General features: G+C 41.2%; 12 protein-coding genes and 1 long non-coding RNA gene across 21 annotated transcripts in view; 9 read left to right on the forward strand and 4 right to left on the reverse strand.

Annotated features, from left to right (window-relative positions):
* The window catches only part of LOC124470110 (RNA-binding Raly-like protein), a 31,929-nt gene extending 19,827 nt beyond the window's left edge, over nt 1–12,102 (forward strand). The window contains exons 2-8 of one of the 3 annotated variants that reach the window (XM_047023848.1): nt 2,848–2,923; nt 3,526–3,573; nt 4,258–4,445; nt 6,870–6,986; nt 7,398–7,567; nt 8,797–8,835; nt 10,044–12,102. In XM_047023848.1, the coding sequence (XP_046879804.1) occupies nt 2,848–2,923; nt 3,526–3,573; nt 4,258–4,445; nt 6,870–6,986; nt 7,398–7,567; nt 8,797–8,829 (632 nt within the window). In that variant the 3' untranslated portion in view covers nt 8,830–8,835; nt 10,044–12,102. The remainder of the gene's footprint in view (nt 1–2,847; nt 2,924–3,525; nt 3,574–4,257; nt 4,446–6,869; nt 6,987–7,397; nt 7,568–8,796; nt 8,836–10,043) is intronic. The other 2 variants (XM_047023846.1, XM_047023847.1) reach the window with 2 other exon arrangements.
* A 9,986-nt stretch (nt 12,103–22,088) lies between these two features.
* rbis (ribosomal biogenesis factor) lies at nt 22,089–23,339 on the reverse strand. Its single transcript, XM_047023622.1, has 4 exons — nt 23,255–23,339; nt 22,836–22,952; nt 22,600–22,716; nt 22,089–22,504 (listed from the first exon to the last, which is right to left on the reverse strand). The coding sequence occupies exons 2-4, from the start codon at nt 22,944–22,946 to the stop codon at nt 22,436–22,438; spliced, it is 297 nt and encodes a 98-aa protein (XP_046879578.1). The 5' UTR covers nt 22,947–22,952; nt 23,255–23,339; the 3' UTR covers nt 22,089–22,435.
* Nucleotides 23,340–24,771: 1,432 nt separating this feature from the next.
* Nucleotides 24,772–30,867, forward strand: LOC124470001 (carbonic anhydrase 1-like). The gene is made up of 7 exons (XM_047023621.1): nt 24,772–24,880; nt 25,175–25,372; nt 26,957–27,075; nt 27,467–27,559; nt 27,795–27,857; nt 28,010–28,165; nt 29,247–30,867. The coding sequence occupies exons 1-7, from the start codon at nt 24,847–24,849 to the stop codon at nt 29,364–29,366; spliced, it is 783 nt and encodes a 260-aa protein (XP_046879577.1). The 5' UTR covers nt 24,772–24,846; the 3' UTR covers nt 29,367–30,867.
* Nucleotides 30,868–43,304: 12,437 nt separating this feature from the next.
* LOC124470280 lies at nt 43,305–47,832 on the reverse strand. 2 transcript variants are annotated; one of them, XR_006956395.1, is made up of 4 exons: nt 47,772–47,832; nt 46,892–47,029; nt 45,137–46,787; nt 43,305–44,744 (listed from the first exon to the last, which is right to left on the reverse strand). It is a non-coding gene; the product is annotated as an uncharacterized LOC124470280 (long non-coding RNA). The 2 variants fall into 2 exon arrangements; XR_006956394.1 differs by having other exon boundaries at nt 47,521–47,816.
* Nucleotides 47,833–48,516: 684 nt separating this feature from the next.
* Nucleotides 48,517–53,292, forward strand: rdh12l (retinol dehydrogenase 12, like). The gene is made up of 7 exons (XM_047024088.1): nt 48,517–48,650; nt 48,925–49,040; nt 49,339–49,494; nt 49,650–49,754; nt 51,488–51,697; nt 52,045–52,237; nt 52,426–53,292. Exons 1-7 carry the CDS (start codon nt 48,637–48,639, stop codon nt 52,526–52,528), a joined length of 897 nt encoding a protein of 298 aa, XP_046880044.1. The 5' UTR covers nt 48,517–48,636; the 3' UTR covers nt 52,529–53,292.
* Nucleotides 53,293–53,485: 193 nt separating this feature from the next.
* Nucleotides 53,486–58,286, forward strand: LOC124470216 (patched domain-containing protein 3-like). The gene is made up of 4 exons (XM_047023993.1): nt 53,486–54,206; nt 54,427–54,554; nt 56,217–56,362; nt 56,506–58,286. The coding sequence occupies exons 1-4, from the start codon at nt 53,520–53,522 to the stop codon at nt 58,152–58,154; spliced, it is 2,610 nt and encodes an 869-aa protein (XP_046879949.1). The 5' UTR covers nt 53,486–53,519; the 3' UTR covers nt 58,155–58,286.
* A 4,492-nt stretch (nt 58,287–62,778) lies between these two features.
* On the forward strand, nt 62,779–66,334 carry LOC124470215 (patched domain-containing protein 3-like). Its single transcript, XM_047023992.1, has 4 exons — nt 62,779–63,535; nt 63,824–63,951; nt 64,159–64,304; nt 64,448–66,334. Exons 1-4 carry the CDS (start codon nt 62,849–62,851, stop codon nt 66,151–66,153), a joined length of 2,667 nt encoding a protein of 888 aa, XP_046879948.1. The 5' UTR covers nt 62,779–62,848; the 3' UTR covers nt 66,154–66,334.
* Nucleotides 66,335–70,279: 3,945 nt separating this feature from the next.
* LOC124470355 (patched domain-containing protein 3-like) lies at nt 70,280–73,568 on the reverse strand. The gene is made up of 4 exons (XM_047024195.1): nt 72,882–73,568; nt 72,495–72,622; nt 72,144–72,289; nt 70,280–72,000 (listed from the first exon to the last, which is right to left on the reverse strand). The coding sequence occupies exons 1-4, from the start codon at nt 73,566–73,568 to the stop codon at nt 70,280–70,282; spliced, it is 2,682 nt and encodes an 893-aa protein (XP_046880151.1).
* A 4,963-nt stretch (nt 73,569–78,531) lies between these two features.
* Nucleotides 78,532–85,764, forward strand: LOC124470383 (highly reducing polyketide synthase 40-like). Its single transcript, XM_047024234.1, has 6 exons — nt 78,532–78,590; nt 78,716–78,869; nt 79,153–79,313; nt 79,413–79,619; nt 79,713–79,894; nt 80,015–85,764. Exons 1-6 carry the CDS (start codon nt 78,533–78,535, stop codon nt 85,547–85,549), a joined length of 6,297 nt encoding a protein of 2,098 aa, XP_046880190.1. The 5' UTR covers nt 78,532; the 3' UTR covers nt 85,550–85,764.
* Nucleotides 85,765–89,393: 3,629 nt separating this feature from the next.
* On the forward strand, nt 89,394–98,449 carry LOC124470382 (phenolphthiocerol/phthiocerol polyketide synthase subunit C-like). Of its 6 annotated transcripts, XM_047024231.1 has the most exons (10): nt 89,394–89,509; nt 89,648–89,752; nt 90,449–90,534; nt 90,698–90,780; nt 90,907–91,060; nt 91,384–91,544; nt 91,651–91,857; nt 91,977–92,158; nt 92,256–94,693; nt 94,772–98,449. In XM_047024231.1, exons 2-10 carry the CDS (start codon nt 89,702–89,704, stop codon nt 97,794–97,796), a joined length of 6,387 nt encoding a protein of 2,128 aa, XP_046880187.1. In that variant the 5' UTR covers nt 89,394–89,509; nt 89,648–89,701; the 3' UTR covers nt 97,797–98,449. The 6 variants fall into 6 exon arrangements, with proteins under 6 accessions (XP_046880187.1, XP_046880184.1, XP_046880186.1 ...); XM_047024228.1 differs by having other exon boundaries at nt 92,256–98,449; XM_047024230.1 differs by having other exon boundaries at nt 90,701–90,780; nt 92,256–98,449.
* Nucleotides 98,450–103,592: 5,143 nt separating this feature from the next.
* Nucleotides 103,593–105,363, forward strand: LOC124470356 (retinol dehydrogenase 12-like). The gene is made up of 6 exons (XM_047024196.1): nt 103,593–103,713; nt 103,852–103,954; nt 104,365–104,390; nt 104,521–104,713; nt 104,879–105,070; nt 105,261–105,363. Exons 1-6 carry the CDS (start codon nt 103,593–103,595, stop codon nt 105,361–105,363), a joined length of 738 nt encoding a protein of 245 aa, XP_046880152.1.
* Nucleotides 104,241–110,928, forward strand: LOC124470357 (patched domain-containing protein 3-like). Its single transcript, XM_047024197.1, has 6 exons — nt 104,241–104,688; nt 104,879–105,070; nt 105,261–106,617; nt 107,647–107,774; nt 109,015–109,160; nt 109,271–110,928. The coding sequence occupies exons 3-6, from the start codon at nt 105,931–105,933 to the stop codon at nt 110,926–110,928; spliced, it is 2,619 nt and encodes an 872-aa protein (XP_046880153.1). The 5' UTR covers nt 104,241–104,688; nt 104,879–105,070; nt 105,261–105,930.
* Nucleotides 110,929–112,526: 1,598 nt separating this feature from the next.
* LOC124470358 (probable polyketide synthase 1) lies at nt 112,527–119,128 on the reverse strand. The gene is made up of 2 exons (XM_047024199.1): nt 118,919–119,128; nt 112,527–118,797 (listed from the first exon to the last, which is right to left on the reverse strand). The coding sequence occupies exons 1-2, from the start codon at nt 119,126–119,128 to the stop codon at nt 113,251–113,253; spliced, it is 5,757 nt and encodes a 1,918-aa protein (XP_046880155.1). The 3' UTR covers nt 112,527–113,250.
* Between the last annotated feature and the right edge of the window lie 2,768 nt (nt 119,129–121,896).

The raw sequence follows: 121,896 nt of genomic DNA on the forward strand, positions 1-121,896 counted from the left end.
CTCTGTCAGAGAGCCCGAGGGAGACAGATGAGGAAGGGAACAAATGAGTCCGATATCCAAGAAAGCCTGGGGTACCCCAGGGGTCACTGGTGCATGTTTGGCTTGTCGGGGAAAGACTGCAGTAACAGCTCATACTTTAGGCTTCTGTTACCCAACGGCATTATTTTGTTTATTCTTGGGGAACACACCTTTTGACTTATTTATCCTCCCATGTTAATCCAAAGACCCTAACAAGACTGTTTCATATTTGTGTTTTTTAGGTCAGCAAGCGAGTACAGAGCAATTGGAATGTAGATGTTTATGGCGTGGGATTCCACGCATGAAAGCCAGTCTGAAAAGAAAGCGTTCATTTTATCCTGCAGCCCGAAGTCAGTCTCCCCCTTTTTCTTTTCCTGGGTTTCAGTTCCACGGACAGCTACCGCCCCCTTTGGCAAACACTTAACTTTAGTTTACATATACAGTAGGGGCTTAACTCAAGAATGCACATTGTGGTTTCATATAGTCTCGAGGCCATATATATTGCACAAGCTTGGATTTGGGCTCCATTTTGTATTTGAATCACTGCTTCATTAGCACCATGGACAGCTCTGCTCTCCTATACTCTCCTTCTTCCTGCCTTCATCACCATGGACAGCAACTCTGGGATCCTGCTGTGTGTACAGGTGGCAGATTGAGCAAACAGACAGATGAATAGCAAACAGATGAATAATTTAATGAACCATGAATAAGTAAAACAAGCCGAGTGCTCGACCCCGGGAATGTGATTCACAGGGAGGGTTTTCCCCTACCTCGCATAGCACGAAACCACAGAACACACCGTCCCTATTTAGACAGACACCCATAATAAGACCTGGGAGGAGGCCAGTTCCCTAGGCCAGTTCCCTAGTCTTGTTAGCACTGGACATGCTGTGATGTGTTGTTGTATGAATGGCTCTCACTGCTCCAGAGGACTTAGCTCCTGACTCAGGCCTTATCCTGACAGCCCAGTCAAACGGGGCTAAAGCTCCCCTCACGCAGGGATGCGACAGCCAAGTGGAGCCAGTGCCCAAGGACAGTTTGTCAGCTGGCTGGCTGAAACCACTCAGCGTACAGAAGTTGGTGCTGGGTGTGGTGCTCTCCGTGGTGCTGAATGTCTAAACTTAGGAGGGTGAAACTGCAGTCTCTGGCTGGTTGGTTGTTTTATCGATTGAGTGGTTAATTATGTTTCCACCTGTTTGATTATCAGAGTAAGATGCATGTGTGGTTATGGCTCATCTTTTGTGTACTTTGAAGAAGATGTGGTTACATATGTTTTTGCATCTATGAGTCCCAAGCCTAACATGCCTTGTTGCAAGCCTTGTTATTACACTGATCATTGCCACATGCTCTGCTAAACACGTGCAAATGCACACTCTCACACACGCAGTCATCACTAAAACACACTGACTGGGTGATGTTCACACAGCCCTGGGCTGGATCATGTTTCTTACTACTTCAGTAAAGGGAAGGAGGCACAGATTTTGCATCCAGTTACTACCTGGTCTCTCACTCCCTTCTACACCTCTCTTTCTCCTCACCCTGTTCTTCTACCCCCGACTCTGTCCTCATCCCCTGTCTCCCTCTCCCTCTCTTCTCTCTCTGCCTCTCTCTCTTTCTCTTCTCTGCCTCTCTCTCTTTCTCCTCACCCTGTTCTTCTACCCCCGACTGTCCTCATCCCCTCTCCCTCTCTTCTCTCTCTGCCTCGTTCTCTTCTCTCTCTGCCTCTTTCTCTGCCTCTTTCTCTTCTCTCTCTGCCTCTTTCCCTTCTCTCTCTGCCTCTTTCTCCTCTCTCTCTGCCTCTTCCCTGGTGATGATAGCCAGAGCTGGCATGGATTATTTAGACTCGCCTGTTAAGACATGAATGAGATTGTGCTACTACACTCAATACTGTACAGTCCAAGATCTTTTAAAATCTTTTGTTTGTTGTTTATATATTGTTCTTGCTAAATGGAAGTGGTGTCTGTTCTGAGACCTCTTCCACGTGGAAACAGACTGGAAGGGGATGGCGAGTGGAAGCGAAACGTTCAATAACCTTGCCAAGTGAAGAGATGGGAATTTGAATAACCTTCATAGTCCGTGATCAAATGTCCTCCGCCCCTGATGCTCTCGTGGTCTCCTAAGATTTCATACCCAAGTCATCTTTATGACTGTATCGAAAATGCCTCCCATGGCTCTAGTCTTGTAATGTTGTGGTCTTTGAGGGACTCCATTCTGATGAATTTACTTACAAAAAGACCCAGAAACAATCAACTTTCATCGAGACTGTGTCCTCGTCACAAAGCTTACCTGTTTGTCTTCCACTGTACAGCCACATATGTCTGTGGCGATTTATTTCATGTTCATTCAGATATACTGAAAGGTGGTGAATAATTAGTGCAACAGTACACGCAATGTTTGAATTTGCATGGAATGTATTTTGCTCTTGTACAAAGTTGTGTACTCTTATGCATGAGGTCGCACAACATACAGTCTCTACAGATTTAAATTATCCAATGACTCAGAGACCCCACCTTCTGCAAGTGTTCTTCAAATAGAAGATGCTCCTTCATTCACTTACACAGCAGAGTGTTAAATTGGATTTTATGTCGGCATGGCCCTGTGGAGACAGAAGAGGCCCTGACATGCTGCTTTTTTAAATACATTTTTCTCACCAAAAATTGCCTTTCCCAATAAACGCTCTCCAACTAGGCAGTGATATAGGCCAGTGTTTTGCTTAATCTATGTCTGAACCATCGTCCCCTGATGTTTGATGCTTCCAGGATATTCAAAAAGCTATTCAAGGGACGAAGAGTGAATAATGATGCGTGTCCTGTTTGTTGTTGTTTTCAGACATTAACATGGCAGGAGAGCCCAAACCCTACAGGCCCAAGGCCGGGTCCAAGCGACCACTGTCGGCTGTCTACAGGTTGGCCTGGTTGTATATTCATTTGTCTCTCACTGTCTCACTTTTCATCCTGTCTGTTTTTTCCGGTTCACTCTCTCCAGCTCCGTCTTGTTCTCTCTCAAGCTTTCTTTCTCACTTTGTGGTGTTTTTGGTTTCACAATGTCATGCATTTTAACATCACAGCTCAAAATAGTCATATGCTGTCAAAATAAACCCTAACAAGAGAACCCAATGCGGCACTGCACTGCTCGAAATAGAAAGTAACCTTTAATTACATTTGAAGTGGGTTTCGAAAGCTCAATAATTTTTGGTTGTTTCTGTCACATAGTTTGTCAGTGTTAACCTTTGTTTCTTTTGACCAATGTCACATTTGGAGTATTTTGCAATATCTTCATTGACACTGGGATACTGTTGAAACCGTTCAAAGACTTTTCAACCCTTGGCTTAGGCTTGTTTTCTAAATACACATTGATCTTGACACAAGCACCTGAAACTTTCCATTTAATTGAAATGGTTTCTGTTTGGACACACTTGGATGGACATATCCTGACACTTTCTCCATTTCTTTCTCTCCTCTCTCTTCTTCCTCTCTTCCCTGCTTTTTCTCGACACGTTTTTCACAGCGGCTATGAATTCGACTACGACTACTACAGAGAGGATTTCTACAGCCGGTACGATTGATATAATTTGTTTCTCAGATGAAAAGTGACTGAAAGTATTGGATGTTTGACATTTTGAAAGCACTCCTGTTTCAATAGGCAGCCCTCAAACCTTCCTTGAGAAAGTCAAACGAGGAGTGAGAAAAGAAAAGGTTGAGATCCATCGCATTGAGACCCGTCTCAAATGAGTGAACGCTCAGAGCAGACCACATTGTTAATGTTTATGACACCGCTGTTTTGTCTCGTCTTTTATTTGGTGGTGATCAGAGCCTTTTATCTCTGGAGACATTTACGAAAATGTCAAGTCGACTGTGAGCCGTGATAGAAGTCTACTTTGGCTGAGAACAAAGAAGTCAAGGCAAAATCCCCTGTTTGACATTTTACTGCTCGCTCCACTCCCCGTGTTCTCCTTCTTGAAGCATTTGCCAATCTACTGTAACGTTCACGGTAGTGATTTGGGCATAAAGCTGAAGGAGCGGGGCGGCAGCTGCTATTGTACAGTATCAGCAAGTCAGATCTGACCTTTGGTTGCATGCGAGAATAGTTGTTTGAATTCTTTTGTTGCTGTTGAGGAGAACGAAAGTGTGAAACTATGATTACAATCCGTAGTTTTTAGTTTTGATGTCGTCTGTAGATGGTTAGATGATGCAGTGTGTGTGAGTAGGTTCATTCTCATCAGTCATCCTGTCCTTCCAGGCTGTTTGACTACCATGGGCGAATAGCCCCCCCTCCTAGAGCTGTGATCCCCCTCAAACGCTCCCGTATCCTGGCGCCCTCCACACGCCGTGTCAAGACCTCCTTCCCCGTCAAGACCTCCTCTTCCTCTTCCTCCTCTTCCAGACCACCCACCTCTTCCTCCTCCTCCTCCTCCTCTGGCCTCAAACGTAAGTTCACCTGGAAAGTCTTCTCCAGGGCCTCCAGATACATCAGACTACCCAAACACTTGCATGTTATACTAGAGATGTTACATTAAGAGTATTTTGACATAGAAATCCACCTCCAAGGGACAACATTTTCCCTCTGCAATGTAGCCACACCATGGCTCGACACTATAAAAGCCATGCTAATTGGCAGTTTCCACATCAGCAAACAATACAGGACACACCAGTGGTGAACCGTATTTGAATGCCCTCCTTTCACGATGGGAGCGCCGTTGTTCCTGTTGCTAAGGACCCAGCCGAGCAGGCTAGCCTACTGCTGAAGTGTTTGATCGGCAGATGAATGACAACAGCGTGTACTAAATGTAATTAGCGTCATGTAAGAGGGAGGGTTTGGGTGGTCCCCACAGAGTCGCCTGTCTAGTTCTGTTTTCCTAAACTGCCGTCTTTAACCGTGGCCTGTATAATTGAAGCCAGTGTGCGGTCTGTCTCGTTTATTGTTGTCGGTTCAGTCCAGCCTTATCTGGGAGAACAGCTTGGTGGTGTCTGTCAGGGGGCCTGCAACACAGGTCTCACGGAAGCAGAGAGTACAAAAATTAAGAGAAAAACAAGAAAGAAAGCCAAAAATGCATATTCCTTATCTTTATTTGTATTTTATAGATTTTCCACCTCAGACTAGAGAGAAATATCCTCTTCTGCTAGTCTGTGAAAGCCAGACAATGTTGTGAGAAATTACTCGTATTGGCATCGGTTGATTCCGTATTAAGGTTAGCTATCCTCTGGGTTTGCATGGTTTCGCCATACTTGTGATGCAGAACAGCATTAAAGATCTCAACGTGTGACATGAGCCATCTGATGAATGAGCTCACATTTATACAGAACATATTTGTTTCCTCTATTCCAGAGTCCAATAACCAGACAGAGCATGTAGAACATGTATTCACTCGGCGTTGTAAAACTCAAAGAATGACTGGATCAAGAAAAAGGTTTCTGAATTAGTGTTTTACGATTATTTAACCCATTTTCAGTCAATCAATGCTGTCAGTTGGTACTTATTTAAGATTATTCCCTTGCGATCTTAGAGCAATGCTAGTGATTGCCTCTTGTTGATGCCAGTCAGAGTCTAAAATAACTTCAGACCCAGCTGCCTCAATTCTCTTTGGCAAGTTTAATCTCCATCTCTGCGATTCAAGGACCTTTAGTATTTCAGAAACAGTCTTGTTTTGTGGTCCTCATGAAATCCACAAATTAGATTAATCCATTTGCCCTCAATTCCCTCCAAACAACTATAAGAACACTTTTTTTTCTCCTTTAATCCAGGCTCTCAAAAGATGCTCAGTTTCTGAAATGGCGGATAAGACTGTGTATGTCTCGAAGTTTTTTTAATTTATTTTTTTATGGCTCATAACACAAAGAACCAGCTCCTGAAGCTACTGATGAATTACAAACTGCTCCACACTTTCTGATCATCAGAGGCACTGACGAAATTACAGAGGAAAAAAAAGGACACCACATCAGATCCATTTTCTATTCCTGTTAGAAGGTAACTTCTGTGCTACTCTTCAGCGTTTAGAGTCAATAAACTCTCCAGAACACTATAGCAGGCTCATTTGAGAGATTCCCATACACACACAAACAACACCTGGACATAACTGCTTGCTGTGAAATTGGAAACCACACACATATACACAGTTGTGTGCTTTTAATAGCTTACCCTGTCAGAGCGCACCTGATCATATTTTAAACAGTATGTGTTTTGGAGCTAAGCTTTCTGATTCTGAACGGAAAGCTGTGTAGTGGACTAGGCGAACGCTTTTAAAGTCCCAAATTGTATCCTGATTGTAAAACTGATTGGATTTGATTGGTGTCAAATATGATTTCACGCTTTTACTTTTTTTGCCTCACATTTTGTGTTTTCAGTTAATGACATTCATGTATTTAAGGTTAGGGGGACAGATTTGGCTATATTTAGAAGTAAAATCTTCATAACCAGCTCGGCTCTAACTAGTTAGGGTACACCCTCCAGAGATGAGCCCGAATTCATCTTGACGTCTATCATATTTATGTGCTTGTTATGTTTAGCTGATCAGAATACTGACTTGATCAAGGTCAAGTCTTTCTGTTGCTTTTAAGGCTTTCTCATGACTATTAATGAAAGCAGCTTGGCGAGCCAGAACTCAAGATGTGCACCAGGGAAAAATAATACACCCACAAAAAATGGGTTGATATAATCATAGTTTGTTGAGCCAATTGGAACATATTATCTGATGATAGCTCTAGATCTGTGATGAGCTGCTTATCAACAGGAATTGTGAAGCTCATTTCACAACTTACATGTTAAATCAGCATGGGAAAGTGGACCAAAACGTAGTTGCCTATAAAACGATTTACTGAAAGCCTGCGTGTGCGCTTCTGTGTGTTTTGTCTCAGCAGTGAAGTCGGATCAGCTCCAGACTATCAAACGGGAGCTGACTCAGATTAAGATGAAGATTGACTCTCTCCTGGGCCGCCTGGAGAAGATAGAGAAGCAGCAGAGGGCTGAGACTGGTGAGAACATAGATGTGGTGGTGGTGGTGGGGGTGGTGGTGGTGGGGGACGACCTGTAAAAACCCTACTACTGCCAGGGGGAAGGAAATTAAGAGGGCACACACACCATCAGTCTTCCTGACAGAGAGGGAGATAAGGGACCTGAGCTCTCTGTCATAACACAGAGGCGGGTGTCAACACAACTCTGGCACAGTATGAGAGGCCTTTATAGATGTCCTAGACTAGAGGACACTGGAGGGAGGGAGGAGGATGGATGAGGTTCTGCTCTAAAGGTTGCTCCTCTCTAGGCTGTAGAAGTCAGTATGAATACACAGTAGTAATTACCAGAGTAATTGTTTTTTCCGTCAAAGTCTATGTTTCACCATGTTGTTTCTCTTTCCTTCCCTCGCTCTCTCTCCTTTTGCTGTCCAGAGACTCAAAGGAAGTACGAGGACAACTGTGATTCCCTGAATGAGGAGTCTGTGTCCGAGGCAGCCGAAAACTCTGGCGAGGAGGCAGGCGACGGGGCACTGGAGGTGGAGGCAGGAGAGATGACCGACGGGGGCGAGGACGACTACGATGAGGAAGTTGGCCACCATCTGGTACAAGGAGGGGGGCTCTGGGAGGGGGGCTCTGGGAGGGGGGCTCTGGGAAGGGGGCTCTGGGAAGGGGGCTCTGAGAAGGGGGCTCTGGGAGGGATGATAGAGACGCAGTATGGGAAATCTCAAGTGGTCACACAGTCGTGCCCTTGCGATGGTTAATTTGACAGAGTTATTCATGGTTTCCAACCTGAGTGTTGGGTTCCACATGAGTGAATAGTGAGGCCGGCTCAGCTGACACTTTCTCTCTGTCGGCCTTGGCTCAACTGAAGGCAGAGGCAGGCCTTAGCATGCACGCACACACACACACAGACCGTAACACTCTAATTAAAGCAGAGAGCTGTGAACACAGGGGAGAGTTGGAGGTCTGCCTGAACTGGTATGAATATGGAAATGAAGATGTCAAGGGGATGGTGTAACTATGTGTTTTGCAAAGTCACTTCCTCTTGGATTAGGTAGTGTGTGGTGTCATCCACTGCCTCTTTTATCAACATGCTGCTCAATTCTCTTTAAATGCAATTTGCGCTACACTGTATTTCAAGATCAAGCAGTTAGATCTAGGATTTTATCTTAGGTCTTGTTCTGGGTTTGTCCGTGGTTCAGTTCAACCACGTATTTCCGATAATCAATCAAACTATATCACCTCTTAATCAAATAAAATTCCAATCAAAATGCTTTACAAGCGACAAAAATGTAGACTGTTTAAAAATGGATTGCGAGACTAATGCACAACAGAACTATAAAAGATAAAGCAAGTAATAAAAATACAATTTAGATACCCCGCAAAATCCATTGATCATGGGAAAACAGTAACATTCTGTTAAACTTGCATAGGAATACATACATAAATATCGCTATGCATTAATACATCAACAGATTTAAGCTTTCTTTTTCTGGGTTCATCTATGGTTCCCTGCAACCACATTCCTTATTATATCATATTTACAACCCATGAAACAGCAGGGGGGAGCCTGACGCTCAAGATCTAAGTCTTGTCTTCTTCACTTATGGAGATTATTTGGAGGAAGGGAAGTGTGGGGAGATTTATTTGTTTCCCTGTTGAAGGTCATATTGATCAGAGACAGTGATAATTCATGCCAGGGACCCCTTCTGCAAAATGGCAGAATCTCTAGCCTCTCGACTTTCTTTGACTACTTTGAAACTCCCTGGGTGGAGCTTTTTTGTAGAACTTGTTTTCTGAGTTCATTTTGGTGTTTTTTGTTCTTTTTCAGATGGAGAACCACGTATCAGATATTGACAACTGAGAACAGGTAAGAGTTGTTTAGAAGCTAACTGATTACACTGTATAAGCTCACTGATCACACATGATTGCTTGGTCAGCCTCTGTGATTAGAAGGTTTTTCCAGGCGGTTCTTGGCGTACTTTAATGCCAGATCCAATGGACTGCTTCTTCGCTGCCCAGCATGAATGAATCATACCCTGACTCATAAGCTCTGTGACTTTTCTAAGGGTAGCTCCAGTGAAGGTCAGATAATGCAGGTTTTGAAAGAGGTAGCAGTAATAGTGCTTCAATGGCCCAGAACTGCCTATAAACAACATCCATCTAATTAAATTGTGTGGAAGTGGCCATGGCAAGGCTGTGTTGCCCTGCTTCTCCCACATCAGGCTGGGGGGGGGGGGGGGGGGGTGTAATGATCCAGAGACATCATCAGTAGGCCTGGGGATAGCTGGGGCCACTTCTGGGTATTTATGATTTAGGGCCTGATGATGCAACATTAACACAGAAGCCCTCTCGGAGGCAAAGGAAAGCCCAGACATGATTTCCACTGTTTGTATTAGTGCTGTTTGGTCATTAAATGTGTGGTGCCCCCTGTGTTGGAGGCTTTATGAGCTTTTAAAGGGCAGGACAAAATGTTCTCATATAGTACAACCCATCATATCCTGGTGCCCCCACACCCCCTGTCTCTTTCTCTCTTTCTATTTCTGTCACTCTCTCCATCTCTCTCTCTCTCTCCAGCTTTCTCTCTCCCCATCTCTCTCTCCCCAGCTCTCTTTCCCCCCCTCCCTCCTCCTCCTTCTGCTTGTCCATCCATTTGGTGTCTCAGTTCCACCCTTCTTCTCATCCACATATAAAGCAGCCATATGTTCCACTGTGATTTCCTATTTTCTTTCCATATGTTTTGCCACTTACCGCCAGCACAGCCATGAGCTGCAGAACCTTACATGGCATGCATTTTAGAAACCTGGCGGCCATGTGGTTTTCATCGGCACATCTAGAAATGGGAATTCACAGTTCTAAAGCTTCAGGAGATAAGTGTGAACACATTCAAGTGTTTGGACTCCCTCCCAGCTCCCAAATATTTCTCAGGAGATTTCACACTGGGTAAACATTTAACTGTGTCATCTTCCGATTAGCAGAACTCTGAATAGTAGAAATGGCGGTAGAGAAAGTGATACGGTACACCCATTTCTAGTTTTTTTTCCTTAAACCCTTAAAAATTCATGAATGTCTTTTCAGGATGAGGAACCGCGTCCTCTAAACCTTTACAACTGTCCTGGATCAACATAGAATTGAGGGGAAAACATCTATTTTGGAGTGGAAAGCAGATCTTCCTCTTTCTGTGTCAAAGACAACGTGTATTCAGATGCCCAGTGAACGCGGCCAACAATGACAAATGTTCCCAGTCCCTTTTGAACAGCCAAACTGATTTTACGTTTGCATTGTGCGCAAACGTAGCACATACTGAATATTGATTTGAAGGTTTTATTCTGTTTTAAGTGGTGAAATTATTCTCAGTGTTTAACAGTTACCATTATCTTTTTAAAAAAGTGTTTGTTTAGTATATGCTGTTTACGTAATGTTTTGTCTGTAACTCGCGTTCTGTACAGAATCATAATGCACAATTTACACCCTAAGTATTCTGACATCTCAGCTTGATGAACACAGTGACATTTAAAAAGGATTTTCAAAAACGGAGAAAACTCTCTCTTGGCTGTTTGGGGCTTGTACTCATGCATAAGCTACAGTATAGCTGTTAGCATAACTTTAGCAGCTTATCCATTTATCGCATGCTCACCCTGTGGGACGTGTTCTATCAAGTATTTCGAGCTCCTGCCAAATGTATAACGCAGAGCAAGCCCCCCTGTGGTACCCTGCCAAATACTGCATGGGCACCATGCCAGGGAGCAGAGCCCTGTGTCTCTCCACACTCGTCTCTGTGCAGGCTGTGCATCCCAGCATGCAACATTCTCAAAGAAGCACTGCCCACCTCCCTTCACGCTGACTTGACCTTTCCTTTAAGGAGATGCAATTCTTCGACTACCTCTTTTTTTTTGCTCTGCACCAACTAGGCTGAGGAATCCAAATTTTTTTAAACAAACAGATAGAGTGGCAACGTTGGACCGTCTAATGCTCTGTCACCCGTTATTGCAAATTGAATCGTTATTCCTAATTGAATGTTTAACGCAATTGCTCCCGGTAGGCTATATATGTCATGACTTGTGACATGAAGCCATGTCACTGTTTTTCATCCCGCAGTATCCAAAAAATGTATAGTATGTTCTGCTTTTATGTATTATTACACTGGATTGTTGATTGGTCATGTCATCTATTTCAACAAGAAGTCACTCAAAAAAGAAATATCTAATGTTGACAATTAACATATAGTTGCATTGCCAAATCGTTTTGCAGTAATGTGGTCCTTTCTGCTGTCGGCCTGTTTAAGAAGTAAAGTCCAATTTCTCAAGAAACTGTTGCAATCACGATTGCCAAATCTGCACTGCAGTACACGGTAAAGACAGACATTTTTAATAGCTATTGTTGTAATTAGGTAATTAAACAGATGTTTTGTATTTTCCAAATCAATTAACTGACCAATATTGATAGAGGTTGCCTTTCTAGAGGCCTGTTCAAAGTGCAGTCACTGCAGTGCAGGTCGGAATCTGACTCCAAACCAACTTTATGTTGCAAAAACATAAATATGTTTTTATATAAAATGTTTGTTGCAAGCCTCATCCCATTGGTTTACTTCCATTTACTTTACAATCAAACTAACTTTATTTTATCAATGTGTTGTTGCACCCTGTAAATATCCCTTGCAACCGAAGACATGTGATCTCAGTTTTGTCACATGCATATTTACTAGAATAGAGAAACAGTGTTGTACAGGTGAAGAGGACCTCTGCAATGATATGATACTTGTCAATGTTACAATTGACTTTGTGTGCTCTAAAAGAAAAGAAAAAAATCTCAAATTGATTATTAAGAGGATGGGGAGATTAAGCAGGATGAACGATGTGCAATGGGGGGGGGGGGAAATGTTGTATAGAAATGTACATTTTTGTAAAAACAAATATTTTTTATTAAAGGCATGTTTTGTTGTTTCTGTATGTTCATTCTATGTACAGTGTATGTTCATTCTATGTACAGTGTATGTTCATTCTATGTACAGTGTATGTTTGCCAACTTGTATGGCTGTAGGCCCCATTGCATAGAACAAAATACAACAATGTAATGTACAGTTACATTTGTAAAATCTTTTCAGTCAATAAAATGCTTATTTGTGTTATGTAATTAAGCAATCGCTAGTTTGAATTACATTCTTTTGTTTTGCAAATAAATATTGATTGAAAGACGGAAGTCATATTTTCATTTACTGTGGCCATTGAAAATAAATATAACCACATTTTATTGAGCCTCAATAGTAAACAAGGAATCAATCTTTGGGATATATATGTATATTAGAAGAAGCAGTGATTGTGTTGCAAGATATTAGGTTGTCCTGGTCTGATGACAATTTCTAGCAGCAGCCAAGAGTCAGAATCCCAAGGTTATAGTTTGGGTGTCTTTCTTCCGTTGACTAGTTTTAAAATGGAGAAAACCCTGTTTTCAAAAAGTGTTCACCTGGCTCACTATTCTATTTGTGACAGTTGAATTCAATATACAGGATACAGCTGAAAGACTTGAGTGACACTGAGATGGAACCAAATCAAACAGTCTTGTATTGGTACAGAGCACAGTCCAATCTGGAAAAGATTCTCCTGTGACTGAAGGCGACTGTCCTTGAAAGGTGCTGTCAACCCCCTCGATGAAGAGCTCTGTAAAGGTGAGGAAGTAGCAGCAGGTGGCTAATTTAAGACTCCATTTATCAACAGTAAAAGGTAATGTACCAAGGTTGACGAGGGCCAACTTCAATGTCATAGATAATTAGTCATTTGTATTACATCTGTACACCAATACTTGGCTTGATAGCCCTGTTTTAAGGTAACCTATATTAAACTATTCACCCTCTGTAATGCCTTCTTATGGAGGGGTGTTCGTTTACAGCTGGATAAAAGACCTTTGAATTGCCCAGGTTGATTGTTGAACGTAGATGATAAATTACTCACTGTTAAACGTCTATTTCTGTTCTTAGCAATGGGCTCAGTGAGTAAGAGACTGCAGAACAGGTGCCCTTTAGTAATCTCTCAATCAGTCAAACCGGTCAAGCCGTAACTCATTAAAATCACTGAAACCAATTAAAATAAGACGTCTGATTGAATCCATAAATGTCAGCTTGTTTGCCATCGTCTAAATAATTGAGACAATCAATGATGCCGTTTTTGTTTTGGGGGGGGGGGGGCTTATCAGCCGAGTCACGTTTGTTTGTGCTTGCATGCGTATTTACCAAACTGATCACATTAGAATGATTCTTAATGACAAATGTATGGTTTACTGGGGTAGGGGTGGGGGGTGTTTAGAGGAACGCCAACCAACACAGTGAAATGCAAGCAGGCAATTGAGTGATAACATTTCTCATTCTCCATTTTCCCCTACATAATTATCATTCATCTAATTCATCAAATATATTTATTTTTCTAGACATGCCAACTTTTAGGAAAAAATTCAACTCCGAAGGAAACTATTTTTATGCCAATATCCAATTTCACATCCCCAGAAAGTTGTTGAGGATTTGCAATATTGCAAATGTTCATCTACCCAACTGACTGCACAAATCTTCATTAACATTTATATTATATTAGCTCAGGGGTGCATGATGTGCATATTTCCATGGTCTGATTTGAAAAATATTTAAATGACTGTGTGTGTGTTACCAATGTTGTGAGTCAGGCAGCATAGTAGAATAAAGTGACCTGATTTCCTATCTGTGAAGGGCAGAGTGTCATTATCTGAATATTTGAGAACATTAGAGTGACAAATTGCAATGACAGGAAGTTACATTTGAAGTTACAGTAGCAATATGGATTGTAGGTGACAGTTATTGATGGCTTCGTTATTGATATTTTTGTGACTGATGTTGCTAATCAGTAAATAGAGATTATTTACCACAGTAAGATATATACTAGATAAGTAGATACTATATCATTACTATTTAATGTCTTGCCTCGAGTATCAAAGTACTAATTATAGTTATAAAATTACTATACTCTTTTAACTGTATCAACAGTATTCCCACAGATTTTAAGCATCACACATACCAAAACAATAATGGATACAGATTGATAAGTTTGAATATCACATTGAACATAACAACATTACTCTAGATTCAGGGTTATTTTCAAGCAAATGGAGAACCACAGAAAATTCCATTGACTGAATGGCTGAAGTGAACTATCCTCGCCTTAGGGATGAGTCACTGCGAAAGTCATCAAGATAGCGCAGGAATATCCATCAGCAGATAATGTAACATATCAACTATGCCACTGTGATGAATAACATCAGGGTAATGGATAATGGGATGGGGGGGGGGGATGTAAAGGTGATTAGATGTTTATCCTGACAGAGCTTGGAGAGAATGGGCTTGTTGTAAGGCTGTATTCCTGTGACCTATGTGAAAGGAAGTAATCAGGGTTATACAGTCTGAGTAAAGTAAAGTTGGAGGAGATAATAAAAAAATATATTTCTATCAATCAATACAGGGATTTACGGATTGACTCATTAATCCTAAATAAATTCATGGAGAGAATAAATTGGAGCCATGTTTAATGACGTCTCCATCTGTGTATTCTGCACTAAGTATACTGAATCAATGACACTAAGTGAGAGAAAAGGTTATCTGTTACATCTGTAGCTTGACCTTGGAAGCACTTAGGAGTGACAGCACTATCCAACATCCTCAGTCAAGTAATTGTCCATATATAGCAGGAGGATGTGATGCTAGAGAGAAGAACATTTAACATCAAAGGGAGAGAAATAGTGATGAAAGGAGAGGAAATTACAGAAGAGGGGATCAGGAGAGAAAAGGATAGAGGAGAGCAGAGAGGATAGGAGATAGGAGAGGGGATGGGGGATGGGGGAGAGAGGAGAAGAGAGGAGAAGAGAGGAGAGGAGAGACCGACTGGGAAAGACTTACAGAAAGGCAAGACATTCTGTCACTCTGAAGTGAGCACTGCTACACCAGGACATGAATTATCTCCTTTTAGAAAAGGGGGCATGTTTCTTCTCGAAGATCTTGGATGTGTAATTGAACACATCAGTCTAGGTGTTCAGATCGATCTGGACACTGAATGAGGACAATAATCTTGCATGCCAGACTGAGGGGCAGAGCCCAGCAGTGTTAGTTCATGGACAGATAACCCTGTCCATGAACTATCACCAGTTGATAACTATAAGGACTTACTCATTATCGAGGCAGGCTAATATGCATCTCAATGGGAGACTGACAACATATGGGAGATTAGAATTAATCACATTATAATTAAGAATTCAAGGAGAAAGGGGAGAGGAGGCAGTGGTCTTTTAGGAGGTGTGCCAGCATCCACAATTCACATCATTTACCAGAACGTTCACCAAAAAAACAAAACATTGGAGCTGTATAATTTTCATGTTTAAAAAGTGTGAGTGTTGATGCATCCTCTCAGAGCATGTTCACGGATGAGGAACCCCATTTCGAACTCAGTTCTAAAATGAAAAGCTATAGATTTCACATCAACCAAGACAGAGAGAGAGAGCAGGCTCAAAATGTCTCATCCATAATGGCCAAGTGCCCGGCCAGTGAATGATGTTCCCCTTTACGGCAGTGGTCATCAATGTTCATCATACTTTCCTGAGCTCTCACAGTGATGCAGAAGAGACGAAGAAAATGAATTTTCTGGGATCCAGTTTGCCTTTCCACGACCAAATTGCCTATTGATCTCTTTCTCTTTGTCTATCAAGCGAGAGCATTAAATGCCAAAATCTGTCCCCTTCCTGATGGCTGCCTATATCTCACTGTTGATTGATTCCCTGCGAGTGGAAGTTGGTCTGACTGAACTGCCAGTGATGTGAGTTGCTTGTCAGGGGTCACACACGACCAAGGGGTCGATGCTTATAACGAGATGCAGCCATTTATCCTCCCTACTGTTTTAATAGACTTTCGTAACAATTTTTTTGTTTGTTTTGTTTTTCCAAACTACAGACCTGATCTCTGGTTGGTCTCCTCATTGGTTGACCGTTTTATAGTGTGTAGGATTGGACGTGGAAGATACTGACAGTCAAGGCTATTCCATTCATCTCAATCTGAAGTGACTTTATATAATCGGTGCTTGCAATGGGCAAGCAATCTACAAAGACTCGTGTTTAAAGCAGGCGAGGTGGGATTGTGAGGAAGTCGGTAGCTCTGAACCCCAACCCCCCCCCCCCCCCCTCCCCCACTGTGACTTGGTGGGGGCGCCAGTCTTTTGATTAGGCTGCCACGGTCAGTATAGTCCACGATGTCCTGTGGATTCCAAGGTTGCGACATTCTCTGGCAGTACACTGCTGCTACGAATGTCAGGCAGTTTGTAAAATTTCGACAAAGACTCACTTTTACGTTTATCGAGAGACGTTTTGAGGCACTTATAGTTGGTTGAATCACTTATAGTGGAAAGATTTTAAGAGAGTACAATATTACAGCGTTTTCACCTAGTTTGGTTGTATGTTTTATATTTGATTATTTTCTCAGTTAAAGAAGCATGAAATTGAATTTGGATAGGTGGCTATTTAGAGCGTCAAGCTGAGTTTTGAAGAAAAAAAAGATCAACATTATTTATATTTTTTACATTAATATGTTGCCTACTTTGAACCTCAAATCTGACAGATGTAGCCTAGACAGTGTAATTCACATATTATGACAATATTGTACAAGATCATCCACAGTTGGGAAGAAGAGGTGTAGGTAAGGCATTAGAGGGTGAGTGTATACCTGCAGCTATGACAGTAGAGGGTGAGTGTATACCTGCAGCTATGGCATTGATTTCCAGAGACTGACTTTATGTTACGGACAACTGCTCAACACCATTCCATTCATCAACTTTTCACTCTCGACTGTAGGCCTAGCTGGAGTGAAGCTCCTGAACGGCTACTACTCCATACCCCATAGGAAAGAGAACAAGTTTTTAAAGTTGGATTTGGATTCCGAACAACAATAGTGTACAATCTGAAATGGTTATGATTGAAAAATGTGAGTCAAAAATCATACTGATTTGATTTATATATCCTAAGTCCTTCTGGCTTTTACAGTATGTGTGTTTACATGGGAATGTTCATTTTTCTTTTAATTACCCGAGGCTTTGAAAACCAAAATGTTAGAACCACAAACCAAACATTTCACCCTCTTCTGTAGGTTTAAGAGGCTACGAAATATGAGTTGTATCACCTTCTGATGACATGTCGGGTGAAGCAAACGGGCCATTTCTAAAATGTCAAAGGAAAGGCTTTAACCTTTCAAAAGGTTAGCTATAACAGGAGGCAACCTATACTGCAAAACTTCCCAGATACACTATGTCTGTAGGTCTACATGATTAGCTGCCAAGCAAGTGTAATTAAAACAATAAAGATATCCAAAAGGTAACGGGGATGGATCTTGAGGGGAGTTATAAGAATTCTAATCACAACATTAATAGCACCACAATGCGTTCATAAATCATGAATTATGCAAAGACCCCGCTGGAATTGAATTTCATCTCCAGGCATAATTTCGTTTTAAACAGCTGGATGCGTGATCAGGGGCGCGTCTAATCAGAAGGTGCACAAGGAAGATGTTCTGAAAACAACCAGGAGACTTAGAAGAAGACTGCCAGCTCGATTACATAGGTTTCTCTTAATGCCACAATCAATAATGTGTCATCCTTTTGAACGACTGGGATGGTTGTTTAAGCGGATGTTTTTTTATGATTATCTTCATGACAGTAACATAAACTTGTCTCAGGAACAGTAACGTTGATTGTCAATGGTTGGAATCCACCCTAACCTCTTTACAACAAAACGGTACCAACAAACTGTATAGACCATAGTATGATATTTACTGAGAACCCATCACCATGTCACTGGAAGTCTTCCAGTGACATGGAAATGTGGTAAGACCGACAGAAACAAACAAAGAACCTTGTTACTATGTGACCTTACCCCCACACTACCAGGTAAAGGTCACAGGTAACTTGATTTGTTTAGATAAAAGGTTAAACCATGTCAGAAGGTTCTTTAATTAGCCAGCTGATACATTTAAACATGCAGTATAATCACTTTACCCAAGATCTTATAGTATAAGTATGCAAGATCTGTGTAGTCTCTTTAGCACCTCTGGTAGGCTAAACTACACATTATATTTCACTTTAAACTGTTGACTACCCTGTGTGTGTGCGTGTGTGTGTGAGAGGGGGGGGGGCACTCACAGTACTATGCAAGAGAATGGAGCTTTGACACAGTTCCACTTGTTAGTCAGTTGTGGCTCCGCCTTGGACTGGCTAGTCTGCAGACGGGTATCCGCAGTGGAGGGAGTCGATAGCAACTCTGGTTTCATATCCTTGGGTGTGCTCACCTGTTTGAAATCCCCCTCTCTTCCTCCTGCAGGGTGTAGGCGAGGCTGAGTGCTCTGAATGCTAAGTAATGTCTGTGAACTCTGGAGAGGTGGAAGGAATCCATAATGTGGATTTCGATACCTTGATAAGGCTGTACGTTGTGCAAAACATCTCTGGACAAACCGATACGGTCTATGTTTTAATTCACAAACTCAACAGTGGGTTTAGCACCTGGCTAGGATTGCTTTTGTACATGAATATTCAGTGGCCTTCTAGATATTTGTTGAGAATTTGTCGGAAAATTGAACCTCAAAACAACTTTAGCTGGCATGTCAAACCAGTCCTCACGTATTTGTTTGGGTGGTATTGTGTTTTTTTCCGTCTTCCGCTCCTTCGCTGAAGAAAAAAACAAGAAACGGAATCTTGCATTCTCTCCTCCCTTTCCTCATGTTTTCTCCTAATAGAACCTACAGTGTTGTCTTTGATCCTCCTCTCTGAACCTGTGCTCTTCTTTCTATTTCCTCTCCTCTCTTCTCTGGCCATCTAACTTCCTCTGGCTGAAGTGAGCCGTGTTCTTATCATCATCTCTCCTACTACCCCCCACCCTCCCTCCCTCCCCCTCCCCCCCCCCCCCTTGTGGATGTGCTCCAGAACGGTCCGTGATCGTTAGAAGACTTGCCCCCAGGCCCACCTCCATCCAGAAGACAGTAGAGACACAGCACCCTGGAGTCTAAGACAGGCCCTCCACAGACAGAATTGTAAAGTCATTTACATGAAAAGTTCTTGCTCCTTTTGACTGTTTCTTAGAGGTCTAACGAACATCCGAAATGGCTCTAAATCTTGATTTCGACAAACAAATCCTAAACCTTTGGTAACTAGCTTTGGTCCTAACCTTGCTTAGTCAATTCTTCTCTAATGGACAGGGACTTGTGGTATAATGCATCCAGAGAATTTGGATGTATCTTACGGTTTTGTTCTCACATGGGGTATGGGACTGAGGATGTGTGCTGTGAGCAGACATACTTGGTGCACATTTCCAACAGGTGTACCATGAAGTGCTATTCTTTCCACTTCACTAACATCCATACACACCTCTTCAAATTCGCCCTCAGCCATTCTCCCTCTGTTTCTCAAGCGCCACACAATCTGAAGGTGTGACTCAACCAGCAGCATATAAGCAACGTGACTTGGATTCTATTGACCAAAAAACGATGCTAGGTTCTGTCTTCTCTTCTCAAGTGTAAAACCTATTTCTTTCTCTTTGCGCCAAACAGCTTGCGTGACGCTCGGGTAGGTTTTTGCAGACAGAAAACAGAGCTGCACATTCTGCTGGTATGTTTGTTTGGATTTTGGTTTTGATCCAACTCTAGCGTTTGTCTTTTGTTGGCTGGACTCCAAAATAGGCAATCAATTTGTGCTCATGTTGATTCTGTTTATAAATGCTTTTTTTTATTTCATGGAATGAGTCGTCACAGTTATTGTTCAAGTGTCCTTGTATGAGACAGGTCTGTATTGTCCTGGTGATTAGGGTTAGGGATAATTGTATTACAGGGGATTATACCATGGGTAACTTTTCCCAACGCATAATTTCACAAATTGATTTTGGTCATCCAGGTGTACAGGAGGAGATTGTTATGCTACTTCCCCATAGCAACACCTGCAGTTTAATAAAAGGAACACATCACCTCTAAAGGGTACATTGAGACAGCTAGAATACAAACTCTCTATTCCTGTCAAAGTCGGGCAGGCAACTGTGTATTATATTTAGTCTCTGCCTGTCAAAGTGAAAACCCCAGCTGTGCTGAGCGAAGGACATGCTGCAAATGTGTTCTCACTCCTGGGTGTGCATGCCATCTCTCTCAAACACATGCATGAATAGGGTGCTACTGACCAATTAAAATGCCTACACACGATCGCAGTTAAAAAGGAGTATCTAGAGACTTTAATTTAACCACTGAAATGAATTTTCCCATCTGAGAGCACCTTACAGTACCATCTTGTGGACATCATAGAGATTGCTTCTCATTAGACTCCTTTAACATGACAGGTCTGATTGCATTCAATTACCTACTGCCAAATTAACTTTTGCTTGATTAATCAAATTTTATCAAAGGTCTAGAATTTTCGACATACTCTAAGAAAACTATTTATAATGATCCATCCATGCCAAGGATGAAAATGACATACCGTTTGCTTTTCATTATGAAACATAAACCAGATAAACAGAATTTGCATTTCCAATTAGTTACATTCCGGGGTTATTACTTCAACAACAAGGAGCGAAAACGTCTCAGCACTCAGTAGTCTTGAAACTTTTAATATGACACCAACATGAATATGAGGCAGTGTTTATAGTGCAAACACTGCACTAAGAATGACACCTCCTAATGGCACCCACAGAACAGAGCCATGTCCTCAACTGTAAATAGGTTACCTTGCAGACAAAATCCACAAACTAATCAGAGTATGCTATGGTACTGTGTCCATGAACAGCCATCCTTTCAAAATCACCTAGTAGCGTTTCGGATTTTCAACTGTCACGACAACAGTTCTGTTTGCGGGCCACACTCGCACTCTCAGCATTCAGGAACACAACCCACACTTATGTGTTGATGCGTTCTGTCTCCCCAGGGTATGGTGGGTCCTGCTGACTGTTGTGGCAGCACCATCTGGACCCTAATATGATGTACCTGCTCCTGGGCTGACACCTCCACAGAGCATCTGTCACAGTCACCCTGCTGGGTCCAATCACTCGGCACACACCACATGAAACAGTTCAATTAAATGCCCGTACCCCCGTCAACATTATTTGTACATCTTGTCATTCAAAATCGGAAGGAAAAATATGCAACAATAATTCAACTTGAGCTCTAAATTGTTTTGTGTCTGTATGGATTCAGTTATTAGCCCTTTCGGAAACGGACTGTGTGCCTTTTTACCAATCATACCTTGACAAATCCGCAGACCTATCGACCATCTTGCTCTGTGGTTGCCACAGAGACAGGCAATCAGCAGAACATCAGTACACCTGTGACCTCTAATGTCAACTGGCTGAAAAGGGATGTGTCTAGCATGCTGACAACTCCATTGGTAGCCAGCTAGCCAAGGAGATGAATGCTAAGATCGTAATTGTCCATGTCACAGAATAAATAAAACTGTTTCTTTTATTAACCGCCTGGTGGACACACCGCTCAAGACCGCCCGGTCCCAACACAAGCTCTTCTCCTGCCTGGCCCCCCAATGGTGGTACCGGCTCCCCACCTCCATCAGACACTGACTGTCTCCCCACCTTCAAGAAAAGGCTCAAGGCACACTTGTTCCGTGAGTACAACGGCACTTGGGAATGCTTGGCTGGACCTGATGTTAGTTTCTTCCATGATCACAATGACTCTTATTGAGTGACTTGTTTCTCTTGTAGGTTAGTTATAACAAAGTTAAGTCTTGTACCCGCTATTAAATATTTTACTGTTGATTGTTCTTCTAAAAGGTACAGTGCTGCACTTTTTGTGGTTCATGTTGTTTTAATTTGTAACTTGTATAACTACATGCTCTTATGGGTCTTCCCTTTTGGCACTTGTTTAGTTTTTTCACAATGTATGCTTCATGTTTTGGCTGCTTGCAATGTTTGGGACTACCTCGTTGTTATGATCAGTGACCTATGCTCTTTTGTAAAGCTCTCTCTTGGAAGTCGCTTTGGATAAAAGAGTCTGCTAAATGCAGAAATGTAAATGTTTCTACCAGCAACACACACATTTACTGAGATAAGCACAATACAGCATTTAGCATGTAAAATAATGAGTTAAATAGCTACCATTATTGAGCATTCTATTCACTAAATTATTATTAGCCTTTAGCAAAGACAGGAAATTATTTGAAATCCAGACAATTTGATTACATATCTTCTCTACACCTTTATCCGCCCAAGCACATCGTTTAAAACTATATGGAATCCTCATCCTAACTCATTCACCTCTAATTAATGAAACAAGCCCAGATCCCATATTCATGACCAGATCTACTTATAATAAAGTCTATCTGCACAATATACAAGACTAAAATAAGTCAAACTGACAGGTTCGCTCAAGGTTGCAATGACAACATCCGGGAACCAATGATGTGCTCCAGCAGTCTGTGTTGGTGACGTTCCTCCATCTTCTACAGCTGAGAGAACAGTTGAACGGCACCATCCACATTTACCGATTCCCGTGGAGCCTTCCGGACCACCTGACCAGAAACCAAGACAGAGAATCAGAATACAAGAGAGCCAGGTGTCGGTAATTGTCTACCTACCGGATAACCGTGACAATCTCAACCTTTACCTGTGTTGGCTTTGTGGGCACCTTGGCAGTGCATTTTGATACACTTTTGACATCCCTTTGCACCTCTGTGAATATCTGATTGAGGCTCTCCACCTTTTCATTTTTCACAGCATTGATCTATGGATAGAACGTTAGAAGTTGAAATCACAACAGCACACTGGAAAGTCAGTCTTTCAATGTCGCGTAGGCCAGTTGTAGAGAGTAATACAATTCATTGTAGCAGGTTAAGAACTTACATGTTTAAGGGTAGTGGTGACTGGTTTAGCTTTGTTCTTGTGTTTCGTCTGTTTGTTAGCCACCTGGAAGACATTCTTCGTTTTTTTACCTTTTTGTTTATTCTTGGCCATGACTACCTGAGAACGAGACAGATAATCACATGCCGCTGAGTTTTGATAAAACAGCTCACAAATTCTCAATCCCTTCCCCATTTACATGGCTAACGCTTTCCAAGAAGGCGGTCAGGCCACTTCGTATCCAGCTAGCCAGCCTGCTTACATTTCGTAACAGTTAGGCCTTATTTGTGTATGGCGAGTCAAACAGTTAGCTAAAACGAGCCCCCTGCCTTCAACTAAAAAACAGTATTTGTAGGCATGAGAATAGACAGAAATCAGTTTACACAAATAATGAAGGGAATTGAAGCAATGAAAACTCAAACCTTTCAGGGACTGACGAACTCTTCACACGTGTATGAAAACAAACGTAATGGGTGGGTGCGTCCATGTGACGTATTTTCTGTGCGACCTCAACGCAAAGCCAATCAATGTAAAGCATAGACATATATACATGTCTATGGGGTAAAGTATGCGTGCTGTTCAATAGTGTACTCTAAAAAATTGTTTTTTTTGTACTTTACTTTTGAATATTAGGCGATTGGATATTAATTATACTTACAAGACGAGTGTACTCAACATGTTCTATTCCACATGTTATGTTGCTTGTTCTGTTTAGAGTAGGCTAGTGTTAAATAAGTTCAAGGTTACGGAAAGTTTTTGGACAATAAATATTTTTGCATACATGTATTTTTAGGGCAAATCAACAGCCAAATCAACAAACAACAGAAGCAGACAATATGCAACAATAAATATATGTACCCTCTTGCCTTTCTTTCTCACAGTTGACCATCGGGGGGCAGCATACACACATCAATCCGCTTTCTGTGCCGCACTCTATGATTGATTCACAGAGCTTGTTTTTTTCGCAAGCCAAAGTTCTTGTGTAGCGAATAAATTCCTCTCGTTGCTTTTCGGGTTAACGGAGATTAGTTAGTTTATGACTGCTAAACCTTGGCCTTTTTCTGGTACTAAGTCTATGTCTCTAGATGATTAATGTTCGTTCTGCATAATTAGCCGACAGCCTACAAATTAGGCCTAAACAAGGCTTTAAGTGTTATGTCTCCATATTTTACATACTTTGACCTGAATCATAATTAATGACTGACAGCATAAAACATGCGTCCAGGTCAAATCTGGCCAAATGTGTTCACCTCTACACCTAACACTTAAGTGTGAACAAGCAACTTTAGCCTACCTAAATATGGAGAAAAAACATTTGAACGAAGACAAAATCATTCTTGATTTAAACATTGAGAGCATGCGCAAACACTTGAAAATAATTCATTTAAACAGCCTCCGTGTAGGCCTATGGATAACGAGAAAACGTGTTCTATAAACCAAAATCTTTGGGATGACAGCACTCTTGTAGGCTCTTTTATACTCTTGTATAAAATTTGCAATCGAACAATCCTTTCATGCGGGCTCAACATAAAATAGTTTTTGCACGTGCATGGAACAGGTAGGCTATATTCAATATCCCCGCATATTCGTTGCAAGATCTAAAAGATGAGGGAGCGCTATAGCCTGCCAACATACTCACACTTTCAGAGTGCAAGCACGCGCATGCACAAACGTACACGCAGAGAAAGAGTGTGTGTGTGTGTGAGAGAGAGAGAGAGAGAGAGAGAGAGAGAGAGAGAGAGAGAGAGAGAGAGAGAGAGAGAGAGAGAGAGAGAGAGAGAGAGAGAGAGAGAGAGAGAGAGAGAGAGAGAGAGAGAGAGAGAGAGAGAATGACTGGACTCCTTGCCGATCCATCGTGCCTAACTCCTCCTGCTTCTCATTTGTAAGACTTACCATCCACGGAGACCCTTTATAAGCTCTGACAGTTGTCAAGTGGAAGGCACTGGCTGATTGCACTCGGGAACAACGCAATTTAGGAAATTACAGCTGTTTAGATAAACACCCAAATTGTACAATGTCTCACGCATGGGGATACGCACCGAGCAACGGTGAGGCATTTTATGCTCTGTTCTTGTCATGACATTGAAAAAGGAACCTATTAATGACAAATGTTGGTGAATGAATGAATGGAAAGACAAGGATCATGCATTTATGAATCATATTTGGCAATTATTTCCATAGTCCTTCTTTGACTTATTATTATTACAATGCATTTTAATACCTCACCACGGGTAATTTAAGCAGTTGATTTTTTTAATGTTTTTGTTGGGCATACATACGATGCACATATTATGCAATTCATTTTGAAATGATCCGTAATTTCAATGAAACTGTCGTTGTAGGACCCGACAAATGGGCTGATAACTTCCCTATTGCCAATGGACCCCGCCAGTCTCCCATAGACATCCTACCTGGTGAAGCAAAATATGATGCTGCCCTGAAACCGCTCAAATTGAAGTACGACCCCTCCACCTCTATTGACATTCTCAACAACGGACATTCATTCCAAGTGACCTTCGCCGATGACAACGACAGCTCAAGTTAGTATCCATCTTAATGGCTCACTGTGTGCAGGTGTCATATTAATTGTCTTTTTGTGCGTGTGATTGAAGCAAATGAATGAATGGATTTATTACAACATATTGGCACATTTATCAAAGTAACTAAATATATAGATGGGTATTACATCAGTCCTTTTAAAATCCACAATTACAATTTGCAAGTGGACTAACTTGTAGTGTCAGTCACTCTTAACTGTTTAACTCCTTATCAAAAGCACAGAAACTGAATGTCACAGCTAACGAAGCACAAGGTCTTTGTTAACCATTAATGAAGACAAAGGAATGTGTTAGGTCACCAAATGCAACACACGTCCTACAACTCATTTGTCGTGACTTCAAATTTGAATCATTCGTATTGATTAGTTTACTTGAACTTATTCTCAAATTCGACATAAATGCATTTATTTTGTTGTATCAATGTACTAAGAATACAGTGGCAATACCAACTCCCTACAGTTATGAAACTATTCTATTGTAAACTGGACGCTGAGTTTTCATCTTAATTGGTGGCCAAGCAGCTAAGCTGCTGAGCCACTTCAGTGTTCCTACCTTTTCTTATTATTATTATTAGTATTAAATATATTTTTCTGCACAATGTGCTACAGTAAATTCCTGATAGTGATTTTATTATATAAAATGGGTGTATGTCTATTACTTGCCTGTAGGCTATACTATCATAATTAATGCATTTTGTAATTGACTTTGTGTTTGAAGTATTTTTGGGCATTTGAATCTCAGTCATTCCGTAGTGGTAGAGGCTTATCCCTAAACACAGAGAGGTAACATTATTCTCCCTATCTAATCCTGTATCCTTGATCTTCTGATCAACTAGACACAACTGCAAATGTCCTGTTTCAGGAACCACTTATTACTGTTAGGTGAGATGGAAACTAGATTAAGGACTACTTACTGCTGTACACTGTAATTAGATGCTGACCTGTCTTAATGAAGGAGGTTGAAACCACATCATTACGTCATTCTAGACTTTGGTCCACTTTCTGGAATTACGTAACAGGAAACAAAAAAGGAAGTCTGTCTCCGTGATGATGATTGTATTTGTGTGTGTGTGTGTGTGTGTGTGTGTACGTGTCTGCTTGTGTACATGTGTACTTGAACGTTTGGGAGACAGAACCATCACAGTGAAATGATGAAGTGTCCATTCTTGGAATGCATTTGCCTTTCAAACTTGTTTTGTATTAGCATGAGCACTTTTCAAATCTGTGAGGGAAAAACTGAGCAGCACTAGCAATTTAAGTATGTTAAGTTACCATTGCAAGTAGACTTGGACATTGCACTATGATCTGGCTTGCCTAGTTTGGCTTGCAGTGTTGTGCAGCAAATGTTTCAGCAGTTTGGTTCCTGGCTTTTATACTTTATTAACTTAGCCAATAACATTTATCCAAAGGGACATTGAAAAAGTGTATATAGTAACTACAGCAGATAATCAAGTGTGCAGTTCTCACAGTATTCCAATGGTCAGTGACAAGGACCGGTCTGTATTTCAACCAGACAGTGCAACAATAACATCTCATCTAACGATGTTGCATAACGTTTCCTCCCCAGCTCTGACTGAGGGGCCCATCTCAGGCACCTACAGGCTGAAGCAGTTCCACTTCCACTGGGGTGCGTCCGACGACAGAGGCTCCGAGCACACAGTGTCCGGGACCAAGTACGCATCAGAGGTACACACCTGCCTGTTCTACAGCACTCAGAATTCAGACGCACTCCCTCATAGAAAACACGTTGAGCTGTTTGATTGTTCTTAAACCATCTGCATGCCTCATTGAATGCTTGTCGTTGAATATGCTCTGGATTACCACTGGGTAGCTATGCAGAGACAGTGAGTTGAATTTCAATTTTATAAAGTGGGTCCAACTCCAGCTTCGCTTCGCTTCGTCACTGAATAGAATCTCCCAGGTGTGAAAACATAGCCCAATAGGCCTGTAACCCTGTACAAAAGGACTCCACGCTAACAGAACAGTGGTCAGAAAAGACATCGCAGAGCTTTTGAGGGAAAAGGGACAAACTTTGGATTAGAATCTGGTTACAGACAGCTTTTTTTGTTTCTCCCAGCTCCATCTAGTGCACTGGAACAACAAGTATCCCAGCTTTGGTGATGCTGCTAGCAAGCCGGACGGCTTGGCTGTTGTAGGTGTCTTCCTGAAGGTGAGCAGTGATGGACACCACCATGTTCTCTTGGAAAAATCAGTATATAACCATCAACATAAAGATGGTTTTTGCATGGACCTCCTTGTGTTACCAGTCAAAAATGACTGCCACAGTATAGGTGTTCATAAATCTACAATAAAACACATTTATATCACCTAATGTTATGTTAGGTACATATTCCCTTCAATTAATCGTTATTTACTGGATGTTGTGCGCCTGATTGTATTTCCAGGTTGGGGGTGAGAATGCCCAGCTTCAGAAAGTTCTGGATGCTTTTGATGCCATCAAGGCCAAGGTAAATGTATCTGGATTTACAGAATGCCCTTTTGTATTCATTCATTGATTCATTTATTCACTGATTAAACTTAGATGGAGTCACTGATTCAATCAATTGCTAATCCAGTCCAGTCATTGATCTGCTCTTCTTGTCTCCATCAATACTTACAGGGCAAACAGACCGCCTTCGCCAACTTTGACCCCACAACCCTGCTCCCCGGCTCACTAGACTATTGGACCTATGACGGCTCCTTGACCACACCCCCTCTGCTAGAGAGCGTCACCTGGATCGTCTGCAAGGAGTCAATCAGCGTCAGCCCCGCCCAGGTATGACTCTCATGATCTGAACATTTGACGCTCCCAGTCTGAAATAACCTAATCTCCTAATCTCTATGGAGGCGCCAGATAACGTAATCAGCCAAGTTTCAGACTGTAGCGTAGCGTGTATCTTGATCACCTCCTTAAGCCTGCGTATGTGGCAATCAGATTCAGGTTTAGTTCCAGTCGCTGAACTGTTTCCAATGTACCTCCGACCCATTACACAGTAATGTGTGTTGAGCAGTGAATCCCAGCGACATAGTCGTATGGATCTTGCTGTTTCATCACACAGTTGATGAACCTGTATATCATATTCAAGATCCAGAGCCACAGCAGTTCTGTGAGGGGTTTATTTCACCAGGTCTATCAAATAAGAACCGTTCCAGTTTAGCGAGCTGTTGACTCTGGTCTGGGCAGCGTCCCCTCTACTGGCCTTCGTGGCCCAACTCTCGTGTGACCATGTGAAAATTAACACTGACTGGTCAGATGTTTATTTCCTGCCATGCAGAGACCGTCTCAAGGGTAAACATGGAGCTGTGTACATAACCTTTAGACATGGTACTGCTCCAGCCCGAGAAACCAGATAATCATATCACTCACAGACTGTAAACAGCATTAATGGTTCAGCCTCACAAATTCTACGCTTTGTCCAGTGTGTTATTATATGAGTTGCCTAAAACGATATAACTGCTCGTAGGAATATGTTGGTGTGTGCAGTTTTAAGTAGTTCTCATTGATGTGCTTCTTTGGTATGTTTGTTATGTTTGATTGGTTGGTGTCTGGTAAGAGTTCGAATCCAGTGACCTCAGACTTATTCATAACCCAAAGTTAATGACAAACCTCAAAATGGGTCAATGACTCTGTGCCATCAGCCTGACCTCTTTCTTCTGTTCCAGTTGGAGCACCAGCAAGACTACACTTAAAAGCATGAATCTGAATCCACCATTTGAATAGCCATTTAATTCCTTTGCTTGATTTTATTTTTATGTGTATTGCTATGTCCGGGCAGTCTGACAGCAGACACAAGTGAGTGACAGCGACAGCAGGTATCTTGAAGCCTGACCTGAACTCTCCCCTCTCCTTTTGACAGATGGGCAAATTCCGTAGCTTGCTCTTCTCGGCGGAAGGAGAGGCGGCTTGCTGCATGGTGGACAACTACCGCCCCCCTCAGCCCCTCAAGGGCCGCGCCGTGCGTGCGTCCTTCAAATAAAATCCCTCCCTTCCCCCCATCCTCTCTGGGCCACCTCCCCCGCCCCCCCCCCCAACCCCCTCCCCCTGCTTAGTGAGACACATGGGAGTGCCTCCCCCTGCAGGGAGCTGCAGAGCACACAAAGCCACCTCCAAAACACCATATCCCTGCCGCCCATTCCTGCAGAGCTGGGTTGCCTCTCTGGAAGATGAAGCATCGACCAGAGTTGTGTCTTACTGTGCCATGGTGGAATAACCGAGTCCTGACGTAGCTATTTCACAAGACAGGCACTCGGCAGCATCTTCGTGACAGATTTACCGGGATTATGCATGTGGTGCCAATGTTTTAGAGACGTCTCCTTGGCTCTGTAGTTCTTGATAGTTAGGAAATGTGTCAGCATTATAGACAAACAAAGCTTGCGAAGAGGCTGTAAATGACAGGGATGTAGTGCTGTCATGGTCGGGATTGGAAGCTGAGGAGACAGACAGTGCTGACTGGCTTTGCCAGGCCTGGGGCGGAGGTAACTGCTTCACCATCTGTGAGCAGGGCAAGACACAGAGCAAGGGACACACACACAATCACACACACTATAATGCAGACATACATACAAATGCAGCCACACGCACATACATGCACAAGCAATCACGCGCACATGCCCACACACACTCTCATCCTGCCAGCCTGTCTGTAATCTCTGACTGACTGCCTGTTTTGGATCAAGGCAGCTTAATGAAACACTGCAGTCACATTCATCACACCCGATTGAACTAGAAAATCCCTCCTGGCATACACCACACACATGCCTATAAGCATTGACCTGCTTATTGATTTCCAAAATAAAAGCATGGTCTCAAACAGCATTCAGACAATACACATAGGAGTCTACCATGACAGAGGCTATTTTTCCAGTGTTTTTACAGCTCAATCTTTAATTCTTTGTTTCGTTTGTTGACTCTTAGTTTAAAAATATTTTTTTTATCTCTTCACAGCTTCTGCAAAAAAGTTTTTTTTTCTGTAATTTCCTAAATATGTTTTGTAACTGAATGCTCTTTAGTGTTGGTTGTGTTGTCCATTGTGACAATGAAAGGGGATGACCCTTTTAAGATATATTGGATTATGTAATAACCCCTTTATGAACTGTGTTGTGATGCTTCAAACGTAGTCGCCTTCAAGGCGTAGGCCAGTGGCGGTGGAAAAGGCTTGACACCCCACAGAACCAAGAAACCTTCCTGCCTGCTGATGACAGTAGTTATTCTAGCTGGACGACAAGTCCCATTGGCCAGATTCGGAATCATGAAAGGTCATCTGTAATGTTGGTACCACACCATTGTGACCCTTAGAGGTCGTGTGGTTCTTGTTTTTAACCAGAAGAAAACAACAATAGCACTCAAAGAATGATTGTATTTGATTGAATGAATTTGACTTTGAAAGCCTTGTGCCAAGCAATAGGGCCACCCAGGGGGCATATCTTGCTGTTATGCTATTTTGGAAGTGAATAAATATATTTGATGACTTTCGCCTATTCTCATGTGTGATCCTTGTCTGGCCTATGAACATCTTCACCTCACATATCTTTTGCTTCTTTCAATGTTAGTCTAAATAAAATGAAACCCAATGATCCTCGCCAGCTCCAACAGATGACAACAGAGACAGAGAATACAGAAAGATGATGCCATGTTTACAAGTTCTTCAATTTATATTCCAGCTCTAATAGATGCCAGGACTTTACATTGCAATTACAACCACCTTACATACTCCACATATAACATTCAAACCTGTCTATTAGAGTTCATGAAATCACATACCAACTAAAACCTCGACAATCACGATGAATCATGTTCATGTTGTGTTACCTTGCTGGGAGGGCTGGTTAACTAATAGTGGGTTTAAGACTGGTTTCGAATTGGGTAATTGTACTGTACTTAAGAGAGCAACACACTCCAGTCCAAGAGCTGTCAAGGAATGCCACACGTCTTTTGAGGGAAGCTTGAAATGCCATTGTTTGCCTGAGGTTGTCGAGGAATGTGTATCTTCATGGTCCCGTGGTAAAGACAGAACCAGGATGGAGAAAGCCTGGCTCAGCAGGCTGGCTCCAGCACTTCCCTGTACGTCTGCTGTCAAACCTGTTTCAGGGTTCCAAGAAACAGTCAGGGAGTAGGCTGAACATTTTGTTGGATCAGATGTTGTTTATTTCCTCCAGGAACTTATTGAGGGACGCCCTGCACTTGTTGGTTAGTTGTAACTGAATTCACTGGTTGTACTCGCTGTGACTTATATTATTGTTGCTTGGTTTCTTCCAGGTACACTTCAGCACTTTCGAGGATCATGTTGTTAAATTCAAATGTGTTTAACTACATGCTCTTCTGGTTCTACCCATTGGCACTTATTTGCTTTTCACAATGTATGCTTCATGTTTTGGCTACCCGCAATGCTTTTGGGGCTATCTCGTTGTTTATGATCATTGACCTATGCACTTTTTGTAAAGCTCTCTCTTGTAAGTCGCTTTGGATACAAGCGTCTGCTAAATGACTAAATGTAAATGTCATGTCATGAATGTCCTACTGCAAAACTAGTCAAAGCAGTCATTGGAATTATTGTCGGTTTAAATGATCCAACAGCTTTGTCATAAAGTAATGGTTATACAGTGGACTTCATGGCATCGTCAAGCCATATAGGTATGGTACAGAAGAGCAGAGGAACGTAAGAGAGACAGTTAATATTGTTTCAACAGGAGTCTAAATGAGACAGGACTCTAATCAGTCACTGAACCTTCCTTCTTGATCTGTTGTACATATTACAGTGTTTTCAGATGACAATCTCTCGCTTTCTCTATCCTTTCTCTCTCTCTCCCTCTCTCTCTCCTTTCTGTCTCTCTCCTCCATTCCCGCTCTCCCCTGTCTTTCTCTCTCTTTGGGGAGTCGTCCTGGCCTGCCGACTCTACCGTGTGTCCATCGTTCCTGCGGTGGTGACAGCTGAGGGGTGTAGGGGGAGATGCCCGCTAGTTACCAGTCACAGCACCACAGCTGCTCTCAGGCTTACATGTAGCCTGTGTCTTCCTTCACAAACCCCCATGACACCATTAACACACGATGTCCTGGTCTAGTCTTGGATCTCTAGGTCGTAAATCACAATGACATAACAGGTTTGTGGACAGTTGCGTTGCTGGGAACAGAGAGAGGGAGAAGGCAGCGTGAGAGAGACTGCGAACAGATTTTCTCTCCAACATTCACATTGATTTGATGGAATTGAGAACATGGTCAAAGTGAGAGGTCATCAAGTCACCCTTGTTTCCAGTGGTGTTATGTAATGCAATGTGGCAGATGCATATTAAACAGACACGACCCACACCAACACACATTCAGCTGACACAGTTCTCTCGGCATACACACACAAGTACACAGACATCAGACGCGGTCCAGACATGGAGCCAATCGAAATGGATTCCGCTGCGATGCGTGATGCTGCATGGTCAATAAAGCTGACGGTGCACTTTGCTGAGCCAGTGTGAAATCCAAGCCTGGTCAAGGACAGGGACAGCCATTTCCCCAGGCGCTGAAACACATCCGCACTGCAGCACATCCACCACACACAGGCTTACCGGGGACCCCTGCAATACTCTCCTCTTAGGATGTTTCAACCTCTATGAAGTCTGAAAACGTCACTTTTTCACACAATCTGCATTGATGTACTGTACTCTGTGAATCAAAGTGTTGGGTTTGTATAATGTATTATTGCTTTATTGATGATGGGAGCCTAATGGGAACTCTACTGGACCGGGTGTAATATAGGTATATTTATGAGCAGGCAAAGTCGATGATATTTCTTGATGTTTTCACCTTTCACCCAGTTGTTTTAGAGATCAGTAGTTTTTTCATCATGGTAGTATGAATCAACGCTCTTCGTGTCTTTTTCTGAAAATAATGATCAGTTATTCGTTTACAATGAGCCTTTAAAGTTGCTCGCCAATTTATTTATTTCTTACAGTCCCTGTTTTGCCTTTGAGAACATAAAGATGATGTATGCTATCGGTTACGACACAATGGTTGCTCTGAAACAGCTGGATTAAGACTGAACAGTGGGTTCAAAAGAAGCAGTGAGTCAGTATGGTAGTGTTGAGTCAGTGTTAGTAAGGTACAACACAAATCTGAGGCAAGAGAATGACTGTATACCATATTGTTAAACTAGGCCAATTTTTATGCAACAGTTCTTTTATAGATTGGAAACATGAGAGTGGAGGCTCTTGGAGTTCATTGGTTTAACATAAACATGTACATAGTATAAAGTAAACCAAGACATGAGAATTGCACTACAGTTTCTAAATATTGTCATAACAATTTCCTTTTGTAATTTCCTGTATTTGCGCTCAATCTGGTTTGTGGGGCGATGTCTTCAGGAGTGCGTGTGTGCTGTTACTCACATTTCTCAACAGAAACCAAGGCTGCTGATACATTTTTCCAAGAACGGTACAGGGCTCCGCCCGGCTTTAACTGAGATGAGGGTGTGTTTGGATTCACACAAGTCTGATGTATCCTCTCATCCTGAACATCCTGAACACGTAATCGGCATCTTACCCTACTGTACAAAGCTAAAACATCAAAAATCCCATGACTTCTGTGGCCAATGCTTCTCAGACTTCATACAGTGGTTTCACACTACGACAGAGTGGATAACTCTGAACCAGAACATAATATTATTTCATCTTAAGACACTTGTGGTCACTCAAACAGGATGTTTGCCTCATACATCAACACATAATAATCCACTGGAATGGTGATGAGAAAACACACAAATTCCCCAAACTTAGACAAGAAAACAACTGTTTCTTAAACTACTGAAGAGATATTTTGATATAATTGTCGATTAAATCTTAACTTGAGTGTGTGTTTTCATAAACTTTTCGAGAGAGGATTAGCAATGGAAATGATGTTGTCTTATAAACCATGTGCTGGGGGGGTCAACCATATCTCCCAAAATAAGCTCTTCCCAGTATGAGTTCACAACTTCCCGTTCTCAGTGCCTGATGTCTTGTAAACAGTCTTGGAGTGGAACCAGAGGGAATATTAGCAGTCTTAATCATACCAAGGTTGTTGTTGTGAACATGACACAAACTGCTAGTTCAACGGACATAGCTCAAGTCTGTTTAAGAGGCCCTTTCAATGAAGAATCTCTGTGAATGTGTTTTAGTCAAGGACCACGTGTGCTTGTTGTACCAAACCTAGAATGGACACGTGGCAGCTCTTCAGAATCACATTCTACACAGTCCCTCTTGACATTTTGGATGATTTTTCTAGCAGAAAATGAACTGAAGAAAGCTGTAGGTAATTGGAGGCACAGCACCCCCTGTTACAGTAAACAGCGGGGTGCTGTCATGTGACATGGTGCTGTAACATGTACGTACAACACACAACAGGATCCTCAGATGATGGAATGGTGGAGGGTCAGGCTGCAGCCTAATGCTTTAAACAACTACAATTAGATTACACTGATTGTCAACTGCTTCAATAACATGGGAATGATTTCAAGTGCTCTTATCCCATGAACAACATCCATTTTCCTTGGCAGACCACTAAGGTGTTAGTCAATATGTTTGGAAAGGTCATTAATACGTTTGGAAAAGTCATACTGTAACTGTTTGCTTTTGTGTCCTGTTTGATGGAGAGAAGCATTCTCATGTTGCCTTGCACATGTTCTTTGAGCCTGGTCAATCCACTTGGTGCTTAAGTAACTGTAGTAGCCACTCAACACTTGTGAATCTCTCCATAGTTAAAAAAAAACGGGGATCTGTTTTTTGGCTGATTGTTTGGTCCCAATTATCTTACAGTGAGGTACTTAAGAGTTTTCTCTGCAGCCCTTGATAAGACAGAGTAGGGCGGCTGATACCAGGAGGGCGTGTCGCTGTGGGAGGCCTCTCTATGTTCCCTGCTCTAGTCCACGGGAACAACCTTAACTAGGTCATCCATATAGGCCACCATACACCTCTGGCAGCCATAGTAATAATGCAACCGAGCAAAAAAGCCTTTTTTTTACACCCTGCTATATCCCGTTACTTGGGGACTGCTGTGAAAGACAAGGAGTGCGTGTCAGGAAACATGCAAGCATTGAATGTAGGTTGTTATTAGAAGGAGGCACACTTTTTGCTTGGATAAAACAGAACAGATCAGGCTTTCTCTCTCACTCTCAAGCAGCCCCCCACACACACCCTACCCACTCTTTCCCCACTCCACCCCTCACATTTTGCACCCCACACCACTCTCTTTCCCTTCTTCCTGTTCTCTCTCTCCCTTGCCAATCGCACCACGGCCCAGCGATTCTCCAATCGGTTCGCCTGCTACCTCTCCCATGTCGTGTCTGAGAGCGGGGTCTCACATCACCCCGGGGGAGTAGGGTTTCCCAGAGAGCACCGTGAGGTTAGGTCTCTCACGTTACCACCTGACGCTGGTGGCAGCTGCACGGTCCGCACCGCCTCGCCTTGGCCGCCCTTATAGGTCACAGCGGGGAGGGAGGGACCGAGGTCCCAATCGGTCAAAGCGTGTTTTATGGCACCGCTCAGGACGGCTCTGGGAGTGTGTTCTGTAGGGTTTGTGGAATACGCCCCTAAATTACACTGAATGGGATTTAGATTTATGTGAGCACTGTTGTTGTTTCTGTAACCCATTTCAACAAGGGATTAACCACATGACGTCGGATAATCAAAGGCAATCAGCTGTTAAAGGTGTGGATATAGCTGAGGAAACACAGAACCATTGTTGAATACCTGATAACAAAAGCGTTATCTGAGTATGTTTGAATGCAGTGATTTATTACTTTATAATCCATAACCCTGTTCAGAGTTTAAGTTTCTGTAAAGCTAACACTAGATAGTATGCCATTGAAAGTCAATGCACTGTATCAATTTCCTGATGCAGTTTTTCTCTAGGGTATTTTAAGGGCCAAACTGGAGGTTGCAGGAGAGTTTGCGCATGCCATAAAAAGGTATCCGACCAAATGTTCAGTTTGTTTGCATACACACATATATACTGTAGATACACACACGCACACACACACGCACACACACACAACACAGAAACACTTGACAAGTAACACAATTCACATATAAATACAGAAATTCACACTTCGTATCAAAAAAAGTTCAGTTTGGCCAGACAGAATAACAGAAGGTCCCTCTATACGAAATGAATCTTTACGCAAACATTTTTGTCAACAGTTTAATCCTCCTTCCCCTGGTTCTCTCATAAACAGACATGCATACACAATGCAGTAATCTCTTAAGAGAATAAGAGATTAGGCTAGAACAAGACAAGATCAGATTCCTTCTATTATATAAGCAGTTGACACAATGAGGATAGTTCCTGTGAGTCGCTTTGAGATGAAGCATAGGAATCCATTTCAAAGGTTACATATCCCTAATCAGTACATTTTTGAAAGCCAACTGTCGTCTTCATGCAGAACACAGTCACCTTCACACACTGGACCATTCTTTTTATCCGAAGAACAATGCGTCTGATGAACCTGCCTTTGACATGTAGACCAAGATAGCTTGTATCTGGAGCCTGACACGCAGAAGAACATTCTTCAGCATGATCGTATAAGATAAAAACACAGCTTCACCCTAAATGCACCATATCATTGAGGTGGAGGACCGAGAGTTGTGATACACATGAGAGACTCCAGTGATGGCAGGATTGAATGCAATGTGAGTGTACCAAGTCATGCAGGCCCTCACAATCTTGCGGCCAGATCAGTGGAAGGTGTCTATAGGGGTTGACTGTAAGGCTGAGGCATCTTGTGTTTCCTCGAGTGTGTAGAGGAAGGACGGATAGAAGTGTGTTGAAGGCATCAAAGAAGAGAGAAGAAGGTTGAGTGCTTTGAGCTTAGTTGGCTGACTAGCTTTTTCTTTCATATTCTCTCTCTCTCTCTCTCTCTCTCTCTCTCTCTCTCTCTCTCTCTCTCTCTCTCTCTCTCTCTCTCCTGGTCTTTCCCCCTCTTTCTCTCTCTCTGTCTCTCTCCTAACTGTCCAATTTGTGGCTGTCATAATTTCGCAAACCATGTCTGTCTGTCTGATTAACTGCAGGGACATTTTAGGGAAGCAGTCTATGGTTTGTCTTTCTCACAGAAATGAGGATGTGACGTGTTTCTCACAAACAGCACAGTGTGCCTGGCAAACCTACAAGGTTAACGTTGACCTTTAATGATGGGCGTTCAAACAGGGCCATATTATATCATTATACATCCTGAATGACCACTAAACTTCATCTGGATATGACATTGTCTAGTGTAATTTGAGGTGGGGATAAACAGGATTGATCACCAGCAGGAACCGGAAGATTTCAAACAATAAGTAATTGTTCATGTAATTTGCTCTCATGTCCTGCATAAAAAGGATTCCAAATATATTGTGTACAACCCTTCACATCAAACGTACATAGCACACACAATGTACTGTGTGCTGTGAACACATACATTATAGTTGTTGTGAAGTCTTGGAAGTCACTTTGAATAAAAGTGTCTGCTAAGTGAATACATGTAAATGTAATGATTATAAAACAGTCTTGGGTTATCCCATGATAACACTGCCTTACTGTACAGTGTATGGTCAATCCTAATTTAGGAAATTCCTAGAGGTTCCCATAATCAAATATTAAAACAAGAAAGAAGAACTCAATAGAAAGTTGCATGTCAGGGGTGTCTCCTCTACACTCAGTAACCCCCCTGGATGAGGAGGGAGGGTCTGGGTGGGCCTGTTATCCTAATCTCTAATCTTCCTCTGACCCATACTGCTGGCCTCAACATGCTGCCAGTGCGATAACATAAAACGCTCAGGAAGACCAGATCGTGAAGACCCTCCAACAAGAACAGTAAAAAATGTATGTCTGCTACCGCATGGGTGAATGACCATCAGGAAGAACAGACCCACAAAAGGAATGTCTGTCTTTGGTAATTATTCAGCAGTGCAATGATATGGCTATCTTGGTTATCCGAAATCCTCTGCAACTGCAAAGTTACCACAAATACAGGCTGTGTATATTTGTGTTTTGTGTAACAGCTAGATTCAGTATAATAAATATATATTCCAGTGAAGCCCTCAGTTGTAGTGATAGTGTAAGAGTATTAGGAATGACAGCCTCACAGAGAATCTGACAAACGGTAAGACATGAGAAAAACAAGGCAGGGGGTCTGGAGGATGTTAGAGGATGTGCGTTATTGTGGTGGTGTGCGTGTGCATTTGTGTGTGGGTGTCATTGAGAGGTCATGACAGTTGTTTCACAAGATGGACGCAACAACTCGCTGATTAGGCCACTGTTATGTACACACCCATAAACCCACACACACACACATACATTTTTAGGTATATAAAACTACAAAAATAATTAAAAAATACAAAATAATTTAAATAAACACGGTGAAGAAGCTTTCTTCTGTCTGACTTACATAACTTATCCTGGTTCCCCCAAGAGATTGTCTAATTAACAGATTGTGTATTTCTTCTTCGTTGGAAAAGCAGCTAGCTACTTTTTCCAACCTGCCTAGCAACTGTTCTCAATTCCCTTTTCAGAGCCTAATTTATTGTATTTTTTATTTTGATTGGCTTTGCATTGTGTGAAGAAACATCACATTACAAAGTGTGTACTGCTTTTGAAAGAATTTCCAACAGATGCAATGTTGAGGAAGAAAAGAAACTTGTCATCTTGCAAAGAGGATTGAAATGTGAACATGGCCTTCCTCTGACTTCCATGTTATCTCCCTGCCTACAGCCCTGGAACCGGTACAGACCGGTCCACAAGCAGATACATTCTCTCTGTAGGAACAGTAGAGCAGATTCTCAGTGTTGGCAAATCAAACACACATACCTCCACCATCTGAAGTCAAAACAGATACTACTAATGGCCCAGCTGATTTCCATCTCACTTCCTCCTTAGGCAGTAGGAGAAGCATGAGGGGCCAACAAGGGCCTCTAGAGGGCACATTATGTAACCAGACAACAGGCAAACCAGCAAACAAGACAATTGATGTACTTGGAACCCAGAAGACCAGTTCTGCCTGATTGGTTAGTGTTTGCCTGATTGGTTAATGGTTCATTAGGTGACACATAGCATGTCACGTAAAGAGGAAACTTGTTTACGAATCCATTCTGGGTGAACAAAGTCGGCAGTGTACATTTGAAAGGAATCTTCACATGCATACAGTCATGTGTACACAGTAAAACTTGATTTCACGATTACCACCCGTTACGTAAAAAGGTCCTGAAACAGAAGTGAACACAGACTGCCTCTGGATCTGACTCGCAACATGAAAACCTGCAGATTACGCAACCGTAACCTGCCAGAGATTCCTTTCTATAACGGCACAGCAAAGACAAGTCTGTTCATTCTAATCATGTCATAATTACTGATCAGAAGGTGAATTCAATTAAATTACAGTTCTCTACATCAAATTGAGTACCTAGTGACATAATTACGTTAGCACAGTTAAGTATTTTCTTTTTGTACATTAAAGTGTTTGGTGTATTTTAAGAGCAAAGTCAGCGATATGATTTACCTGTGGGGCACTGTAGAACAGAGGAAGCCTGCTCAACCTCAACAAGTGCATTCTTTAAGAGATGTAACTGATGAAAGCATGTTCTCGTATTACAGACAACAGCACCCGTTGGATCATATTTTGAGTGACAACACCACCTTCATTTGAACTCAGTTCAGTTATGACTCTGGAATGCACGTCATGTGACCGCTAATATCAGACTAAAATAATCACTCCATGTGTGTTCATAGAAGGTCAGACACCTTCATCTTTAGGGCAGTGGTCTTCAACCCTGGTCCTCAGGGCCCACTGTCCTGTATGTTTCAGATGTTTCCCTGCTCCAACACACCTGACTAAGATGAATGGGATATGATCAGGTTTCTGCAGAGCTTGATAAAGACCTATTCATTTGAACCAGGTGTGTTGGAGAAGGGAAACATCTAGAACATACAGGAGAGTGGGCCCAGAGGATCAAGTTTGAGGATCAACGCTTTAGGGGACTTAAATACTGCTGCACACTAAGTATGATTTGATTTCCGGTCCACCCAGGATTTATGTTGTATTATTATTATGTAATATTAACTTTGTATGTGCATGTGCCAATGCTAATTGGTTAATGGCAGGGAGTTTTCCCCTAGGATAGAACAACTCCGCCAAAGCCAAACTTATTTTCATTGTAACAAATGGCTAGCTCAATATCTGACTGTCTTGACTGATACTACATTATTATCACACACTACCTTGTATGACTTAAAACCACCAACATGTTCCTTAAGACGCTTAAAGGGGAACAAAGGTCTGCATTCACGGTTGTTGAAGATCGGTTTAATCTTATTAATTCAACAGTGCTTTGCACCTGAGGCTTAGCTATGCTTCAGGGAGGAAAACAAGAATGTTTAAGAAATCCAAGACAATACAGGCAATCAGGCAGGCTGTTTAATTGTTATTCTGAAACAATAGAAACCATTATATTACAGTAATGGTTGTGTTGGTGAAATGTCTTTGCCAACGATTGTGGGTCAAGGTCATATCCGAGGGCCAGTCTTTAGAGAGTAGATCTCATTACCTTAATATAGAACACAGGGTGCTTAGAGGAATCGACTTAGCGGAATCCAAAGCATCACCAAATACACTTCCACATGCTGCTCAGTCTAGATGGTGCCGCTGCCACCTCATTGACCATTGTACTGTTACACCTACAGTGTACAGATTTAATGGGATTTCCATTTACACACCAGATGGATTTCAGATGTCTTTGGATGCTTGTGCTCCTCCAGACTGTTTACATTTCTCTCCCACCCTTTGAAATGAACAAATCTGCTTACTGGACGTATGTAGTACTCAAATAGTTTGAAGCTGGGATAAATAATATATTCAAGAAGCACTTTTGGTGCTATTTTGGGTTGGATACTATCAAACTCAAGCCATAATTGCTTAAGCAAAACTTACCCTGTGTTTAATGATTGTTTGTCAAGCCTTTTGCCATGCTGGGTAATAGCATGTGTGTTTTGATTCTGTGATTAAAACCCCTTGTGAAGTTCTTTGAAAACAACGTTTTGATTGTTGGAATGAAGGGACTAATTGAGCTTCCTTGTTTGGATGTTTCCATTGCAGAGCATTTCCTGAATGTACACGATACTACGGCTGGGGTTTAAGCGGGGTTAAACTCACACAATTAGGACGATCAAACTAGTGATAAGACCCAAAACCGAGCATATCCAAAGTGCACCAAAGGTCACTCGGCATTGCAAAAACAAGAGAAAAAAAAGCGGTTTGATCTTACGGTTTAAAAGAACCACTATCCTCTGAAAGGTCTTATTTGCCTTCAAGCATGCACACCCCCCCCCCCCCCCCCCCTTATTTGGTACATTCTGTTCATATACCAAAAGCTTGAAGTATGAGTCTTTGAACTCTGAATCTATACAATCCCTTCATCTATGGTACCACAGTGTAATCTTGTGGAAAGTAGACCAACCAACCTGTATCACTGCTCATCCCCACTGTTGATGGCATGTGGTGGTGAGTGTTCTTTTTCTGCACATTTCCTCCGGTCATTATTTGCCCCCCATCCTTGAATTATTCATCAGCATCTTCTGCTGCCATTATGTCACGTACTAAAGGATCCATAAAGCCATTATCTAGATTATTTTTTTGAAATGTTCCATTTTCTGAGGTGCTCATTACTGCTGATGGCTAAGTAGATATTACTGAGGATGTCTGATTCAATTCCATAGAGACTGAACAGTAAATCTGTTCCATTCAAATCAGATGGTAATGCCACTGATTAAATCTAATTTGTGTTTCAATTTTGCACAAAATCTACATATTGAATCGTAGAACTGCACTCACGGATACATCCGCACGCACATACGCTTACACACACTTGACGACACTCACAAACACACGCACAGACACACACACTGTTTCAGTGTCTGTTTTCCTGGCTTCCATGGGCCCTGTCCAGGCCAACTGCCCAGAAGGAGAATGAGGAGGGGTCTAGGATGAAGGCAGTTTTTGAGCAGACAGAGAACATGCCAAACTTTCCTCAAAATAACGCCTAAACTCCCCCCCCCCCCCCCCCCCCCCCCAAATAAACATATATATATATTTTGTCAGCAGGCGACTCAGGCATGGAAAGGAGACTAGCAACTCAAGGTTTGGAAGTGCTGAAATCTGACAGAATGAGAACAAGAAACATGCCTGCAGTGGCATCTGCTCTGTTTACATTCTCATAAAAGATGGCTTGTTGTCCAGAGCAGTTACACATGCAGCCAAAGCGATATGTAGGCTTTCGGATGACCGTACTTTATTTTGTAATGGAGAGATATATTTAGCAGACCTTCTTTGTTGCTCAGCATCACCACCAGTGCATTACCAGCATGGGGTGTGAAGCTCACCCGTTTGGAATTATCCAGACAAAGGCGACAATACAAAAGGTAGACTACATTCTGGCCCCATCGTCAATAGGCCGATTTTAGAGTCTCCCCACGTTTCAGTGAATGTCTAGAAGAGCTGTTTAGCATAGCTAGCCACCCCGAGGTTAATCTCTCTCGAATTCTGTGTGTTGCTGGGCATGGTAGTCATGACAACACAGTAGTTCATATGGCTGTAGACAGTGAAGCAGGATATAATGTACATTCACAGAATGTGGTGGGGGTGATTTTTTTGACCATCATTAAAGTAGGCTACATCGAAAATATGAAAAGGAGGGGGACATACTGTATATTTGTATTTCCCTCGAGTATAAGATGGAAAAGGGGGGGTCTGGAAAAACAGTCTAATTCATCCTAATGTTATATCCATCCACTTTCAGCTGGAAGGCACAGGGGAGAGATTTTGGTCAGCACAGGACCAACACATTGATTTTCCATGGCTTCTACACATCGCATCTGCCAAATTAAATAGTCTTTCCTTACTGAATTGCAATTGAATGTTGTTGATAGTAACATGACAGATAATAGTAAAAACTTTTGTGTTGCATCAACTGCCGTTTATTGTCCTGCACATAGCTACGTGATGAGCATTTTTAGTAGCTTAGACGTGACCTGAATTTCTCTTGGGAGAGACACTGGAGGACATGAATAGAATATCAATAGTTCACGCCTGGACAGTTTTCCATTGCCAGTCTAAAATAAGTTTCATGGCTCACAGCCCAAAAACCTGTTTGCAAATCGTTCATTCAGATGCATATGAGGACCGCTGGGCCAGGACTCCCTCCTACCGGCCTCTTCAAGGCCATTTTCGCTCCTTTTCATTTTTGTGTTGCCCCCAGTCCATTCATGTTTTGTGTAATTTTGAATGAGTGAATAGGGAGGAATCTAGGCTTGACACTTCAATTCCAGATCATCACATCTCAGGACAAAACCATGGATGTAGGATTCTGTATTATGTGGTCTGCCTCACAACAGAAGGCATAGCATCTGCTCATTATAATAGCAGCAGATAGAAGATTGGAGGTTCTATTGACCAGGTTCTGTTAAACCAGGTTCTGTTAACCATAAATAAACCCGGTGCCCGCAGCCCAGACCGACCTATACAGTACTGTATAGGTCCCTGTGTATTTGAGCAAGGGCACGCTGCAGAGGGATCTGCTTTCCTTCTTCATAATTCACTTACTGTCACTCGGTTACTGGTACGTCATTATTCAGCCCCAGACCTCTTGTAAACATGTAGCTAATTGGCATTGTCATAACATTGTCATAACACTATCATAGGAATGGCTTATTCAGCCATCACACAGAGGATACCAAACTGACAAAGCACCGACACTTGACATTTAACACTGGGAAGTCCTGTCTTTAACATGCGTCTCTGTACATTTGTTGCGGACAGAGGAACACATTCAGTCGGTCAATACCAGGAAATGCATAGCATACTGATTATAACGCATTATATTGCCTTGATAAACATCAGCAAAGCATGACAAGTAAAAACACTGAACAAACACTGAAAAATCAGTAAGAAAGAGAAGGCAGCCTCAATATACCCTCTCCAACACCCTCTTCATACTCCTACTTTAAAATCCAGCATGCATTTCCAAACTATCATTTATTACTGTATGTAAATGACCTAAGTCAGCCAAACAGCATCCAGATGACAGGCTGGGTTCATCAGCCAGCTGCTGTGTGTTGGTCGCCCTGGAGCTGGCTGTGAAGCCCGGCAGGCACACCTGATCTGGTCTGAGAGGTGGGAGGGAGCCTCAGAGCTGGGTTGTCACCGGACCCTGTGCAGCCAGAGCAGCAATGTGGGGCCGGGTGTGTGACCGATGCGTCCGTTCTGGACTTCTTGACAGGGAGGAGGGCTCTGAAGCGGTCTGTGTGGGAAAGTCTGGCACGGGGTGTCATTTATGATGGATGATACGCTGTAGTCTCACACTCCCCACTTCTGTATTTGGGGAAGATTATTTGAAGGTTATGTACGGAGTAAATGTGTCAAGCTGCAGGGGGGTTGAATGTGTGCCCAGACAGATTTACGTTTCATGCATCCAAAAATAGGAACTACTGTACACTATGTCTCTGCACAACTCCAAGCCCCTCATAGTGGTGTAAACCATTGTCCACAATCTACCAATGCTGATGGGTTTAATATACGCTGTACTCCTGGGAAAATATCTTGATGCAAAGCAAATCACCCTATGAAAGGCCCTGATGTCTCGATTCAGATTTGCTTCTTGTAAGACGCTGAATGTGACACGTTCAAATGTGTCTTTGTCAACACATTTGCATAAACCCCCCCTGAACAAAGGCTGCATTAGACCCTGAAGGACTACGACTTACAGCACTGACTCCTTGAGACCGCTCTGTATATAGCCTGGGCTGCAGACATCCTAAGACTGGAGCAAAACATGGACGGCTGCTCACCTTCAAAGGAGAACAGAACAGGTCAACATCGCCTTAGCACCTTCCTAAGGTCATTGTCAATCTGATTATGTCACAAACAGACCATGTATATCCCAGATCTGTCTTTGTCATGTTCCAGTGCATCAGAGGGGGCTACGTTGTGGACAAAGCCTGGGAGATGAAACAGGCAGGATCAAAAGGTTTGATTAACAGGAAGTGGGAGTGTGGGATAGGGCGTGCTCACCTGTCATGCACAGCTCAGATGGTGGAGATACCGGGGTTACTTTGACACACATGAGAATAGGGAAAACAATGTGTTTGAAGAGCTCAGAATCCATGCTGAGGATCACGTAGGATTTGGAAACGGCTACAAACGTGGCAGGGAAGACGTTGGCCTTTTGTTCATTCTCTGAGCAGTGTGACATCCAGTTACACAGGCATGTCAGGACTGTGCAACATGTGCAGATGTAGCATAAGGCGGAATTCTTTTTAGTGATTTATTGCTCTTGACTTGCATGTATAAAACCATGTATGTGGTATAGGTACCATAATGCAGCATACTTAATTCTTAAACGTGTAGGCTAATTCTGTTTCACTTTATGTGAAACTTCATGTGTCCACTGTACATTTGGCCAATCAAGCCATCATGATTCTGGTGTGACCACAGATTTAGTGGCAGCAAGGGCCTCCTGTACATAAGGAAAGGAGACTCACAAGTTCCCTTCAGAAAGGGAGACATTACACAAAACAACCTTTTTTATACTACTTACTGATGTCAGTGGTTGCAGTTTAAGCCCTATCTTTTCTCTTGAGACCATACCATGAACAATTTTCCATGTAGGTCCTGGAAGATTAACTCTGGTCTGCAACAACATAAGGACAACCTCTGTGTGACCTTGCCATTCTCTGTGGCTTTGTTCCGCTCTGCACAGACTGTGGTGGTGTCCCTGCAGAGGGGGCTGTGTTGATTCTGTGCACTCCCCCTATGTGTCTGATTCACAAAAAACGGATCAAAGAAAACAAAATGTTGGTGAGAAAAAGGGACATCTAGTACCAAGGGAACCGAGGTAGCTGGTTTAATTAGAAATATTGCGTGTGTCAGTCAACGTTTCGCTCTCTCTCTGAGAGCTCCATCACCAGGTGCAAAAGACGAGGCGAGAAAAAAAGATAAAGGCGATGATTGTGATCTGGGGAAAGGGTGCAGCAGTTGAAAAAATCAATTTAACATTTGAGATTGGATCTGTAAAGAGGGGAAAAGGAATGAAGGGAGCGACAGAATGGAACCGTTTGTGTTACATAACTGAAATGGAGGCAAAGGAGGGTGAACCACCAAGGGAAGGGAGTTGGGGACAGAAAGACACAGATAAATGGAGAGAACAAGACAAACTGTGACGCCATGATGGTTAGAGTGAGGGAGAAAGGAAGGAGGAAGACAACATTTACTGTGGCCCTTCAAGCCCTTGGCTACTTTGTACTTGGGAGTTTACAGTACAAACCCGACAGCCCGGCAATCTGGAACATGACCTTGTAGCAACCGTGTTGAAATGTCAACATTTGGACTGTTAGTTCTGTGGGATCAACTGGTAACCTGTATGGAAGGGGCAGATAAAAGTTGGTTGCTTTGTATGAAGCCATTCATTATTTAACCTTACCTTGACAATAATAATTCAAAAGTGAACACACAAGTCTTACAAGTTTTAAATTCTGGAAATGGACACCTCTTGCATTTTTTTATCCACCAATTACACTCTCTGTGATCTTCTGCCAGGCTTGCTTTCTGTGTCCTGTAAACGCACTCAACCTTTTACTCCTCCTTGGCACTGTTGCCACCTGGAGGTGAGAGAGGAAGTGTAAGATGAAGAGTGAAGGGCATGAGTTTTTTCATCTCAATATGGTTTGTTCTCATTATTTAGAGGAGCCAAAGGGTGCATCCTTCTTGCTTCCCTCTTGTCTCTGGCCGTAGGAAGGGCCTATGGCGCCAGCTGTGGGTTAAGTAAACTGTTATGGCTCATAGTTCTGCTAACAAATGAATGGGTTTCATATGAAAGACAAGGAATATAAATACAAACATGGACAAAAAAAGGTTAACAAATAAATAGATCCTATCTGTTGGTCATTGTGTCAAAAATAGACAGATATACACAAACATTATGCATTCTGCTCCTCCTTTTGTGCCATATATTCTAGTTACTATGACAAGATGAGAAAGGTGGTATTTCAAATACTTTGCTTTACATACAAGTGGGTATTTTCCATAGTTTTTATTTTTATCATAATGTCATATAAAAAAAAGATTTGTACAGAGGCACATATCATCTCACTTGTTGAGAAGGAAGAGGAAGCTGGTGTGAGAAAAGCAAGCCGTTGCGAACTCCTTCCACAGTCCGGCCAGGGAAACACAAAGTAGCTTGAATTAGCTTTGTCCTTCTATAGGAAACCCTGCTGGGGTTTAATCACAGCTAATCTAATTATAGCTCAAATCCATACACACATGAAACAAACACACACACACTCAGGCACTGTATTTCAGTGTCTAGGCTTGCTGAGGCAGGGGAAGGAAATGTTTACTTACAGACAATCAGCTGATGGCTAGCAGCACATTTCCTGCTCTGATGACCCTCACGACACTGAACCTCATGGAGGAAAGTTTAAAAGCCAGTGTTGCCCTGTACAGTCTGAATGAAATGAACCATTCATTTTTGAGTGTGAGCTATTGATACTTGTCATGGGTGCACAGGCCTTTGAAAATTGATTTCCTGCTAGAGAAAGAATTAGACAAAGCCATAAAGTAATTTCACCCAAATACCCTACCTACTTTCAAGTAGGTAGGGTGTATCTTTCAAAAGTGTCTATGTTTTGGCAGGGCTTCCCGATTCACATGGATGTAGACTGCCTCCTAGATCAAATATTTTTGAGACATACCAACAATTAATGTTGTATAAACATTAACATATTAAAAATATAAGAAATACACATTTTTTTATTAAGAATTTATGAAGATGAAATATGTGAATGCTTTTTATAGATCATATTCAAACTCATTTAAAACACTAATACTTAATATTGCAAAGATCGTGACCGTTTATGGGTTTATGGTCAATTTGTGTCCCCATTGAACAGGTTTCTCCCTCGTCAAGCTCTTGGCAGGATCCACAATTAAAAGGACACTTCTGCCATCTTGTGTTATAGAGTGGAAAGCCCACTGGACAGCAACCCAACGGCTGTATGAAGGCGGAACGAAATTGACTAACAAGATTTTATTGGTCAACATCTGATGATTGACTTGAAGACACCCTATGATGTGGCAATGACGTTTAAATACGTTTCCGTGTTTTGAATCTCCCAGCGATACAAATTTTTGGGCTCACCTTGAAAGTGCCTTCAAAAATATTAAGAGATTTACAAGACAAGAGGATCTTGCGCTGTTGTCATCTGAAATGCAATCTTTGAGGTGAGATAAAACAACAACAACCACCTTACAAGTGTGTCATTATCCAAGGAGATCATTCTGGATTTGTTTAATAAGATCTACAAGTATAAGACGAAATATTGCACAACTGGGTGGTTTTCATTTCAGGGAAGTAAAGTCAAGTCTGTTTTGTTTAACATGATTATTTCTTGAGGTCTTTCTCGCTAAAAGAACCAGTGTCTCACTTCTCACTTGTTTGTAACTCCTGCAAATTGACCACCAACTGGAAATTAAATAATTGTACTCAATTCATTAGAAACATTTTTCGGAGGCCATGGTCCTCAGATGCGCGACTCGATGATATAACAGTTGTCATCACTGGAGCCAATACTGGCATCGGCAAAGAGACAGCTCTGGATCTGGCAAAGAGAGGTAGGCTTTTGTAACAGCGAGATAAAGCGTTTCCTTTTCTCACATGTCCTCCAAGATTGCCCCATCCTCGCAGGTTTCTTTGTATGCTCTCGGTGCTTTAATAAATGTTGGGAAAATTGTATTTAATCATTTAATCACACGGAGTATAGCATTTTAAGTTAGGCTATTGGTCTTAAGCTTAAATGTACCCCTTGATGACAAACCTTTATGTTTATACCATCCAGTGACACTGGGTAGAACCATACATTTAGTTTAGATTCGGATTTCAAGAATACCTTTTTATTTGACTTTTTAACAGGAGCCAGAATCATCATGGCTTGCAGAGATATGGAGAAAGCAGAGTTAGCACTGAAAGAAGTTGTAGAAGGCTCCGGCAATAAAAACGTTGTCATCCTAAAGCTTGATTTGACAGATACCAAGTCGATCAAGGAGTTCGCAGAGGTCATCAACAGGGGTAGGAGCATAATCACATGACATTTCTGTACATTAGGATCTTCTGACCCCTCCATAGACACCAACAGTTTAAGTGGAGATAATTGCACACCACATTGTTTTTATACTGGACTCTCCTCTGTTTTTATACTGGACTCTCCTCTGATCTTTCTGCAGAGGAAAGCAAACTGAACATCCTTATCAACAATGCTGGAGTAATGGTTTGTCCCTATGGGAAAACAGCCGATGGCTTTGAGATGCAGATCGGTGTCAACCACATGGGTGAGTACAAGCATGTATTAACAGGGCAAGGCAGGCACTTAAACTTGGTCATTGCCAGGGAGATGCAAACATTTCATTGGTGCTTAGGCCACCGTTGATGATTTACCTTGATCATATAATCTGAAATGTTGAGCGATCCCGACACAATGACAAAAATAGACGAAAAAAGTATGAATTCAAGCATTATTTCAGAGTACAAAGTTGATAAAATATTAGACTTTAGTTTGTTAATAAAATAATAGATAACAAGGGTAAGTTACAGAAATGCAAGGCCCTTTCAAGGTTGAGGAAAGAAGTTAGCCTATAATCATTAAACAAGTCATGACATGTATTATCTTTACTCTCAGTGATCATGTACCCACTCACCATGAACTCTTTTCAGGAAGTTAATTTACTTCCTGGTCCTTTTTTTAAACAAGGATACAATGGAACAGAATAACTAGAGTTCAGTCAAGACATTCACGTGATTGATTTCACCATTTATTCATACGTATGACAAATGGTTAAACATTGGCGGAATGGATGTACATGGGGAAGCGCTCCCTGCCTTCACTGCAGCATGCATGACATGAGGCAGGGAGCAACAAGTTAAATCCCCCACGGGGAGAACAGATAGACCACATGGGGAAGAAGGGAACGGTGGTGGGTGGCAGCAGCGCAGAACACAAGGGTAATCGAGGACGCGTGTGCGGGCATGTGTGCGACTTTACAGCGCCGCCTATCAAGCTAAGCCTATGGGCTGAGAACACGGCGATGGATGATATGGCACGCGCTGCCTGAGTTCCATGCCTGAACTAGCTCCGCCTATTTAAGTAGATTGGGCCTCATTCACCAATATCTTCCTAAGTTATTCCTCACATTTGTTCTTAAGAAAGTTCCTAAGATAATAAAAAAGCAAACAGCAGACTAAACAGCAGAATTGTTTGCAGGTGTGGTCTTAGAATGATGAATCCCAATATGTCATAAATTGAAAGCCTGTGCCCTGTTGCTCCTATTTAGCATAGGTAAACGCCCGTTAATTCCCATAAAAGGGCATGAGTTGGCAGGCCCGTGTGCACACTCAAAGACATTTTGAAAATAAGTGGTAAAGGCGGTGGAGGCCTTGACACCAAAAGAAAGAAAAACTAGTAATTCTGAAGTGGATGTACTGCTGCAACAAGTTAGCGTCAAACGATACATCAGATTTAGCAGCGTCAGCGAAAGTAAATAAAACCAATGCATGAAATGCCATTACTCATGCAGTGAACGCTTTATCTGTAGAAGTGAAAATAAATGGTTTGATCTGAAATCTGAGGCAAAAAAACATTTTTTCAAAACATAGAAGACCGATGACTGTTGCAAATATCCATGAGGACTGCTTTTGGTCCCCTTAAGTATCCCAACAGGTACTCGTCACTCTCTGCAAATAAATCGGTACGGTCACGGAAGATGAGTTCCCTCAGGGCACCATCTGCAAAATTTTGCAGCAGCAATAATTACGCCATTTTGTGGTGTAGTCCTAGTGTGCGGAATAGGCCTCTTAAGAACACATTTGTTCTTAAGAACATTTGGTGAATGAGGCCCATTGTTATTTGTGTTTTCGTGTGGACCCCAGGAATACTAGCAAACACTTTGTGGAAAGTAATGGGGATTCAAAAAAATAAAGGAATAAATAAATACATAAAACTAAGAAGGGAGATAAATACACGGTCAGTTAATTAACCTCACAGGGTCCTGTCATACCATCATTTTAGGTCACTTCCTGTTGACGTACTTACTGATTGACCTGATCAAGAGATCAGCCCCATCCAGGATCATCAACGTGTCTTCCATGGCCCACAGCTGGGGCACCATCAACCTGGACGACATCAACAGTGAGAAGGGCTACAACAAGAACAAGGCTTACAGCCAGAGCAAACTGGCCAACATCCTCTTCACTCATCTACTGGCCAAGAGGCTAGAAGGTCATCTTTATCTCTCCTTCATTTGGTTAATGTCCGGGACTCTGTCCTGCAGTAGTCTATTTACCCTTGAGCACCTCAAATATGAATGCTTTGTGTGGTGTAGCTGCAAAGTTATACAGTGTTGTACTTCAAATATGTTGTTGCACAGTGTCTGGTTGAATAGAGATTGTTATTTGGCACCAATCATTGTAACTGTTAGAACGGTTAACTTCTAGTCCCTGACTTTCTACTGCACTTACTACATGCAGTTTTTACCCCACGTTGGATAATGGCAAGTGGTATAGGAAATGAATACTTATTAATGTATAGTACTGTATGATGGAGCTTAACATTCCCTCCCTTCCTAGGTACCGGTGTGACTGCCTACTCCCTCCACCCTGGAGTGGTCCAAACTGACCTGTGGAGACACCTCAACCCTGCACAGCAGGCTGTCATGAAGATGGTCAGCCCGTTCACCAAGAACTCAGTCCAGGGAGCTCAGACAACCATCTACTGCGCTGTGGACCCTGGACTGGAGACCAAGAGTGGTGGATATTACAGGTGAGCTCAGGTTTGGTTGGTTTGTTTGTCACTCAGAAAACGGATATAATAATAATAATATTATAATAACAGTATTTATTATTTTGTCTAGTAGAGCCTATACATTTGCTCTGTTGATGATGTAGTTACTGGAATACTGTGAGACACTGTTTGGCCTCATGTTGTGTGTCGTCTGTGTTTGCTCACAGTGACTGTGCCCCTGCCACCTGCTCCAGGGCTGCCACAGACGACAGCGTGGCTCAGAAACTGTGGGATCTCAGCTGTCAGATGCTCTCTATATCCTGGGATTGATGTGTGTCGACGTCATCCAACTGCTACCTTTTGAAATATGGTTGAAGTTTACACAGAAGGACGAAGTAGAGATTCCACATACAATTATGGCATTTATTTGTTTTTTCATTCCATCGTCATCATGCAATCGTATATGATTTGATGGTATATTATGATCCAAGTTGTTTTGCACAGTGTTAACTAATGTATTGTTGTTCCATTCTGAAGTGCCATGCCTGAAAGTAGCTTCTTGTGTTTCTATGTGTCTGAAGTATGTATATACATTCCTTGGGGAGGATCAATGATGCAATTAGGGATTTGTGGACAGGTCTGGCAAAATGATTCAATGGGTTATACTTATTGTATAATTCATAGCTTTAATAATCCATATTATTCAATAATCAAGTATTACATCAAAGCAAATATTTATTTTATATTGAGTTGTACTAAACCACCACTCATGACAATATTGCAATTATTATAAATATTTGCATAATATTTTGTGCAGAAATGAAATACAAATGAAAAACTTATATTTTTAGCACCATAATCCCAGGCTTTGAACTTTGTACTGTAATTGGTTGGGAATGAGTATAGAACATTTTCCACAGAGGTGTAACATTGAGCAGCTTACTCTCACAAACCGAAGATTGATGTTCCTGTAGACGAGTACATATATACTGTATGTAATAACAATATACATTTGCTTGTGGGCCCTGGCGAGTTATTGCTCGTAACCTTCATCAATAAATGATTCTATTCGGTGAATAGACAAATTGACATCACCGCTCACTGTTGCATCTGATGCAGATTTTATTACTCCACATAATATTAATAGTTCAACTATTACTGTAGAGAGCACTTCTCATGAGGCTTATCTTGTTGCCACAGACAGTAATAGCACACTGTATGAGAGGGGTTGCCATCACACCTGACGGGAAGCCAGAGCAGGCAAGTTATTCATCTAGAACCACACCTTAATTTCTTATAGAGAAGTTACGTTAACAAGAAAATGACTGAATGCAATACAAACTGCATTGAAAAGCCCTTATCAGAGGGTTTTGGAAAACTGGGCAACTTTGTTGGAAGGCATTACTGGTGGTTTTTTATTATTCCTCTGTTGGTGTCAGCCGGTCTCGGAGGAGGATTCTACTTCCTCAAAGACAGAGAGGCAAATGGAATTGAAGAGCAGTTTACACCCGTGAATGGACCTGCTAAAGACGAGAGACTCATTGTCAAAACTAACTTCCCAAACAATGACAGCGAATTCTCTCGCTTGAGACTGTATACTGAAGGGACTTTTGCATCTCTGATTTTGAGTGACACAGAAAATGTGCTCTCAAACAAAGTTTTTGCAAAGATTGTTGAAATGGACCAACTTGTTAAGGATATTAAAGTAGCAACAATGGGCTTTGATGACATTTGTGCTAAGATTGCTGGAGAATGTATGACAAATTCCATTTTTGACATTGTTAAAACTCCTGCTGATGCTGACAGCACACCCATTACATACCCATTTAATGGTAGTATTTTCACTGCCTCTGAGATTGGTGGTGTGAAACTTAAACCAGGGTCAGAACTAATTGAGAGTGCAAAAGCTATCAGGCTATTTTATTTCTTAAATGATGTGAACCAGACTGTAAATACAAAGTGGCTGACAGAGTTCATCAACAACATTTCAATGATTGAAAACAACGAGGTAAGAACTTTTAAGGTTGTACACATTTAGTACCAGTACATTCAAATAAAACAGCGCTGCAATAGTAACGTACAATACAAAATCTGTTTTTCATATGAGCTTTTAACATATAATATTTGTTTCTTTCAAATAGACTTGGAATATTGCCAATTTGTTTGAGAAGTTGTTTTAAAAAACTGTGGGATGTTCCAGTAATGTCTTATCTCTCTTTGACTTTTAGATGTCAGTTTCTTATTTCACTTCACTATCAAGGGAAGAGGAATTTGAAAAAAGCACAGACTCCATCATCCCTTTGTTCTCAGTGACGTATACCATCGCCATTACCTTCTCTATCATGTCATGTATGAGGTATGTCCAGTCTTCATTCTACCTCACATCAACTTTATAATCACTCTTACTTATCTATGTAATGAAAATATAGAAGATTCAACAGCTTGAAGCAGTTTTAAAGAGGTGTTATCTGCTGTACTTACTATTTACAGTATTAATTGATGGATGAACTCTTAGCCAGGGGCGTTGTTAGACATAAAGCTCTACAGGGGCACAGGCCCATATTCATATCCCTTTTTTTTCTTCCAAGTGTGCTGCGCACAATGGACTACTCGGCTATAGAAACTCACCTTGCTTAACCCACTATATAACAGTTCACGGACACATTTTTTTCGCATTCATTTGAGCGCAAATACCGGTTTTTTTTTGCTACATGTAATATTGTTTTTATGTTTTAGTCAAAATAAGAAGATTGGTATGCCTATAATTTAGAAACTTTCTTTAGTTGTTTTATGTTTTCTTAGCCTACCTCAATTCTGACTTGTGTGCCAAGTCCAACACCTGGGGCTTCATGTATAAAAGATTGCGCAGCTTTCATACCAGAAGATGGCGTACGGCCAAAACCTGAAAAGTACCTATGCACGTGAACGAGCCACTGACCCCGCCTTGCCTCCTCCCATAAATTAACATGCAGATGGCCTATACATGCACTCCTGAGGTCATTTCTTTGTCTGAATTCAAATGGCTAAACAGGCAAAAATAATAATTTCATAGACTGTATGATCGAGGTACTAGCAACAGAGGTGGAAGCGAGAAAATGAGTCCAGTTTGGCAGCTTGTCATCAGGTATTAGTAACGAAAGAAAGTCGGCGGACTGGAAAACTGTCACTATTTTGCTTATTTTTAACCGTTAGCACTTTGAGATTTAGCTAAATATAAAGTGTATTACAATTACAATTATCATTATAGGGCCGTAAATAATGTGGGTTAGGAGAACCGGCAGCTATAGGTTAGCATTTTCTTAGTGATTTTATTGTTCGTCTGACACCCTCAAGTTCAACAGAAGTTATTAAATGGTAATGATTAAACGGTATTTCTCATTTGGGTTTCGGCATTTTGATGTAATAATCAACATTAATGATTAAACTTTTATTTGTATGTTTTTGGAATAGTCACGTCATAGACGTATGACAGTAACTGTAGTGGAAACTTTATTTTGTAATTTTTGGTGAGTTTAGGTATTTTTCAGTGAAAATTCGCCACGTTACAGAGCCAGACAAGATTTTTCGGACGGCCCGCACATTCTCACGTCTGCTCAAAAGTTTCCGTGATGGCCATTGTCACGTCAAGTACATTTTTATACATCACACCGTGTGTCATTACACCGTGCGTAAAAACCAACCAGTGCAAGCTTTTTTTGCGTATGCAACGTTTATACATGAGGCCCCAGGACTCTGTGTGCGTGCTGCATTTGGCAAGCTCAGAAGAGCGCTAACATGGAATTCTGCATGCATCGGTTTGTGAAACTGCTTTGATTTTACAAGCGTTGATTAGGATACTGCGTTTATTTTTTCTGGGATTATCAATCTAAATGAATGCACTGACTAATAGAGTAAATTGTTAAAACTCAAACTTTAGATTTTGCTTGGGCACAGCAGATTTATACTGGGGCACGTGCCCCAGTAAAAAGGGTCTAACGACGCCCATGCTCTTAGCTAAAGAGAGGTGTGTTGTTTCTAGGTTGGACTGTGTGAGGAATAAGGTGTGGGTGGCCACCTTCGGTGTCCTCTCAGCAGGCTTGGCAGTGGTGTCCAGTTTTGGGTTGTTGCTCTACTGTGGGATGCCCTTTGCCACGACTGTGGCAAGTGCTCCATTTTTGATTCTGGGTAAGTTTACAGACTGCGGTTGTGACACACCAAACGAGTTAAGAGAGATATTGTGCTCTGTTATAATGCAACAATCTTAAAAGACAGGGTGTATGTGGATAACATACTGTGTTAATTTGAATACTGTTTTTTCTTTTCTTTAGGAATCGGTGTTGATGATATGTTCATCATGATTTCTTGCTGGCAGAAGTCTCAAGTTAACCACAAAGTAGAGGACCGTATGGCAGAGACGTACAAAGAAGCAGCAGTTTCCATCACCATCACAACACTGACCGACGCCTTGGCTTTCTATATTGGTCTCTTAACTCCCTTTGCTTCTGTGCAGTCTTTCTGTATGTATACTGGCACTGCAGTTGTATTCTGTTACTTGTACAACATCACTTTCTTTGGTGCATTCTTAGCACTGAACGGACGCAGAGAGAAAAGCAACAGGCACTGGCTGACTTGCATGAAGGTACCAGAACCCAGCTCTGCCAAGTACAACACATGTAGTGAAGGGGGCTACTATGATAAAGGGACAGGGAAGGAAGAACCAATGCCCATCAACAACTTTTTCAAGAACTATTATGGGCCATTTCTGACAAAGAAGTTGACCAAGGGGTTTGTAATGCTCCTCTATGCTGGGTATTTGGCTGCAGGCATTTATGGCTGCTTCCAAATGAAAGAGGGCATCGATCTGAAACAGTTAGCAACTGATGGCTCATATGTGGGTAGCTATTATGATGACGAGGAAAAGTACTTCTTAGAATTTGGCCCGAATGTAATGGTTGTTGTTACAGAACCAGACTTCCAATACTGGGACGGTAATTCCCGGAACAGGCTTGATGATTGTCTTCACAAGTTTGAGGATCTAACCATTGATAATCGACCATTGGTTGCCACAAATATGACTATATCTTGGCTAAATCAATATCTGACATATGGAAATGCAATAAGTTTGAATCTTACTGACAAAAAAATCTTCATTGATAATTTACCTTTTTTTTTTAATCTTTCACCTGCCACACAAGATTTTAGACTGGATGTAAACTTTTCAGTGACTGAAGGGCATATTTATACCTCAAGAATGTTTGTCCAGACAGTTGATATTCGGACAGCCATTGATGAAAAGGACATGCTGAATGAGTTCAGAAAGACAGCTGAAGCCTGTCCTGAGGCCTTGGTTGTCTACCACCCTGCTTTCATTTTCTTTGATCAATATGCAGTCATTGTTAGTAACACCATCCAAAACATTGTTGTAGCCACTGTTGCTATGCTGGTCATCTCTCTTCTGCTAATTCCCAGTCCCATATGTTCCCTATGGGTGACCTTTGCCATTGCCTCGGTCATAGTTGGAGTTGCTGGTTTCATGGCTTTATGGGATGTTAACCTAGACTCTGTGTCCATGATCAATCTTGTCATCTGCATCGGGTTCTCAGTGGACTTCTCTGCTCACATTTCTTATGCCTTTGTCACAAGCAAACAGCCCACAGCTGATGACAAATTAATAGAGGCTGTTTTTAACTTGGGGTATCCTATCATTCAGGGGGCTCTGTCTACTATTTTAGGAGTAGTGGTTCTGTCTGCATCTGAGAGCTACATCTTCAGAACATTCTTTAAAATAATGTTCCTGGTCATTTTGTTTGGGGCTTTACACGGTGTGACCTTTATACCAGTGTTTCTAAGCTTCTTTGGAAAATGTAGCACTCAAATCAGTGATGAAAAGAAGGACAATGATCAGTGTGACGCATCTAACTCACCAGTTAACATGTATGCAAATCAAAGGAGTTCCAGTAGATCCACTTCTAGTTAAATGTTTCAAAGTATACCACTAATGAAAAAGTGAAAAAAGCATCTGAAACTGATGGAGAAACTGAAGAGGGAAACAGTTCAATAAGACAAATTAAATTAACATTTAGAATGTAAATTCCAGTAGCTGTATAATTCATGGGATAGATTATGTGGCATGTACAACTAATCATGCCTAACACACATTACAAGGTATGTACAGAATCCCTGCTGGACGAAAAAAAAGATTGGTTTTTGGATTTAAAACACAAAACTGTTGTCTGTCTTTGTATTAGAGGGAATATTTTAAACTATCGAATGCAATAGTTTCAATTTGAAGTCATTATTTAACTAAACTCTACTTAGGTTTATAAGTGTACAACGCTATTTTTATAAATCATTATGTAAAAGCTTCAGTCGATACTTTTCATGTTTATTATCCATTCTTGTCTGATTACTCAATTAAATGTACAAAAAACTATAGATTTCTTGCTTTATCCTCAAATATGCAGTTTGGAATGCTATATATTCATAGTTTGATATGATAGTTTTAGATGGATGTATTCAGGTCAGTTCAAATGGTAAAATTCAATTTCATATTTTCTAACAATTTTTTTATGATTTGATTATTTGTTTTACATTAAATGACAGACTTTAGGACTTTAAACACTGTCTAACTCAACATCAATGCGATGTAATCCCTTATATTGACTACTTTCTAATAATTGGTGTTATGAGTCTATGCCTATAACGGAGGGAACCTGACCTCCCCCACTGCTCTGAGACCCTCAGAGACTGGTGAAAGGGGCATGGAGTAATGAGTGTGAGCAAAGACAGCCAGTTGGTGGTTAAACTACGGCTTGTATTTACCGCCACGGTTCAGTATATAAGGATGATAATAATAACAATTAGGGACAAGGGGAGGGCTGGACAGGACCAAAGGAAATACATCAACATAAAGCTCCCACCCCTAACCTGTGCTATGCTACTTCCCAAAAGCTAAACACAAAGCAAAGCTAACACACGAACGCCCCAACCAAAAGTACAGGACTGGTCTGCCCAGGTCTAGTTAGTGTATTTAGACAAAGAATAATCCCTACGGGTGATACCCCGGGGCTGCTCAAAACTACTCCCCAGTCCCTGAACCAAAGAACAAAAAATATGTTATGATACGACAATTAACACTACTAAAACACTACAAACAAAGCAGCCCAAAACTCAAACATAAAGACATAAGAAACAAGACACAAGGTTAACGGTTATCACAGACGGGAATTGAAATACACAGGCCTAAACACAGTAGTGAGCTTTACCCACACACAACACAATGCTTACCAGAAAGCCACCAACTCCCCCCCCCCCCCCCCCCCCCCCCCCCCATCCGGCTTTGGCACAAAAATGCATGGAGAACTCCATGGGCTGCTACTGGGTTCTGCCATGTCATTCTCCAACAAATTTGTCTCTTTTCTCATCAGCTCCCGTTTACGGGCGTTGACTCTATATGGGTGCTGTCGAATCGGAGCAGCACCCCCTACATCCACGCTGTGCTCCAGCACAGTGGTAGGCCTATGGCTCGGAACATCCTTAAGGATTTCAGGAAAAGTACGGATTAAGGTTACTAGTTTGTGTTGTTTACCGCTTTCTAAATGTGGCATTATGGACGGTAAGACTTTCAGACAATCCAAATTACTCAACCGTTCACCCTGCACATGAGCGGTCTTTAGCTCCAACCCATCTCCTGATTGGAGAGGCGTCTGAGTCAGGGATGGATTAACCAACGGGCCTACCAGGCCCAGGGGCCCATGAGCTCAGGGGGCCCATAACCCAGAGCCTCGGCGTATCGTCGCTGTTATTAACTTGATGTACTAGGGTATTGATATGATGATATGCGCCGTAGCCGGTATATGCTAGGCTTAAGTCAATAATGTCTTTAACAGGGCCCCAAAAGTCCCACTGATTAAAATAAAAAATAGCCTAAACATTCACTTTGAAGATGTCACAAGAAAGAAACCTTCATGATACCTTTCAAGTGAGTGTTTATCCCCTCAGTTTATCTATAGGACTTTAGAGGGGCTGAGAACTCCATGCAATATGGGCCCTTCAACTTTGTAGGGAGAAATCCAAAAAGCAAGTGCAAAACAATAGCATTAGAGCTGTGTCTAAGCACCCCAAACACACCATTTATTGAAGATATAATATTGTTAAGCCTATGATAGTAATTTTTCAAGAAAGAGAGTGTGGGCTACAAATGTCGTTCTAGTCTATGGTTACAACTATCAAATATTTTTGTAATATAAAAGTTTTTTTGTTAATTACTCGAGTACTTTTGCGTTTTTAATCAACAATATCAATATTATTCCTGACAACAACAAAAATGTTTTGCCAAGAGAAATGTTTGCTTTTTTTTGCGGTGAGGGGGGGGGGCCTTGACACATCCAGGCCCAGGGGCCCATGGTTTCTTAATCAGTCCATGGTCTGAGTGCAGCACAGTGGCCACGACAGCTGGGTCTTGGGTACTGGGCAACAGATGTGGTATACGCATGTGATACTTTTTTAACATGTATACATGACACAACCGAGCGCCTCCGCTCCGTTGTTTTCACAATGTAATTAGTGAAAGAGCGTCATGAAAGAAACATTAAGAGCGTCTGCTAAATGTCTAAATGTAGTGTCACTAACATTTCTCTGCACCATGTGTGGACCGGTGTATCGAGCAGTTAGAGATGAGCCTTGTACAGGCAGTAACACTAACACCTGATTTCCTTCCTTAAACTCGCAGCTTTTAGCCGTCTTGTCATAACGATTTTTCATCTTTGTCTTGATTGACAAAAGAGACTGGTGTGCGTCATGGAGACGATTATGCATCTCATGCACATAGTCATACACATTCTTTGGCACACTCGTAGGTGATTTAAACGAAACTAAGGATATTTTCCTTTGGTATTTTCAACGGACCCCTCGGTGTATGTCCGAACACTAAATCGGCAGGACTGAAACCCAAAGATTCTCGTACTGTCTCCCTAACTGCAAATACTACATATCGTACTCCCTCGTCGTCCCAATCGACTTCCGTTTACAGACAATACTTGCGCAGCATCGATTTGAGCGTTTGGTGCTAGCGCTCTAACGCACCTTGGCTTTCTGGGTGATAAGGACTTGACGTCTGGTGGCGGATAGAGAGATTCTGCAACACGTGTCAGCAGCTTGGACATGAAGTTGCCTCCCTGATCAGTTTGAATTTCCTTTGGAAGACCAAACGTCGTAAAGAATTTGATGAGCGCTTTGGTCACAGTTTTGCGGTAATATTCCGTAATGGAACTGCTTCAGGGTAGTAGCCTAGCACAGGTCAAAAAACATAGTTTCCTGATTTTGTTTTGGGTAACGGGCCCACACAATCAACAACGACCCTGTCAAACGGTTCCCCCACTACTGGAATTGGACGAAGAGGAGCGCGGGGAGTGGTTTGGTTGGGTTTACCCATGATATGACACACATGACAGGTTATGCAGAAGTCTACAACATCCGATTTCAACCCAGGCCAGAAAAAGTGTTGAAGTATTCGGTCGTATGTTTTCGAGATCCCTAAGTGGCCAGACCATGCCGGATCATGAGCCACAGACAGGACTTGCTATCTATACGAAGTGGGAAGCACCACCAGTGACATAATGCTCCACTCACCGGCTATGTCAAGCGCTTTCCATTTGCGCATTAGCACACCGTTGTCCATATAGTAGGCTCTTTTGTTGGTATTTGCTTCCTCAAGGGAAACTACCGAATCAAAACAAGGAGACAGTCGCTAAGCTACTGTCCCCTTCCTGGGCCTTGAAGGGGCTAAATCCCTCAAAGCAGGAGCGCCGTATATGGGGGGGAAAGTAAGGACGATTCTAAGGCCCCCTGACTGACAGGGGCCCTATCATCAAACGCTGTTCATTATATAAATATATTTTGATTCCATAAAGATTCGGTTGAAGATAGTCAAAACCTAGGCACGGTCACATTACACAGGAAGTACAAAAATTCTTTTTTTTTTTATATTCTTTTTTTTAAGTATGTGTATAACATTTACACATACTTGCAAATTCAATTCTAATGTTAGCCATTATATTGACATTAATGAACATTTGAGGGGTCGTAATTTTGCATATTTACCATTTGTTAAATAAAGCATTATAAAATGTGTGTTGTAATTAACATATCTGTTGTAGTCAATAACATGTTTAAATTAATAAGTTAATGTGTGTTAACCAAATTGTATGTACTTCTATATGATCTAGAATAGATCCCTTAAAGCACAAGTCACAAACAAATGGAGGATAAATGCTTCAATTCTAAATAAAGTTGGGTGCTGTTATTTTGACAGAATTACAATCAGATCTGAGGGTCTATGCATAGACATAGACTGTCCCCATAAACTGTATAGCACAGTCATTGTTCCATGTTACTGTAAATGTGTCTGGTTTCGCTCCAGACAAATTGTGAGTGATTACTGCCTTCTGTGGAAGCAACCACACTAGTTAATGGTTAATTGTACTTTATCTGATGCAGCCAGAAACGCCCATGTGTCATTACTTGGTCAACAATTTGAAGGAAATAAATGTTTCCACAGTTATAGCAGACTACTATTATCTTGTCAGCTGGGTGGAAGTCAAAGGAAGCACGTTTTCTGCTCCTGAACTTTAAGTTGAGATAGTTTTTATTAGATTTTATACGTTTTCAAAAATGACTCGGTGCAATACAAACTGCATTGAAAAGCCCATGTCAAATGGTTTTGGAAAACTGGGCAATTTTGTTGGAAGGCATCATTGGTGTTTTTTTATTATTCCTCTGTTGGTCTCAGCTGGTCTCGGAGGAGGATTCTATTTCCTCAAAGACAGAGAGGCAAATGGAATTGAAGAGCAGTTTACACCCGTGAATGGACCTGCTAAAGACGAGAGACTTGTTGTCAAAACTAACTTCCCAAACAATGACAGTGAATTCTCTCGCTTGAGACTATATACTGAAGGGACTTTTGCTTCTCTGATTTTGAGTGACACAGTAAATGTGCTCTCAAATAACGTTTTTGCAAAGATTGTTGAAATGGACCAACTTGTTAAGGATATTAAAGTAGCAACAATTGACTTCAGTGACATTTGTGCTAAGATTGCTGGAGAATGTATGACAAATTCAATTTTTGACATTGTTAAAACTCCTGCTGATGCTGATAGCACACCCATTACATACCCATTTAATGGTAGTATTTTCACTGCCTCTGAGATTGGTGGTGTGAAACTTAAACCAGGGTCAGAACTAATTGAGAGTGCAAAAGCTATCAGGCTATTTTATTTCTTAAATGATGTGAACCAGACTGTAAATACAAAGTGGCTGACAGAGTTCATCAACAACATTTCAATGATTGAAAACAACGAGGTAAGAACTTTTAAGGTTGTACACATTTAGTACCAGTACATTCATATAAAACAGCGTTGCTATAACGCATAACGTACAGTAGAAAATCTGTTATTTAGCTGTTTTTTATAAAAACTTTGAACACATCATATTTGTTTCTTTCAAATAGACTTGGATTATTGCAAGCCTGGCGATCTGATAAATTAAATTTTGGCGAGTGAAATCTTTTCCAAATTTGTTATGAGAAGTTGTTTCAAAAATGGTTTGTGGGATGTACCACTAATGTCTTATTCTCTTTGACAATTGTAGATGTCAGTTTCTTATTTCACTTCACTGTCAAGGGAAGAGGAATTTGAAAAGAGCACAGACTCCATCATCCCTTTATTCTCAGTGACGTATACCATCGCCATTACTTTCTCTATCATGTCATGTATGAGGTATGTATTGTCTTTATTCTACCTTGCATCAACTTTATAATAACTCTTACTTATCTCTATAATGAAAATATTATCGAAAATACAATGATAAACAAATGATGAGGTAAAAAGCTTGAAGCAGTTTTAACAAGCTGTTATCTGCTGTACTTACTATTTACAGTATTGTTTGATGGATGAACTCTTAGCTAAAGAGAGGTGTGTTTCTAGGTTGGACTGTGTGAGGAATAAGGTGTGGGTGGCCACCTTCGGTGTCCTCTCAGCAGGCTTGGCAGTGGTGTCCAGTTTTGGGTTGTTGCTCTACTGTGGGATGCCCTTCGCTACCACTGTGGCAAGTGCTCCGTTTTTGATTCTGGGTAAGTTTACAGACTAACGTTGTGACACACCAAATGATTTAAGAGAGATCCTGTTCTCTGTTACAATGCAACAATCTTAAAAAACAGGGTGTATGTAGATTACATGCTGTAACGATTTGCATACTGTATTTTCTTTTCTTTAGGAATCGGTGTTGATGATATGTTCATCATGATTTCTTGCTGGCAGAAGTCTCAAGTTAACCACAAAGTAGAGGACCGTATGGCAGAGACGTACAAAGAAGCAGCAGTTTCCATCACCATCACAACACTGACCGACGCCTTGGCTTTCTATATTGGTCTCTTAACTCCCTTTGCCTCTGTGCAGTCTTTCTGTATGTATACTGGCACTGCAGTTGTATTCTGTTACTTGTACAACATCACTTTCTTTGGTGCGTTCTTAGCACTGAACGGACACAGAGAGAAAAGCAACAGGCACTGGCTGACCTGCATGAAGGTACCAGAACCCAGCTCTGCCCAGTACAACACATGTAGTGAAGGGGGCTACTATGATAAAGGGACAGGGAAGGAAGAACCAATGCCCATCAACAACTTTTTCAAGAACTATTTTGGGCCATTTCTGACAAAGAAGTTGACCAAGGGGTTTGTAATGCTCCTCTATGCTGGGTATTTGGCTGCAAGCATTTATGGCTGCTTCCAAATGAAAGAGGGCATCGATCTGAAACAGTTAGCAACTGATGGCTCGTATGTGGGTAGGTATTATGATGACGAGGACCAGCACTTCTCAGAATTCGGCCCAAATGTGATGGTTGTTGTGACAGACACACACTTCCGATACTGGGATGCTAAATCCCGGGACAAACTTGATGATTGTCTTCACAAGTTTGAGGATCTAACCATTGATAATCGACCATTGGTTGACAAAAATATGAATATATCTTGGCTAAATCAATATCTGACATATGGAATTGCAAAAAATTTGAGTCTTACTGACAAAAAAATCTTCATTGATAATTTACCAATTTTTTTCAATCTTTCATCTGCCACACACGCTTTTAGACAGGATCTTAACTTTTCAGTGACTGAAGGGCATATTTATGCCTCCAGAATGTTTGTCCAGACAGTTGATATTCGGACAGCCATTGATGAAAAGGACATGCTGAATGAGTTCAGAAAGACAGCTGAAGCCTGTCCTGAGGCCTTGGTTGTCTACCACCCTGCTTTCATTTTCTTTGATCAATATGCAGTCATTGTTAGTAACACCATCCAAAACATTGTTGTAGCCACTGTTGCTATGCTTGTCATCTCTCTTCTGCTAATTCCCAGTCCCATATGTTCCCTATGGGTGACCTTTGCCATTGCCTCGGTCATAGTTGGAGTTGCTGGTTTCATGGCTTTATGGGATGTTAACCTAGACTCTGTCTCCATGATCAATCTTGTCATCTGCATCGGGTTCTCAGTGGACTTCTCTGCTCACATTTCTTATGCCTTTGTCACAAGCAAACAGCCCACAGCTGATGACAAATTAATAGAGGCTGTTTTTAGCTTGGGGTATCCTATCATTCAGGGGGCTCTGTCTACTATTTTAGGAGTAGTGGTTCTGTCTGCATCTGAGAGCTACATCTTCAGAACATTCTTTAAAATAATGTTCCTTGTCATTTTGTTTGGGGCTTTACATGGTGTGACTTTTATACCAGTGTTTCTAAGCTTCTTTGGAAAATGTAGCACTCAAATCAGTGATGAAAAGAAGAACAATGATCAGTCTGACACATCCAACTCACCAGTTAACATGTATGCAGATCAGATGAGTTTTAGCAAATCCGATGATAATTTAAATGTCTCAAATACTGGTGAAAGGGTGAATTATGCATTTGATCCTGACTGCTTCTAAAGTAGATTATCAATGTACCGCTTAGATTTCCTACTGTTTGAGAACCACACAATAGTTGAAAAACAGTATGTGGAACTCTTCTCTGTCTTACCATTACAGAAAAGATGTAACTCCTAGTGCAATAGTTCACCTTTATTGACCTTCCCACTTACTATGTAACAGTGCATTCATTATATTTGTTTATCTGATTTCCATAAGAAAAGGATGTTGACATTTTGAAACTTGTTAAATTTTGTTTTTTAAGAAATATGTTAATTTACTCATTAAATAATTATGACAATGATTATAACTTTTGCATATTTCACTTCTGAAAACATTTTAACAGTTTTATACAAGTTTTATAATGATACAATAACAATTCTATATATTTAAAAACTTTGTTCACTGTTTTTCTTTAGTATTTATTTAAAGCTTATGATGTTTATGTCATCATTAGTGATTCATTTTCTATAATCCTGGTTACATAGTGTACAAATACAGGATTTTGAAACATTCTTCTGTAATATTAATCCAACTAAGTATTTCATTTAAATTGGAATATGGTACAATCTACGACAATTTAGTGTACAATTAAGAAACAACCAAATTGTCTGTTGTACATCATCATTTCACTTTTGTAACATAAAATATATACTGTACTGTATATAGTAGATACTTCATTGCATCAGAACTGATCAGATCACAACAAACTAAGTAGATGATATGCAATAGGTTTGATTGCTTTGGCCATTACTAAAACAAAGAACAATGAAAGTAAGTAAAGATACTCTATAACAGGATGGAAAAATCCCATAACAATTTTTCCTTCATCATTGCCTTCACAGATACACAGTCCAGAATAATTCACAAATATTCCACTCCAGAGTGTGTGTGTGTGTTTGTGTATGTTTGTGTGTGTGTTTGTGGGAGGGGTTGTTGAAAAACTAATAACATATAGTATCAGACACCTGAAAAAAATACAGTCTGTTGAAGTTAATACAATTGGAGAATGTATAAAGTGGTGAAATCCAATAATATGGGAAACAAATCATTATAATAAATACAAACAAGAGTTAATTCTTAAAATGAGATCCTCAAAGCATTAAATGCAGAGCAATGCAATCCAAATAGTACAAGGAAACAAGAAAATAAAAGTACTGTTCCAGGAAGTTACCTAAACAAATCGATCAATGCACATTCTAACATTGGTAAAGCCAAATTTGGTTTACTTTTTTTCTTCTGTTCTTTGACCATGAATGACTTTTTTTCTTTGAGTCATCACATTTTATAAGTAACTAATAGACACCATAAAAAAATATACTGTTGTCACAGAAATTTTTCCTTGACTTATCAAGCAAGTTTCAAATAGGTATTGCATTAATTGATAAGGTCCACTATCCTTTCTACCTTAATCAGTTATGAATCACTTAGTGAAACAGACACATCAGCAAACACAAGCCAGGTTTCCATGACGGCTGCATATCCAATTAAATTAAATTCAACTTTATTTTGCCATGTATACAATCCTAGGAATTTCATTTGGTATTCTCCATGCAGGCTATTACATCACAAATAGAACAACAAGACAAAACAGAAAAACAATACAAGGACAGATGTGTCACTAAAGTTCCAATTAAGTTATCAATACAGATATGTAGGTTGTATACATTTATGAATACCTTTTCATTGGGAATTCAGTGTGCTCAATATAAATCTTGTACTGGAAAATTTTTATTCCCAAGTTGTTCGTTAGTAAGTTGGAAATACCAACCCTTTTGTTGTCAAACAAATCTAAACATGAGCATGGATATAGAGACTCGAAATGCTGAGACTGGTCCCTTACTCCAAACATCAATTACATTTATCTTAAGAGCAGAAAGCAAAGACTGTGATAAGACTTAAGGATGGCACATAAAGTGTGAAGTAATGCCTTTGTTTATTGTTCTCATTGACCCCCCACAAAAAAATCTTACTTCCTTGTTCCTGTCATGAGTTAAAAAATGTGTTCTGTACTTTTTGTGATAATTTGTTAATCGTTAACAAGACACCATAAAGCATCTGATATGTTTCCAAATAAAGGTTAGATGAAGATATTGCTGGAACTAAAGTATACAGTTGAATTGGTTATTTACTGTATTAATTCATGGTCAAACTTTAATGTCTGAAACTTAGAGCTAACCATCTCTCCTTCCATCATAACTTTTCTTCTCCATGTCCTTGACTCTTCTCTTACTTCTGGCACTTTCCCCTCTGCCTTCAAACAGGCCAAGACTTAGCCTTCTAATCAAAAAACCCTCCCTTAACCCAGCTGTCCTCCAGAACTGCAGACCGGTATCACTGCTACCCTTCTTTTCTAAAACAATTGAACGAGCTGTATCTAACCAACTGTCAAACTTTCTCTCTCAGAACAACAACCTGTCATTCCCCCCAACTGATCCGGGGATCTCAGCTAGGCCTGCCTCACAGACATCTCCGCCTGGATGACCAAGCACCACCTATAGCTGAACCTCGCCAAAACAGAACTACTCATCATCCCGACCAAACCCTCCATCTCCCCCGATCTCTCAATCACCCTGGGATCGGCTACGGTGACCCTCGGCCATCCTCGGCCAGGAACCTCGGGGTGTCCATGGATGACCATCTTTCCCTCACGGCCCACATTGCTGCGGTCTCTCGGTCTTGTAGATTCACCCTCTACAACATACGGAAGATCAGGAGATATCTGTCTGACCATTCCACCCAGCTGCTAGTCCAAGCACTTGTCCTCTCAAAGTTGGACCACTGCAACTCGCTGCTCGCCGGTCTCCCAGCATGTGCAATCTTCCCTCTCCAGAGAATTCAGAACGCGGCGGCCCGCCTGGTCTTCAATCTACCCAGATGCTCCTATGTTACCCTGCTCCTCATCTCCCTCCACTGGCATCCCATCACGGCCCGCATCAGATTCAAGACTCTGGTACTGACCTTCCGAGCGGTGAACGGGGCTGCACCCGACCACATCAAGTCTCTCCTACAGCCTTACAATCCCACCCGCCACCTACGGTCTTCTTCTGGCAACCGTCTGGTGGTCCCATCGCTCAAGAGCGCCCGGTCCCAACACAAGCTCTTCTCCTGTCTGGCCCCCCAATGGTGGAATCAGCTCCCCTCCTCCATCAGGGACACTGACTGTCTCCCCACCTTCAAGCAAAGGCTCAAGACGCACTTGTTCTGGGAGTACAACGGCACTTACGAATGCTTGGCTGGACCTGATGTTAGTTTCCCCCAGGATCACAATGACTCTTATTGAGAGACTTGTTGCTCTTGTTGGTTAGTTATAACGGATTTAAAACCTTGTACTCGCTGTGAAATATTTTACTGTTGATAGTTCTTTTACAGGTACACTCTTGCACTTTGAGTTTCATGTTGTTTAATTGTAAATTGTTTAACTGCATGCTCTTATGGTTCTTCCCTTTGAAACTTATTTGGTTTTTCACAATGTATGCTTCATGTTTTGGCTGCTTGCAATGTTTGGGGCTACCTCGTTGTTATGATCAGTGACCTATGCTCTTTTGTAAAGCTCTCTCTTGGAAGTGAAAAATGCAATCCATCCTGGCAAAGCTAAGCTCTCACTATTAGAAAGTAGTCAATATAAGGAATTAATCCTCATCGATGCTGAGTTAGACAGTGGTTTTAGTCATAAAGTATGTCACACAATGTGAAGCAAAAAATCAAATCATATAAGAAATTGATAAAAAATATGAAATTGTATTTCACCATTTGAACAGACCCAAAAACATCCATCTAAAAACATAATATGAACTGTACAGTATTTATATTGTAAATAACTTGAAGCTTGTAGATAACAGCGAATTATTAAAATAACGTAGTACACTTATAAACCTAAATAGAGTTTATTTACAATCATTTCAATTTGAAACTATTGCGTTCAGTATTTAAAAATATTGCCTCTAATACAAAGACAGACAACCGTTTTATCTTTTAAATCCAAAAACTAAATCCTTTTTTTGTCCAGCAGGGATTCAGCACATTCTTTGTAATGTATATTAGTCATGATCAGTCTTTCATGCCATATAATCTATCCCATAACTAATACAACAATTGGAATTTACATTTTAAATGTTTATTTGTGTCATTGAACAGTTATCCTCTTTTAATTATTGAATTGAGCATCAGTTTCAAATCCGTTGTTCACTTTTTCATTAGTGCTATACTTTGAAACATTTAAATTAGGACTGGATTTACTGATACTTATCTGATTTGCATAAAGGTAAACTGGTGGGTTGGATGGGTCAGACTCTTCAATATCCTTCTTTTCATCATTGATTTGAATACTACATTTTCCAAAGAAGCTTAAAAACACTGGTATAAAAGTCACACCATGTAAAGCCCCAAACAAAATGACAAGGAACATTATTTTAAAGAATGTTCTGAAGATGTAGCTCTCAGATGCAGACAGAACCACTACTCCTAAAATAGTAGACAGAGCCCCCTGAATGATAGGATACCCCAAGCTAAAAACAGCCTCTATTAATTTGTCATCAGCTGTGGGCTGTTTGCTTGTGACAAAGGCATAAGAAATGTGAGCAGAGAAGTCCACTGAGAACCCGATGCAGATGACAAGATTGATCATGGAGACAGAGTCTAGGTTAACATCCCATAAAGCCATGAAACCAGCAACTCCAACTATGACAGAGGCAATGGCAAAGGTCACCCATAGGGAACATATGGGACTGGGAATTAGCAGAAGAGAGATGACAAGCATAGCAACAGTGGCTACAACAATGTTTTGGATGGTGTTACTAACAATGACTGCATATTGATCAAAGAAAATGAAAGCAGGGTGGTAGACAACCAAGGCCTCAGGACAGGCTTCAGCTGTCTTTCTGAACTCATTCAGCATGTCCTTTTCATCAATGGCTGTCCGAATATCAACTGTCTGGACAAACATTCTGGAGGCATATATATGCCCTTCAGTCACTGAAAAGTTCACATCCTGTCTAAAATCTTGTGTGGCAGGTGAAAGATTGAAAAAAAAATGTAAATTATCAATAAAGGTTTTTTGGTCAGTAAGATTCAAACCTGTTGTATTTCCATATGTCATATATTGATTTAGCCAAGATATAGTCATATTTTTGTCGACCAATGGTCGATTATCAATAGTTAAATCCTCAAACTTGTGAAGACAATCATCAAGCCTGTTCCGGGAATTACCGTCCCAGTATTGGAAGTCTGGGTCTGTAACAACAACCATTACATTCGGGCCGAATTCTGAGAAGTACTGGTCCTCGTCATCATAATAGCTACCCACATATGAGTCATCAGTTGCTAACTGTTTCAGATCGATGCCCTCTTTCATTTGGAAGCAGCCATAAATGCTTGCAGCCAAATACCCAGCATAGAGAAGCATTACAAACCCCTTGGTCAACTTCTTTGTCAGAAATGGCCCATAATGGCTCTTGAAAAAGTTGTTGATTGGCATTGGTTCTTCCTTCCCTGTCCCTTTATCATAGTAGCCCCCTTCACTACATGTGTTGTACTTGGCAGAGTTGGGTTCTGGTACCTTCATGCAGGTCAGCCAGTGTCTATTGCTTTTCTCTCTGCGTCCGTTCAGTGCTAAGAACGCACCAAAGAAAGTGATGTTGTACAAGTAACAGAATACAACCGCAGTGCCAGTATACATACAGAAAGACTGCACAGAAGCAAAGGGAGTTAAGAGACCAATATAGAAAGCCAAGGCGTCGGTCAGTGTTGTGATGGTGATGGAAACTGCTGCTTCTTTGTACGTCTCTGCCATACGGTCCTCTACTTTGTGGTTAACTTGAGACTTCTGCCAGCAAGAAATCATGATGAACATATCATCAACACCGATTCCTAAAGAAAAGAAAAAACAGTATTCAAATTATCACAGTATGTTATCTCCATACACCCTGTCTTTTAAGATTGTTGCATTATAACAGAGCACAGGATATCTCTTAACTCGTTTGGTATGTCACAACCGCAGTCTGTCAACTTACCCAGAATCAAAAATGGAGCACTTGCCACAGTCGTAGCGAAGGGCATCCCACAGTAGAGCAACAACCCAAAACTGGACACCACTGCCAAGCCTGCTGAGAGGACACCGAAGGTGGCCACCCACACCTTATTCCTCACACAGTCCAACCTAGAAACAACACACCTCTCTTTAGCTAAGAGTTCATCCATCAAACAATACTGTAAATAATAAGTACAGCAGATAAGTCTTTACAACTGCTTCAACTTTTAACGTCATCATTCGTTTACCATAGTTTTTTGATAATATTTTCAGTATAGAGATAAATAAGAGTGATTATAAAGTTTATGTAAGGTACAATGAACAAAAGACATACCTTGTACATGACACTATAGAGAAAGTAATAGCGATGGTATACGTCACTGAAAACAAAGGGATGATGGAGTCTGTGCTCTTTTCAAATTCTTCTTCTCTTGATAGTGAAGTGAAATAAGAAACTGACATCTACAATTGTCAAAGAAAGGTAACACATTAGTGGTACATCCCACACAACTTTTTTAAAACAACTTCTCATAACAAATTTGGAAAAGATTTCACTCGCCAACTTCAAAAGTTATAATTTGTGAGATATGAGACTGGCATTATTCCAAGTCTATTTGAAGAAGAAAAATTATGTTCAAAGGTTTTATAAAAACTGTATTATAGCAGCGCTGTTTTACTTGAATGTGTAGTACTAAATACGTACAATCTTAAAAGTTCTTACCTCATTATCTTCAATCTTTGAAATGTTGTTGATGAACTCTGTCAGCCACATTGTATTCACAGTCTGGTTCACATCATTTAAGAAATAAAATAACCTGATAGCTTTTGCACTCTCAATTTGCTCTGACCCTGGTTTAAGTTTCACACCACCAATCTCGGAGGCAGTGAAAATACTACCATTAAATGGGTATGTAATGTTTGTACTCTCAGCATCAGCATGAGTTTTAACAATGTCAAAAATCGAATTTGTCATACATTCTCCAACAATCATAGCACAAATGTCATTGAAACCAATTGTTGCTACTTTAATGTCATTAACAAGTTGGTCCATTTCAACAATCTTTGCAAAAATGTTGTTTGAGAGCACATTTACCGTGTCACTCAAAATCAGAGAAGCAAAAGTCCCTTCGGTATACAATCTTAAGCGAGAGAATTCACTGTCATTAGTTGGGAAGTTAGTTTTGACAATGAGTCTCTCGTCTTTAGCAGGTCCATTCACGGGTGTAAACTGCTCTTCAATTCCATTTGCCTCTCTGTCTTTGAGGAAGTAGAATCCTCCTCCGAGACCGGCTGAGACAAACAGAGGAATAATAAAAAACCACCAGTAATGCCTTCCAACAAAGTTGCCCAGTTTTCCAAAACCCTCTGATAAGGGCTTTTCAATGCAGTTTGTATTGCATTCATTCATTTTCTTGTTAATTTAACTTCTCTATAAGAAATTAAGGTGTGGTTCTAGATGAACAACTTGCCTGCTCTGGATTCCCGTCAGGTCTGATAGCAGACCCTTTTATACAGTGTGCTATTACTGTCTGTGGCAACAAGATAAGACGTGCTCTCTACAGTAATAGTTGAACTATTCATATTCTGTGGAGTAATAAAATCTACATCAGATGCAACAGTGAATGGCGATGTCACTGAACAGACAATATATATATAAATAAATAAGAATACATTTAATGATGAAGGTTACAGTAATAACTCGCCAGGTCCCACAAGCAGATTTATATTGTTATTACGTACAGTATAGTATATACTTGTCAACAGGAACAATAATCTTTGTTTTTTGAGTGTAAACTCAATGTTATTCCTCTGTGGAAAAAGTTCTGTACTCATCCTCAACCATTTACAGAACAAAGTTCAAAGCCTGTGATTATGGTGCTAAAATAGAACATTTTCATTTGTATTTAGTTTCTGCACAATATATTATGCAAATATTTATAATAATTTCAATATTGTCATGATTGGGGGTTTAGTACAACTCAACATAAAATGTATATTTGATTTTATGTAATGAATGAGGTAGCAGTGTGATGACGTCGACACACATCAATCCCAGGATATAGAGAGCATCTGACAGCTGAGATCCCACAGTTTCTGAGCCACGCTGTCGTCTGTGGCAGCCCTGGAGCAGGTGGCAGGGGCACAGTCACTGTGAGCAAACACAGACGACACACAACATGAGGCCAAACAGTGTCTCACAGTATTCCAGTAACTACATCATCAACAGAGCAAATGTATAGGCTTTACTAGACAAAATAATAAATACTGTTTTTATATGATTGCCAAATAACAATCTCTATTCGACCAGACACTGTGCAACAACATCATATCTCAAGTACAACACTGTATAATTTTGCAGCGACAGCACACAAAGCATTCATGTTTGAGGAACTCAAGGGTAAATAGACTGCTGCAGTACAGAGTCCCGTACATTAACCAAATGATAAAGATGACCTTCTTGGCCTGTAGGTAAGTAAAGAGGATGTTGGCCAGTTTGCTCTGGCTGTAGGCCTTGTTGTTGTTGTAGCCCTTCTCACTGTTGATGTCGTCCAGGTTGATGGTGCCCCAGCTGTGGGCCATGGAAGACACGTTGATGATCCTGGATGGGGCTGATCTCCTGATCAGGTCCTGTGACTCATAGCCTAGCTGTCAGCCCAACTTAGCCCTGCCCACAACAAAAATATTTTGGTCGGGATGTTGGGTCTGGAGAACCTCGGTTGGGGAAAAACCACGTCCGAAAAGGTGCTGTTCGGACCAATCAAATTGTCAGGGCGGGCTTTATACGATGATGGACAGATGATCAACAATAACGTAATCAACCACGTCACAAAAGAGCGCTTGAGTTGAATTTGTTTTCAACATACAACATATTATGTTGCTCTGATTGGTTGTAGGTCTATCCAATTAAGCAAAGAGGCATTTGTTTTACGAGTTCGGTTCAAACACGCCCCATACTCACAGCCCAACGGAGGTTTCTCCGACTCATATTCTGACCAGAAAATTATGAGTATGACAAAGTCAGGCTAAGTGTGTCAAGACCCTGTGAGCTGAATTAACTGACCATGTATGTTTCCTTTTTTGTAGTTTTATGTATTTATTAATTCCTTTCTTTTTTATCCCCTTTATCTTCCACAAAGCGTTTGTTAGTATTCCTGGGGTCCACACAAAAAAAACATCTACTTTACTTTAGTTATTCTTTGTCATAGTATCCTTAAGTTATAGAAACAGGACCTGGAAATAAATTAACTTCCTGAAAACAGTTTATGGTGAGTGGGTACTCACTATTATCACTGATGGAATAGACAGTTAACAAGTTCAATGATTAAGGGCAGATTTCTTTCCTCAACCTTGAAAGGGTCTTTCAATTATGTAACTTACCTTTGTTATCTATTGTTATATTCATTGACTATAGTCCATTAATACCTTTGAACTCCAGCATTATAAAATGCTTAAATCCGTACTTCCTTATTTCGTTAATTATCATTTTGGGGTCGCTCAACATTTCAGATTATAGGATCAGGGTAAATCATCAACAGTGGCCTAAACACAAGTTAAATGTTTGCATCTCCCTGGCAATGACCAAGTGTAAGTGCCCTGTTAATACATGCTTGTACTCACCCATGTGGTTGACACCGATCTGCATCTCAAAGCCATCTGCTGTTGTCCCAGCATTGTTGATCAATGCTGAAATCATCTCGATTTAGAACTTATGGTGTCTATGGAGGGGTCAGATCCTAACGTACAGAATTGATGTCATATGGGAGTCCGTGAGGGAGTCAGGTGGCTGAGCGGTTATGGAATTGGGCTAGTAATACAAACGTTGCTGGTTCGATTCCTGGCTGTGCCAAATTACGTTGTGTCCTTGGGCAAGGAACTTCACCCTACTTGCCTCGGGGGGAATGTCCCTGTACTTACTGTAAGTCGCTCTGGATAAGAGCGTCTGCTAAATGACTACATGTAAAATGTAATGTATGTGATTATGCTCTTACCCCTGTTGACGACCTCTGCAAACTCCTTGATCAACTTGGGGTTAGGGAAAAGGGATTCTTGAAATCTGAATCTAAAATGGTTGTATGGTTTCACCTAGTGTCACTGGACGGTATAAACATAAATAATAAAATACATCAACAGGTACCCTTTGTCATCAAAGGGTACATTTAAGCTGAAGACCAATAACTGAACATGCTATACTCCATGTGTGTTTCTAATGAATTGAGTAAAATTATTTCATTTCCAATTGGTGGTCAATTAGCAGTAGTTAATTAGACTACAAGCAAATGAGAAGTGAGACCCTGGTTCTTATAGCAAGAAAGACAATACTGTTATACAAAACAGACGTGACTTAACTTTTCTGAAATTAAAACCACTCAGTTGTGCAATATTTCGTCTCATAATTGAAGATTGCATTTCAGATTACAACAGCGTTACAACTGCGAGATCCTCTGGTGTTATAAATCTTTTTATATTTCTACATATTGTCTTTTGAAGGTGTGCCCAAAAAATTGGATTTCTCGGATATTCAAAACACAATAATAGCATGTGGCAGTTAACATATTTACGACGCATCCCCTTCTTTGGCATCCCTGCCCACCTCTTATGTACAGCCAAGATCTCCATCTTCCTCTCTGAGGGATGAACAATGGATGTTGGCTTAAAACTCGGCCCCCTTAAATTAATCTCACAAGAGCTACAGACCTCCAGGTTCTATGTGTAGCTTAAATTTGAAGATGGTACAGTCAACAATAATTTAGTATACAATCAAGAAACAACGGGAATGTCTGTTCTACATCGTCATTTCACATTTGTAACATCAAATATATACTGTACTGTATACAGTAGATACTTCATTGCAGCAGAACTGGTCAGATCACAGCAAACTAAGTAGATGATATGCAATGAGTCTGATTGCTTTGGCCATCACTAAAACAAAGAAGAAAGAAACAAAGAAAGACAGTAAAGATACTCAATAACAGTTCAGTCAAGACACTCACGTGGTTGATTTCACCATTTATTCATACACATGACAAATGGTTAAACATTGGCGGAATGGATGTTTATGGGGAAGCGCTCCCTGCCTTCACTGCAGCATGCATGACATAAGGCAGGGAGCAACAAGTTAAATCCCCACGGGGAGAACAGATAGACCACATGGGGGAGAAGGGGATGGTGGTGGGTGGCAGCGCAGAACACAAGGTAATCAAGGACGCGTGTGCGTGCATGTGTGCGACTTTATAGCGCCGCCTATCAAGCTAAGCTTATGGGCTGAGAACACGGCTATGGGTGATGTGGCACGCGCTGCTCGAGTGCCATGCCTTAACTAGCTGAGCGAAGCATTGCAATGCATGAGGGAAAAATCCCAGAACAATATTGCCTTCATCAGAATCACAGTCCAGAATAATAATCATTCCAAGCCTGAGTGTGTGTGTGTGTGCGAGTGTATGTGTGTGTGTGTATGTGTGTGGGAGGGGGGTGAAAACGAACAACATGTATTATTATATGGCAACGACAGTACGAGCGTTCTGATTGGCTAATGGGTAGTCATGACAGCCGCTTATTGACCTCATCGCCGGTCCACGGTCTGATACTAACTACTTACTAACTGAGGTTGAGGTCATGCCAGGATGTATCAAACTGTATACACATTTTAATTTTATTTTGTTATCGTATTTTAAGTAATAGACACCATTAAAAAATATGCTGACGTCACACAGATTTATTTATATTATTAGATGCTTGACTTATCAAGCAAGTTCCAAATAAGTATTGCATTAAATGATAAGGTTAACGTGTTGTTATGTTATGTTAACATAGATGTTAACATAACATCTAAACATGAGCATGCATAGAGACTCAAAATGCTGAGACTGGTCCCTTACTCAAGACATCAATTACATTCATCTTAAGAGCAGAAAGCAAAGACTGTGATAAGACTTTGTGATGGCACCTAAAGTGTCATGCCTTTGTTTATTGTTCTTATAAACCAACAAATAATTTCATACTTCCTTCTTCCTGTTCTGAGTTAAACCAGGTTGAACATTTGTTCTGTACTTTTTGTGATACAGAAATCATTTGTTAATAATTTACAAGGCACCTTAAAGCCTCTGATATGTTTCCAATCAAAGGTTAGACGAATATATAAAGACAGAAAATGCTGTCAGTACCAACCCAGCATTCACTGCAGACAAGGTGGGACTAAAGTATTCAGTTGAATTGGTTATTGACTGTATTAATTATTGGTCAAACTTCAATGTCTGAAACTTAGAGCAAGTGCTGTGATTGACTGTTCTATTATTTAGATGACATATTTTGATGCATATTGGTAAAATACTGTCTGTGCGTTGATCCTCAGCAGCATTTCACTGTGAGGTGAATATGGGGGACACTGAAGATGAAATCGCTGTCATTGGCATGGGATGCAATTTTCCAGGAGGTACACATTTATTTTAGCTTTACATAATATTATGCATCAGAGACTTGTACATTATTACATTTGTCATTTAAATTCATTCCGATAAGATAGTTATTTACTAAACGTTAAGTTGATGCTTTTGACAGGAGAGGGGCTTCAACATTTCTGGAATGTGCTTTTGGAGGGGAGAAACTGTGCTGTGCCAATTCCAAACGAAAGATTTGACATTTCCGAATGGTATGACCCAGATGACAACAAAACAGGAACATCTCGCACTCAAAAAGCTGCTCTCATTGACGGGTATGTCCTATCTTATCTTGTCTGTTGAAGGATATAAAATATTTGAATAGTCATTTACATGCTGATTAAAAGGTTTTGCTAACAGACTAGCACATCAAATGTCTTAATTTCCACCTTTTTGGGGGGATCTAGAAATGCTGTAACATACTCCACCTGTTGTGTTAATTATTAACATTAAAAGCATACATTTCAAACGCATTTTGCAAACTAAATTCTGACATTAACTAAACAAATTAAGTGTATATCTGTTATTTTTCTATATATTTTTTTTTACTGTTTCCAGGTTTAATGAATTTGATCACAAATTCTTCGGTATGACAGAAACTGAAGTGGAACAAATGGACCCTCAGCACAAACTCCTTCTTGAGTGTACATATAGAACTTTAGAGAATGCTGGACTGCCAATGGAAAAGGCAAGTGGGACCAGAACAGGAGTATTTGTGGGTAAGTGATAATTAATTACCAGCTTCAGGATTCATTTAAAATGTAAGGCTTTTGTAAGGCCACACCTCATGTACTGATTGTGTCTGCATTACTTTGAAGGGCTTATGAACAGAGATTATGAGAGTTGTGCTGCACAGAGGAGCCCAAATGATATCAACCACTACACAGGCACTGGAATAGCTATGAGCATAGCAGCCAATCGAGTCTCCTACATGTTCAATCTCACTGGACCCTCACTGTCCATTGACTGTGCCTGTTCATCGTCTCTGGTTGCTATTCATTTAGGATGTCAAGCATTAAAACAAGGTAAGTCTTAAAGTAAATATTCTATCCAGTGTAATTGATAATATAAGACAAGTCAAAGCTTTAACATGCCTTCTATTTTCTTCCTCTTATCAGGTGACTGTGAGATGGCTCTGTGCGGGGGCGTCAGCTGTATTATAGACCCAAGGCTTTTTGTCGCTCTCAGCAAAGCAAAGATGATCTCACCTGAAGGCACCAGCAAACCTTTCTCCAGCAGAGCAGATGGCTACGGCAGGGGTGAAGGCTGTGGGATGGTGTTGTTAAAGCCATTGAAACAAGTAACGTATTTTATATGTAAAATCAGTCATCAGAGAGGCAAAATATCCTTATTTAAACTTGAGCCACATTAAATAAACAAATTGTTAAAAGTGATATCGCACATTAACTGTATTATACAGGCTCTCAAGGACGGCGAGGAAATATGGGGCATCATCAGCAAAACTGCCGTCAACCAAGATGGCCGCTCGGTCACTCCAATCACCAAGCCGTCCATGGTCCAACAGGAGGCGCTGCTGCGCACCATCTACTCTGCGTCTGACCTGTCCAATGTCCAGTACATCGAGGCTCATGGGACTGGAACCCCAGTTGGGGACCCTATAGAAGCAGGGAGCATCTCCAAAGTCATCGCCACAGCCAGACCTCCTGGCTCACACACACTCCGCATCGGCTCTGTGAAAGGCAACATCGGCCACACAGAATCTGCAGCTGGAGTCGCAGGGCTGATCAAGGTACTTTTGATGATGAAGAATGAAACCATAGTACCTTCTGTCTTCTACTCTGAGGAAAGTGCCAGTATAGATGTCAAAGCCCTGAATTTGAAAGTTCCAACCAAACCAGAAAAGTGGTCACATTCTGTTATGGTTGCAGGAATAAATAACTTTGGTTTTGGTGGAACAAATGCACATGCTATTGTAAAACAATACAAGCACACTCGTACTCCTAAACAGAGCGGTAGGAAATCTCACAAGTGCTTGGTCCTATCCGCAAGTTCCGTCAAGTCGATTGATATGATGATGGAGGACACAATTCAGCAGATAGATGAAAACAGCGAATTTGACCTGGAAGGTTTCGTGTACACATCTGCGTGTAAGAGAAGCCACTTGAAACACAGGTACAGGAGGGCTTTCATGACCTTCACTCTGGCTGATCTGAAAAATCAACTGAAATCAACGCTGAATAAAAACATTGCCCTCTCAAATTCAGATCCAAGGTTAGTCTTTGTCTTTTGTGGAAATGGTGTGACCTACCAAGGCATGTGCAAACAGCTTCTGAGAGAGGAACCTGTCTTCAGAGAGAAGGTCAGGGAAATTGAGAGCCTTTTCCAGAGGTTTGATAACATGGCGATTTTAGACAAACTGGAGGCTGAGTCTGAGGCTGGTGACTTTTCAAAACCAGAGGTTGTCCAGCCTCTACTCTTCGCTGTTCAGGTTGGCATCGCCAGTCTCCTGAAGCACTGGGGCGTCCGACCTGACGCTGTTCTTGGGCACTCTGTTGGAGAGGTTGCTGCCGCCCACTGTTCTGGCCTCTTGTCTCTTGAGGATGCTGTGAAGGTGATTTATCACCGCAGTGTCTTACAGGGTATGGTGACAGGTGGAAAAATGCTTGTGATTAGCAACATGGCAGTGTCGGAAATCTTGAAGATGCTTCCAGATTACTCTGGAAAGATTTGCATGGCTGCATACAACAGCCCACAGTCTTGCACCCTTTCCGGTGATGCAGATGCTATTAAGAGTCTCCACCAGAAGTTAAGCATGTCAGACAAGAGTAAAACTCTGTTCCTCCATATCCTGGATGTTCCTGCCGCTTACCACAGCCATTTGATGGACCCCATCCTAACCCAAATAGAGGACAGGGTTGGCTCTTTGAAGGTGAACGAGACAGAAACTAAATTGTTCTCAACAGTGACAGGGAAGGAGGTGGAACAGGCAGACTTCACGACAGGGAAATACTGGGCCAGGAACATCCGAGAGCCTGTTGCTTTTGAGCAGGCGGTGAGGTCTGCAGCCGACCAAAAGAAGAATGTGGTCTTTGTAGAGATAGGGCCCAGAAGGGCTTTACAGAGGAACATTATGGAGACTCTCGGAAAGGACATCACAGTCATCTCTTCTGTGCAACCAGAGAAAGATCATGAGACAATGCTTTCTGTCGTCTCCAAACTCTTTGAGCTGGGAGTCTATGTTAATTGGGACCAGTTCTACAAGGGGTGTGAGACTTCACCAACACCATTCCCAAGGTATAGGTTTGACAGCAAAAAGGGAGAGGTTATCAATGGAAAAATGCAGAAAGGGACGTCCAGACACAAAGCTCTAAGCCAGAACAGTAACGGCAATGGCTTCAGCTGTGATCTGTCTGCGCCATCTTTATCTTACCTCCTGGAACATAAGCACAATGGTGTCCCTATCTTGCCAGGCGCCTTCTATGCTGATCTGGGTTTAACTGTTGCCATGGAAAGTGTCAAACCAAAGGTTCCACTTAATACCCTGCAACTCAGCATTGACTTTCTGAGCCCATTCATTCTCACACAGAATGCACCCGAGATTCAAGTGCACGTTGAGCCTGATGAAGGTACAGCACATTTCAAAATTCAGTCTTCTACTGCAACCTATGCATCGGGCACTGTTGTGTGCAAGCGAGAGAGACTGATTGAGGAGCAGAACATTTCATTGAGCTCCATCTACAAGAGATGCAAGCTACTGATTACTTCTGAGAAGCTTTACTCTGACCTAAACTCGACTGGATTTCAGTATGGTAATGTTTTCCAAAACAAGGGGGATATACACTACGGGGAAGAATTTGGGGAGGCTATTTCAGTTGTCACTGTCTCTGAGGAGTTGCTGCCTCAATTGCATGACTATTGCATTCATCCCATAGTGTTAGACTACCTGATGCAACTTTTTCCTATTACTGTTTCCAATGCATTTGATGGAAGGCCAGGGTTCCCAGCCAGAATTGGAAGCTTGACTGTAAATGAACCCCTGCAAGATGAGATGATCATCTATCTGAGAGCCACTAAAGTGGAGGATCATCAGTTTGAGGTGTGTGGCTGCTTCGCAGACAAAGAGGGCAGGGTGTTGGTTGAGCTTCGGGATGTGTTGATCAAGTACCTTGGGAGCCGCGCTACTGTACTTAAGGAATACTTCTACCATAATGAATTCTCTGTCGTCTCTGAAGACATTACATCATCTCGTGGTCGCAAAGCCTTGGTTTTCTCTGACCAGTTAGGAATATCGAGGTCTTTGCAACAGCACTTGAGTTCAAAATCTAGATACATCTCCTTTACACATGCTAAGGATATCCTGACCCATGGATTTGCCACACTCTTGGCCAACCTCAAGATTACAGACATAAAGAAGAACTTTGAGGAGGTTTTGTTTGTGTGGGGTGACGAGGACCTCACAGCTCATACATCTGAGAGTGTTCTGGATAACATGGTGAACTGCTGTGAGACGTTCCGACAGGTCATCCTAGAACTGAGAGACACACGTTTCACAAATTCCATCAGAGCAATAACCTATCGCTCAGCAGAAACCACAGTTGACCACATCAGCTCAGGCTTTGCCCTGTCTGGCATGATTAGGTCATGTGCTGCAGAGATGGATGAGCTGTCATTTCAGTGGATTGACATCAACTCCATGTCCACTGACGACATCCAAGCTCTGTCACACATTTTAAGATCATATCCATGCCGCAAGTACCCTGAGTTGGTGGTGAAAAACGGGTTGGTTTTTAAACCTAAAATTGTTCACACTTCCCTTGAAAAAACAGAGAGCCCAAGCTCTGAAAAGAAAGTCTGCTCAACAACTGAGCCCTGCACATTTCAGACTACTGACCCATACAGACTGACTACCTTGTCTGCCATTCCCTCTGACTTGGATGATCAGTACATTCCTGATAAGACTGTTGAGATTCAGCTCGACAAGATGTGCGTTCATTCCTCTGATTACTTTCCCGTCAGCGTCTCTGACCTGAACTTTGGCCGGACACTCTACTGGAGCAAACATGATACTCAGAGCCACAATGTTCTGGCTGTAGACTTCAATGGTACTGTCACTGCTGTAGGCAACGGTGTACGCAAACTAAAAGTGGGAGATCAAGTTGTCTCTTGTTATCCAGTTGTGGCATCCACAAAGATGATTGTTCCTGAGGAAGTTTGCTACAAGACAAAGAGATTTCCATTTCTAAAAGAGACACCATGTCTTTCTTACTTTTTGTTGGCATGGGAGATCATGAACAAAGCTTTGCCCAAAGTAAAAGAACAAAAGAAAACTTTGGGAATCGTGACTTCTATTCGTGACTCAGCTCTACTGAAGGTCTTGTCTCTGACAGCAAGCAAATCTGGATGGGGTATTCATATAGGAGGACAGTGCAATGGTGTTTTTGTAGATGTTGATGCAATAGATGCATTTGTCCTCTTACCCCCATTTGATGAGTCTTTGGTTGCCAAAGTTGTCAATTTCCCTGGAGTGAAGCATGTTGTCATTGTCAGTGAATCCCACACCCAGGGCTTGCACACAGTTGTCAGAAGTGAAAAGAATAGCATTTGCACAAAGAACATCCTGATGACCAACATCGTACAGAATGGGTCACTTAGATCACAAATGCCACATGTCTATCGTTGGCTCAAGTCTTTGCACTTAGACAGGAGGGCATTTGTTCTCGACAGCTTCACTTTTCAGAGACAGACGTCCGGAAGCATTGAGTTCCTTCCTTTGGACGAGCAAGATTCCTACTTCAGCTCCAGGATGGTTCCTGTGGTGGCACTGTGCAAAGAGGACTCCAGAGGGGCACTTTCCAATATTCCCTTGCAACAGAAACCCTCCCAGCTTTTCCAAAAAACAGCAGTGTACATTGTTGCAGGTGGTCTTACTGGGCTGGGCTTTGAAACAGTCAGGTTCATTTCCAAGAAAGGGGGAGGGCATGTTGTCATTTTCTCCAGACGTAATCCGTCACCAGACATGCAGGTGGAAATAAACAATGTGGAGAAAGAGACCGGTTCCTGCATCGTTTGCATCAAGTGTGATGTCTCTGTCTCTGAGGATGTGCACAACGCAATTGGTCAGATTAGCCAGAAATTCCCCTCCTGTCCAATCAGAGGGGTTTTCCACAGTGCCGTTGTCCTGCATGATGGTTTGATTGAAGCCCTTGACAAATCTCTCTTTGAGAAAGTAATGAAGCCAAAAGTGAATGGGGCTCTAAATCTGCACCATGCAACAAAACACTGCAAGTTAGATTACTTTGTGTGCTACTCCTCCATTGCTGCCTTTCTTGGCAACGCCGCCCAAGTTAACTACAGTGCAGCAAACACGTTCCTCGACACATTCTGTCATTATAGACGTAACATTGGACTGGCTGGGCAGTCCATCAACTGGGGGGCTTTGAACCTTGGTCTTCTGCTGAACAAAGACCATTTGCATAGGTTCCTTGAAGCTAAGGGGCTGATGGTGATGGATGTGGCAGAGATACGCGAAGGTTTGGAGCAAGCTTTACTGCTAAACAAATCCCAACAGGCAGTGTGTAGGTTTCACTTCAAAAACATTATCAACAATGTTCTCTCTCAAAATGCTGCACTTAAGGTACGTCTGATTGATGTAGTGGAGGAAACATTCCGCAAAACTCAACTGTCAGACTCACGAGTAGATACAACTGTCTCCTTACCTTCTCCTGCCGAATATATCAAATCTCTCCTCAGTGAAACAGTGGGTCTTGACAAGAACGAGCTACATGAAGAGTCCACCCTCTATGCCTTGGGCATTGACTCAATGCTTGCTATGACTCTGCAAAATCGCATATTTCATGAGAGGGGTGTGAACTTGCCACTGGTTAAAATCTTAGACCCAGATGCTTCTCTGTCTACATTGATAGCAGTTCTGGGGGAAGGAACAGAGGTTAAGGGTGATGATGAGGAAGCAGTCCTCGATGCAACAAGGCTGTAGGCCTCTCTGATGCATATGTTCAACATGAAAGCATAATCACATTACATGGGAAATAGCATTAGTTTATTGCAGGAAACAATCAAGAAAGATATATTCTACCTGGCACGGTTATAATCATAAACTAAAACTGATATGAAAAAAGAAACAAAAAAGGAATTTGTGAACTAAGATTTTAATAAAAAGGAAAATGATGAAAAAAACGAATGCAATGCAAAGATGAAAAAAACAACTACAATTGGCTACAAATCTGAATTAATCTATCATTAACAATAATATTAATAATATTGTTACTTGGTAAAGATGATATTATCAAGAGAATGTCACTGGATGTGCAAAATGCATCCCAGCAGGATTTTGATGATATTCAGGCATCATAAAATTAGAAGCCAAAGGTATAATGTATTGTGTACAATAAAGATTTTCTAAATCACCATAGCATTATTGTATGTGATTACTAATTCAAAGCAACTGTTATTTTTTATTCTGTAATGTTGTGAAGTCCAAAATGTATTACATTCTCTTACATATTTACGATGCAATGCACATGCTTTATTGTTTGAAAATGTTTTCAATACCCAGATGAACATTGGAGTATAGCCTACAGTAGATTATAGTCATATTACTTTAAACTAGTCACCGTGAAATCAATTAAAATAAAGGACATTCAAAACTTTGATGTTGTGTTTAACTTGTGTCAATAATTTACATAGGTGTAGCCTACCCAGGAGCTTCACTATGTAATTAAAGGCCGATCTTTGTTTGCATACAATTTTCAATTAAACTTAATGTGTAGACTGTTGAGGCAGATCTCCCCGGAATGTGTACAAATGGTGTGGAAGAGCTTAAGAGTGGAATAACTGGCCTCCGATCTTCGTTTTATCCATAATTGGATCACAGAGGCCTACTTTGTTGCAATAAATGAGCTGCCGTGCTCATTGCTTGCTTTGATGATTTTGTCAGTCCCAACCCTGTGTTCTCTCCCTATCATAAGCTAAGGAAGTGAAAACACACCAACGATGTCCAACCGTGACTAAGCCTAAATCAATTATAACTGGGGGGGAAAAGCATAGGCTGGTCTAGTTGATGATTGAAAAGTTGAAATTGTTAAAACAATGGGCTTCTAAGTTCTGTGTGTGGTAGTGACGAAGATACGTGGCTATGTTTATTTATTGATGATGAGGATAAATAATTTATGATATGACTGTCCAGCAGCAACTATGACAGTAAAACCGTTACACAGGCTGTGTCTACTACCGCGCACTTTATGAAGTACACTGCAATACAGTGCCCTGCAAAACAGTGCACTTACATATTCAGTCCACGCTGTCGCTGATAAGTGCTGTCTCAAATGGAACACTTGTTAAACACTTGGTGGAAGTGACGGACGCAAATCTGCTCGCCACACCCGCAAAACCTGCCAAAATTAACGCGCTTCTCCACTCAAGTGGAAAAAGCTGCCCAAAGGGCTACTCCTTTTCCGCTACGTAGCCAAGATGGCGCCCGTGTAGGGCGAGTAGTGTCAGAGTTGCACACTGTTTTTTTGGACCGTTTGCAGTGCGCCATCCTGGTACTTTCAGTGCACTGAATTATTCTGGTATTGTGAGTGAAGCGCCTTAAGCACTGAAAGTAAGTGCTCGAAGTGCAGAAGTGTGCGGTGGTAGACACAGCCACAGTCTATCTTGTAGCCTATAATTGCTTAGTAGCCTACTACACACTCATGAGATGTCTGCCCCTTTTATTAGCTCCCAAGAGTGGTCGCTCAAGGCTTCTTTCATATCCAAGTGCATCAGAAAATGTTAATACCCATATGCATTAAGTATTCGAGCCAAGTCAAATAAAGTGTTTGTCGGGGCAACGTTTTGATTAGACCTGCCTAATATCACATTAATATCAAAACACAGGCCGTAGCCAAGTTGTTTCGTCGGGAGAGCTGTCCAATACCCTATTTCGAAAGAATAGAGACGTAATTCAAGTTGACAAGTTCATTTAAATCTTTGGAATTCTGTGCTTGCGAATTACGTTTGGGCCTGCTAATATCCCGCTGCAAGTGAATGCAGCACTAGACGACTCCAACCACTCTCCTAACACTGAGACCGAGGTGAGTTATCAGTTATATATTCGAGATTCAACAACACACATTCCTATTCGTAACTCCGTTCAGGCGCCGTGTCATATTTAAAGACCGGAGTAAAAGAGTAGACAGCCTGAATGCCGAAAAACCTAGCAGACATTTGAATACACCATTTTCAGTGTTTATTCAATATCTTTGTCAAAATCGACCATACAAACTTCAAAATGTTTCACATTTTTCAACTACTAGCTGACCAAGTTGTCCAACTTCGGTTTGGTGATACAGTTTATTATTGATTAACCAATAGCCAATACAAAAATGAAAACACTTCCTGTGTTTTTGCATATCCGATTGAACCTGCCATAGGAAGCTTATGGCGAGCCTCTTCGTACGTGTCTGTTAGAGAATATTTTACATAACCATTTTACATTTTTAGTCATTTAGCCGACGCTCTTATCCAGAGCGACTTACAGTAAGTACAGGGACATTCCCCAGAGGCAAGTATGGTGAAGTGCCTTGCCCAAGGATACAACGTCATTTGGCAGGGAATCGGCAGGGAATTGATCTGGCAACCTTCTGATTACTAGCCCGACTCCCTCACCGCTCAGCCATCTGACTCCCTTTTAACGTGCTGTGTTTAGAATGGAAATTCATATTGTCTCAGTAGGTTGATGTCACTTATAAGTAGTTGACTGGAAATATAAGTTTAACTCACTTCTTGTGTACCTGATGTTCACATCAAACAGACCCCATGTTTCGTCAGGTGCTTCTTGACGTTTCACTGCCCTTGTGCAGCGTTCAGTGGAGGAATAAGGCGGCCAGTAGTTCATGCCATCCTGGACCCATGATGAAGGCACAACTTCGGTTTCCTTCTTCTCCGCAGAGATAAAGTCCACAATGTGAAACATGCTGTGTACATTGAGAAGTAATTATCATATTTATTAATCCCACAATTAGCTCACTAGATTGTATAGGATGTGGTAGGTACATGAAACATGTAGCCTACCTATGTATTTGAGGGATACATCGCTATCAGTTTGATATTTCCCGGCATGACCTCACTCTCGGTTAGTAAGTAGGTACTATCATATATTACATATATATATATGAACTATAAAACTGATAATACTTTGCCCTATGCTTTTACACGTATACTTAATCTTAGGTAAAATCAGGTCAGGTCCAACATATGATGACCCTAACCAGTCAAACACACACAAATCTGTGTGCTGGACACTGTAGGAGGTGAAAAAACATATGATGACCCTATGATGACCCTAACCAGTCAAACACACACAAATCTGTGTGCTGGACACTGTAGGAGGTGAAAAAAAATTCGGAGGCCATGGTCCTCAGATGCGCAACTCGATGATAAAACACTTGTCATCCCTGGAACTGGCATCAGCAAAGAGCGTTTTATTGTGTTTATCTTACACCGCCCACCGTCTTTCCTTTTCTCACACGTCCTCCAAGATTGCCCTTTCCTCACAGGTTTCTTTTTATGCTCTCTCTACTTTAATACATTTTGGGAAAATTGTATTTAATCATTTAATCACACGGAGTATAGCATGTTTAGTTATTGGTCTTAAATTTTAATATACCCCTTGATGACAAAGTGTACCTGTTGATGTATTTTATTATTTATGTTTATACCATCCAGTGACACTAGGTGGAACCATACAACCATTTTAGATTCAGATTTCAAGAATTCCTTTTTATTTGACTTTTTAACAGGAGCCAGAATCATTATGGCTTGCAGAGATATGTACAAAAGCAGTCAGCACTGAAATAAGATGTAGAAGGCTCCGGCAATAAAAACGTTGTTATCCTAAAGCTTGATTTGTCAGATACCAAGTCGATCAAGGAGTTCGCAGAGGTCATCAACTGGGGTAGGAGCATAATCACATGACATTTCTGTACATTAGGATCTTCTGACCCCTCCATAGACACCATAAGTTAAAGTGGAGATAATGGTACACGCACACCACATTGTTTTTATACTGGACTCTCCCCTGATCTGTCTGTAGAGGAAAGCAAACTGAACCTCCTTATCAACAATGCTGGAGTAATGGTTTGCCCCAATGGGAAAACAGCAGATGGCTTTGAGATGCAGATCGGTGTCAACCACATGGGTGAGTACAAACATGTATTAACAGGGCAGGGCAGGCACCTACACTTGGTCATTACCAGGGAGATGCAAACATAATGTGTGTTTATAACACTGTTGATGATTTACCCTGATCATATAATCTGAAATGTTGAGCGACCCCGAAACAATAATGACAAAAATAAGGAAGTACGAATTCAAGCATTACTTCAGAGTACAAAGTTAATAAAATAATATATAGCAAAGGTAAGTTACAGAAATGCAAGGCCCTTTCAAAGTTGAGGAAAGAAGTCTGCCCTTGTTCATTGAACACAAGTCATGACATGTTAACTCTCTTTAACGTCAGTGATAATGTACCTACTCACCATTAACTATTTTCAGGAAGTCAATTTACTTCCTGGTCCTGTTTCTGTAACAAGGATACAATAGCACAGAATAACTAGAGTTTAGTACATTTAGTCTTTTTTTTGAGAGTAGATCAGTATTGGATTTTTGTTTTTGTTACATAACACAAGGGTTAAGAGCAGAGAGCAAAGACTGTGATAAAAGTTTATTAATTGTGAAGTCAGTCTTTGTTTATGTTCTCCTTAAACCAAAATGATTTTTTTACTTCCTTCTTCCTGTCCTGAGTAATAACAGGTGGAACATTGTATCTGTACATATTGTGTACAGGAATCATTTACTAATTATTTACAAGGCACTTTAATAAAGCATCTGATAGGTTTCCAATGAAAGGTTAGACGAAGATATAAAAAGGTTTAACAAGAAAATGCTGTCAGTACCAACCCAGGATTCACTGCAGACAAGGTAGGACTAAAGTATACAGTTGAATTGGTTATTGACTGTATTAATTCTTGGTCAAACTTCAATGTCTGAAACTTAGAGCAAGTTCTGTGATTGACTGTTCTATTATTTAGATGACATATTTTGATGCATATTGGCAAAACACTGTCTGTGCGTTGATCCTCAGCAGCATTCACCTTCATAAGTTGAATATGGGGGACACTGAAGATGAAATCGCTGTCATTGGCATGGGATGCAATTTTCCAGGAGGTACACATTTATTTTGGCTTTACGTAACATTATGTATCAGAGACTTGTACATAATTATATTTATTATATACAATATATTCCGATAAGATAACTTTTTACTAAATGTTGAGTTGATGCTTTTGACAGGAGAGGGGCTTCAACATTTCTGGAATGTGCTGTTGGAGGGGAGGAACTGTGGTGGGCCAATTCCAAACGAAAGATTTGACATGTCCGAATGGTATGACCCAGACGACAACAAATCCGGAAAATCCCGCACGCAAAAAGCTGCTCTCATTGATGGGTATGTCCTTGTCCGTTGAAGGATGTAAAATATTTGATGAGTCATTTAAATGCTTCGTAAAATATTTTGCTAACAGACTAGCACATCAAATGTCTTATTTTCCACCTCATACAAATTGATTTTGGGATCTAGAAATACTCCACATGATGTATTAATTATAAACAGTCAAAAGCATGCATGTCACAGATCAATTTAAGTACAATTCGAACACCATATTTTACAGACATTTCAGTTAATTGTGTGAACTAAATTCTGACGTGAACTAAACAAATTTGGTATGCATATGTTTTTCTTCTTTCTTTTTGTTTTTTTACTGTTCCCAGGTTAAATGAATTTGATCACAAATTCTTCGGTATGTCAGAAACTGAAGTAGAACAAATGGACCCTCAGCACAGACTCCTTCTTGAGAGTACATATAGAACTTTAGAGAATGCTGGACTGCCAATGGAAAAGGCAAGTGGGACCAGAACAGGAGTATTTGTGGGTAAGTGATAATTAGTTACCAGCTTTAACAAGGATTCTTTTGAAATGTATAGGCAATTTTGTATGGCCACACTTCATGTACTGATTGTTTCTGCATTACTTTGAAGGGCTTATGAACAGAGATTATGAGAGTTGTGCTGTACAGAGAAGCCCAAATAGTATCAACCACTACACAGGCACTGGCATGGTTATGAGCATAGCAGCCAATCGAGTCTCCTACATGTTCAATCTCACTGGACCCTCACTGTCCATTGACTGTGCCTGTTCATCTTCTCTGGTTGCTATTCATTTAGGATGTCAAGCATTGAAACAAGGTAAGTCTTAAAGCACATATTCTATCCGTTGTACGTTACCTAGGGAAAATAATCAATAACCTTGGATTGATAATTCAGTCAAAGTTGTAACATGCCTACTATTTTCTTCCTCTTATCAGGTGACTGTGAGATGGCTCTGTGCGGGGGCGTCAGCTGTATTATAAACCCATGGATCTTTGTCGCTCTCAGCAAAGCAAAGATGATCTCACCTGAAGGCACCAGCAAACCTTTCTCCAGCAGAGCAGATGGCTACGGCAGGGGTGAAGGCTGTGGGATGGTGTTGTTAAAGCCATTGAAACAAGTAACATATTTTACATGATTTTAGCAAAATATCCTTATTTATACTTGAGCCACATTAAATGAACATATTGATATCACACATTAACTGTATTATACAGGCTCTCAAGGATGGCAACGAAATATGGGGCATCATCAGCAAAACTGCTGTCAACCAAGATGGCCGCTCAGTCACTCCAATCACCAAGCCATCCATGGTCCAACAGGAGGCGCTGCTGCGCACCATCTACTCTGCATCTGACCTGTCCAATGTCCAGTACATCGAGGCTCATGGGACTGGAACCCCAGTTGGGGACCCTATAGAGGCAGGGACCATCTCCAAAGTTATCGCCACAGCCAGACCTCCTGGCTCAGACACACTCCGCATCGGCTCTGTGAAAGGCAACATCGGCCACACAGAATCTGCAGCTGGAGTCGCAGGGCTGATCAAGGTACTTTTGATGATGAAGTATAAAACCATAGTACCTTCTGTCTTCTACTCTGAGGACAGTGCCAGTATAGATGTCAAAGCCCTGAATTTGAAAGTTCCAACCAAACCAGAAAAGTGGTCAGATGCTGTTATGGTTGCAGGAATAAATAACTTTGGTTTTGGTGGAACAAATGCACATGCTATTGTCAAACAATACAAGCAGACTCACACTCCTAAAAAGAGCGGTAGGAAATCTCACAAGTGCTTTGTCCTATCCGGAAGTTCCATCAAGTCGATTGATATGATGATGGAGGACACAATTCAGCAGATAGATGAAAACAGCGAATTTGACCTAGAAAGTCTCGTCTACACATCTGCGTGTAGGAGAAGCCACTTGAAACACAGGTACAGGCGGGCTTTCATGACCTCCACTCTGGCTGATCTGAAAAACCAACTGAAATTGACGCTGAATAAAAACATTGCCCTCTCAAATCCAGATACAAGGCTAGTGTTTGTCTTTTGTGGAAATGGTGTGACCTACCAGGGCATGTGCAAACAGCTTCTGAGAGAGGAACCTGTGTTCAGAGAGAAGGTCAGGGAAGTTGAGAGCCTTTTCCAGAGGTTCAGTAACATGGCAATCTTAGACAGACTGGAGGTTGAGTCTGGGGTTGATGATTTTTCAAAACCAGAGGTTATCCAGCCTCTACTCTTCGCCGTTCAAGTTGGCATTGCCAGTCTCCTGAAGCACTGGGGCGTCCGACCTGACGCTGTTCTTGGGCACTCTGTTGGAGAGGTTGCTGCCGCCCACTGTTCTGGCCTCTTGTCTCTTGAGGATGCTGTGAAGGTGATTTATCACCGCAGCATCTTACAGGGTATGGTCACAGGTGGAAAAATGCTTGTGATTAGCAACATGGCAGTGTTGGAAATCTTGAAGATGCTTCCAGATTACTCTGGAAAGATTTGCATGGCTGCATACAACAGCCCACAGTCTTGCACTCTTTCCGGTGATGCAGATGCTATTAAGAGTCTCCACCAGAAGTTAAGCATGTCAGACAAGAGTAAAACTCTGTTCTTCCATATCCTGGACGTTCCTGCCGCTTACCACAGCCATTTGATGGACCCCATCCTAACCCAAATAGAGGACAGGGTTGGCTCTTTGAAGGTGAACGAGACAGAAACTAAATTGTTCTCAACAGTGACAGGGAAGGAGGTGGAACAGGCAGACTTCACGACAGGGAAGTACTGGGCCAGGAACATCCGAGAGCCTGTTGCTTTTGAGCAGGCGGTGAGGTCTGCAGCCGACCAAAAGAAGAATGTGGTCTTTGTAGAGATAGGCCCCAGAAGGGCTTTACAGAGGAACATTATGGAGACTCTCGGAAAGGACATCACAGTCATCTCTTCTGTGAAACCAGAGAAAGATCATGAGACAATGCTTTCTGTCTTCTCCAAACTCTTTGAGCTTGGAGTCTGTGTTGATTGGGACCAGTTCTACAAGGGATGTGAGGTCTCACCAACACCTTTCCCAAGGTATAGGTTTGATTATAAAAAGGTAGAGCTTATCAATGGAAAATGGCAGAAAGAGACGTCCAGTAATCACAAAGCGCTAAGCCAGAACAGTGACGGCGATGGCTTTAGCTGTGATCTGTCTTTGCCATCTTTATCTTACCTCCTGGAACATAAGCACAATGGTGTCCCTCTCTTGCCAGGTGCCTTCTATGCTGATTTGGGTTTAACTGTTGCGCTGGAAAGTGTCAAACCAAAGGTTCCACTTAATACCCTGCAACTCAGCATTGACTTTCTGAGCCCATTCATTCTCACACAGAATGCACCCGAGATTCAAGTGCACGTTGAGCCTCATGAAGGTAAAACACGTTTCAAAATGCAGTCTTCTACTGCAACCTATGCAATGGGTATAGTTGTGTGCAAGCGAGAGAGACTGATTGAGGAGCAGAACATTTCCTTGAGCTCCATCTACAAGACATGCAAGCTACTGATTACTTCTGAGAAGCTTTACTCTGACCTAAACTCGATTGGATTTCAGTATGGTAATGTTTTCCAAAACAAGGGGGATATACACTACGGGGATGAATTTGGGGAGGCTATTTCAGTTGTCACTGTTTCTGAGGAGTTGCTGCCTGAATTGCATGACTATTGCATTCATCCCATAGTGTTAGACTACCTGATGCAACTTTTTCCTATTGTTTCCAATGTATTTGATGGAAGGCCAGGGTTCCCAGCCAGAATTGGAAGTTTGACTGTAAATGAACCCCTGCAAGAAGAGATGATCATCTATCTGAGAGCCACTAAAGTGGAGGATCGTCAGTTTGAGGTGTGTGGCTGCTTCGCAGACAAAGAGGGCAGGGTGTTGGTTGAGCTTCGGGATGTGTTGATCAAGTACCTAGGGAGCCACGCTGCTGTACTTGAGGAGGACTTCTACCACAATGAATTCCGTGTCGTCTCTGAAGACATGGCATCATCTCGTGGTCGCAAAACCTTGGTTTTCTCTGACCAGTTAGGAATATCGAGGTCTTTGCAACAGCACTTGAGTTCAAAATCTAAATACATCTCCTTTACACATGCTAAGGATATCCTGACCCATGGATTTCCCACTCTCTTGGCCAACCTCAAGATTACAGACATAAAGAAGAACTTTGAGGAGGTTTTGTTTGTGTGGGGTAACGAGGACCTCACAGCTCATACATCTGAGAGTGTTCTGGATAACATGGTGAACTGCTGTGAGACGTTCCGACAGGTCATCCTAGAACTTAGAGACACTCGTTTCACAAATTCCATCAGAGCAATAACCTATCGCTCAGCAGAAACCACAGTTGACCACATCAGCTCAGGCTTTGCCCTGTCTGGCATGATTAGGTCATGTGCTGCAGAGATGGCTGAGCTTTCAATTCAGTGGATTGACATCAACTCCATGTCCACTGATGACATTCAAGCTCTGTCACACATTTTAAGATCGTATCCATGCAGCAAGTACGCTGAGTTGGTGGTGAAAAATGGGTTGGTTTTCAATTCTACCATTGTTCACATTCCCCTTGAAAAAACGGAGAGCTCAATCTCTGAAGGGAAAGTCTGCTCAACAACTGAGCCCTGCACATTTCAGACGACTGACCCATACAGACTGACTACCTTGTCTGCCATTCCCTCTGACTTGGAGAATCAGTACATTCCTGATAAGACTGTTGAGATTCAGCTCAACAAGATGTGCGTTCATTCCGCTGATTACTTCCCCGTCAGCGTATCTGACCTGAACTTTGGCCAGACACTCTACTGGAGCAAACATGATGCTCAGAACCACAATGTTCTGGCTCTAGACTTCAATGGTACTGTCACTGCTGTAGGGAAGGGTGTACGCAAACTGAAAGTGGGAGATCAAGTTGTCTCTTGTTATCCAGTTGTGGCATCCACAAAAATCATCGTTCCTGAAGAGGCTTGCTACAAGACAAAGAGATTTCCATTTCTAAAAGAGACACCATGTGTTTCTTACTTTGTGTTGGCATGGGAAATCATGAACAGAGCATTGCCCAAAGTAAAAGAACAAAAGAAAACATTGGGAATCGTGACTTCTATTTGTGACTCAGCTCTACTGAAGGTCCTGTCTCTGACAGCAAGTAAATCTGGATGGGGTATTCATGTAGGAGGACAGTGCAATGGTGTTTTTGTAGATGTTGATGCAATAGATGCATTTGTCCTCCTACACCCATTTGATGAGTCTTTGGTTGCAAAAGCTGTCAATTTTCCTGGGGTGAAACATGTTGTCATTGTCTGTGAATCCCACACCCAAGGCTTGCTCACCCACACAGTTGTCAGAAGTGAAAAGGATAGCGTTCGCACACAGAACATCCTGATGACTATTATCTTACAGAAGGGGTCACTCAGAGCACAGATGCCACATGTATATCATTGGCTCAAGTCTTTGAACTTAGACAGGAGGGCATTTGTTCTCGACAGCTTCACTTTTCAGAGACAGACGTCCGGAAGCATTGAGTTCCTTCCTTTGGATGAGCAAAATTCCTACTTCAGCTCCAGGATGGTTCCTGTGGTGGCACTGTGCAAGGAGGACTCCAGAGGCGCACTTTCCAATATTCCCTTGCAACAGAAACCCTCCCAGCTTTTCCAAAAAAGAGCTGTGTACATTGTTACAGGTGGTCTGACTGGGCTGGGCTTTGAAACAGTCAGGTTCATTTCCAAGAAAGGGGGAGGGCATGTAGTTATTTTCTCCAGACGTAATCCCTCACCAGACATGCAGGTGGACATAAACAATGTGGAGAAAGAGACCGGTTCCTGCATCGTTTGCATCAAGTGTGATGTCTCTGTCTCTGAGGATGTGCAAAATGCAATTGGTCAGATTGGCAAGAATTTCCGCTCCTGTCCAATCAGAGGGGTTTTCCACAGTGCCGTTGTCCTGCATGATGAGTTGATTGAAACCCTTGACAAATCTCTCTTTGAGAAAGTCATGAAGCCAAAGGTGAATGGGGCTCTAAATCTGCACCATGCAACAGAACAATGCAAGTTAGATTACTTTGTGTGCTACTCCTCCATTTCTGCCTTTATTGGCAACGCCGCACAAATTAACTACAGTGCAGCAAACACGTTCCTGGACACATTCTGTCAGTATAGACGGAACATTGGACTGGCTGGGCAGTCCATCAACTGGGGGGCTTTGAACATTGGTCTTCTGCTGAACAAAGACCATTTCCATAGGTTCCTTGAAGCTAAGGGGCTGATGGTGATGGATGTGGCAGAGATACATGAAGGTTTGGAGCAAGCCTTACTGCTAAACAAACCCCAACAGGCAGTGTGTAGGTTTCACTACAAAAACATTATCAACAATATTCTCCCTAAAAATGCTGCATTGAAAGTCCGCCTGATTGATGTAATGGAGAAAACACTCCGCAAAACTCAACTTTCAGACTCAAAAGCAGATACAACTGTCTCTTTATCACCTCCTGCTGAATATATCAAATCTCTCCTCAGTGAAACACTGGGTGTTGACAAGAACGAGCTACATGAAGAGTCCACCCTCTATGCCTTGGGCATTGACTCAATGCTTGCTATGACTCTGCAAAATCGCATATTTCATGAGAGGGGTGTGAACTTGCCCCTGGTTAAAATCTTAGACCCAGATGCTTCTCTGTCTACATTGATAGCAGTTCTGGGGGAAGGAACAGAGGTTAAGGGTGATGATGAGGAAGCAGTCCTCGATGCAACAAGGCTGTAGGCCTCTCTGATGCATATGTTCAACATGAAAGCATAATCACATTACATGGGAAATGGCATTAGTTCATTACAGGAAACAATTGTTTCATCAAGAAAATATATTCTACTTGGCATGGTTATAATCATAAATTTAAACTGATGTAAAAAAAGGAAACACAAAATGCATTTTTGAACTGAGATTTTACTAAAAAGGAAAATTATGAAGAAAACAAATGCAATGCAAAGATGCAAAACCAACTACACTTGGCTACAAATCTGAATTAATCCATCGTGAAAACGACGATTTGTCAAACTGAAACAAATTAATCCCAAAACTAAAACTAAACTTCATAATATTGTTACTCGGTAAAGATCATATTATCAAGAGAATGTCACTGGATGTGCAAAATGCATCCCAGCAGGATTTTGATGACATTCAGGTATCATAAAATTTCAAGTCAAAGGTATACTGTATTGTGTACAATAAGGATTTTCTAAATCATCATAGCATTATTGTATGTGATTACTAATTTAATGCAACTGTTATTATTTATTCTGTAATGTTGTGAAGTCCAAAATGTATCACATTCTCTTACACATTAACGATGCAATGCACATGCTTTATTGTTTGAAAATGTTTTCAATACCCAGATGAACATTGGTGTATAACCTACAGTAGATTATAGTCATATTACTTAAACTAGTCACCATGAAATCAATTAAAATAAAGGACATTCAAAACGTTGATGTTGTGCTTAACTTGTGTCAAGAATTTACATAGGTGAAGCCTATGGAGGATTATAGGGGCCAAAACTAAATAAATAAATACTTGGATAAATAAATAATTATATAACACGAAGCTTAAATAAATGACACAAAATGTATAAATGTTACATGTATTTGTGTGTATATATATATATGTTTACGTTTTCATATGTTTACATTTATTTATTTATACTTACATTTATTTATTTATACTTACATTTATTTATTTATACTTACATTTATCCACGGTGAAACTTGCTGCAGCAAAATAAATCTGTCGTCTTCCCGTCACCAAGTCAGGGGGCGGGTTAAAGCCTCTGATTGGTGGTTCAACTTGAATCGACTGCTTTTGACTATTCCAAGGTGGCAGCACCTTGTGCGGATTCAATGAATGAAATATTGAATGCTACAGTGGTCGAAATGTTGGCGGAAGCTGAAGAGATGGAGGCACCTGCCAGTTCACTTTTTTTTAACATCATATTGAGAGCTTCGCTGAAATTATAGGAATGATATTGGCCCTAACTGACACAGACATCAATGAAAATGTTTTCACGATCCTCAGCGAGATGATACAGCATAGGGGTGGGCATATCGATCTTAAGACCGACAGTGGCCGGGTTGGGAAACCTGGCAACTATCGATACCAACGTTGGTATCAATAGCCTGATTGATAGCGTGATAAGATCGATACTTAAGTTTCATTCCACACTGAGTACACAACTCCCTTTACATCATAGTGGTTGTGCAAACACCGTCTAACTTCGCTCAAACTCACTTTGCCCCTCCATTGCTTTTCTAAGCCCAAAGTATCGGTATTGGCAATACTGGCCCTGTATTTACTCCTTGGTATCGGATCTATACCACATCGTGCAGTGTCCGCAGTGTCGCACACCCCTAGCAGCTGTAGAGTGAGGCGATAGAGGATCCCTCTAGATTGAAGCTTGATCGACTGGTTGAGCCTGCCTGGTGTGTAAAACTGTTCATTCACCAATCAGAGGCTTTGACCCGCCCCCTGACTTGGTGACGGGGGGACGATAGATTTATTTTGCTGCAGCAAGTTTCACCGTGGATAAATGTAAGTATAAATAAACAAATGTAAGTATAAATAAATAAATGTAAGTATAAATAAATAAATGTAAACACATGAAAACGTAAACATATATATATATACACACAAATACATGTAACATTTATACATTTTGTGTCATTTATTTAAGCTTTGTGTTATATAATTATTTATTTATCCAAGTATTTATTTATTTAGTTTTGGCCCCTATAATCCTCCATAGAAGCCTACCCAGGAGGTTCACTATGTAATTAAAGGCCGATCTTTGTTTGCATACAATTTTCAATTAAACTTTATGTGTACACTGTTGAGATCTCCCCAGAATGTGTACAAATAGTGTGGAAAGGCTAGGAATACATTGCCAAATTGTTGAAGATAATTATTGGCCTCGGATATTCGTTTTACCATCATAATTGGATCACATAGGCCTACTTTGTTGCAATGAATGAGCTGCCGTGCTCATTATAGCTCGCTGTGATGATTTTGTCAGTCCCAACCCTGTGTTCTCTCCGCATCATAAGCGTTGAGGAAGAGAAAGCACACCGACGATGCCCAACCGTGTAAGCCTCAGTAAATCAACTACTGTCCAGCAGCAACTATGACAGTATAAAACCGTTACACACAGTCTACTCTGTAGCCTATAATTGCTTAGTAGCCCACTACACGCCCAGAAGTTCACTTCTACTAAGGCCAATTTTATTAGCTCCCAAGACTGGTCGCTCTCTAGGCTACTTTCCTATTCAAGTGCGTCAGAAAATGAAAATACCCGTATGCATTAAGTTTTCAAGCCAAGTCAAAATAAAGTGTTCGTCGGGGGAACGTTGTAATTAGACCTGCCTAATATCACATTAATATCAAAACACAGGCCGTAGCCAAGTTGTTTCGCTGGGAGAGCAATTCATCATCAACAAGGTAATCAACTGAAACTTTTTTCTCCCTTCTCTGTCCAACATGCCGGTTAAACAAGGGCGGATCTACCGGGGTAGCATGGGGTGGCAACTGCGAATTTCTAATATCCCACTGCAAGTGAATGCAGCACTAGACGACTCCCCCTCCCCACTCCGCCGAGTCGGACATTTGCAAGAGCGAATTTCTAAAATGCAAGCCCAAACAAAGTCTGCAGATTCTTTTCACATTTTCTGCGGTTATTCAGACTGAAAATCAGCGGAATTCCGATAGCATTCCTGTTCTTGTGTCGGAGCCACCGAAGATGTTCCACAACAGTTTGACGCCGAATATGGTCATTGAATGATGATATAACTTTGCAGAAAAGTAGCCTATTGATCCATCCTTATAAAGATCACCTGAAAACTCCCTGGCCCTGTCTATTCCTGTAATTTTGGTTGATAGGTGTGTGATAACTTAGTTCTCAGTAAGAGATGATTCACTCGATATGACAACATTCATTCTTTAAACTCGGAATGGGCAGAGGTTGCAGTTAGCTAGTTAACTAATTTGAGTTGACAAGTTTATTTAAATTTTCGTAATTCTGCGCTCACGAATCACGTTTGGGCCTGCTAATATCCCACTGCAAGTGAATGCAGCACTAGACGACTCCAACCACACTCCCCACTGAGACCGAGGAAATCAGTTTTGAATTCGAGATTCAACGGACATTCATGTTCGTACCTCCATTCAGGCTCCGTGTCATATGTAGGGACCGGAGTAAAAGAGTAGACAGCCTGCCGAAAAACCTAGCAGACATTTGAATACACCATTTTCAGTGTTTCTTCAATGTCTTTGTCAATATCGACCATACAAACTTCAAACGTGTTTCACATTCTTCGACTACTAGCTAACCAAGTTGTCCAACCTTCGGTTTGGTGATACCGTTTATTATTGAGTAACCAATAGCCAATAAAAAAAATGAAAACACTTTTGAAATTTGTGTTCATTGTTTCCTCAATATCTTTGATTTAAGGCTTTAATAAAGTGCCATAATAATGTAGCCTAATGTTTTTGAGTTAAAATGTCTTAATTTGGGGGCATTCCAAATTAACATTTATTCCAAATAAACATTGATTAATATGACTACGATTCGATCAGCATATAAACTTCTGCCACTGAGGTGCTACCCCTCAAAATCTCCTTCCACCCTCTTAAGAGGCAATTGCCACCCCATGAATATTTTTCGAGATCCGCCCCTGACGGTTAATATGGCTGGATGCCGCACAGACTGCGTTAAGAAGCCTTTCTCCATTGGATAATACGTTCGTCCGGTTTGTTGGATTGCACCCATGGTGGTTCTTCATCGAACCTCTCGTCCTCTCCACTGCGCTTGGATTTGGAATTTACTTCCTCGAGGATTTCAATGACATTGAGACCAATTTATGCCAACTAAAGGACCTGCAAAACTTGAGAGGCGTTTTGGGCAAGACAACTTTCCACTGAACAATTCTGTGTTTTCTAACCAGAGACTGCATACAGATGGAATATATGTGTCCTTCATAGGCGGTTTCTAAAGCTCCCCACATTTTCACAGACGTTCAAGAAATACTAAGTTTAGACAAGAAAGTCAAATAAATTAATATTTCTAATGGTCTTGAACAGCTTACATTAGAAGCAAGGTAAGGTAAGTTTAATTGTTTTTTACATACACTGTACAAGTCAAGTATTAAGAATACATATTAGTTTAACATTCATCAGCTGATAAAATGGTAGTTGATAATATTCATCACAGCTCTTATATCATTATCATCTTATATCATATATTACATATATATATGAACTATAAAGCCGATAATACTTTGCCCTATGCTTTTACACGTATACTTAGTCTTAAGTAAAATCAGATCAGCTCCAACATATGATGACCCTAACCAGTCAAACACACACAAATCTGTGTGCTGGACACTGCTAAGGAGGTGATGACACAGGTCCATGTGCTGTGAAGCACAGTTAATCACTCACTGAATAGCTCGGTAGTTGTCATCTTTGTCTTTAAGCTACACCCAGAACCTGGAGGTCTGTAGCTCTTGTGAGATTCATTTAAGGGGCCGAGTATTAAGCCAACATCCATTGTTCATCCCTCAGCGAGGAGAATGGAGATCTTGGCTGTAATAGGTGGGCACTGGGCAGGGATGCCAGGGAAGGGGATGGGTCATGAACATTACAAAGTGCCACATGCTATTATGTGGCAATGATGTTTAAAAACGTATCCGTGTTTTGAATCTTTCAGTGATACAATTTTTTAGGCACACCTTCAAAAAAACTAGTGTAAAAAAATAAATAAAAAGATTTACAAGATATGGGGATCTTGCTGTTGTTACACTGTTGTCATCTGAAATGCAATATTTGCAACCTTACAAGTGTGTCAGTATCCTTGGAGATCATTCTTTTATAAGATCTACAAGTAAAAGATGAAAAAAAAGATCTTGCACAAATGGGTGGTTTTCATTTCAGGGAAGTAAAGTCATGTCTGTTTTGTACAACAGTATTGTCTTTCTCGCTAGAAGAACCAGGGCCTCACTTCTTATTTGCTTGTAGTCTATTTAACTCCTGCAAATTGACCACCAATAGGAAATTAAATCATTTGACTCAATTCATTGGATAAAAAATTCGGAGGCCATGGTCCTCAGATGCGCAACTCGATGATAAAACACTTGTCATCCCTGGAACCCATACTGGCTTCAGCAAAGAGCGTTTTATTGTGTTTATCTTACACCGCCCACCGTCTTTCCTTTTCTCACACGTCTTCCAAGATTGCCCTATCCTCGCAGGATTCTTTTTATGCTCTCTCTACTTTAATACATTTTGGGAAAATTGTATTTAATCATTTAATCACACGGAGTATGGCATGTTTAGTTATTGGTCTTAAGCTTAAATATACCCTTGATGACAAAGTGTACCTGTTGATGTGTTTTATTATTTATGTTTATACCATCCAGTGACACTAGGTGGAACCATACAGCCAGTTTAGATTCAGATTTCCAGAATACCTTTTATTTGACTTTTTAACAGGAGCCAGAATCATCATGGCTTGCAGAGATGTACAAAACAGTCAGCACTGAAACAAGATGTAGAAGGCTCCGGCAATACGTTGTTATCCTAAAGCTTGATTTGTCAGATACCAAGTCGATCAAGGAGTTCGCAGAGGTCATCAACTGGGGTAGGAGCATAATCACATGACATTTATGTACATTAGGATCTTCTGACCCCTCCATAGACACCATAAGTTAAAGTGGAGATGATGGCACTGGCACACCACATTGTTTTTATACTGGACTCTCCCCTGATCTGTCTGTAGAGGAAAGCAAACTGAACCTCCTTATCAACAATGCTGGGGGAGGCCAGCCCAGGGCAGGGCAGGCACCTACACTTGGTCATTACCAGGGAGATGCAAACATAATGTGTGTTTATGCCACTGTTGATGATTTACCCTGATCATATAACCTGAAATGTTGAGCGACCCCGACACAATAATGACAAAAATAAGGAAGTACGAATTCAAGCATTACTTCAGAGTACAAAGTTAATAAAATAATATATTGCAAAGGTAAGTTACAGAAATGCAAGGCCCTTTCAAAGTTGAGGAAAGAAGTCTGCCCTTGTTCATTGAACACAAGTCATGACATGTTAACTCTCTTTAACGTCAGTGATAATGTACCTACTCACCATTAACTATTTTCAGGAAGTCAAGTTACTTCCTGGTCCTGTTTCTGTAACAAGGATACAATAGCACAGAACAGAGTTAAGTACATTTAGTCTTTTTTATTTTTTTGAGAGTAGATCAGTATTTGTTCTTTCGTGTGGACCCCAGGAATAATGTCAAACACTTTCTGGAAGGTAATGGGGATTCAAAAAAAGAAATAAAGGAATACATTAATAGTGAAGCTAAGAAGGTAGACACATACATGGTCACACCATCGTTTTAGGTTAATTCCTGTTGATGTACTTATTGATTGACTTGATCAAGAGATCAGCCCCTTCCAGGATCATCAACATCATTCTATAGCCCACAGCTGGGGCAACACCAACCTGGACGACATCAAACGTGAGAAGGGCTACAACAAGAACAAGGCCTACAGCCAAAGCAAACTGGCCAACATCCTCTTCACTCATCTACTGGCCAAGAGGCTAGAAGGTCATCTTTATCTGTCCTTCATTTGGTTAATGTCCGGGACTCTGTACTGCAGTAGTCTATTTACACTTGAGCACCTCAAATATGAATGCTTTGTGTGGTGTAGCTGCAAAACAGTGCTGCGTCTCATACCTTATTGTTTAATTAATGTATAGTACTGTATGATGGAGTTTAACATTCCCTCCCTTCCTAGGTACCGGTGTGACTGCCTACTCCCTCCACCTGGAGTGGTCCAAACTGACCTGTGGAGACACCTCAACCCTGCACAGCAGGCTGTCATGAAGATGGTCAGCCCGTTCACCAAGAACTCAGTCCAGGGAGCTCAGACAACCATCTACTGCGCTGTGGACCCTGGACTGGAGACCAAGAGTGGTGGATATTACAGGTGAGCTCAGGTTTGGTTGGTTTGTTTGTCACTCAGAAAACGGATAAAATAATAATAATAATAATATTAATATTATAATAACAGTATTTATTATTTTGTTTAGTAGAGCCTATACATTTGCTCTGTTGATGATGTAGGTACTGGAATACTGTTTGGCCTCATGTTGTGTGTCGTCTGTGTTTGCTCACAGTGACTGTGCCCCTGCCACCTGCTCCAGGGCTGCCACAGACGACAGCGTGGCTCAGAAACTGTGGGATCTCAGCTGTCAGATGCTCTCTATATCCTGGGATTGATGTGTGTCGACGTCATCCAACTGCTACCTTTTGAAATATAGTGCAAGTTTACACAAAATGACCAAGTGGAGATTCCACATACAATTTGAGCATTTATTAGCTTTGAACTTTGTTCTGTAATTGGTTGGGAATGAGTATAGAACATTTTCCACAGAGATGTAACATTGAGCAGCTTACTCTCACAAACCAAAGATTATTGTTCCTGTAGACAGGTACATAATATACTGGATGTAATAACAATATAAATCTGCTTGTGGGACCTGGCGAGTTATTGCTTGTACTCTTCATAAAAAAATGTATTCTTATGTATTTATAAATGTATTGCGGGTAATTTGTCTGTTCTGTGACATCACCGTTCATTGTTGCATCTGATGCAGATTTTATTATTCCACATATTACTGTTTACATATTACTACCTTCTCAGGAGGCTTATCTTGTTGCCACAGACAGTAATAGCACACTGTATAAAAGGGTCTGCTATCAGACCTGACGGGAATCCAGAGCAGGAAAGTTGTTCATGTAAATCTACACCTTAATTTCTTATAGAGAAGTTACGTTGAGAAGAAAATGCCTGGATTCAAGACAAACTGCATTGAAAAGCCCTTATCAGAGGGTTTTGGAAAACTGGGCAACTTTGTTGGAAGGCATTACTGGTGTTTTTTTATTATTCCTCTGTTGGTGTCAGCCGGTCTCGGAGGAGGATTCTACTTCCTCAAAGACAGAGAGGCAAATGGAATTGAAGAGCAGTTTACACCCGTGAATGGACCTGCTAAAGACGAGAGACTCATTGTCAAAACTAACTTCCCAAACAATGACAGCGAATTCTCTCGCTTGAGACTGTATACTGAAGGGACTTTTGCATCTCTGATTTTGAGTGACACAGAAAATGTGCTCTCAAACAAAGGTTTTGCAAAGATTGTTGAAATGGACCAACTTGTTAAGGATATTAAAGTAGCAACAATTGGCTTCAGTGACATTTGTGCTAAGATTGCTGGAGAATGTATGACAAATTCCATTTTTTACATTGTTAAAACTCCTGCTGATGCTGATAGCACACCCATTACATACCCATTTAATGGTAGTATTTTCACTGCCTCTGAGATTGGTGGTGTGAAACTTAAACCAGGGTCAGAGCAAATTGAGAGTGCAAAAGCTATCAGGCTATTTTATTTCTTAAATGATGTGAACCAGACTGTAAATACAATTTGGCTGACAAAGTTCATCAACAACATTTCAAAAATTGAAGATAACGAGGTAAGAACTTTTAAGATTGTACACATTTAGTACCAGTGCATTCAAATAAAACAGCGCTGCTATAATAACGTACAATACAAAATCTGTTTATATATGAACTTGGCACATAAATTATTACTTTCAGTAACACTTTACAATAAGGGTGCATTAATTATGCAATTAGTAATGAAGTATTACTACTTAATTATGAATTGATCTTCAATGCATCATTTTTAAATAGGGAGTCACATAGGATTTACTATTAATTAAATCTGGCATGATGGATGATTCAATATTAACACATGAACTGATAGGTGAGTAACTACTCAATTTAAATGCAAACTAATACTGTTAGTAAAACCCAGAGTTAACAGGGTAAACTAATTGTAATACCGTTAATTCATGTTAATTACCACAACGACGGATTACTGCCAGACATCGACAACCGGACTGAATCACTGGACTACCAGATGAATATGGAACGGGTTCATGCGGAACAGAAAGAACACGCAAACGGATACCGCCATTTCAGTCATGGCGGTCCGTTGTTCAGATTTTGGTGCTATGCTATTTTCGTGCAGCACTACTTACCCGTTCTTCGTCTGCTATATCTGACCTATGAATCAATGCGCAACTGTTCCACAGAACTAACATAGTGTGGATGGTGTGTGGCTAGTCCAGCATCAATACTCATCAACCTCATAGAGACGTTACTTAATCATTTGTTAATGGTAATTTGCCTTACCAGGTAAAGTCATAACATTATGATACACTCCCAAATCATTAACTCATTATTCATTAAAACAGATACACATCAGATAGACAACCTTTGATGATTCATGCATTAGTTAAAGCATTAATGAAAGCTCATTAATGCACCCTTACTGTAAAGTGTTACCTTTTTTTCTGTCAAATAGACTTGGAATATTGCCAGTCTCACATCTCACGAATTATAACTTTTGAAGTATTTTCAAAATTTGTTCTGAGAAGTTGTTTAAAAGAAGTGTGTGGGATGTACCACTAATGTCTTACTTCTTTTGACAATTGTAGATGTCAGTTTCTTATTTCACTTCACTATCAAGGGAAGAGGAATTTGAAAAGAGCACAGACTCCATCATTCCTTTGTTCTCAGTGACGTATACCATCGCCATTACTTTTTCTATCATGTCATGTATGAGGTATGTCTAGTCTTCATTCTACCTCACATCAACTTTATAATCACTCTTACTTATCTATGTTATGAAAATATGATCGAAAATACAATGGTAAACAAATAATGACGATAAAAGCTTGAAGCAGTTTTAAAATCAAATCAAAACAAATGTATTTGTATAGCCCTTTTTACACGCAAGCATGTCACAGAGGGCTTCACATACGCCCATAGAACTGCCCCTCAACCAACCTAAACCCTCAAGGAAAAAGTCCCAGAAAAACAGAGTGGTGACAGAGAGGGGGAGAGCAGGGATTAGAGAATGCCAGGAGCAGGTAACAGTTACAGTCATAATAGAATGAGATCCCCACAGTCAAGTGTGGACTAGTGCAGCACTTTAACAGAGCAAAAAGGGGTATTTGATGCAGCCCCACACACCAAGACAGCAACAGCCTCCCTCGGTTGGAACATGAAATCTGTTCCAGGGGAAAGAACTCTAAAATAAGTTATACTTATAAGGATGAAAACAACCCGTCCCCCGGGTTGTTTTCACACACAGAGGCAAACAAGCACCCAAGGTTTATAAATAAAGTACATACACACATACTTACCTTTAACAATCATAGAATTGACTTAAAAATTCAAAGTCAAATTGGGAGGGGTTAAATGGCTAAGGAATCTGAATATTAATTAGAAGGTTGCCGGTTCGATTTTGGCTGAGTGAATGGATGTTGTGTCCTTGGGCAAGGCACGTCACCCTACTTGCCTTAGGGGAATGTCGCTGTACTTACTGTAAGTCGCTCTGTATAAGAGCATCTGCTAAATGACTAAATGTAAATGTTACTTTATTGTCAATCAGACCATGCAACAAGTAATTACACAGACGTTCGAAATTGCTTTTCCCCATACCATGCTGCTATTCAGCACTTTGCACTTCTATATGCAACTCCTGTATGTTGTTCTTATCATAAATATGTTGTTTATTAACCTGTTGATATCGGTTTGCACTATTTTGTCAAAATGTTGTATTATGCATATTTTGGGGATACTACGTGTTATTTTGCATATGAAGTACATAGTGCAGACATTTACCTTACATAGTTAAAAACAAATAAATAATTTAGCTGGTCTTTAGTGGGTGTATTTGGCACAGGAGCACCTGTTCTGTTATCTGTTATCTGTTAAAGAGCTGTTATCTGCTGTACTTACTATTTACAGTATTGTTTGATGGATGAACTTTTAGCTAAAGAGAGGTGTGTTGTTTGTAGGTTGGACTGTGTGAGGAATAAGGTGTGGGTGGCCACCTTCGGTGTCCTCTCAGCAGGCTTGGCAGTGGTGTCCAGTTTTGGGTTGTTGCTCTACTGTGGGATGCCCTTCGCTACCACTGTGGCAAGTGCTCCGTTTTTGATTCTGGGTAAGTTTACAGACTGCGCTTGTGACACACAAAACGAGTTAAGAGAGATCCTGTACAATGCAACTCTCTTCAAAGTTTGTAAATGACACCCTGTGTAATCTGTTTTTTAGGAATCGGTGTTGATGATATGTTCATCATGATTTCTTGCTGGCAGAAGTCTCAAGTTAACCACAGAGTAGAGGACCGTATGGCAGAGACGTACAAAGATGCAGCAGTTTCCATCACCATCACAACGCTGACCGACGCCTTGGCTTTCTATATTGGTCTCTTAACTCCCTTTGCCTCTGTGCAGTCTTTCTGTATGTATACTGGCACTGCAGTTGTATTCTGTTACTTGTACAACATCACTTTCTTTGGTGCGTTCTTAGCACTGAACGGACACAGAGAGAAAAGCAACAGGCACTGGCTGACCTGCATGAAGGTACCAGAACCCAGCTCTGCCCAGTACAACACATGTAGTGAAGGGGGCTACTATGTTAAAGACACAGGGAAGGAAGAACCAATGCCAATCAACAACTTTTTCAAAAACTATTATGGGCCATTTCTGACAAAGAAGTTGACCAAGGGGTTTGTAATGCTCCTCTATGCTGGGTATTTGGCTGCAAGCATTTATGGCTGCTTCCAAATGAAAGAGGGCATCGATCTGAAACAGTTAGCAACTGATGGTTCATATGTGGGTAGCTATTATGATGACGAAGACCAGTACTTTTCAGAATTCGGCCCAAATGTGATGGTTGTTGTGACAGACACACACTTCCTATACTGGGATGCTAATGCCCGGGACAAACTTGATGCTTGTCTTCACAAGTTTGGGGATCTAACCATTGATAATCGACCACTGGTCGCCGCAAATATGACTATATCTTGGCTAAATCAATATATGACATATGGAAATGCAATAAGTTTGAATCTTACTGACAAAAAAATCTTCATTGATAATTTACCAATTTTTTTCAATCTTTCATCTGCCACACACGCTTTTAGACAGGATGTGAACTTTTCAGTGACTGAAGGGCATATTTATGCCTCCAGAATGTTTGTCCAGACAGTTGATATTCGGACAGCCATTGATGAAAAGAACATGCTGAATGAGTTCAGAAAGACAGCTGAAGCCTGTCCTGAGGCCTTGGTTGTCTACCACCCTGCTTTCATTTTCTTTGATCAATATGTAGTCATTGTTACTAACACCATCCAAAACATTGTTGTGGCCACTGTTGCTATGCTGGTCATCTCTCTTCTGCTAATTCCCAGTCCCATATGTTCCCTATGGGTGACCTTTGCCATTGCCTCGGTCATAGTTGGAGTTGCTGGTTTCATGGCTTTATGGGATGTTAACCTAGACTCTGTCTCCATGATCAATCTTGTCATCTGCATCGGGTTCTCAGTGGACTTCTCAGCTCACATTTCTTATGCCTTTGTCACAAGCAAACAGCCCACAGCTGATGACAAATTAATAGAGGCTGTTTTTAACTTGGGGTATCCTATCATTCAGGGGGCTCTGTCTACTATTTTAGGAGTAGTGGTTCTGTCTGCATCTGAGAGCTACATCTTCAGAACATTCTTTAAAATAATGTTCCTGGTCATCTTGTTTGGGGCTTTACATGGTGTGACTTTTATACCAGTGTTTTTAACCTTCTTTGGAAAATGTAGCACTCAAATCAGTGATGAAATGAAGGACATTGGACAGTCAGAAACATCAAACCCACCAGTTAACACTTATGCAAATCAGATGAGTAACGGCAAATACAATCCTAATTTAAATGTTTAAACTCATACTACTGTTGAAAGGGTGACTGCTACTAATGTAGATTATCAGTGCAACTTTTAGATCCCCTACTGTTTGTAGTTGAAGAACAGTACGTGGATCTCTTCTCCATCTTACCATTACAGGAAAGATGTAACTCCTAGTGCAATATTTCACCTTTGTAGACCTTGCCACTTACTATGTAACAATGCATTCATTATATTTGTGCCTCTGGTTTCCATGATGTTGACATTTTTGAAAATTGTGATATCATTTATTTTAAGAAATCTGTTAATTTTGTCATTAAATAATTATGAAAATGATTATAATGTTTGCATATTGCACTTCTGAAAACATTTTAACAGTTTATTTGATCACGATTCAGAATTATGGTGAGTCAGATGGCTGAGCTGTGAGGGAGTCGGGCTTGTAATCAGAAGGTTGCCGGATCAATTTCCCGCAGTGCCAAATGAAGTTTTGTGCTTGGGCAAGGCACTTCACCCTACTTGCCTCGGGGGGAACGTCCCTGTACTTACTGTAAGTCGCTCTGGAGAAGAGCGTCTGCTAAATGACTAAATGTAAATGTAATTATACAAAAACTAAAAATGCATACATAAAAAAGAAACTTTGTTCACTGTCTTTCTGTAGTATTTAATTAAGGCTTATGATGTTTGTGTCATTATTAGCAGAGCCTAATGCAGTTTGGTACAGGCTGGTAGCAGAGCCAAGCCTAATGCAATTTGGTAGAGGCTGGTAGCAGAACCAAGCCTGTGTAGTGTGGTAGAGGCTGGTAGCAGAGCCAAGCCTGTGTAGTGTGGTAGAGGCTGGTAACACTTAAAAGACATCAGAATTAAATATAAATTCGTAGGCTATAGAGGATACATAATTACGAACGCTATAGAATACATTCATTGACATTTAGCAGACGGGGGGTTGCTAATCAATAACATATAGTATCAGACACTGTAGTGAAAAATATTCAACGTCTTCAACCAATCAACCAATCCAACCAATTCAACTTTCAACCAATTCTCAAAGTTTGAAACAACACTTGAACTCAGCAAAGTTTGAAGCAACGTGTTTAGTAGAGTTCTGAGTGACAGAGATTTCAACAAACGTGAGCAAGATCCCTAACCTGGTCCTAACCAGACTCTCGTACATTTCATTTGAACAGAGAGTCTGGGCTCGCTCCATTGACAAGCGTTGATTTCCTTGTAGGTGGGTACTCTGTTGAAGTTTAAAACTATTGGATCTGCCTAGAGCCACTTTGATCTGCCATAACCATGGCTAGTGTTCTCTTTAAGCAATTCCTTCACCACTACTGTAAGAAAGCTAGTTGCCTTAGCTGTAAAATCAAACTGTTCGCGAATCCCGTGGGGAGGGGGGCCACAAACTATAGTCATCCTCATCATCAATAAATAGACATAGCCGACTGCATTTAACCTCGTCACTACCACAGCATGCATAAATGAGAACAACACTGTACACATTAGAATTTATTGAAAATTGTATGCAAACAAAGATCGTCCATTAATTACATAGTGAACCTCCTGGGTAGGCTACACCTAAGTAAATTCTTGACACAAGTTAAACACAACATCAACGTTTTGAATGTCCTTTATTTTAATTGATCTCATGGTGACTAGTTTAAAGGAATGTGACTATGTAGGCTATGCACCAATGTTCATCTGCATATTGAAAACATTTTCAAACAATAAAGCATGTGCATTGCATTATAAATGTCATTACATGTGTAAGATAATTTAATAAACTTTGGACTAAACATTACAGAATAAAGAATAACAGTTGCATTAAATTAGTAATTACAAACAATAATGCTATCATGATGTAGAAAATAATTATTGCACACAATTGACAGTATACCTTTGACTTGAAATGTTATAATGCCTAAATATCATCAAAATCCTGCTGAGATGCATTTAGCACATCCAGTGACATGCTCTTGACAATATGATCTTTACAAAGTAACAATATTATTAAGTTTCAGTTTAGTTTTAGTATTGGGATTAATTCATTTCAGTTTGAAAAAAAAAAAAGTATTCATAGCTTAATTGAGATTTGTAGCCAATTGTACTTGGTTTTGCATCTTTGCATTGCAGTTTTAGTTTAGTTTAAGTTTTTGTAATCATTTTCCCTTTCATTAAAATCTCAGTACACAAATTCATTTTTAGTTTCCTTTTTGATATCAGTTTCAGTCCATGATTATAAACGTGCCAGGTACAATATATTTTTCTTGATAAAATGAGTGTTTCCTGCAAAGAACTAATGCTATTTCCCATGTAATCTGATATGCTGTCATGTCAAAAAAATATGCATCAGAGAGGCCTATAGCCATGTTGCATTGATAACTGCTTCCTTATCATCACCCTTATCCTTGTCCTTAGCCTCTGTGCTTTCCACAAGAACTGTTATCATTGTAGACAGTGAAGCATCTGGGTGTATGATTTTAACCAGGGGCAAGTTGACACCCCTCTCTTGAAATATGCGATTTTGCAGAGTCATAGCAAGCATTGAGTCAATGCCCAAGGCATAGAGGGGGAACTCTTCGTGTAGCTCGTTCTTGTCAACACCCAGTGTTTCACTGAGGAGAGATTTGATATATTCAGTAGGAGAAGATAAGGCGACAGTTGTATCTCCTCGTGAGTCGGACAGTTGATTTTGGCGGCGTGTTTCCTCCACCAAATCAATCAGACGGATGGTCAGTGCAACGTTTTGAACATTGTTGATAATGTTTTTGAAGTGAAACCTACACACTGCCTGTTGGGGTCTGTTTAGCATTAAGGCTTGCTCCAAACCTTCACGTATCTCTGCCACATCCAACAACATCATCCCCTTAGCTTCAAGGAACCTATGCAAATGGTCTTTGTTCAGCAGAAGACCAAGGTTCAAAGGCCCCCAGTTGATGGACTGCCCAGCAAGTCCAATATTCCGTCTATAATGACAGAATGTATCAAGGAATGAGTTTGCTGCACTGTAGTTAATTTGGGCGGCATTGCCAAGAAAGGCAGCAACGGAGGAGTAGCACACAAAGTAATCTAACTTGCAGTGTTTTGTTGCATGGTGCAGATTTAGTGCCCCATTCACTTTCGGCTTCATGACTTTCTCAAAGAGAGATTTGTCAAGGGCTTCAATTAACCCATCATGCAGGACAACTGCACTGTGGAAAACCCCTCTGATTGGACAGGAGGGGAATTTCTGGCCAATCTGACCAATTGCGTTGTGCACATCTTCAAAGTCAGAGACATCACACTTCATGCAAACGATGCAGGAACCGGTCTCTTTCTCCACATTGTTTATTTCCACCTGCATGTCTGGTGAGGGATTACGTCTGGAGAAAATGACAACGTGCTCTCCACCTTTCTGGGAAATGGACCTGACTGTTTCAAAGCCCAGCCCAGTCAGACCACCTGTAACAATGTACACCGCTCTTTTTTGGAAAAGCTGGATGGATTTCTGTTGCAAGGGAATATTGGAAAGTGCACCTCTGGAGTCCTCCTTGCCCAGTGCCACCACAGGAACCATCCTGGAGCTGAAGTAGGAATTTGGCTCGTCCAAAGGAAGGAACTCAATGCTTCCGGACGTCTGTCTTTGAAAAGTGAAGCAGTCGAGAACAAATGCCCTCCTGTGTAAGTGCAAAGACTTGAGCCAACGATAGACATGTGGCATCTGTGCTCTGAGTGACCCCTTCTGTAAGATGCTAGTCATCAGGATGTTCTGCGTGCAAACGCTATCCTTTTCACTTCTGACAACTGTGTGGGTGAGCAAGCCTTGGGTGTGGGATTCACCGACAATGACAACATGCGTCACTCCAGGAACATTTACAACTTTTGCAACCAAAGACTCATCAAATGGGGGTAGAAGGACAAATGCATCTATTGCATCAACATCTACAAAAACACCATTGCACTGTGCTGCTTCATGAATACCCCATCCAGATTTGCTTGCTGTCAGAGACAGGACCTTCAGTAGAGCTGAGTCACGAATAGAAGTCACGATTCCTAAAGTTTTCTTTTGTTCCTTTACTCTGGGCAATGCTCTGTTCATGATCTCCCATGCCAACAAAAAGTAAGAAACACATGGTGTCTCTTTTAGAAATTGAAATCTCTTTGTCTTGTAGCAAGCCTCTTCAGGAACAATCATCTTTGTGGATGCCACAACTGGATAACAAGAGACAACTTGATCTCCCACTTTCAGTTTGCGTACACCCTTCCCTACAGCAGTGACAGTACCATTGAAGTCTAGAGCCAGAACATTGTGGCTGTGAGCATCATGTTTGCTCCAGTAGAGTGTCTGGCCAAAGTTCAGGTCAGAGACGCTGACGGGGAAGTAGTCAGAGGAATGAACGCACATCTTGTTGAGCTGAATCTCAACAGTCTTATCAGGAATGTACTGATTCTCAAAGTCAGAGGGAATGGCAGACAAGGTAGTCAGTCTGTATGGGTCAGTAGTCTGAAATGTGCAGGGCTCAGTTGTTGAGCAGACTTTCCTTTCAGAGCTTGGGCTCTCCGTTTTTTCAAGGGAAGTGTGAACCATGTCAGGCTTGAAAACCAACCCGTTTTTCACCACCAACTCAGGGTACTTGCGGCATGGATACGATCTTAAAATGTGTGACAGAGCTTGGATGTCGTCAGTGGACATGGAGTTGATGTCGATCCACTGAAACATCAGCTCATCCATCTCTGCTGCACATGACCTAATCATGCCAGACAGGGCAAAGCCTGAGCTGATGTGGTCAACTGTGGTTTCTGCTGAGCGATAGGTTATTGCTCTGATGGAATTTGTGAAACGTGTGTCTCTCAGTTCTAGGATGACCTGTCGGAACGTCTCACAGCAGTTCACCATGTTATCCAGAACACTTTCAGATGTATGAGCTGTGAGGTCCTCGTCACCCCACACAAACAAAACCTCCTCAAAGTTCTTCTTTATGTCTGTAATCTTGAGGTTGGCCAAGAGTGTGGCAAATCCATGGGTCAGGATATCCTTAGCATGTGTAAAGGAGATGTATTTAGATTTTGAACACAAGTGCTGTTGCAAAGACCTCGATATTCCTAACTGGTCAGAGAAAACCAAGGCTTTGCGACCACGAGAGGATGCAATGTCTTCAGAGACGACACGGAATTCATTGTGGTAGAAGTACTCCTCAAGTACAGCAGCGTGGCTCCCTAGGTACTTGATCAACACATCCCGAAGCTCAACCAACACCTTGCCCTCTTTGTCTGCGAAGCAGCCACACACCTCAAACTGACGATCCTCCACTTTAGTGGCTCTCAGATAGATGATCATCTCATCTTGCAGGGGTTCATTTACAGTCAAGCTTCCAATTCTGGCTGGGAACACTGGCCTTCCATCACGTACATTGGAAACAATAGGAAAAAGTTGCATCAGGTAGTCTAACACTACGGGATGAATGCAATAGTCATGCAATTGAGGCAGCAACTCCTCAGAAACAGTGACAACTGAAATAGCCTCCCCAAATTCATCCCCGTAGTGTATATCCCCCTTGTTTTGGAAAACATTACCATACTGAAATCCAGTGGCGTTCAGGTCAGAGTAAAGCTTCTCAGAAGTAATCAGTAGCTTGCATCTCTTGTAGATGGAGCTCAAGGAAATGTTTTGCTCCTCAATCAGTCTCTCTCGCTTGCACACAACAGTGCCCGATGCATAGGTTGCAGTAGAAGACTGCATTTTGAAATGTGTTGTACCTTCAACATGCTCGACATGCACTTGAATCTCGGGTGCATTCTGTGTGAGAACGAACGGGCTCAGAAGGTCAATGCTGAGTTGCAGGGTATTAAGTGGAACCTTTGGTTTGACACTTTCCAGGGCAACAGTTAAACCCAGATCAGCATAGAAGGCGCCTGGCAAGAGAGGGACACCATTGTTCTTATGTTCCAGGAGGTAAGATAAAGATGGCGAAGACAGATCACAGCTGAAGCCATTGCCGTCACTGGTCTGGCTAAGCGCTTTGTGATTACTGGGCGTCCCTTTCTGCATTTTTCCATTGATAACCTCTCCCTTTTTGCTGTCAAACCTATACCTTGGAAAAGGTGTTGGTGAAGTCTCACACCCCTTGTAGAACTGGTCCCAATCGACACAGACTCCCAGCTCAAACAGTTTGGAGACGACAGAAAGCATTGTCTCATGATCTTTCTCTGGTTGCACAGAAGAGATGACTGTGATGTCCTTTCCGAGAGTCTCCATAATGTTCCTCTGTAAAGCCCTTCTGGGCCCTATCTCTACAAAGACCACATTCTTCTTTTGGTCGGCTGCTGACCTCACCGCCTGCTCAAAAGCAACAGGCTCTCGGATGTTCCTGGCCCAGTATTTCCCTGTCGTGAAGTCTGCCTGTTCCACCTCCTTCCCTGTCACTGTTGAGAACAATTTAGTTTCTGTCTCATTCACCTTCAAATAACCAACCCTGTCCACTATTTGGGCAAGGATGGGGTCCATCATATGGCTGTGGTAAGCGGCAGGAACGTCCAGGATATGGAGGAACAGAGTTTTTGTCTTGTCTGAAATGCTTAACTTCTGGTGGAGACTCTTAATAGCATCTGCATCACCGGAAAGGGTGCAAGACTGTGGGCTGTTGTATGCAGCCATGCAAATCTTTCCAGAGTAATCTGGAAGCATCTTCAAGATTTCCGACACTGCCATGTTGCTAATCACAAGCATTTTTCCACCTGTCACCATACCCTGTAAGACGCTGCGGTGATAAATCACTTTCACAGCATCCTCAAGAGACAAGAGGCCAGAACAGTGGGCGGCAGCAACCTCTCCAACAGAGTGCCCAAGAACAGCGTCAGGTCGGACGCCCCAGTGCTTCAGGAGACTGGCAATGCCAACCTGAACGGCAAAGAGCAGTGGCTGGACAACCTCTGGTTTTGAAAAGTCACCAGCCTCAGACTCAGCCTCTAGTCTGTCTAAGATCGCCATGTTATTGAACCTCTTGAAAATGCTCTCAACTTCCCTGACCTTCTCCCTGAACACAGGTTCCTCTCTCAGAAGCTGTTTGCACATGCCTTGGTAGGTCACACCATTTCCACAAAAGACAAACACTAACCTTGGATCTGAATTTGAGAGGGCAATGTTTTTATTCACCGTCAATTTCAGTTGATCTTTCAGATCAGCCAGAGTGGAGGTCATGAAAGCCCGCCTGTACCTGTGTTTCAAGTGGCTTCTCCTACACGCAGATGTGTAGACGAGACTTTCTAGGTCAAATTCACTGTTTTCATCTATCTGCTGAATTGTGTCCTCCATCATCATATCAATCGACTTGACGGAACTTCCGGATAGGACAAAGCACTTGTGAGATTTCCTACCGCTCTTTCTAGGAGTGTGAGTCTGCTTGTATTGTTTGACAATAGCATGTGCATTTGTTCCACCAAAACCAAAGTTATTTATTCCTGCAACCATAACAGCATCTGACCACTTTTCTGGTTTGGTTGGAACTTTCAAATTCAGGGCTTTGACATCTATACTGGCACTGTCCTCAGAGTAGAAGACAGACGGTACAATGGTTTTATACTTCATCATCAAAAGTACCTTGATCAGCCCTGCGACTCCAGCTGCAGATTCTGTGTGGCCGATGTTGCCTTTCACAGAGCCGATGCGGAGTGTGTCTGAGCCAGGAGGTCTGGCTGTGGCGACCACTTTGGAGATGCTCCCTGCTTCTATAGGGTCCCCAACTGGGGTTCCAGTCCCATGAGCCTCGATGTACTGGACATTGGACAGGTCAGACGCAGAGTAGATGGTGCGCAGCAGCGCCTCCTGTTGGACCATGGACGGCTTGGTGATTGGAGTGACCGAGTGGCCATCTTGGTTGACGGCAGTTTTGCTGATGATGCCCCATATTTTGTCGTCGTCCTTGAGAGCCTGTTTATTAAAGGTTCATGTTTGATATCACTTTCAACAATTTGTTCATTTAATGTGGCTCAAGTTTGAATAAGGATGTTTCGCCTCTTTGATGACTGATTTTACATATAAAATACATTACTTGTTTCAATGGCTTTAACAACACAATCCCACACCCTTCTCCTCTGCCGTAGCCATCTGCTCTGCTGGAGAAAGGTTTGCTGGTGCCTTCAGGTGAGATCATCTTTGCTTTGCTGAGAGCAACAAAAAGCCTTGGGTCTATAATACAGCTGACGCCCCCGCACAGAGCCATCTCACAGTCACCTGATAAGAGGAAGCCAATAGAAGGCATGTTACAACTTTGACTTGTCTTGTATAATCAATCCAAGGTTATTGATGAATTTCCCAAGGCTACGTACACCGGATAGAACATGTACTTTAAGGCCTACCTTGTATTAATGCTTGACATCCTAAATGAATAGCAACCAGAGAAGATGAACAGGCACAGTCAATGGACAGTGAGGGTCCAGTGAGATTGAACATGTAGGAGACTCGATTGGCTGCTATGCTCATAGCCATGCCAGTGCCTGTGTAGTGGTTGATATCATTTGGGCTCCTCTGTGCAGCACAACTCTCATAATCTCTGTTCATAAGCCCTTTAAAGTAATGCAGACACAATCAGTACATGAAGTGTGGCCATACAAAATTGCCTATACATTTTAAATGAATCCTTGTTAAAGCTGGTAACTTAATTATCACTTACCCATATATACTCCTGTTCTGGTCCCACTTGCCTTTTCCATTGGCAGTCCAGCATTCTCTAAAGTTCTATATGTACACTCAAGAAGGAGTTTGTGCTGAGGGTCCATTTTTTCCACTTCAGTTTCTGTCATACCGAAGAATTTGTGATCAAATTCATTAAACCTGGGAACAGTAAAGAAAAAAATATATATGTATACCAAATAATAGTTCATGTCAGAATTTAGAATGTGTGTGAAATTCAAGCTTTTGAATGTTAATAATTAACACAATATGTGTAGTATACTAAAGTATTTTAAAAAATAAATTATTTTGAGGTGTAAAATAAGACAACTGATGTGCCAGTCTGTTAACAAAATGTTTTACTTAACATTTAAATGACTCTTCAAATATGTTATTTTCTTCAAGGGACAAGATAAGATAGGACATACCCGTCAATGAGTGCGGCTTTTTGCGTGCGGGATGTTCCTGTTTTGTTGTTGTCTGGGTCATACCATTCGGAAATGTCAAATCTTTCGTTTGGAATTGGCACAGCACAGTTCTTACCCTCCAACAGCACATTCCAAAAATGTTGAAGCCCCTCTCCTGTCAAAAGCATAAACTCAACATTTAGTAAATAACTATCTCATTGGAATATATTGAATGTGACAAATATAATAATTTACAAGTCTCTGATACATAATAGTATTTAAAGCAAAAATAAATGTGTACCTCCTGGAAAATTGCATCCCATGCCAATGACAGCAATTTCATCTTCATTGTCCCCCATATTGACCTCACAGTGAAATGATGCTGAGGATCAACGCACAGACAGTATTTTACCAATATGCATCAAAATATGTCATCTAAATAATAGAACAGTCAATCACAGAACTTGCTCAAAGTTTCATTGCAGTATGTGACATTGAAGTTTGACCAATAATTAATACAACAAATAACCAATTCAACTGTATACTTTAGACCTACCTTGTCTGCAGTGAATCCTGGGTTGGTACTGAAAGCATTTTCTTCTTACACCTTTTTATATGTGCGTTCAACCTTTCTTTGGAATGTTGTGTAATTTTCTTGTAAATGATTAACAAATGATTCATATATCACAACAAGTACAGAGAAAATATGTCACCTGTTTTAACCCAAAGGTAGAGTTTTAACAGGAAGAATTTAAAAAAATAAACAAAGGTGTGCCTTCATAAACTTTTATCACTGTCTTTGCAGATTGAACTATGAGTCCCATTGCGTGAAACTGTGTTGGCTGGGGGGGGGGGGGGCATGATTTCACTAAATGAGTCATAACTGACTATGGTATAGTCAGTTATGACTAAACCGACTCAACTGTATACTTTAGTCCCACCTTGTCTGCAGTAATTCCTGGGTTCGTATCGACAGCATTTTCTCTAAACCTATTAGATGCATTAAGATGCCTTGTAAATGATTAACAAATTATTCCTGTATCACAAAAAGTACAGAAGCAATGTTCTTACCAACTTATGTTGGGGTTATGAGATGAAAACACATAAACAATGAATAAATGTCAATGTCAACAAAGACAGGGCTGGATACAGGGGGAGGGGGGGCTGAGGTGGGCTGTGCCCCTCCAGAATTTTTTCAAAGATGTAGATGAAACTTCCCGCATTCTGGTGCACTCACCACAACTATTTACCATAGTTGTTATACATATACTGAGGGGCTGGACATAAAAATATTTTGAAAACTAAACTTCCCAATAAGCAATGGGACATCTTCAACTACCTGTCAACTTTCAGCACTCACCTCAGCAACAGAGCTGTGTCCACTGCCCCTGCATGCTGCCCCTGCCTCTGACTCACTCTCAATCTTAACCACCTAGGCTATATCAGGACACATGGAGATGCATTGAGCATTCTTTCATATTGATAATGAAATAAGCTTAATGTAGATTGTTCATATGAAAATTTCTGAGATGTAAAACATGTTATCAGCATATCAAATTCACAATTGCTATAGTTTAGTAGCCTAATAATTGTGTAGGCTACATAAAAAATTAGCATCTCCTTAAAGCATGACTGGACAGTTAAAAAATTGTCAAATGTGTGTTCAAACCTATAGTCTTTTTCGCAGATCACATCCTTAGGATGTATGCTTTCAGAAAATACATGGTTTAGGTGGTTGAATCAGTTTCCCTAAATGGCACAGCCCAAAAAATTATCAGCCATATACTCCATTTACCAATGCCAAATGTATTACGCATACTAATATGGAGAGAATTCCTTGTCTGTGCAAACTTTCATGGCGATTTTTATTATAACATTATGAAACGTGATCAAATAAACTGTGCAGAAGTGGAATATTCCAAATTACAATAATTGTCTGCATCATTTAATG

Source organism: Hypomesus transpacificus, chromosome 8 (assembly GCF_021917145.1).
Source record: "Hypomesus transpacificus isolate Combined female chromosome 8, fHypTra1, whole genome shotgun sequence".
Lineage (NCBI taxonomy): Eukaryota > Metazoa > Chordata > Actinopteri > Osmeriformes > Osmeridae > Hypomesus > Hypomesus transpacificus.

What these genes read in the sequence shown, in the direction of transcription:
- rbis (XM_047023622.1), bottom strand. Translation starts at nt 22,946, where the DNA reads ATGGCCAAGAATAAACAAAAAGGTAAAAAAACGAAGAATGTCTTCCAG. An exon ending in TCACCACTACCCTTAAACAT is followed by an intron (nt 22,717 to 22,835) that starts GTAAGTTCTTAA and finishes TTCTATCCATAG; the next exon opens with ATCAATGCTGTGAAAAATGA. An exon ending in TGCCCACAAAGCCAACACAG is followed by an intron (nt 22,505 to 22,599) that starts GTAAAGGTTGAG and finishes GTTTCTGGTCAG; the next exon opens with GTGGTCCGGAAGGCTCCACG.
- LOC124470001 (XM_047023621.1), top strand. Translation starts at nt 24,847, where the DNA reads ATGTCTCACGCATGGGGATACGCACCGAGCAACG. An exon ending in GGGATACGCACCGAGCAACG is followed by an intron (nt 24,881 to 25,174) that starts GTGAGGCATTTT and finishes CTGTCGTTGTAG; the next exon opens with GACCCGACAAATGGGCTGAT. An exon ending in TTGATGCCATCAAGGCCAAG is followed by an intron (nt 27,858 to 28,009) that starts GTAAATGTATCT and finishes CAATACTTACAG; the next exon opens with GGCAAACAGACCGCCTTCGC.
- rdh12l (XM_047024088.1), top strand. An exon ending in TCTGGATCTGGCAAAGAGAG is followed by an intron (nt 49,041 to 49,338) that starts GTAGGCTTTTGT and finishes ACTTTTTAACAG; the next exon opens with GAGCCAGAATCATCATGGCT. An exon ending in CGCAGAGGTCATCAACAGGG is followed by an intron (nt 49,495 to 49,649) that starts GTAGGAGCATAA and finishes ATCTTTCTGCAG; the next exon opens with AGGAAAGCAAACTGAACATC.
- LOC124470216 (XM_047023993.1), top strand. Translation starts at nt 53,520, where the DNA reads ATGACTGAATGCAATACAAACTGCATTGAAAAGCCCTTATCAGAGGGT. An exon ending in CAATGATTGAAAACAACGAG is followed by an intron (nt 54,207 to 54,426) that starts GTAAGAACTTTT and finishes TTTGACTTTTAG; the next exon opens with ATGTCAGTTTCTTATTTCAC. An exon ending in TCTATCATGTCATGTATGAG is followed by an intron (nt 54,555 to 56,216) that starts GTATGTCCAGTC and finishes TGTTGTTTCTAG; the next exon opens with GTTGGACTGTGTGAGGAATA.
- LOC124470215 (XM_047023992.1), top strand. Translation starts at nt 62,849, where the DNA reads ATGACTCGGTGCAATACAAACTGCATTGAAAAGCCCATGTCAAATGGT. An exon ending in CAATGATTGAAAACAACGAG is followed by an intron (nt 63,536 to 63,823) that starts GTAAGAACTTTT and finishes TGACAATTGTAG; the next exon opens with ATGTCAGTTTCTTATTTCAC. An exon ending in TCTATCATGTCATGTATGAG is followed by an intron (nt 63,952 to 64,158) that starts GTATGTATTGTC and finishes GTGTGTTTCTAG; the next exon opens with GTTGGACTGTGTGAGGAATA.
- LOC124470355 (XM_047024195.1), bottom strand. Translation starts at nt 73,568, where the DNA reads ATGAATGAATGCAATACAAACTGCATTGAAAAGCCCTTATCAGAGGGT. An exon ending in CAAAGATTGAAGATAATGAG is followed by an intron (nt 72,623 to 72,881) that starts GTAAGAACTTTT and finishes TGACAATTGTAG; the next exon opens with ATGTCAGTTTCTTATTTCAC. An exon ending in TCTATAGTGTCATGTACAAG is followed by an intron (nt 72,290 to 72,494) that starts GTATGTCTTTTG and finishes TGTTGTTTCTAG; the next exon opens with GTTGGACTGTGTGAGGAATA.
- LOC124470383 (XM_047024234.1), top strand. Translation starts at nt 78,533, where the DNA reads ATGGGGGACACTGAAGATGAAATCGCTGTCATTGGCATGGGATGCAAT. An exon ending in CAGAACAGGAGTATTTGTGG is followed by an intron (nt 79,314 to 79,412) that starts GTAAGTGATAAT and finishes ATTACTTTGAAG; the next exon opens with GGCTTATGAACAGAGATTAT. An exon ending in TGTTAAAGCCATTGAAACAA is followed by an intron (nt 79,895 to 80,014) that starts GTAACGTATTTT and finishes TGTATTATACAG; the next exon opens with GCTCTCAAGGACGGCGAGGA.
- LOC124470382 (XM_047024228.1), top strand. Translation starts at nt 89,702, where the DNA reads ATGGGAAAACAGCAGATGGCTTTGAGATGCAGATCGGTGTCAACCACA. An exon ending in AAAGCTGCTCTCATTGATGG is followed by an intron (nt 91,061 to 91,383) that starts GTATGTCCTTGT and finishes TACTGTTCCCAG; the next exon opens with GTTAAATGAATTTGATCACA. An exon ending in ATGTCAAGCATTGAAACAAG is followed by an intron (nt 91,858 to 91,976) that starts GTAAGTCTTAAA and finishes TCCTCTTATCAG; the next exon opens with GTGACTGTGAGATGGCTCTG.
- LOC124470356 (XM_047024196.1), top strand. Translation starts at nt 103,593, where the DNA reads ATGTACAAAACAGTCAGCACTGAAACAAGATGTAGAAGGCTCCGGCAA. An exon ending in CAGGGAGATGCAAACATAAT is followed by an intron (nt 103,955 to 104,364) that starts GTGTGTTTATGC and finishes TGTGGACCCCAG; the next exon opens with GAATAATGTCAAACACTTTC. An exon ending in TGTCAAACACTTTCTGGAAG is followed by an intron (nt 104,391 to 104,520) that starts GTAATGGGGATT and finishes GACTTGATCAAG; the next exon opens with AGATCAGCCCCTTCCAGGAT.
- LOC124470357 (XM_047024197.1), top strand. Translation starts at nt 105,931, where the DNA reads ATGCCTGGATTCAAGACAAACTGCATTGAAAAGCCCTTATCAGAGGGT. An exon ending in CAAAAATTGAAGATAACGAG is followed by an intron (nt 106,618 to 107,646) that starts GTAAGAACTTTT and finishes TGACAATTGTAG; the next exon opens with ATGTCAGTTTCTTATTTCAC. An exon ending in TGCTCCGTTTTTGATTCTGG is followed by an intron (nt 109,161 to 109,270) that starts GTAAGTTTACAG and finishes TCTGTTTTTTAG; the next exon opens with GAATCGGTGTTGATGATATG.
- LOC124470358 (XM_047024199.1), bottom strand. Translation starts at nt 119,128, where the DNA reads ATGCCTTCTATTGGCTTCCTCTTATCAGGTGACTGTGAGATGGCTCTG. An exon ending in TGTTAAAGCCATTGAAACAA is followed by an intron (nt 118,798 to 118,918) that starts GTAATGTATTTT and finishes TTTAATAAACAG; the next exon opens with GCTCTCAAGGACGACGACAA.